At 34.8% G+C, this 144,179-nt stretch overlaps 1 long non-coding RNA gene across 5 annotated transcripts; it reads left to right on the top strand.

Moving 5' to 3' along the window:
• Positions 1–23,863: 23,863 nt before the first annotated feature.
• Positions 23,864–94,591, top strand: LOC148130701 (uncharacterized). 5 transcript variants are annotated; one of them, XR_015749604.1, is made up of 5 exons: positions 23,864–23,928; positions 24,019–24,110; positions 37,193–37,360; positions 92,442–92,639; positions 94,516–94,591. It is a non-coding gene; the product is annotated as an uncharacterized LOC148130701 (long non-coding RNA). The 5 variants fall into 5 exon arrangements; XR_015749606.1 differs by lacking the exons at positions 92,442–92,639; positions 94,516–94,591 and adding exons at positions 56,365–56,396; positions 63,193–64,098; XR_015749603.1 differs by lacking the exon at positions 94,516–94,591 and having other exon boundaries at positions 92,442–93,800.
• The last annotated feature ends 49,588 nt before the right edge of the window (positions 94,592–144,179 follow it).

The raw sequence follows: 144,179 nt of genomic DNA, 5'->3' as shown, positions 1-144,179 counted from the left end.
TCTCATCTGCCATCATCAGGCTTCTGTATTGTGTTCATCTGTGAGTCAGACTTTCACAGCCATTTCTGTTTTAAATTTGGGGCTAGCCAACTGCTGTGACAGAATGGTTTTTTCTTCATCCTGATTGGTTGGGAGTCTTGGTCTGTGTTTATTGGTCTTGGAGTTTGCTGTGTTCTGTTTGATTGGTGTTTCTAATATCTTCTGTCTGTTTTGTAGCTTGTTGTTGTTTTTTTGTCTTGATTGGCTGGAAACATTGTGTTTCCTGTATTGGAGACTTTTAGTGCAGCTTGGCTCCGAGTAAATGGACGGCTATCATTTATTAGGAAGCTAGGTTTCATCTGGGTGCCTGGTTGGGGTGTGTGTGAGCTGGAGGTATCAGGGGGGATTTGTTTGTGCCCAGGTGTTTGCCTGGCTTGTGGTGTGGAGAATTTTTTGTTTGTGAGTGCAGGCTTCCAAATAACATAACTTTTTACCTCTTTTGTATTTTGGAGTTCAGGATTATCAGAAGACTGTGCTTATGAATATTTCTCGTTCTCTTAGTTCTCTCCAAACATACAAGTTTGACTTTTTGCTCAGGGATTTTGCCATTACTTTTTACAAGAGGGTTGGACTTCTTTCATGGGAAGATGGAAGAAATAGATAGATATCTCCTTCTGAAAGAATAATTGGACTACATATCTCATCAGTGCTGATCTTTTTGAATCTAAAAGAAAAGAAAAATATTGCAGATTTGTAATATAATTTCATCTGGGAAGCCTTTTGTGGATTTTCTACTGAGTAAGGGAAAGTAATGCAAACTAAATAACATACATCAAGAAAACATGATATTAAAAACCTTGATTTTCAGGTAGTCAGAAAAGTAAAATATGTTACTCATTTTGAGCTCTATCTCTAGGTGAAATCGTTCAATGGGAATCTGCAGAAATTGGCCACCTGATTTTTGTTCCAGAGAATTTTATAGTCATCTGAAGTCTCCTTAATAGAGTGGACTTGAGCCTGGTGAGTGTGATGATTAAGTGAACAAGGGAGAATTCTGCACTGTGGTGGACTTGCAGTTATAGTTTTAAGGAGATTACCGAAGCTTCCTAGAGTCTGCAAGGAGACATTTTAATAGCTGTCTCATAGGAACATCCTCTGACATATCGCCTAGATTTAGCTTTCTGGTCTTAAAACATGAAGTCAAAAAACAGTCATCTATGTTGACTATAGTTACACACTCCTTAAGTTTATCGCTTTGACTTTGGTTGATCTGCATAGTGAATAGGTTGTTAAAGACTCTGGAAAGAGAAAAGACTTAAAGAAAATATTGGCAGCAGCATAGGTGTATATTTGACAATATATAATGGAGGAAAAATAGCCAATGATAGACTGCAGCACTATGATTTCTGGAATATTTGTGGTTAGCTTTCTGGCAAAAATATATTATTTTCAAATTCATATTTAAATGTTCTACCATTATTTACAAAGTCAATATATGGTCAGCTGCTAATCAGTAAGATGACAAAGTAATGTTGATTTAGGGGTCAAAAGAAAAATTCAATTATTCCCTTCCCATAATTTTTAGTTTCAAATATCACATCCTTTCAGGAAATAACAACAATCCTTTTCTATTTTCTATTCAGACAGTCTGTATAGTCATATATATATTAAAATTCACATGTAACTATCGCATGGTGAAAATAATCCACAACAGTTCCTGAAACAATTTATTTAGTCTCTTGGTTTATTACAAAAAATATCCCTATTTTAAAGAAGAAGTATTATAACTGTGAAAACCTAAACAGTGGAATAGATTTAACGTTTTATTAGAATACTATCTACATATTACTTAGAATTATCCTATAAATTTATAATCCATAGATAACCATATTTTTTTAGAAAGCTTTACCTTTCAAGGTTTTTCTACTAAATCCTAGGAATTGCTTTTAGTTAAGTATATATAATACACACATATACATACTGTAAACATACACAAATATACATGTAAACACATAGATAATAGAAGATAGTAGATAATAGGAGACATACAAAGTTAGATGTAGATTAGATATAAATGAGGATTAGTTATAGATGTAGACTAGGTATAGATATAGATTAGACTGTGTTGTTTCTCCATGTCATATAATATATGTGGGCATACGCATAATTTTGTATTTATTTATTTAGTCATATTTATGTAGTATATATGAGAGGTGGAGACCTTTTTAGAACTGTGTGCAATGAAATTTTATTTTAATGTAAGCAGATTAGTGTACATTCAAAGTGACAATAAAGTTATTCTAAGTCTATATTGATAAGTGGGGCCACTTGCAAAGAAATAATTTATAAATTATTAAGGTTTTTGTTTTTTATTTTTACGTATTCACTTTTGATAGTTTACATGATAAAAAAACAATTGAAAAAACCCAAGGTAAGTATAAAAAGCATAAATAAAATTTCAATAATGATAAAATAAACCAAATATATGTTTAATGGCCTACTATCATTAAAATGGAATAGTTCAACTTTATTTTCTTCCTGAATATAGTCAGATATTGTTCAAGTTGATGTCATTTGGAGACTGTCCCAGAGTTGTAACTGAGAAACAAAGCCTCCTGATTTTGTTTTTTTTACTTCCTAAAAGTGGAGTATTAAGAGAAGATTTCCCTAGATAACCTAATATGCCAGACTATTTCTATTGGAACAGATCGGCCTGTAGGAATGGGGGGGGGAGGGTGTTTCAGTCTGGAAAGTAGTGGGAGAGAACCAGTATAACATACAAGAACAGCTAGTTAATATATCAAAGTAGCATCATTCACAGATACTTTCAATTTGTAAGGATGTACAAAAGATATACTAAGTTCAATATTTTACTAAAATAGAAAGGTCTTATTAATGTGACCTTAATTCTCATTCCAAAACACACTACTCAAACATCATTAGCACTTCTGAATTTTGCTGCAGTAGATTATCTTCTACCAGTTTAAAAGCTATTGATAATTTAAAAATGTAACTGGAAAGTATGATTGTCCCACAGATATAGTCCAGCAGTAACAGTTGTCAGAGATTCAATTCTCTCTCTCTCCTTCCCCCCTTCTTTTTCTGTGTATTGTTGTTCTGTGTGTGTGTAATATAAATCCAGTTACAAAACACCAATTTTACTTTTAAACATTGATAATCTTAAATGTACATTTTAAAAAATATAATGTAATTAAAAACATAAACATTAAATCATTTCAAATTTGTTCTGCTCCCTAAAATACCAACATGAATTAATCTTGTTATTTAACTTGCTTATATATTGTATTACTTGTTTTTATATACACCCAGAAAAATTGTTTTAGCACATGTTATTTTGCTTTTATTTTTTATTTAACTTTCTTTGTCTGACATGTTAAACAGTTTTTTTTCCTAGAAAGTATCTTAATTAACCCAGTAAGATGGAATGTATCTTAAATATCTAGTGATAATTTTACTGTTATACATACATGTGTTAATGATTCCACACTTACTTTCAACTGAAAAAGAATTATATTTGTAGGATATATACAAATTCAAAGCTAAGGAAAATTAAATACAAAAAATCCATTCTTGTGTGTCAATGTTACAAACAGTAACATAAAATGTTACATTTATGTTCAAAAATGAAATATATTTAGAAGAAATTCACTAAGAGTTCAACTGAGTAAAAATTATGCTTGTCAGAATTATATTAAAACATTTCACTACTAGGATTTAATTATCTCAACATTGCACAGCTGGTTCAATCAGAAAGAAAACTGAATATTATTTTTCATTTCACCAAAAATGATTCTCACCTGACAATAATGAATAAACTTACAGAAACAAAAGCAACCAAATAAATGCTGATCTTAGTTTACTTAATTCATATCTTATCTTTTAACTTAATCTAGAAAATCTCTAGCAAGAATCTGTTATTCCTGTTATGAATCAGAGGAGGATCCAAAGTATATTTCTAATAAAAAATTTGATGTTCATACCTGACTCATTAGACACAGTTTGGTGTGTTGGTAAGGGCTGCAGAAGGATGAATTCATAAATAACAGAAAAAATCAGCTTCTTCACTCTCCATTGTTGTACAACAAGGAAAATCAGAAACATTACCATTTAGCATCCTAAACTTGAATTAAAGGAAGTTCCTGTGAGAAGAAATATACAGTATTTTAAAATTGTAAGTGATATTTCAATGCAATATATGTGCAGAATGTAGCAGGCCAAGTAGTAATGTGTATAGCTGAAAGAAAGGTTCAATTGGTTTCTGGGTACAGTTCAAGATACTGATCATCACCTTTAATGCTCTTCATGGTACAGGACCTGGAAATCTGCAGGACTGCCTTCTACCATAGATATTGGCCCTCCCAATAGTGCCTTCTCTTGGATAATGCAACCCTCAGTGATGTTCCCATTTAGATGTAGCTCTCTCTCCTATTCAATAACTAGTTTTTAGACATGAGAATAGTCCCTACTTGCTGGTCTTCATAATTATATTAAAACATGGCTATTTCATCATGCCATACGACAAAGAATGTTTTGATGCAAGGATTTTAATTGTAATCCATTGGCTGAAGTATTCCCACTTTTTCCTTTTCTTTCTTTTTGTTATTGATCTGATCAATGATTTGGCTAAAATTAAACATAACAATATTGTTATGCTTAATTTTATTCATTCAAATTTATGATGATGTGAAATTGTACACCACTCATGTCCGTTTTGATAGCAGCGTATTATAAGAAATGCCTACATACTTATATACCATGGACTTAGCATCACTTCTTAACTTATCAAGATAGAAAGTCAGATTGTTACTTTCAATTCAGGTGACCCTGGGAATTTCATGACAGCAGAACTTCAGAATTTACCTAATTTTCCACAATTTCCTTTCATTTTTATTTTCAAATTATATTAATGAATTAAATTTGACTTTAAAACATACTTTTTCATCTAGAAGATAACTGAAGAATTAAAATATTTGGCAAATGTTTCAAAATGTGTACAAATGGATAACCAAAACTTAAATCTCTAGAATTTCTTTCAGGCCACATTTTCAATGCCAAAATTTAGATCTGGAAAAATGACAGATAAGTTTATCTTTTCTTCCACAGCTCTCAATAAAGTCATAATAAAACTATACCTGCACAGTATTATTGACCAAGAATATCAATAATATTATTAACTAGTATTATTAACACTGCTATCAACACAGTGGTGGGATTCCCATTTTTTTACTACCAGTTCTGAGGGCATGGCTTAGTGGGCATGGCAGGGGAAGGATACTGTAAAATCTCCAGTCAGAGGTGGTATTTGCCGGTTCTCCAACTACTCAAAATATTCGCTACCAGTTCTCCAGAACTGGTCAGAACCTGCTGAATACCACCTCTGTATCAAGGTGACAATTAAGAAAGAGCATTGCTTATTTTATTTGTTTATTTAGCAATTAACTACTACATCAGCAGAACTCTGGATATATAAATTGTGCTTTATAATTCATTCCCACAAAACTTTTAATACTTTTTTTGAGAGATAGAATGTCCATTCTTGCAATTCTTGACATTTGGTTCTGTTGTTGACACTATTATTTATCAGACTAACATGGGAATTCTTCCTAGAAATCATAATGGCATTGTTCATAATGAAAAATCTTATTCAGAAATTATATAAAGTATTTTACTGATGTCATCTATATTAGACTTATGATTGACAAATAAGATTGTCTACAATTAGAATTGTTAGAAAGCAATAAAATTGTTCTTCATATTCTAACATAACAGCTCTTGGCAAAGTAAATATGTTTTTCATTTTCTTTTCCTGCTTTAAATTAATTGCAATTGCTTTTTTTTTTTTTCATGCATGTAACAATTTCAATTCAAACAAATGTATGCTTGAAGGAATTTTTCAGGCCAGTTGCTGGCAGACAATCAAATCCTAAAATACTACATGCCAATTTGTTATTTTTTAAAATCGGGTATATTTGGTAGACTACACATCTCTGAAAGAATGGGGAACAACATTACAGCTAGGTATGACTGCCAGAGGGAAAAAGCTGGATGGTGTAATCTTTCCAGATAAAGGAGAAATCATGACATAGTCCACTTGTACTCCTGACAGCTGCTTCTTTTAAGTTATCTGAAGGAATGAAAGTTTTTGCAGTCAGTTCATGAATTTAGCAGCTGGAGTTGCAGTATTTCATCTAAGCCCGCAGCCAGAAAGTAGCCTATATGGACAGTTTGTTCAGACATCTTTATTTATTAATCATACTTTGATTTAATTAATCTACAGATAAGGATATATTTTTCTTGTTGCAATACAAGATTCATCTTGGTGAAAATAAATGTTAGCTAAACTAAAATGGAACAGGAAGGAAACCAACCAAGTAGTTTGGTGTTAGAAGTTCTCTAAAAGCTACCTACTAAACCACAGTAAATGGGCACACAATTTTTCTCTGTCTTCTAAAAAATTAAATTACAATGTTTTGGGGTTATTACCTGATTCTAAAGCAACTAAAGTATGTGAGAATATTAAAGCCTCATGCAATAATATTTCTCACTTTGAAATATTCTATAAATGGAAGACACAAGTTATCTATGTGAAATCACGTAACTTGGACACAGTTTATAATAAGATCAGAAGAAGAGTTTTGAATTAATCCAAGAGTCAATTTAGCCTAATAGTCTATTTCTACCAGGGGTCAGCTGCATTTTCTGAAATGCTCACAGCCAGCTGTGGATTCTAGTTGCCTACCACATTCTGTAACTGTTCATGGAAAAATTAAAAATCTTTATATTAGAATTATTTATTTAGTCTTTATAATAGAATTCTAGAAGTTGTTATCACAGTCCATCTGGACATAACATCTGACAAAAAGTAATGCAATTCTATCATGCCTAACAGTTGTGAAAAAACCTATCCTTAATACGTAACTTTAATTCCCTTTTTTTGTAACTAAAGACCATATTTATCGCTACATCCTCTGATAATGAATTCCATAATTTACTTATACTTTAGAAGATGAAGTATTTTTTATTAACAGTTTAAAAAGTTTTCTATAAATTTTTGTATGAAATGGAATAGAAATTACATGGATGAAAGAGAATAATTCCATATAATAACAAAAAGTTACAGTACATAAGAACATAATTAAAATTAAAATATAAATGTACAAAGAAGCCAGCATTAAAAGGTCTTCTAAAAGTTTAGAAAATAGATGGTGGATGAAAGTGAATTTAGGTCAAGTTAATATTAATAGTTAAATTTCTTTAAATTTGAACACGTGAACATATATAAAATGGTTTATATACCTACATCTCTAACTTAATTAACAGCTTTAAATTAAATCATAGATTAAAACTATTATTTCACACAGATGCTTCCTTTTCCTGTACACATATGAACAATTTATCATATACAGTGTAAGGGATAATATAGAGAAGATAACATCAGGGTGAAGATTTACTGCTGAATAATAAAATCATTTTGGACAAACATATGATAGATCTAATCCTTTGGTGAGCTCCATGCACCCCCTGGAATATAGGATGTGGCCCTGTAGTTTGTAATATGTCTCACGGGTATTTCTTTTATTACAAGAGAAGGAATGTGAATAAATGTTATTCTGATAGAACCTCAGTTTCTGAAGTATATTTTCATGTTCCTGGCTGAAGTTATTTTCCAGGTTATGAGCATAGTATTTCCACCCACAAATTGTAATAAGTCAGGGCTGGAACAGAAAGCAGGACAGATCAAGTTCCAAAAGCAATCTAGGATTGAGGTTTAACAGTGAGTATTAAGTTGCTTTTATCAATATGCATCCAACAAAGTTTACCACAATGTACTTGTTGTATGCATTTTGTATTTTTCTTTCAGGCCTCAGTGCTTTTTGAGAGAAATTTTACTTTGATGATAAAACAGCTAGATTATTGCATTTGGCAAGAGGAAGCTGTTTACTCAGATTTAGCTTGGAAGACACCATAGCTGTTTTCACTTTTAGCTTCTATCTCAGGGCATACTAGAAACTGCTGTAGCATACACTGTAGACTTTGCAGTTTCAGCACCATTTCACACCCTTCATTTTGATATACTTGCTCCAAAATATATTTGTGGTGCTTATTGTTATGCTGAACACTTATAACGTTAGTCAGCCTTGTCCAAATTGGCATACTGATGTGTTAAGACTGCAGCTCTGGGAATTTCTGGTTGGGTTTGATTTTGAGAGACTTGATTAGACATATCAGGTCATTTCACACAATGTAACATCATTAACCAAAACTCCATACTGAAACAGTAAGGTTTCATACTGCACTTTCTAACTAATTATCCAACTCCATGATCAAAGCATCAGTGAATCTTTATTGCAATTTTTGAGAAATAGACATATGAGCCTGATAAAACCAAATGATTGATACCTGTCTTCTCCAACCATACAAAAAAACAAGGTAGGAGAAAAACAGTTTTCTTCTTTCTCTAACAATTCCAGCCAAAATTGCTTTATGAATCATGCCTAAATAAAGTTTTATTTCTTTCTCTTCTCTTGACACATGGTGTGTTTTTTGTGATACATTATGAAAATAGATTTGGTAACTTAATTACATAAAGTCAGCCTAGATAGTCTTTGACTTTTCTCCAAACTATGAATGATGTTCAAGATATAAAAGTTATACTTCTATAGTTACTTAGAGTACCATCCTTAGAAACCTAGGGATGTATAACATTTAAACCTTAGAACCAGGGAATCCCTCCTATCATGATTTTTGTAATCAAATACTTTTTTAAATGTGCAAATCCATTATATTTTTGCCTATTTTTTGATAAAGATAATGGGATCTCCTCGATTTTGAACATATTATATACTTAACAAAAAGAGGAAGGATGAAATTTTACACTTGCATTGTTCTGAATAACAACAAACGCTGTCCTTTCATTTTCATAAGTGTTCAGTGGATCAAAGAGTTTCCTGTAAATAAAGGGGAAGTATTTAGCATAATGCAGGTAATTCTCAAGTTATGACAGTAATGGAGCCTGCCAATTACTATGGTAAGTCAGGATAAGCATTAAATGAATAACTTCATTACAACTTTCCCATCTCTGATTGTTAAACAAATGTGCAGGTTGTTAAGTGTGCATGGGGTGGGCATGGCCCTGGAGAGCCTATTATGAGCTTCCTATGGCTTTCCCCATCCCCTGAGATACCCCATGTCCCACCCTTTGGAGTACCCACAGCCACTTGGGCCTCCTCGACTCTTCACAATTGCTCACTTACCTTGTGAAAATATCCCATGATTCAAAAGATGGGGGAAGGGAAATAGATCAAGCCTCACTTGCTGAACCATGTGGGATAATTCCACAAGCAGCATTTTTTTTTCAATCCAAACACTTGTGAAGCCTAGCAATGAACCTACTTAGCTCAGCTGCAGAAGTATACCAACAGTGAGGCAAAATGGCTGTTTTGCCCAGAGTTAGCTCAGATTTTAAAGAGCAGAGATTTCCCTCCACAGAGGGAAAAGTGCTATTTGCAGCTGAATTAAATGTTTCTTTGCAAAGACAGGCCCTCCCCTTATCATGCTACTCAATCACTTCATTCCTAGGCTGCATGAGTGGCTGCAACAAAAAAGATGCCATTTGTCAATCATAAGAGTGAATGACCAGGTGAGCTCTGAGAATTCATAATTTTAAAATAGGGTTGTATATAACTTTTGGGTGTCTACTGTAATATAAAATGGTTGTTAAATGACCTTTCGTACCTCAAGAACTAATTGTTCTTAAATCTTAATATTATGGCCTATGATTTTTAAGAAATGTCATATGCAAGTATCTCAGGCTCCCTATTCTGGAATAATGAATCCCATGGTACCATAAGGGTCCAGTCATTTAAATTTTCATAAGTGTATTAAGATCTGTCTGTTTCAATAGCTTTTGGAGACCAAGAGCTTGTTTTGTCTCTCCGGGAAAGTACATGGCTGATCTTCAGAGTTTGAGTGATTATATTGTAATTTTGTTTATTGTTTTACTTAGTTTAATAATCTTATTACTGTTTGGGAAGTCTTCAGATTGTTCAGACGTTTGGTGCTTTCTGACTCTGTCTCTCCACACATTTTTCAAGAATTTTCTAGTTTTTATTTTCCTCCTTGGTTAGGAATTATCTCTAAGAATGACTTGCAATATTGTTAAAAAAAATTCCTACGTACCTATGTTGCAAGTCCCAATGTAAAATCAAGGGTCCTTATTTTTTTTCTAATTACATCAGTTATAAGAAGAATACTTCGGAGCTGTTAAATTATTTTTAATTTTGTCTTTTAGCTGAATATAGTTCACTTTCACCACTATTGTAGCTGATAAAAAAAGTTTCATTGTATTTTTCTTTTCAGCAATTTTTCCTTAAAATTCAGGCATCTCTCTTCAGTTTTTATGATATAGGAAGTAGTTCTCTGGGGTTTTACATATTTTATTTATTTAACATTGACTCATTTTGATCACTTCCACATATTTCTTTGGGGGAGCAAATTACATTTTCACATTTTCAAAAGGCAAATTTAGTTACAACATATTTTTGAAAAAGTCAAGTTGTTTATGTTAGAAACAATGTTCTTTTTAAATTCTGTAGTATGTTGCGGCAAGAAGAAGTCTGATTCTATGGATCTGCTATTGTATTTGTATAAATTGTAATAAGCAACGTCTGTATATTGCCAATGTCATTTTATACATGAGGTTTCCATTCTGTTGCCTTCAGTGTTTTTGGGATCAAATGAAGTTGAAAGATCTTGGAAGAAAAATTCAGGTTTTTTGTTTTTTTTTTGTACTCCCTGGTTTCAATTAACTCTAAAAATGACGCACAAACTCTGTTTTTAAAGATATGTGACTGAAGCGCCATATAAGGATTTTTGCTTTTTTTGAAATACATGTGGTTGAAATCTGAGTTCAGATGACTGCCAAGTTCTAATATTTGAAATAGAATATTGGCACAAGAAAATAAGCCATTGTTCAGAATATAATTTTGAGAAGGACTATCATACTTAAGGAAGTATTTTTACTCTAGCTCATAGCTGTTGAACAATCCAATAATCCTTCATTAAAATTGTAAAACTTGAGGCAAAAATTCTAATATTATTTCTACATTAACTTTAAGGTCATCTTTTATTATAACTCCATCCATTAATCTGCCTATCTTTTGAAAAATAAAAATCTGGAAATATAACCCTTGACGAGAGACACTGTAAGTGCATTTATGTAACAAAACTAAAGAATATTTAAACTGAATGTTGATAAGGGGGTGGTGGAAAACCTACTAATAGTAAGAGTAGTTCAACAACATCATCAATTATTCAGAAAGATGCCAGGCAACTTTCCACTGAATATATTCAAACAGATATAATTATTATTGGGATGATTGGATATGAATTGCTGGTTGGACAACAGTGAGCATTGATTACCTAAATATACCTATCAATTTTATTTATCTATTATTTTAAAATATTCATGAGATGGGCAGTTATAGAAATCTGATCAATAAAACCTCAAGCAAACCAGATATAAAGTGCTGCAAAAAATAGAAATTGAAATATAAGTTCTGTCAAGTAAATGAAAGTTGTGAAAATGTAGGTGAATAATCAAAGGGATGGAAAAACCTGATAGAAGAAGAACAAGTTATAAATATATTTATAAAATAATTTGAAACTCTTCCATGAGGTTATAATTTGTCAAATGATTAATTTTGTGGCATTATAGTGATCAAAGAAGAATTGCCAAGTAAATGGGAGTAAGAACAGAATTAAATAACTTCTATAAAGGCTAATCTCAAATTAGCAAGTAATAACCTGATATCTAGTGCCACCAGAAGCTGCACTAACTCCTTACATGACCAATAGGTTTGTCATATCATAAACTAACAAATTGATATTTTTATTCCTTTGAATTGTGTCTCTGTGTTTTCCTCCTGTTAGATGAGAAACAGTTTGCAAATAAAGTATATATTGCACTCATTAGATTTTGAAAACAAGTGAACTTTTAATAAATAAACTTTCAAACGTTTTATCTAAGGTTTGATCAGTTAAATGCTATATCTATTTGTAGAGATATTCTTAAAATGTATAAAAGCAATAGGTAGAAACCAAGTCATATGTAATTCCATCATTCAGCTCTTCTCCTTTTTCTATTATCTATCCCACAAACTGGATCTCCCAAATTCTGGACAGTCCCAAATCTGTGCAATAAATTTTAAATGAACACATAAGACTGTAGGACCAGGAAAATGGACCATTCCCCTTTCTGGTTCCATTGATAGAAATTCTAACAATCAAAAATGTAAATTTGATTCCCCTATATAGTTTGTTTTTATATATTAAAGTGTGATAAAAGTTTGCTTCCAAAAGACAGCCAAGAATCTTGTCTGCCACAATAATTTTGACCATGTTAGATAACAGCATTTACTGGGAATGATGAGCATTTCTAGGGATGTGATGGCTCATGGTGAAAGTCGCTGGACTTGTCAGCTAGAAAGTCAGCAACCCAGATTCAAGATCTGGGTGCTGTGCAATTGATGAGCTCCCACTACTTGACTCAGCTCCTGCCCACCTAGCAGTTCAAAAGTATGTGAATATGAGTAGATAAATAGTTACCACTTTGGTGGAAGGTACCCACCAAATATATTATTCACTAGTATACACCAGTATATTATAGAATATAACTTCCATTTATTATAGAAATCTCTAAGGTACCAATGTTTTCAAGGCTTTTCCTTCTTTAAATAACTATTCTCCAAATAGTTCCCTTTTTTGTCTGGAAAGGCAGAAATATATACAAAAGTAAACTTACTATGAAATCAAATTTTTGGCAAAATTTGGTCTGATATTAAAGCTTTAAGATTTCCCAATGACTGTGTCAGATACTTCCAACATCTCAGAAGTTGTCTTCTAATCTCTACTATCATTTGTAAAATTCTATACAAGATATTTCCACTAGGAGAAAATATCTAATGACAAAACTATTACCATATATATACTTTATTAAGAATAAATATGCCTGGACTAAATGATGGTGATTGTTTTAGCCATTAGTCATTCAGTAATAAAACCTACCACTGGCATAAAACCTTTTTACCAAGAGATTTTTTTTCACATATTCAATTCCTTTAAAAATTTTCTAGAAGAATATACATTTCTACACATCCCTGATCCCATTATTTCATTGCACAAGTTTCCCTTCCCTAGAATTGTTTTCTCGTGTATGTGAAATGCATCAAATAGCAAAATCCACAATTAGGAAACTAAATTTAAATGATTCATCAAACAGCTGGCAGTAAATGTAATGAATAATAATCAATAACAATGATGATATCACAGTTGTCCGCAACATCATTAGTGACTATCAAGCATCAACCATCTCCCCTGATGAAATACTTGACATTTCCTGCATTGGCCCGGAGCTCAAAAACAGAGACAGTTCTGTGGCCCCACGCTTCTGCAAGGTCATTTGCAAAAATGAAGCATACGTAAATTCATTTATACTATAAATTCACTCGCCAAAAACAACACCAACCATAAAAACCTCCGATCTCGTCCTGACCTAACCTTACAGCAATGTGCCCGCTCCCTTATACTCCGCACTGAATTCAAAAATTATCTAGACAATGGAGACAAAGACTTGTACATTGATTACTGTGCAGACTGTATCAAAAGAAAGTCACACAACCCCCAACTCAGCATCCAACCCTATTTCAACCAATCCACCATCACCCAAGACTAGGCACGTACACCCCCAACTACCTCAATTCCAACTACTGCTGGCCTTAAATGCAAGCTACTCAATGCAAGAAGCCTCGCGAATAAAATACCTGAATTTTTCCTCCTACTAAATATGGCTAAATTTGACATTATATTTGTCTGTGAAACATGGCTCAACGCATCTCTCCCTGACTCCATTACCTCAGTAAGAGACTATCATGTTTACTGATCTGATCGTGAAATCTGTAGAGGAGATGGTGTTGCTATCTTCTATAAAAAGTCCTTACATCTAAAAAACAAGTTACCCAAGAGCTTGCTCTTCCTGAGACCATTATCTGTGAACTGACCTTAAATATCACATTTTGGTTCTTACTATGTTACAGAGCCCCTAATTATGACATCGAACATGTAAACAAGCTAAATACACTACTAACATGGGCAGCATCCTGTCCACATGCTTTTATCTTTCTTGGTGACTTCAATCTACCTCATATTAACTGGACCCTAAACGAATGTACAACTGAACCCATACATGCAATCTTCTACAATGCTGTAACAAATCTGGGACTGGAACAACTAGTAACCAACAATACTAGGCTTAACAACTGCCTCGATCTCATCTTCTGCAATAGTTTGAATTCAATTTACGGAATACAAATTAAAGAACCCTTTTCCAACAGTGACCACAACATGATTGACTTTTGTCTCAACATACGTCCGCACAAAAATCATCATAACGACAAAATCCCCAATTATAACTTCAAAAAAGGCAACTATGATCTCTCTTATGATCAACGATCTCTTTTCCCTTGATTGGCAATTTCTATTCACTGGATGCAATATTGTTGAAGACCATTACAACATATTCTTACTAGAAATCAAAAGAGCCATCAAACTATATGTACCAATAATAACTCCCAAAACCAGGAAAAACAGATTACCCATAACAATAAGGAAGCTTCAATCCAAAAAGAGATCACTTTGATGAAAAAACAAATCTGGTCATGTCGCCAACTTCAAAAGCCAATACAAAAATTTATACCACCAGATAAAAACTGAATGCACTAATTATCACATTAAACAAGAGGAAAACCTTCTATGCACAAATTCCACCTGTGCTTTCTACAATTTTGTAAACAACAAGCTAAAAGACTCAAGGTCTATCCCACCCCTGAAAGGACCTAATGGTAAAGACTGCAACGACGAGCAAAGCAAACCTCTTTAACACATTCTTTGGCTCAGTATTTGTAAACAGTAATGGATCAAGCCCAATACTTCATAGTTGAACCACAGACATCTACAATGATCTAATACATATCGATTTTACAGAAGACTTTGTTGAAAAAGCACTACGCAATCTAAAACCATCCCTATTATTGGACCGGACAGAATATGTGCCTACTTCTTAAAAAAGCTATCCACTGCCATAGCCGAACCTCTAAGCATAATCTTTGAAAAATCTTTCAGGACCAGCTCTTTGCCAAAACTATGGTCACAAGCCACGGTTATCCCCATCTTCAAAAAGGGAGACCCTATCCTAGTTGAAAATTACAGACCAATCTCTCTATGCTGCATCACCTGTAAAGTCATGGAATCAATTATTAACCAATCCATTATCCTCCACTTAGAGACAAACAACCTACTCTCTAATAAACAATTTGGTTTCAAAAAAAAACTATCCTGTAATCTGCAACTCTTACACTGCAAAAACTCTTACACTATACAACTCGATCAGGGCAAAGCAATAGACGCAATCTACATAGACTTCTGTAAAGCCTTTGATTCAGTGGTACACGACAAACTACTCCTAAAACTAAAATCTTATGGTATCTCTGGACAACTGCATAACTGGATAGAAGCATTCCTGTCAAACAGACAACAAATGGTCAAAATTGGTAGTGTCCTATCAAATTCTGTACCTGTCAACAGTGGTGTCATCCAAGGCAGTGTTCTAGAACCAACTCTCTTCATACTCTACATAAGTGACCTCTGTGATCATATTAAGAGCAACTGCGTTCTCTTCACTGATGATGTAAAGCTATTCAACACCACAGACAATACAGCTACCCTCAACAAAGACCGTGACTATGTATCAGTATGGTCAATCAAATGGCAACTTCAAATCTCAACAAATAAATGTTCTGTCTTACATATTGGCAAAAAAAATCAGAAAATAAAATACGAGCTGAATAGTCAAGACCTTGTTGAGGATCCAAACTCTGTCAAGGACCTTGGATTACTCATCTTTAATGATCTAAGTGCTAAAGCCCACTGTAACTACATAGCCAAAAAGGCATTAAGAGTTGTTTACCTAATCCTACGTAGCTTTTTCTATGGTAATATCACACTATTAACTAGAGCATACAAAACATTTGCTACACCAATACTCGAATACAGCTCATCAGCCTGGAACCCACATTACATATCTGATATTAACACAGTTGAGAAAGTTCAGACATATTTCACAAGAAGAGTTCTACACCCCTCTACTCATTGCAGAATATCTTATGCCACCAGACTTGAAATTCTAGACCTAGAAAACCTAGAACTATGCCATCTTCGGTCCAATCTAAGTATAGTATATAAAATCATACATTGCAATGTCCTACCTGTCAATGAATACTTCAGCATCAACCATAACAATACGAGAGCACACAATAGATACAAACTCAAGTTAACCACACCAAACTTGATTGCAGAAAATACAACTTCAGCAACAGAGTGGTCAATGTTTGGAATACTCTACCTGATTCTGTGGTTTCTTCCCCATACCCCAAAAACTTTCGTAGACTGTCTACTATTGACCTCACTTCCTTCCTAAGAGACCTGTAGGGGGCGTGCATAAGCGCACTAATCATGCCTACCATCCCTGTCCTATTGTTTCTTTTTATTTTTTCTTATAAGTATCCATCTCATGCATTCAAAACTATGTTTATTCTTATACCTGTATCTTGTAAGCTATTGACAAATCAAATAAATAAATAAAATAAAATAAAATAAATAAATAAATTTCACATTTCTATTCCAAAAAGCAACTGGTACCTGTGGGTCTTTAACAATGGGCTAATGTGTGAATAAAACACATTTTGATAAATGGCCAGTTTAATTTAGTGTGACAACAACAACTAGTTTATTGTTATATATTAGATGTAAATGTAAGTATTTTCCATTTAGACAGTTGTGTAACTTACTGAAATGCACACCATGCGTACCCAAATCAATGTCTAAACATTACTGGTAAGAGAAATGCACTGCACCATTTTTAGTGTCTTCTGACACTGATTGGTTTTGTAGGGCGTTCATTTTCTGTTCATGTGGTTTTGAAATTTTGGCTCATCTTTCTTATTAGAAACATAAAACTAGATAAATATGAGTTTCGTGAAATACTTCTGTTTACTTTAAATGGAAAAAGAAGCAATCAACAAAACATATCAATCTATGAACACATATTTCACAATCACATCCAGACATTTTATGTTTTGCCAGAGTTTAGAAAAAACATGAAATGTAAAGTATATCTCCTAAACATGAATGTAATGTTAAGTATGGGTCTTGTTTTCACCATTTGAAGAATGGATAACATTTAGAATGGCAACAAGAGTTCCCAATTTCCTTCACAATATAAATGCCATATAAAATTTTAAAATAGAATTCTTCCCAATAGCTCCATCAGCATGTTTGGGTGAAGCATCTTTTCCCATCAAGTAGGAATAATAAATACAGGAAGAATTATGTATTTTGAAGGTATTTTCCTATTCCCTTTTTTGAGGAATTTGCCAAGCTACAATCCAAAGTTTATAGGTTCTTGGTATTTGGGCAATATTTCAATTGTCTAATTTTAATATATTTCATATTTATTTTATAATTCCAATATTTTGGTATATTGTTGTAATGGGGGCAACTTAGTTTAAAACCTTAACAAATGTAAAAATAAAGTAAGTCCAGAGGAGAACATATTAAGGAGTCATGAAAAGGCATTTTGTTCAATTGTTTAATAACAGTAAAATTAACTAAATAGATTTATGATCGGAGGTAAAGTTTTCTGAGTCATCCAAAGACTTGATAATACTGATACAGAAAATAAAAAAATTACAAGGTAGACATATAGCTCCAACAAAGTATAAAGACTCTTAAGAGCATACAACAATACAGTGATAATCCAAATTTTCACTAGTCTTAAATCATCAGCATAACACTGAATATCAGTTACACCTTTTATCAGACATTCAAATATTTGGATGTTCTAAGCTTTTCCTATTACGTTCATAAATGCATGTGTTTTCCATCTCCCTATTCTCAAATGCTTTCCAGCTGCTGTTGTCCTATGTGGAAAGATTTTCAAATCAGGCATGAGGAAGAAGTAATAAAGAAGTAATAGAGGATGAGACTCAGTAATGGATAGATAAAGAATAAGCGATCACTGGTGGGTATGAAGTTTGGGGTTAGAACATAATGAACACAAATCAGATTAGAAGAGACAAATGCTTGATAAACATATCCATATTTTAACATTTTCTCTATATAGAGCTCAGGAAAAAATATTATCTATTTATTGCTTTCTGGCAGCTAGATTCCTCTTAATTATGTAAACTACGCAGAGTTTTAGAGCAATGGAGCAAAAGAAAAGATTTGCTACACATTAAGAATGAAGCAAAAGACTTAAGAGAAAATACAATTAAGATGAAAATACTATACTTACTGTGTGCCTGTTATAGAGGATACTTTTTATTTCTACTATTGAATTCAAAGTGAACTGCCAGTAGGTCACTGGAAATTTGTCCTGTTGGTATGTCAGATCAGTTAGCCCGAAGCTCAAAGAACCAATTCAATGAGTTTGCAATTTGCTCTATGATAAAAACTGCTGAAATGTGTCAAAATTTATACAGATTTAAGGAAGGTGGTTGCATACTGTCTAATAAGTTATTGTGCACCTGAACATCACAAATGTAGAGATTAGAAATAGAACTTGGAATCTTCTGTATGTAGCCACAATCATCTCTTCGATGTAGTTCAGGTCTATCAAACCCATGGGCTGGATGCGTCATGCATTGGCCACGCCCACATACAGTTTAGCAAAGGGGGAAAAAGTCCTGATATGTTATGTGATGCCACCGTGATGGTGCGAGTTTGACATCCCTGAAGTAGTACAATTGAACAGATAACAGATAATCAGAGTTGGACGGGACCTTATAGGTCACCTAGTCCAATTCCCTGCACAAAGTGGGAGACCCTACACCATTTCTGACAAATGGTAGTCTAATCGTTTCTTGAAAGTCTCAAGTGATGGCACTTCCACAACTTCCAAGGGCAAGCTGTTCCATTGGTTGATTGTTCTCACTGTCAGAAAGTTTCTCCTTATTTCCAGGTTAAATCTCTCCTTGTTCAGTTTCCACCCATTATTCCTTATCTGGCCTACAGGTGCATTAGAAAATAGCTTGACCCCTTTCCCTCTGTGGCAGCCATCAAATATTGGAAGGCTGCTATCATGTCTCCCCTGGTCCTTCTCTTCACTAGACGAGCCGTGCCCAGTTCCTGTAACCTTTCTTCATATGTTTTAGTCTCCAGTCCCCTAATCATACTGGTTTTTCTTTTCTGTACTTTTTCTAGAGTCTCAACATCTTTTTTTATAATGTGGTGAACAAAACTGGTTTCAGTACTATAGGTGTGGTCTTACTAGGGCTTTATAGAGTGGTATTAGTATGTCACTTGATCTCGATTGTATTAATGCAATTTAGGATTGCATTAGCTTTTTTGGATGCTGCTGCACACTGCTGGCTCATATTTAGCTGGTTGTCCACTAAGACTCCAAGATCCCTCTCACAGTTTCTGCTATTAAGCCTGTTTAAATCAGTCTATATGTGTAGTTTTGGTTTGTCTTGCCTAAGTGTAGGTCTTTACTGTCTCTACATTGAATTTCATTTTGTTAGATATGGCCCAGTGTTCTAGTCTGTCAAGATCCATCTGGATCTTGAGCCTATCTTCTTGGGTGTTAGCTATTCCTGCTAGCTTAGTATCATCTGCAAATTTAGTAAGTTCCACTTCTATTCCCTCATCTAAGTGGTTAGTGAAGGTTTTGAAGAGTACTGGGCCTAAGACAGAACCTTGTGGTAGCCCGCTGCTTACTTCCCTCCATGTAGACTTTGACCCATTAAGAATTACTCGTTGAGTACGGTTTGTCAGAAGAAGTGGGATTCTAACAGTTCACACCTATTGTCTAGAACTGGTTGTTAACTTTCTAAGCAATTCAGATAACAGCTTGTTAGAAGAAATCACCTTTTTTTTTTCACTTTACCAGCCCAATCCTGTAAGGAAGGCAGGAAGGAAACATTCTGGTGTTGCTTACAGAAACTGCCTCTCTGTTCACCCTTATTACATTCTTGGCAGGACTACACTTTCTGTCTCCAGAGCTTCTCTGGAGTTTTTCTTCTTCTTTGCTGGTACTTTGCTTGTGTGGAGCCCCAGCTTGACTTTCTTAAAAGGGAAGGGTTATTTTAAGCTTTTTACACTGGTGTTGGGAGGAAATTCTCCCCAGTTGGAGTTAGCATTTTGAAGAAATAATTGAATAATGAATGAATAATTGAATAATTGAATAACGAGCTTCTGGAAAGAAGCTTTTAATGACAAGGAAACAAGATGAGTGACATTCAGCAAAGCTTCTTGGCGAGCTAGAAAGATTGACATTCAAATGTGAGTTTACATACCCTTTCTGATTTTTGTTCTAAAACTGGGTTTTAGTGAAGTTTAATTCTGTGTTTGGTGATGTTTAATCCTGTGTTTATTGATGGGATAATTGTTAGGGATATACACCCTAGCAGAACGTGCAACTGCAGTCTAGCAGACAGGCAGATATGTGAGATAAAAACGTTGTAGTAGCTTACACTCAGTAAGACAGATACACTGTGCAAGTTAAATAGTTTTTATTCCAGCAAGAGTTATAGCATAGTCAAAACGGTCCATATGTCATACACTAAGTTCAGTCAGTCCGGGGGTTATTCAGTTTGCAAAGTCCAGTGTCGAAAAAGAGTTCATTAAACTTACAATCAATCAGTCCAGTGATATATCTCTTTTGCAGTCAGAGATATGAAGAAAAATCAAACCCCTTTTCTTCTTTCAGCAAATACGCAGTTATCACCATCAAGTCATCATTGTCAGCATTCCAGTAAAAGCCAGGGCAAACAGTGAGCTCTCTTGCTCCCTCTTATGGTGATTTTACAACCGCACCCAAAATACTTGGTTTACAGTTTAAAGTGATACATACACTTAAACTCACTAACATAGTTTATATATTATTTTTATCCAAACTAAGTTAGGTAACCAATGTTATCCCTAACAATAATTTTCCCTATTCAGCTTTGTTTGGAAGGAAAAATGTTAATCTCTGTTCCTGAAAATAAACTGGGTTGACAAATCTGGCTAGTTCCTGTGTCTATTTGTTCTGGTAATTGGTTTAACAAGCAACAGCTACTGTTGTGATTTAATTATTTGTATTGTGTTTTATTTTTTTCGTGCCTCATGACCTTTTCTATCTGGGGATAGAGTCTTCCTTCACGGCTTTAGTGGTATTTGGCACTTTCCTTTTGGGGTGTACTTCCAAGAGGCAGGATGCAAGCTTGGCACTGGTTTTCTAATTGCTTTTCTGGTGGGCATGTGATCTTTCCTTAAATCTGGATGATTTCCTTAGGGTATCTTATTAGGTGAGTAAGACCAGCTGGTGCAAATGGATCTAAGGATTGCTTCTTCTGGGTGTACTCTTTTTGGAGAACTTAAATGACATCTCTGCTAAATCCTTGACTTACAACAGTTCATTTAATGACCATTCAAAGTTACAATGGCAATGAAAAAAGTGGCTTATTACCGTTTTTTACACTTACGATCATTGCAGCATCCCCACAGTCACAAGAGGCCAGGCATGGAGAAGTGCCCCTTGATGTGAGTGATGTTGAGTTGGCCAGTCACATGATTACCAAGCAACGTCCACCCAGTCACATGACCACCAAGCCCCACCCACCAACTAAGCCATGGCCACAGAACTGGTTGTTAAAAAATTTGAATCCCACCCCTGTTTGTCAGCCAGTTGCAAGTCCATCTAGTGGTGGTGCTATCTATTCCATTTTTTTCTAGCTTACTAATAAGCAGGTTGTGGTCTACTTTGTCGAATGCCTTGCTGAAATCTAAATATATTATGTCCACAGTATTTTGCTGGTCTATTAATTTAATCACTATGTTGAAAAATGAAATAAGATTGCTTTGGCATGATCTGACTGCTAGTTATTACTTTACTTGTTTTTAGATGTTGGCAGATCTGTTTTTTTATCTTTTCCAGTATCTTCCCGGGTATTGATGTTAGGCTGATTGGTCTATAGTTTCCTGGGTCTGTTTCCCCCCCTCCTTTTTTGAAGATGGGAACCACATCAGTTCTTTTCCAGTCATCTGGTAGTTCCCCAGTGTTCCAGGATTTTTGAAATATATGGTGCAGTGGTTCTGAGATGACCTCTGCCAGTTCCTTTAAAACTCTGGGATGTCATCCATCAGGTCCCAGTGATTTGTGTTCATCAAGATCAGACAGGTGTTCTCTTACTATTTTTTTTGCTTATTTTAAGTTTTATTTCTGGTCTGTCTTTTACAGTTATGTTTTTGGTGAGTAACTGTAAAAGACAGACCAGAAATAAAACTTAAATAAGCACAAATCACTGGGCCTGATGGACAATCTGTTTCTAGAATTAAAGAGTTGAAACCTGTCATCTGAATATGGAGCGAAGGGAGGGTATCTTATATAACATGACATCATATTCATCTTCAGCTTAATTAAATAGCTATCTGATCTGGTGAAGTGAGCTACAATTCACAAAACTTTTTTTCATAAGGTACTACCAGACATCTGATAAAATAACTGTCTGGATATTATGTACTTCTTTAAGAAGAACATGTGGCAATGAAGTATATGTCTATAAGTCCCACTGAATTCAGAAGCACTCTTATGAACAAATAAATATGCATTTTCAATCTAGGTTTTTCAAAAAATGCCATTGGAGTTAGACCTTTAAATCATACATGTCAGCATGCAACCACAGTCATGCTCTGCACAGTCAGTACAGATGGAATTAATTGTCAATGAACAAATGTAAATTATTATTGAATGGGAATGGCTTTTTCCTTTGCTAAGCAAGACTTGGCCTTCCTAGTTTGGCTTTTAGAATCTGGATTCCTTTCTGGTCATGGCAAGTGCTTCCAACTATTCTGTGCACATTGGCATTAGCCAGAGACAATTCCAGGAAAAAGAAACCTCAAACAAGTAAATGGCACAATGTTCCTTAGTTTCAGCAAAAAACCTTCTGAATGTTCTCTCATTTAGCAGTTGTAGAAGCCCAAAACAGAAGAGAAGGAAGTCTGAGAATTATTGACTCTATTGAAATTTTCCAAGTTCTTCATTTTATAACTAGCAATTCCTTTTGGTAGAGGTCTTCTGGGGATCTTGTTATTTTATGATAACTGTCCAGGGGTGGGATCTGACAAGGTTAACTACTAGTTTGGTGATTTATGAGGTTTGGTGATTTATGCTGCCAGCGCACGCCTGTAAATCGTCATCAGCATGCTGCATGCAGAGAAGCAGCCTTTGAAAAAGCCCATTTTTCCTACTTTTTAAACTGTAGCTGTGCCTCACATGGCAGCTGAGGTTGAAAAAAATCAGGAAATAAAGGTCAGGTAAGAGCCCGGGTGGGCGGGTGAGCAAAAATATCAGCAGAGAACAGGTTCTATGTCTGCAGCTCTTCAGAGCTACCAGTCCTACATAGGTGGACAGAACCGGTAGAAACCCACCCCTGTAACTGTCCAATAGTTAAGAAGCAGAACAAAGAAAAAAATACTTATTTGACCCAGAGAGCATAAGGGTCTGAATGTTGTACGAAGTATCCACAAAAAATAGAGAACATTTACTCAACCCTCAGAAACCTTTCAAAGATAACCCACATAATTTTCATTGCCAATCTTGAAATGCTCTCTCCAGCTGACAAAGACCACAAAAACTGTCTTGCAATCTCATTTCACATTCTTGTATGCTATGTTCATGGTGATTTATAATAAATTGTACTGGCCACTGTAAATGGAGCTGCAAAACCACATGGCACTTTTCCTTTTGGCAGTTTGAAATGACTGGTGAAGTCGTAGCTTGGCAGTTGATTTTCTGTGGATAGGAACAGCACCCTGGAGTTGGGAGAAAGGGTAAGGCAAGAATTCCTACCTGTGGAGGGAAAGGTTCACTCACAAACCCTATAGAGATTCAACATTCCTACTATGAAACTGCTTTTCTAGGAATTTCTTCTCTACCACAGCTGATTCCAGTGATAAGTGAACAAACAACTGATCCAGGAACAATACAAATTACCATATCCCTGTGAGAAAAGGTGAATATGACTTACTTCTGCCAAATACCAAGTTTTTGATATAATTTCTTATTTGTAGTGGAAGGATTTATAATAAACAATGCACATGAATACTATTCAGGTTAGGGAGAAGAAAATAGCATAGGCAGGTCAGCCTTAGGGCTAATTCAGACTTCATTTTCAGCAAGCAAGTTTCTCACAGAGTGAGTAGAATCCTGAGACAACTCAAGAATCATGTTTAAAGAATATGCCTTATTTTCTTCCTCTATTAATATTATTAGTTTCACTCTAGCACTGGTTCACCTTTGAGAATGTGCCAAACCTTTTAATGACAAGGATGTTGATATATAAGTATTTTGCCAGATTGTATCAGGCAGAGATTGTGCATTAAGCTCCCAATAGATTTCATAGCAATACAGTAATTTATTTACAGGATTTATTGCTTCATAGTCAAAATTTACCAAAATAATGCATATAATAATTGCATATAAAAAAGGAAGCAAATTCCTTTAAAAGAACTTTCATTTATAAAATATAATATTTACTTTCTAATGTGATTTTTATATAGTTGCCTTTATATGGATTAGTCCATACAAAGGACATCACCTAAAGTCACTTTATATAAATTTGATTCATAAATAAATCAATAAATGTTGAACAAAAGTAAGGGTTTTTTTTAATTTTCAAAAGTTTTTTCAGATAACCAATGTTAAAGCAATGTAATTTAAAATAGAATGAATGCATTAAAGGGTTTTGTATTTTAGGAGATGTGAATACACTACTTTGTTTAATGTTTGAAAAGAAAAAACTCTGAAATATATTTATAGAATACTACGATAGATAGAAAATTGGACTTTTTTCTGGATGTAAACTTCTGAAATATCATGTACGTATGCAAGATTATTTTTAATTGTTTTATAGTGAAGGTTGAATTTTGTGTTAAAGAAGAAAAGAAGTTAAGGATAAAAGAAAAATGCACAGGATATAAAAACAGTCATAAGTCACTTTTTCAGTGCCCTTGTAATTTTGAATGGTCACTAAATGAACTATTGTGAGTCAAGGACTGCCAATAGTTGAAAGTTCATGCAGGCTATGTCAGTCATTTATATTACATTTTCATATTTTTACATTGCTTAATCCTTCACAAAAAACAAATTTAGTTTAATATAATATCTATTCTAATGTTATATCTGTTCCCTTGTTATGGGACTGATTACCTTTCCCAGTTTCTTGAGATTATATCTGTGCTTTGTCAGAATTTATTTAAAGTTTGGAAACATAATACCCTAAATTATATGCTAAGGTCACAAAGTGCATATATCATGAATACATTAAAAAGTAATGTGGTGGTTTTAAGTAGATTTAACGTTTTAGTAGGCTTTTGTTTTGTCAGGACTGTACAACCAACTTCAAAGTAAAGTAATAAATTTAACATCATTTTTTCTGGACACTCCTTTTCCATAAACCATACTGGTCATAATAATATTCTTCTAGTTTAAATTTCAACTAGGAAAATTTTTAATGAGTCACAGCCAATTTGCTTAACCAAGCAGCTAAAAATATTTCTTGGAAATGTAATTAATTGCATTATGTTTAAATTAAAAATAATTTAATGGTCATCTTAATGTTGTTAGGAAAAACACAATAAAACGTTTTTTAAAATGATACTACAATAACAGGATCTTGAAAAAGCTGGCATAAGCAACTGTCTCTGGATAGTATATCCATTATTGCTCCAATACTGGTATTCTGATTTATACACATATAACTTACCACAATTGTATGTCCTGGTAGACTTATATTTCTTATTCCAATAATACCCATAATATTTAACCATAAACTTTATTCTGTACTCACAGAAACTTTGTACAAGCTCTATGTGATCATATATACAGTAGATAAAGTATTATTTTTTTCATTACAGTTTGCATTCCATGTTAAAGAATTTGAAAATAATAGAAAGCACAGAATTATTCTTTTTGTTTTATGGAATGGTAATTAGAACATGTTTAAATAAATGGGACAGCAACATGTGAATCAAATGAAACGAGACAATTCTTTTAACTGCATACTTGATTCAAGGGAATCAAATATTTTTCAAGCTATAAACCATTTTTATAAACAGACATCTTTAAATGCGCACAATCCTTTTTATTCTCTTTGAGACAAGCTATAACACATCCATTTTTCTATGAGTACTTCCTAATCATAAAGTGTATGGACCAGAAAGAATATCATTTGCTAAGAGATGCTACATTGTCCTGCGGAAGGGCCATGGAAGGTCAGTAACAAAACATTTACTTTGCTTGAAGTCCTACAAAAATTTGCAAAAATCTTGATCTGAAAGGTCCAGGAAATAGCTCTGCCTGAAATATTGACCAATTGCTGTCTGACAATGATAATATAAGTTGCTTTTTTTTTACATTCAGGAACATCCTATGATGAAATTATTCAATTTATGATAAACTAATCTCTGGATGGACCATTGATGCATAGAAAAACTATGCACCTGTAGAATTAAATATATTCATTTATGTTAAATAAAATCACATCATTACCTCTTCAAATACGTCATAGCTCCCTAAAAGGGGAGTGTCATGCCCCTGGTGGAGACTGACTCTGAGGGAGAGGAGGAACAGCGGACAGGGAGTGGAAGTGTGGCTCCAGAGGTTGTGGAGGAGGCTGGGGAAGGGCAGAGGCTGGCTGAGCCATCAGAGGAGGACCCAGGCCCATCCTCTATCCATCCTAGGGCAGGCAGGGAGGAGAGGATAAGGGAGAGACATGGTTTCCTTGGGAGGAGAGGGCCTTCATCATCTTCATGGACTGCAGGTGTGACAACTGAATAAGAGTTTGGACCTGAGTACTGGCAAACGCTGGAAACAAAGCATGAAAATATCTCTAGTTTATAGTTCATCTATGAGTTTGGCATCCTTCCCAGTGTGTGTTATCTGTGGACATCCTCCAGCCCTTATCTTGCCTGTTTTGTGTTGCTTTTTTCTTTCTTTGTGTAGCTGTGTGGGAGGTTTTTTTTTTTGTCTTCCATCAAAGATATTCAGAGCTTGGAAGCAAACTGAAGGAATAAAAGGGCCTTCACCTGTTTTCTGTGACTGTGTTTGTTTTGTATCTCACCATGGGTCATCTCAGGGAGATCCATATGTGTGAAACGGAATAGGAATATATACTAATTATTTATCATTTCTTTTCTGTGTTTTGCTTATTGTTTCTTAGCTCAAAAGGAAACAACATGAAGAGTGTGTGTGTGTGTGTGTGTGTGTGTATGTGTGTGTGTGTGTGTGTATTCACACAATTATTACAGTTAAGGTGTAGGTAAGAAAACTGTCCTGAAGGATCTTGCATACGAACTTGCTTCTGTATTAAAAGCTTAGAATCTTCTGTTTTGGCCTCCACTACACAAAGCATTCTCTTGTATGATTATTTAATCTGACTTCCATAAGCAAAGCTGCTAAGTGTTGGGGAAGGGTGGAATTGGTATTGTTCCAGTCTCTTGTAGTTCTCATCTATATTTTTCAAGTCTAGCCAAGAACCTTTTATTTTCCAAGTTAAAATAATATTATTTTCCAGTTGATAGGATAGAGAAGTTATTTAAAACAATTATGTCTGTATGTGACTTATGAATTAAGATTTTCCCAGTTGCTTAGATATTGCCATTTCCTTGTGATGACAACATACGTAGATGCATTTGGATCTTTTTATCCCCAAAACTGGGGACATTAACATTATTATACTTTGATGACTTTGATTTCTGACAACACTATTGATTTGAGAAACAACACATAGTTAAAGGTTCAAGGGAGGCCTTATTTTAGTCAAAACAGCTCAGAGCAACTAGTCTTTTTCTGTGCTTTTCTTTTCTATCAGAAGTTGTATGTTGGTCAACTTTTTATATTGAATTATTGAGTGAAGAAAATGGGAGGGAAGCAATGTTTTGGTTTATCTTCAACAGTAGTCCAAGCAGGAAAATAATTGGATAATTCTGATTTCTGTTGTACAAAGCAAAGTAGAAATGTGCTCATGGCACTACCGGAGTCTCTCACAATCAGCTAAGTGACCAAAGAAAAGTTGTGTAGACACTCTAAAGGACTGCTATCATTTGGTAGCTTTGCATTTGTACAATTTATTAGATCTTATTTTTATTCCTAATATTCACCATGAACTGTGAACCTGATTGGCTGAGGCTGGGGAATCTAACCTGGAATTCTGAGATATTTTTAGGTTTTGGTATGTTGTTACTAAATATTTGATAAGCAGAATACTTTTTGATGCATATAAATGCTAGAAACTACTCTCTATCCTTTGTTTAGTTAACGGAACTTGTACTTCAAACCTTGATTTCCTTTTTTTCATATAAAATCTATATAATTCTCAACTAGAAAATGCACTGTCCAAATCCAGTAAACCTAGCTAAATATTCCCACTTTGATGACCGTTCACAGAGGGAAATTCAACCCAATTCTTACTAATTATTATGCAGCCTGGAAATTTTTCAGATTTAAATCCACACATTTCAAGAGCATCTAAACTAGAAATATTGATCTAGATACATTAAAACTCCCCATACCACCTGACCTGGTATTGTACTACAGTTAAAGAAAATTTAACTTATTTAAGTAATCTAATTTTCTGGATTCACATAGCACACTATATCATGAAGTAGGAATGGGGTTCCTACAGTAGTCATATAATACAATAACCTAAAATGCCCTAGAATATTAGTAGCTTGATATGCCATGCAATCACAGGCCATGACTTTTGAAAAAGGTTGTGCATCATTTCTACAAATATTTTCTTAGAGTCATCCAAGATAGGAAAAGATAAATATAGAAGAAATGTTTAAAAGTTCCCCAGGATCACTGGGAATTGGGTGGCATACAAATTTTAGTAATAGTAATAATAAACTATAATCATTTTGCAAAGTCATAAAATGGGCTACCTTTTAAGAAGCACAGACTATTTATGACCTCTACAGACACAGGTCTCAAACTAATGGCTTATAACAGAGTTGAAAGGGACCATGGAAGTCTTATAGCCCAATCCCTCACAAAAGCAGGGGACCTATACAATTCTGGACAAATGGCTGTCCAACATGTTCCACTGGTTTTGTTCTCACTGTCATTAAATTTCTCCTTAATTCTAGGTTGCTTTTCTCCTTGATTAGTTTCTATCCATTGTTATTTTTCATGCCATCCAGTGCTTCAGAAGGCTGTTGCCAGCTCCCTTGAGTAAAATTAGATGGAGCGAGTTGAGCAGGAGGTGTCAATCTGGCTGTATTTGGAAATATGGCTAACTGATCAGAATCAAGATCAGAATTAAGATAAGCCCTTAGATAAGAAATAGGCAGAAATCAACCTTATCCATTTGCATTATGATAAACAATATTATGGCTACAATATTATGTAGCCATAATAACAATTAGTTTGTGGACAGGCAACTTTCCTAATAGCTATTTGTAGCCTATCAGTATTCCAAATATATTATAAATTGGGTATATAAACATAAAATAATAGGCATGGTGTAAAGAAGTGACTATGGCAAAAGAAAACAAAAATTAAAAAATGAGCAGGTGTTGAATTGTGTGGACTGAATACAACAGTGAAAGACCAGTACAAAAAATATTAAGATGGTTTGGTCTCATAGACGGAAGGAATGAAGGTCAAATTACAAAGCAAATATATGAATAAATGGATTGGAAGCAATTAGAAGATGATAATGAAGTGGCTCTTTGAAATTGATGAGAGATTTGAAGAACAAACTGCATATATGAAGTGAATATTGATATGATGGATGCAAATGGCTTTTAAGAATAGAAAAATGAACTAGTATAGTGAATGATTCTGCTGTAAGCAAAATTTAATTAAACTGTTTCTCACCTCAAATCTTTGGCTCGTTATTATTTTTTCCTTTCCTGCATTTTGCAAATCATTACTAATAGTAAAGTAATAGAATAAAGTAATAGAATAAAATGACAGGTAGAAATGTAGATTTTTGACAGTTTGCTCAGGTTTGCTGTTATTTTACCATATATTTTATCATAAATAATATACAGGTGTAAGGTCCATGAAGTTACAAAGGAATTAATTGATATAATGGCTCTAATACAGGTTTGGTTATATAAAAACAAAAAGTCACTGTCTTCTAAAACAACCAAATTAACAAGCCCTAACTTTAATTTGCAAATGTATAAAACCATCTATAAACTATAATCCATTTTCTATATCTTTACCATTGATTCAAATGTTTTATTTCAAAGTACTTGTTACTGTTCAAGAATCACTGCTAATATTTAATTTCAAACTTAACCATTGTGTAAGTTGTGCCTGCTATGAAAAGAGAGAGAGAAATGAAATGCATTCAAATAATGAAAATATTTCTTGCCTTTTTAAAATTTGCTTATATTCAGGTAGGTGGAATTAAAATTTGTCCACAAATTCATTGTTCTGGCATTTAATCATAAGGAAAATGTGGTAAATTAATTAAAACAAATAACATCAGTTGGATATCCCTTAAGATTGAAACTGAGGGAAAATAATCTAATCCATCAGGTTTCCATTTTGAAAATGTATTAATATTAGACCACAAGACCAACACAAAAAAGAAAAAAAGTTTGTTTACAATAATGTAATCTAATGCTGAAACAATTTAAATTGAGGAAACCAAAATGTATACTGTTCTGTTTCAGTTTCTTCATCAGGCATTTGTCAAAGTATAATATATCTTAGCAAACTTTTTTAAAAAATAATTTGAAAAAAGGCAAACATGGCAGTACATTTTATTAGGTATGTTCTTAACAAAATGCTTTAACATTTTTTTAAAAAAAAAATCCAGTATAATATTAAATGACAGAATGATTGTAATGATGGAAGAAAAGATCGTATACACATTTTGTTAGGAATCTTAAGAAATAAGATTTCTTCTGAAGTTAGAATAATGATCTAAAAATCATTCTCTATGTGAATGGCTGAATTTCTGTGATCTCAAAAACTACTCACAAACTACTAAAAAACTACTGCTAGACAAGTTCAGCTCAATTCCTTTCATATACTTGTTGAAAAAAAAAAGCCTCAGTGTCAAAAACCTACATTCATATATTTGGATTATATCCATTTGTGACTTGGTCTTAGCAAAACTCAGTGTTGGTCATCTTCTCCAGTTATTGCAGCATCCCAAACTCTGGGATTCCTAAGGGTTGGGAATGGAATAAGGTAAGTTTTGTTTCTCTTATTAGCTTGTAAAAAATACTGAGCTCATGAATCTAGTGGATTCAAGGATTTGTCTAACAAAGTAAGGGGGTTCTACATTTAGGCAAGAAAAACCAAATGCACAGGTATAGAATAGATGGTACATGGCTCAATAGTAGTAACTGTGAAAAGGATCTTGGAGTCCTAGTGGACAATCACTTAAATATGAGCCAGAAGTGTGCTGCAGCTGCCAAAAATTCCTAGGCTGCCTTAACAGAGGGATAGAATCAAACTCACATGAAGTGTTACTACCACTTTATAATGGCCTGGTAAGACCACAGCTAGGATATTGTATCCACACAGTCACCACACAGGTGGGATTCAGCTGGTTCTCATGGTTCACCCGAACCATTAGTTAATTGCTCATGTAGTCCAGAGAACCAGCTAAAAATAAAGTGCAAGAGAGGGGTTTTTTTTTTCTCTCTCTCCCTTCAGTTAATAGTTCTGGGCAGACAGCCAAGAACCACTTAACAGTTGCAGCTGGAATACAGCCAATACACACTGAATCAAGTCAATAAACAACAGAAACTGACAGGATTAGGGCAGGGAAACCCATCAATCATCCATCTAAGAGATAGGATTAACCTCTTCCCTTCAGGAAGAAAAACAAGATTACAAACATTTTCGTTATAAATAGTATTAAGTAACATTTCTGTGATCAGCTGATACTCCCTGGAATTCCCCAAGACCTTTTATAGCTGCTGCAGTGTTGGCTACTTCTTGTTTCTTCCTGGAGGAAAAGATACAGGAGGGGACAACGATGCAGCTTGATCATACAGGCCATGAATTTAATGCATGCATGGTTCAGCCAGATGTAATTATTTTGCTGTGAAGCACCCAATTTAGAACATAGAGAACATAGAATAATAGAATTGGAAGGGTTAATGGCTTTTGGCAGCATGCCCAGGCTTTCAGTTAACTTGAGCTCTTAGTTTTCCTCTCAGCTGCTGTTTTTTTTTTTTAAAAGGGGGAATGGCTGTTTTAAATTTTCTGCATTGTTTTAATGGTTCCTGGCCCTGTCCTTTTGGTGTGTACTTCCCTTACTCTTTTTGAAAGCTTCTAGTGATGGAGCACCCACAACTTCTGAAGACAAGCTATTCCATTGGTTGATTGGTCTCACTCTTAGGAAATTTCTCCTTCGTCCTAGGTTGCTTCTCTTTTGGTTAGTTTCCATCCATTGTTTCTTGTGCCTTTCAGTGCTTTGAAAAATAGATTGATTCCCTCATTTTTGTAGGAGCCCTTCAAATTTCCTGACAGATCAATTAATCAATGGAACAACTTGCCTCCAGAAGTAAATGGTCCAACACTGGAAATTTTTAAGAAGAGATTGGATAACCATTTGTCTTGAAGTAATGTAGGGTTTCATGCCTAAGCAGGGGGTTGGACCAGAAGACTTCCAAGGTCCTTTCCAACTCTGTTATTCTAATCTATTCTAAATATTGGAACAGTGCTATTTTATTGTGAGTTGGACGAATCAAGTTGGCCATGCCCACCCAGTCACATGACCACCCAGCCATGCCCACCCAGTCATTAGGGCAGAGAACCGGTTATAAAATTATTTGAATCCCACCACTGGGTCACCATGATGTTGAGACTCTAGAAAGAATGCAGAGAAGAGCAACAAATTAGGGGACTAGAGGCTAAAATATTCCTGCAAAAGAACAGTTGCAGGAATTGGGAATTGGGTACTTTAAGAAAAGAAGTACTAAGGGTGATTTGTATTCCAGTATTTAAGAGAGTGCTACAAAGAGGGAGTCAACCTATTGGCAGTACCTGAAGGCAGAACAAGAACAAATGAATGGAAACTAATCAAGGAGAGAACCAATTGGAAACTAAGGAGAAATTTCCTGTCAGAACAATTAATCAGTGGAACGACTTTCTCCAGAGGTTTTGGAGCAAGTAAAAGTAAAAACACTGCAGGTTTTTAAGAAGAGTTTGGACAACCATTTGTAAAAATGATATAGGGCCGTGATGGCGAAACTTTGGCACACATGCTGGAAGTGGCACATCAGCTGTCACCTGTTGCTCTTCTGGGTTCCAGCATACACATGCCCGCTGGCCAGGTGGTCTTCACACACACAGGAACACCGGAAACTGGAAGAGCAGCTCCCAGCAGCTGAGCTTCTGGTTTTCAACACACGCATGCATGCATGCCAGCCAGCTGGTCTTCGCACGTGCATGTGTGCCAGAAACAGGAAGACCAGGTGGCCAGCACACATGCACTCGTCAGAAACCAGAAGCTCAGCTTCCTAGCGCACGCATGTATGCTGGGGAGCTGCTCTTTCAGTTTCCAGTGCTCCCATTCACGCAAAGACCAGCTCTTCTGTTTTCTGGCACTCCCTCATGCGCTTCTGGTTTTCAGTGCTCCGTCACATGCATGTGCTCCCATTTCAGCACTTGGTGCCAAAAAGGTTCACCAACACTGGTATAGGGTGTCCTTTCTGAGCAAGGGGTTGGACTAGAAGATCTCCAAGATCCCTTCAAACTCTGTTATTCTGTTATCATATTTATTTAGCATCTTTTACTATTAAATCATCCAGTCAACTTTCAAGTCTAAAGGGGACCTAGAAATCCTAATTTCTAATGAGGCAAAGTTATATTTTTCAGAAGATAGTTTCCTGATATTTTCTTTTACTTTTTAATCAACATAAAAAATAAGAATACATAAGAATAAATAAGATTTTTGAGTATGTATTCATAATTGTATGATTTTGGCATGATTTTCTTCAATCTATATGCAAGTTAATATAAAGGACACAAAATTGTTGGTAACTTGTTACAGAAGTAGAGGAAAGTGTATCATTAAGAGGCTCTCTGTCTTCTACAAATGGTCCAGAAATATCCCAGATTCTTAGAGAATTTTGAAAAGAGGTTTTCTCACACTGGCTATGTCGTGCTTTTATTTATTTGCAAAGCAATCATTTCTCTTTTCAAATGGTCTGTTCTGTATTTATTCTTTCCCAAATTCAGGAATCAGGAGTTTCATTTTTTTAATATAAGGTTATATAGGTAAAGACAAGTAAAGAATGCTCCTCACTCAAACAAAGATGAAGAAGTATGCATGTACAGGAATAAAAAAAAGACAGGATTGTACTGACTAAAGAATGCAAAATATGCAATCAAAAATAAACATATTTCTTTACCACAAGACAGATGTAATTCAGTACATACCTTCTTAGCAGAAGGAAGAATCACAGTTTTTCGAAATTCAGTGTGAGTTTATATATATTTTTAATTGGCCACTGGAGAGATAAAACCCCTCAACAATAGCTCCTCCTCTGAATAGAAAAAGAAAACCAACAGCTTAGCAAGTCCCTGGCAAAGCAAAACAGAATCTGTTTTAAAGTCTGGTATAGCAGATGGTAAACAATAAAAAGAAAACATGATGAAACTTGAAACAAATCCATATTCATAAGGGATAAGATGTGAGTTCAGAGTTTGCATGCTAAAAATCCCCTTTTAGTGAGGTATGTCTTTATGTCAAAAGTTTAGGTAGTAAATGCAAAACAAAAAACAAAAAACGTTTTGCAGATATTTTCCAGTTCAATCCTTAGCATCCAGCCTTTGAAATTTACAAGTGACATGCCAGAGGAACTAAAGGACTTATTCAATAATAAACACAGCATAGAATATTACCATTCACTTCCAAGTATAACAGGTTAGTAAGACCAATTGTACAATCCAAGTCAATCAATATGCTAGCCTCATATTGGTCTTGATTGCTGCATATCAATTTAAAGATCAACAATTATTAGTATAGAAATGAAGAATTTGACTCAAAATGTTCAGAAGCTACAAATAACCTCAAGATGTCTCGGAGTTAATCACAAGGATTCACTTGGGGACACCCATTGAATCTTGCTACCAATTTCTTTAATGCATTTTCTTTAAATCATTTTTCTTGTCAGGTAATATTCAATCGCTTCACACCTGTATTTGGCTCCACTTACATTTAAAAAGGAAATAGAGATAATAGCATTATGTCTATAGTGAAAAATATGATAATTATACTTTGTTTTTGAAATTATATTCTAAACCATCAACCAAAAGCTATTCTGATGGCCAATACAGCAAATTCAGAAGTATAGTTGTCAACAGAGTCACTATGCCTATATAGTCAAGAAAAATAAATCATTGTCAGAAAATTTTCTAAAATTAATTAATTTTAATTAATTAATTGACTTAATTACTATATACCATTACAAATAGATTTGGCTCTCTTGTTGGAAGTTCTATTAAGATAAATGTTGAAAAACTTTTCTTAAACTGCTCATGTCACAGGATTCTTTATTCTGAAAGGTGCCATTGCTGAGAATCAATGCAATCTATGAAGCTCTAATGAAGATATCAGGATTGAATTGTTTATTCAATGATAGCTGACAATAATATGTTTTCCTAACCAGCCAGCTTTAAAAAAAATCTATTTTTTCCTCATGGATTTCTAAATTTGAGTTCCATTGAGATACATTGTTTTTATTTTTGTCAATACTTCAGCTATTATATCCTTTGATGTGTTTCTTTTTAAATTCACCAGAATTACCCTTATAAAACTCCTTAAAAAGTGAAATTCATGAACTGTTCATCTGTCTCGTATACCATTAAAATTATATAGATTCCCATCCCTGGAGTAGCTTCTATGTTTTTAAAACAAATATTTATAGACAAATGTAAGAAAAGATCATTATAAATTATAATGTAACAAATCAATTTTAACTCTATATTAAATGCCACTTATGTCTTAACTAGTTTCAGTTGAGTTCAACTATCATCAAGAACTTTGTAGTTCCACTTTCTGTCAATCAGAACAGACACCTGCAGTTCTAAGAATGCAGACAGAGTCCTGTGGGAACCCCGAAGAGTATTGTGTCTACCAAATCAGGAATTGCTTCTGTCTGATAGCTGCAGTTAAAAATAAATATATGGAGAAATGAACTCTACTCAATTGCAGTCAGCATAGTAAGTGACTTCCTTTGTTTTAATTTAATTAGACTAAGGAAATAAGTGATCATGAGACTCTTTTACATTATTAATTCACTCAGATTTCTGACTGCTTGTCTTGGATGAAGTTTAATGTTTAGAATTAAAGCTTGCAAATAATACTTCATTCAGCCACATGCTTCTATTCTTATCTACCAATTGAATGTTTCAAATGTTAAGAAAGAGTTCCATCCTGTTCATAAAATTATTAGAACATTTTGTTACACAGTCTATTTGATACACAGCAACCTCTGTCCCAATCAGTTACTTCTGTAAGCAAAACGTTACAATAATAGTACTCATGGACCATTGCTGTTTTCAGCCACTAATGATTAGTGTTATTCTTGCACTGAAATTGAAAGTTATACTTAAAATGGAAAGCTTTAAAAACTTATATTATCACTTTATATCTATATTGTGCTGGGTAGTATAAATATTTCTTTTATTACTTGTTGTTGACAGGGAGATGGGGTTATTGTATATTGTATATTGGGTTTTATTATTTGTAAGCCAGCTAGAGTCACTGAAAGTGAGTGTGTGGCCTTATCAATTCTCTAAATAAATAAGTAAAAATAAAATGCATTTATAACTATTCCTATTTTCCTATATTTCTGTTTTGTTTTGTATTGTCGAATTTTTAAATTAGAAGCCTAAGTAAAGGGAGGTATGTAATCTGTTCTGAAAATCTTTCCAGTTGAAGAGTGATTATAAACAGTACCTTCAGTAAAGCCATCATGATTCATCACTTATACAAGCACTTATACAAGCACTTTATAAATCCATCTTCTTCTAAATGAAATTCCTCATAATCTAAACTCTGTTTTTAATGTTTTATTGTAACGTTTACTTCTCAATCCATTCTACATCCAGGCCAGAGTTCTGGGGGGAAAAAACACCATACTGAAAGAAGGATGCAATCATTGGATTTTATATGAAAAAAGGCACAGAAGGTTACAGAAACTGTTTTCTGTGAGGATATACCCCTGCATTTCTGACTCCAAATATGATGAAGGTTGTAAAGAATGCTGCTCAGAAGCTGTATGTATATTCAAAATCTACTTAATGTACACATAGTAATTCCTCATAACATTGTGTACCTTTTCCCCCAAAACCTCAGTACAAACATACAGTATCAGTCTAGAGTATATTCTAAATATTTTTGCTTGTCTTGTTTATTGTTATTTATTTCTATTATTTATTCTTCCACAAGCAAATGAATGTGCACTTTGACCTCCTCCAACTTTCTCCATAGTATTTTTCTATCTCATGCCGTGAGTTGAGTTGGGTTGAGAAAAAGTGACCAAATCAAAGTCATTCAATCAGCTTCCGGGGCTACAAATGGACTTGAACCTTGGTTTCTTTCTAAACCAGCATCTTAATCACTATTACACATCTATATTTAATTACAGAAAAATTACCCTAATGCCACCAACAAAGAGTTTCCTAATTTTCTGTAAATGAGAATAATTTTATCTTGATTATGACAATAAGCTCTGCAGAATTGAGAACTTTAATCTAGTTTGATATCAGAAGATTATTTTTATACAGACATAAACATACAGAAATACCTATACAACACAGAGAGAGAAAGAGACAGAAACAAAGAATAATATCCTCCTTTTCTTTGGAAAGTAATTTATATATTAATGGAATGTGGCAAGAAGTTATGTTACATAATGTTATATTATGAACAAATTGTCCATAGTACAAATAAGAGAAATAAACACAATAATAAAAGTAACAGTCATTATTAATTTAAAATCAAAATAATACATAAATAAGATCTATCCTAGATGTATTTTAAAAGTCTTCCTCAGTAACTCTATTTTAATTTGCTCCAGATTAATCTGCTCCAGCAGGGTCAGGGAAAGTCTAGCCTCCGATGGAAAATTATTTCATGGAATGGGGAAGAAGCACTTTCTCATAACTTCAATCTCCTTGATTAATTTAAATATATATGTACTTCCAATGCTTTTCTTTTGAAAATAAAATCTAACATTGTATCAATACCAGACAATGAGCCAATGCTTTGGAAACTGTTATTTAATTTTTAAAATAGCTGGTCATGTTCATAAGGGGCCATTGTTTCAGAAAACCACGTGCTTTTAGGCTCATCAACCTAGTTGCACAATTCTTTGGATCCAATAAAAGTTTTGGAAGGTAACCAGAGTATACTCACAAAAACAATGCTGAAAAATGAATGAAATTTGCTTTTATGTCAAATGCCTTAATTGTCAACATAATGTATATGTAAATTAGAAGAAAGTTAATCATATAAGGAAAAGTCTGGGAACATTTTTATCAGCCCAAAGAGCGGATATCTAAATCCATATTTACTAAAGAGTACTATAATCATTCAAGAGTTGAAGGCAAGTAGGAAAAGTGAACACAAGGACATTTTGTTCTATTTCAGTAACAGGGACACATAAACAACTTTCCAAATGATAAAAATGGAAACTAGATAATTATGGTTCAGATGTCAGAACTAAAATTGGGAAAAAAGATTTAATTTTCAGGTCAGTTACCATTGAGGAAATCTCTTGAAGAATAAAAGACTACTTTCACGAAGTGGGTTGCCTAACTGATCATCAGTTCCTCTTTTCTCACTTTCATCTCTGTGAGCCTGCAAAGAAAAACCGACATCTGTGTCAATCACTGGCTTGAAGGTTTGCCCTGAAAGGACAGCAGTCGGTTAGCCTCGAGACAAGTGGTAAAAGACTGCAGCCAGCTCTGCAGAGACAAAGCAGCTGGCAAGACAGAGTAAACAGGAAGAAACTTGTGCCCATCTAACCAGGAAGAACAGTGACAGGATAACCATAACTCTAAAAAGACCTTCCCGATATGGGATGCCTATGAAGAAAAGAACAACAACAAAATCTACCTCCAATTACTGCTTGAGACAGTTTATTAATCTAGAGACGAACTCCTGACAGAATGTCTATTTAGTCTTTATCCAATGCATTCTGCCTAATGGGAACCTTATTATGTTTGACACTGCAAGTAATTACCCTATGAGAATTTTTGCATATAAGAGAAACAAATGCTTCAATTTTCTGCAGGTGTCTTGGATACATTCAATGCGCCAAAGAATGAGGTGTGCATTCTTGTTTTCCTGTAGTGATTTCAAATTAGAGTGGTTCATGCTTGAGGAAAATGTGTCCATCAGGCAAAGAGCATAACATATTATTTATCTGACAAAGCCACAAAAACTCAGTGAGGAAAAAACAAAAAACAAAATTGAGAATAGTATTAGTTTACAGATAATTTTCATGTACTTTTTTTAAAGGTACTGTTTCAGAATGCTCCTTATTTCATAAGTATCTGTTTCTTGATTATACAGTTCAGTTATTTTCAGTTATCCCCTATTCAGCTAATTATTGATGTTCATTTTATTAAATATCTATCTGGCAAAAAGTATATTAGTTCTTAGTTCCAGAAGTGAAGTATTCATTGGAAGGAAAAATAATAGTGATTCCAAATCCACTATCTTTTGTATTTTTTATTTAAAATATATTTGTTATGAGGAAAAACAAAGCAGAAGAAAGTATGTGTATCCCATAGTGAAGTAACTCGACTGCAGCTCAAATGTCTGAAACAGATGGTGGAACAGTTTAAGCCTGGCATCTGATAACAACTAGATTTTACAAGGCTTTCTTGTTCTGTTATTAAAACAAGATGTAAAATAAAGCAAATCATGTTACTTGAAAAAGGTGCTGTTTCTTGTTTTAGTAATTAGGTTATTTAAATTGCCAAGAATATATATCACATTCAAAATTATAACAATGGATACTCTTTAGACTGAATTGGGCTATTTCAATGATTAGAGATGATCAAATTGTTGGTTGGGCAAACTTATTAGGGCTATTTGTATTTCAAAAATTATTCAGAAGGCTTTGAACTCCTGCCATACTCTTTGTAAATGGTGGATAGAACTGAAGAAAGTGATAGGCAAGGCCAGAGTCATATATGATAAAATCACAATTTTCTTTTTAAAATGTCACTACCTTAGTTTCCTTTTATGTACTGTACTTTATTTGGTGTCACTAACATTCTAGTAGGCTTATAGTACACTAAGCAACATAAAAACAATTAGAAATAATAAAAAAACAAACTGGAACACAAGAAAAAACAACAAAGGAATAAAATAAATCTAAAAGCATGAATGGTTCAATTGTTTATGAGAAGACATGAGACTATTAGTAAAGATTAGTATAGCCTGATAAATGGTTCTGAATGTGGAACAGTGGTGTGTGTGTGTGTGTGTGTGTGTGTGCGTTGGCAATGTCAAGAGGGTCTTGGAGAAAAATGCACATAAAAGAAAAGAAAAAAGAGTGAAAGAAGCAAAAGGTAAAGTAAAAAAAAAACTGCATAAAAAGAAAGCTAAAGACCAATATAAACATTTAGAATACAAGTGAGTCTTCCAAATTAAGGAACTGAAACAGTGGTGAGATTCAATTGTTTTTTTACTATTGGTTCTGTGGGCGTGGCTTGATGGGCGTGACAGGGGAAGGATACTGCAAAATCCCCATTCCCACCCCACTCCTGGGGGAAGGTTACTGCCGGTTCTCTGAACTACTCAAAATTTCCACTACCGGTTCTCCAGAACTGGTCAGAACCTGCTGAATACCACCTCTGAATTGAAAGTACAGGAAAGCAAACAGGATGTGAATTTGCCTGGAACAGAAGAATCATGTTATAGAAATCCACAGAAATATGAAAGCAAAGATGTATTGCAATATGTGTAAAAAGAAAATGAATTTCTAAAAAAAAATGATATTTCTAAAAAAAATGTAGTTGACGATATCATGGAAAATTTAAGAATACAAGATTATTTATAAGAATAAAAGCGTAAAAATGTGGAAATATTAGAGATATTTGTGGATTGTATGTACTTTTGTAAACAGACAAAGTCATGTTTTGGGGTGAGAACATGAACAATTAAAGTGATCAATTGGTATAGCTCTGGAAATCAACATATCAAACTGCAAGCTTATGTTTCAGAAGGAGACTGGAGTGAATGATTGCAAGTTACATAATCAAACTGAACAACTGCAATTAAACAAATAGGAAAATGAAAGGGGTCAGAGGAAGCATAAAGTGTGAAGCTATGGTTGCTTGGGGTTGATATAAGCATTTAAAAGAGAGCAGTGAGAAGTTTAAAGAACAGAAGCAATGGATAATGTAATGGTCCAAGGACCAAGCAAAGATAATTTTCAAGGCTAGAAATGTACTTGAGAAGACTTGCAAATGGTTTGGAGAGAAACTACTTTTAGTTTTGTACTATTACTTAGTTTTGTGTTGGTCTTATAACTATTTTTGATTCTGCAGAATATTGCTTATTCCAGAAAGAAATAACATAGCTTGTGTGTGTGTGTATCTGGCACAGGCATTCTCAGACACAACCAAGTATATAACACAAACTTAAAGCCATTTCCAAAATTTATTTTAGTTGGACATGTATTGCCCAAATCAAATCCAGCAAAACAGAACCAGACTGATTGAAACCAAAATGTGAAGCCCCCACCCCTGTGAAGCTAAAAAAAACAAAAAAAACAATGGCATTCCCTTTTTGAACAGCTTGTTAAAATGACATTATAAGAATTGGGGCTATTTAGGAATACTTACGTCATGAGCAAAAACATGTTTAGACAAAGAGGGAAAAGAATATGTTTAAACCTGCTTGGAAGCTTTAAAATAAGCCTAATTAACATTTTGGACAAACTAAGTGATGTTAATTTGTAATTCTGGCAAGATGCCTCATAGCTTTTTTTTTTTTTTTAAGTGCATCATTATTTCTTAAAAGTCTTTTCTATGTGAAATGAAAATAGAATGCCTTACTGTTGGGACAGTTTTTTAAAAAGGAATTAACAAATAAGCTATAGAAACCAACCCCAAGTTGTTTAGAACTTTGAAGGACAGGCATCAAGGGCATTGTAAAGCATTAAATAAAAGGATAACAGCAATTAACCTCTTTAGATGAGTTTATGCAGTAAGTTGTTTTGTCAAAAAATGGATGCACCCTAGACAGCCTGGCTCTGCAGTAGGATCAAGACCAGATGGAGTTTATAAAAAGTGCATAAAACCCTACATGATATGGATAATGTCTGTTCAAGAGCTATTTTCAGTTTAACAAAGATGATGGAACAAGAGGGGATACATAAAAATTAAAGAAAATCTGATTGGAAACAGATGTTAGGAAACCCCATTTTAATGCAAAGAAACATAGCTGTTTTGAATAGTCAAGAAAGCAAAATTGTTCAGGTAGAAACACGAGTCTCATTCATAAACAACCAAAAGGCAACCTGGGATGTAATGGAGTATGAATGACTAATGGATTTCATTTAGGCAAGGATTCTAAATTTGCAATTGCCATGTAATACGTTCAAAAGTAGATTATAGAGGAATTCATAGGTTGAGATGATTGAATTTTTTTCCAGTCATCATTTGTTCAGTTTAGATTGTTTTCTACTCATCAATAGCTCTTTTATTCCTGAGTTTTCAAAACTACAGAAATTAAATTAACTGTGTGTCATTGCTCTTTGCGTTTTGTATCTTTTTATTTGTTTATTCTCAAGCTGAAGAAAATAGTATATATCAACTGATTTCCTTAGATGGACAACTCCACAAGCTGATTATATATTAATAGTTAGGTTTTCTTTCTGGTTTTTTTTTCCTTTCTGCCAAATTTTGCATGCCAATTTAAATTGCAAAACTGCAAGCCTGGTTTTCTCAGAAGTTTAAGTTCACAGATAACTAGGTACAAAGTTCAGATTAAAGGAAAGCTGCAATTTATGGATATATGCAGACTTTTAAATATGCTTGCACAATCATAACAAGACAAAATCACAATAACCTACATATCTATATTTGTTCAGCACAGAACATTGAAGCAAAATGGTTTTCATAACTCATGAATCAAAAAAAATAATCAGGACAGGATACCAAATCTCAATGGAAAGCAGAATAAATAGCTTTATTGTCAATGGTGATTGTTATAATGGTGATTGTAAGTAGCTTAGCTTTCCAAGTTCCTTACCCTTTTACCAGCAATGGCCATAGTAAGCATCTGCATTTTCTTCTCTGTAATGAAGTATTGTGTCTGTCTGCCTGAATGTTTCTGCTTGTCCTATTGCATTCCATGTATAAAATGAAATGCATTATATGCACTGGAAAGCACAAAGCAGTTTTCTCTATCTGTTGCTAGAGTCAAAGATGACTTGATGATATCCAATCAATCAATTTGAAGCTAGCTACATCATCTCACACCCCAGAAAACAGTGTGCAATACTCTAGCATTCGGTAAAACAAGCCCCCCGCGTGGGCGCCCCTCCTTTTTGTAAAGCTTTCGAGCAGGCGCCAGCGCGACTCAGGGCTTCCGGAGGCCATTCACCCGACTTCCCCCACCTGCCAAAAATGCGGAAGGATTTTCAAACCGGCCCCCCCCCCCCAGCGACGCCGGAACCGGGCCGCGGCGCAAAAGGTTGGGACCCTGTCTCTTTAAAACAAAAAAGGAAGGAAGTTGCCATGACTCATCTTCCATGGATCCTATAAAACTAGTAATCCTGCTATAAATGTTCTTCTTTCTTTTCAACCTTCATCCTCCCAATTCCAGCCAAGTTTTTAAGGACACTTTAAAGCAGGGGTCTCCAACCTTGGCAACTTTAAGACTTGTGGACTTCAACTCCCAGAGTTCCTCAGCCAGCAAAGCTGGCTGAGGAACTCTGGGAGTTGAAGTCCACAAGTCTTAAAGTTGCCAAGGTTGGAGACCCCTGCTTTAAAAAATAGCTTTCAGATTATTCAGTAGCTCTTATCAATAGCTGTAACTATTAGATTTTCACATTTATCCAGAGTGATACAATGATAGCATGTATTCTAATACAGACTGAAAAAGAAAAACGGAATAATAGTTTCTTAAATTATCCAACAGAGTTAATATAGAAAAAATTATACCTATAACTACCAAAGCCAAACTATAAACTCGTATCAGAAAATAAAATTCATTCTTATTGCCTTAAAGTTGAGACTGGTGGCATATAAATTTAATAAATACATTCTAAAAATCTGTTTTAATAATACCTATATTTCATATACTGCAAAAGAGTAATAACACAAATTGAGACTAAAGTCTACTATGTAATATTGATTAGCAAGATGACATTCAAGCCATCCATTTAAAAGAGAAAATAAAAACTTTATTTATGTGTGCACAAAAAAGAATGTTCTTAATTCTACTCTTGTAAGGCAATAGTCAACTAGTTTGCACCCTTGATTATTCCAAGAAAATTTGACATATAGGACAGAGACATGTATTTTAAAATGCCTCCAAAAAAGCACCATTAATACAAATCTTTTATAATTTCCATTTTAATATATAACATTTGTAATGTCAAATATAAATTATGCAAAGTTGGGTTGGCATCAACCTTATTTGTATATAGCCAGGAAAAGCACTAATTTTGGCCAAGAAAACTGAAAAAAATAAAATCATAAGTACTCTGGCTCATCCTACCATGACTGCAAAATTGTGGTACTTTTTCACTAAAAAACAGTTCATAATGACTTTGTTTTGTGTATGAAATACCATATGCAGCATATTTAAGATGATCAATGTAATTAAACTCTGGGGAATATTAAGACCGTTGATTCATTTATTATATTACTATGGTTGCTATATCAATATGCATGATGCAAATTTGAAACTATAATGTAGTCTAAGTTGACATCATTCATGCAGAACCAATATTTTATTCAATCACAGTTTGGTCTTGGGTAATCTGAGACTACATGTATATGTATATGTATGCATGGTTGGAAACATGTGAAAGAGACCTTTATACTGCAGTGGATATATAATCATCATTTTAGCTATTGTCTATCTACTACAAACTACAAATATAAAAAGCATAATATATATCCTAAAAACCTAGATAACAAACCCTAAGTGAAGGGAGAATAAAATATCCCCCCCAACTATGTAACCATCTAGACCAGGGGTCGCCAACCTTTTGGACCTCAGGACCACCAAACTCATAATTTTAAATCCCAGGGACCACTAACCGGTTCTGTGGGCATGGCCTAATTTGTGGCTTGGTGGTCATGTGACTGGCTTGGCATGGCTTGTATGTAAATATTATCAATATTTATATAAATATTGAATTTTTTATTTTTTTTAAAAACAACTTTTACCCAAAATTAGGCAAAGCAGGCAGGCAGATTGAATTGCTCATAGAATCACAGATTCATTCAGAGATCTATCTATCTGCCATCAGCTAGCTCAGTCTGTCACATAAAATTTTCTTGCCATGAGTCTGCACTGAATAATAGAGCCTTCAGTCCTAAGGGAGGTTCGGCTGTGCTTAAAAGCACAGCTGAAAATCTAAATACTAGCTAGAAAGCAAGAAATCCAACCATTTCCTGCTTTCTAGCTAATTTAAATCTCCCAGCACAGCAGAACAGCTGATGGTTGGGGGGGAGGAAAAATAGCAATTTAGCAGTAACTTTGCTGGATAAGGAGTGAGTGGGTGGGGAGGGTTGCCACGGGCCATGTGGACAGCGTCCTGTGCAGCCTGGATTTATTGCTTTGGGGGTGCTTTGGGGGTGACATTTCTCTGCAGCCCACCAAAATTTTCTCCAGTTGGCGACCACTGATCTAGACAAGTCTCCTTTAGTTATTTCTGCAAAATGAATGAACGTATCATGCTTTAATCCCAGAAGGATCAGCCCTGTTACTATTTGGAAAGGAGAATACCAGAGGACTGTTGCCTGGTCTGGGAAGTTAAAAATATTTAAGAAAGGAGGAGGGAACCCTTTCATATTTATACCGTCTGAAAAAAAGTCAAAGGAAATGGAAAAGCACTTCCATAATGGAACTATGAAAACTGTATAGATACTATCTCCAGCTAAAAGATGCTTTCATCTTTATCAAACTCTGAAATAGGAATAGGAATCATAAATTAAAGAGGCACTCTTGACCAAAAGATTCCTCTATCCTTTGACTAATATATGCCAAGCTGGTTTTGGCTGATGGTATTCAAAGAATAAAAGATCTGAAAGGCAGCAAGATCCTTTTTTTCTGTGTTAAGCAAAAGAAGAAGCTGTATGAAGAAAATAAAAACAGGAAGCCAATGGCAGAGCTGAGTATAAGGAAAGAAATGGGGAGGAAGTATTCTTGTTTCTTTCCTTCACTCCAGCCATCATCGATAGGGTTATTCTCAAGTGGCAGATAAAAATAAAAGCCAGGAAGGAGAAAAAGTACTCCTTCCTTTCCTCCTTCCCCTCCAGCATGTAAGAAAACACACTTGCCACCTGTTTTTTGCCTTTGATGAAAAAAAATAGGGCAAGGCCCATGCATAATACTTGACAGATGTATCCATATGTATGCATTATCAGCAATGATGTATGTTGCTATTAGAACTAAAATGACAACATAGTGAGAAAAACTGAGAAGAGAAAGTGACTGAGAATAAACCCAGGGAGAGTTGAATAAACCCAGAAAGAGTGCACAGGAGCAAACAAATTGATACCAGCTGAAAGCAGACAATACAAAATGACAGCCAACAGGAATGAAAGTAACTAAAGTAACTACCCAACAGCATTAACTGAGTCAATGATCATGAAAGGAAATGGAGGATGAGGTAACATTTAATGAACAGCTGTTGGCATAAAATGAAAATTCATACTAAAAACTTATCAGAAGACACCACCCATGTACATCACCATATAGAAAGCCTGTCTTTTCCAACTTTCTTTGTGTTCTTTGACTAGTAGTAGTGAAGCTTAATTGTATGAATGTGCAAACTTGGGTAATTTAAACAAATGTAATCAATAAAGTGAATATCAGAAACAATGCTTCAAAGAGGAATGGATTATAGTATTGTAGCTTAATTCTGCTCACAGTTAGCAGTGCAAGAACTTGTACAACTGCCTTAGGTACAATTTCATTGGACATTTTAGTAATGCATAAATAAATACAACCTTACTTAGTATCATAAAGTGTCTGGAATTCCTCTTGGAAATTTTCCTGACATAGTATTCCATGGAACATCTTTTGTTGATTCAGACTGTGAAATATCAAACCAGATGTTTAAAAAAAATCACTTGAAGGTGTTAAGAGAAGGAAGGAGACAGTTTTCATTAACAAAGACTACAACAATGAAAGTGCAGCTTTGTATTCATTGAACAAATTATGCTTCCATATATTTCCTATTTTAGAACTTGAATTATTCCATTCTTTCTTTTCTACTGTAGCTATTTTCTGAAATGTATTAGAAAGTTGAAATATTAGTCCACAACAAATAATATAAGTGAATTTGCTGCATTGTGCAAAATGTTAAGCAGCTAATATATTAAGTTGTGTACATAAAGGTATCTCTCTAAGAGATTCTAGAACAGGCATTTTAATTGTTTCATTCCTTTAAATTTCATTGTAATACAAGACAGAATTCTGGATTAGTATTTGAATTACAGTCATTTCCTATATCAAGGAAAATAATGTGGGCTTGTGGAGTAAGGGGGTTTAAAGAGGAAGAAAGGAAGAGAGAGAGATCCATAGAAATCCAGTCTATTCTACTGTCTGTGCAAGACAGTACAGGGAGTTTCCATTGTTGTACTATGATATTTCTTTAGGCCCCTTGTCCTTTGTGCTTAACTCACCCAAAGAAATCAATTAAGAGTTTTTGTTTGAGACACAAATGATGAGGATCCAATTATCAGATTTAAGATGCATTATGCAAAGATCAAACTCTCTAGAGAATTCTATATTGCTGGGAATTTGGAAGGAAAAATAAGACAACTAGCAGGAGGGAAATGCTCTTTAATTTCAGTGATGATTGATACATTGTCAGAATACCTGAAGTACAAAGATCATTCTGCAAAGATCTATCTACATGGTCACTAAAAGTCAATTATGACTTGAGGCCATCTAATTAATTAAATCAACAATAAAGCCCGTGTTGTGAATGTCAATGAAAAATCATTTTGTAGGTTTCTAAGTAGACAGCTAGGGAAAAGGACATGAACAAGCAGAGTTCTAAGGTAAACAAAAAAAAAGACATGATTGATCCTTTGTAATAAATAAATAGTGTTCAGTTCACGTCCCAAGTGAAATAAATTTTAGTAGGCTACCACTCGGAACTTACAGATAGTAGTACAGTTTTGTATTTTATTTTATTTTTCAAATAAAATATTTGAATTGAGAATGTTTTGCCTATTGACACCTTTGTTCTCTAAAATATTCTAAGGAAGCAAATATAATACATGCATGTTTCTAATTAACTGTATGTGCCAAGGCCTGCTCCCTAATTTCTATCATAGTTCTACTCCTAATGTTTTTAAGGTCAAGGAAATGACTTAATTAATTAATTTCCATTACATTATCTACTCTCATGAAATTCTGGAAACTGCTTGTGTAATGTTTGGTATGTAATCCTTTGATTTTGTCTTCATCATGTTCAACCTTAAAGTTCTGGCTGTGTGATTTCATGATGCTTTCCCCCTTCAGCATTCTTCTTCCAGAATTGTGCTCTCCAATGCTTTTGTGCTTTTTTTCTCTCGTTTTACCCACCATTCTATAAATCCTTGTAAACAATTGCATCCATTTTATTTTTATCAACATCATTACTTACTCCATTTATTAAAAATGTTAAGGTCATGTTAGCCTTTTTAGGACATGTAGCTCCAGCCAGCTGCTCTAAGATTTATTTCTTCTCCCCAGAATCCTTTTAGATTTTAATGTGTCAAGATTTCCCTATAGTTGATCCTAATTTTGTATCTTTTCTCCTTTTTTATAAACACTATATCCCCATGAGAAGCTAAATTCTTGTCTATTTCCAGCAAAGTAAAACATGGTGTTAAGAAAGCTTATTTGGGTTAGTTGCTCTTTTCCCAATTCCCATTCCAGGATCCACAAAGATGTGAGGAAAGACAAGTATATTGCACCAAAGCATGGCTGTCTGCTGGCTTGTCACAATGCCAGTCCAGTCCCTTGAAGATGTATATAGTTAGTTTCTTCTATATATATGTATTTCCAGCATAACTAGAAATGGTAACATAAAGTGCTTACCAATGTAATTCCTCTGTTTTTATCTTTATTGGAAAAGCACAATGTTCCTTAGAATCAAAGCAATTGGCTTGAAAATAAACAGGTTGACTTCTGTACTGGTTGAGTTAATTGCTATTTTCAAATTACTACAATGATCCTGAATGAGAATCTAAATGTTGAAACTGTGGCCCTCTTCATTTTCTTTGCCTACCTAATGATATATGCTGTATGCATGTGGTTGAAAAACAATTGGCATCCTGGCTTCCTGCTGAGATTCCCTACCAATGTCAAATTGAAGCAATAAAAATGACCTTTACAAGTACAGGGTTACTAAGGCATTCTTTCCCACTGTAGCTCTGAATAAAAAACATACATATACACAAAAAAGTGAAATACTCATTACCAAACCACAATTATTGCTACATCTAAAACCCAGATGTTATCTTGAGTCATAAGTAATCCAAGGAACTTTTTAAAAATGTCAGTTTGTCTGATGTTATATACATAAAAATTTGACCTGCTTATACTATAAATTTGACCTGCTTTATAGCTATAAAACCAAAGATTAAAGAAAGAAAACCTGTGATTATCAAAAACAATTATTTAAATCTAAAATTCTTATTCTTAATTTCTTTACCACACAAAAAGAATCTTGGAATGGTGAGTGTAATTTGCTTTATATAGATCACTTATTCATTTCTTCAATGAAACAGAACTCATCTTCATTGTATCAACCATCATATATCTTGGTCATTATGTGACCTCTAATTTATATAATCAGAGTAGAAACTATTATAATAAAACAGTAAAACTAAATCATATAGTTTAATACAATTTAAACATAATAAATGTAACTCATAATACATGGTTAAAATGATAAAAAATTTCTTTCATTTTCTCATTATTTGGAGATGTCCCTGAAATAATTGCAAATTTTCTAGATCAGTGGCATAAATGGAATACTGTGCTTTTATATGGGGCAGTAACAGAAATAAATTGCCATGATTATAAAGCTTCAACATTTCTAGCACTTCTTTTGGAAAATACAAAGATATATTTTATATTCTAAATATAAATTTAAACTCAGTTATCTTCTATATGTGATCAGATTTTTTAAAACCCTCTTTTTAAAATATTGTATGTTCTCCATTCTGGTTTTGCCATATTCTATTTATTTAGTGTTTTTTCCCCAGTTATCTCCAATGTAATAAGTGATGTAATTCCAATTTTGTTTTTGTCCACCTAGCCAAGTGCTTCCTATTGTCCTCTGATTAGTTGTGTCTATCAAAGCAGATATCTTTCATATCACCTATTGGTTACTTATTTCATTAATTATAAAAGTGCTGAATTTGATATTACCTTCATTTGGAGCATATACTTTTGCAGCTCTAAAGTGTCTTTTGTTTATTAAAATTTCAGTCAGCAGTAACAAAACAGCGCAATAATATATTACAGTGTGGGGCAAAGCGCAAAATTATTGTGACACATAAGTGCCTTGTTCAAAGGCCCATAGGAAAAAATGGGTGCTGTTGAAAAAGTATAAAAGGCTATAAGGGAGGTAGCATGATATTGTTAATTACCACAATGTGATTATTAATTACTAGATTGATCTGGCCCTTTTGTAGTTCTTTTATGGTTTGTGTTATGTTGTTATCATTGTCTTTAAATATTGCAAGCCTCCCAGAGTTGCTACTGTGATATGGGCAGCAATCAATCAATCAATGTTGGACTGAAGAATCAAAGGATCTGGAGTTAGTTGAAGATATGGTAAGCACAGTTTGGAAAAGGAAAGAGTTGTATGGGATTGATGTATAGTTGGAGATTTGGAAAAGTAAATGGAGTCAAGGAAACAGAAAAGGCTAGCAACTCCTGGCTAGGATCATATATGTTGAACTTTTTTTCAACATAGCTTAGAAGACTTATTTTAGGACCTTGGAAAGAGAATCTGTTCCTTTTTTGAAGTCTGATAGTGTGGAAGGAGGAAAAATGTGTGGAAAAAAATGAAAGTAAAATTATTTAGACAAAGGAAAGAATGATATCAAAAGACTAGGGAAAATATCACCATGATACAGTAGCAAACCAAAAAAATTAATTGAAAAACAACTGTTAGAGAGAAAGAAATGGTTCATTTATAAGTTAATTGGATTCATTGAAAAGTGATACACACTGAATCTAGTTCATAGTGAAAGAATTTGAAGCTTATGTAGCTCTTTTAAAGATTAAAATTACACTAATCATCAGTTGATATTTGATACAAAAATGCAGATGTTATGTAATGCTGAAAATTATATGGAAACTCCAGTCAGTGAAGTAATAACTGTTCTGACTGCTTTAGGTTTTAAAATCAATTGTGATTTACATTCATATCTTCACTAAGAATGTCTGTTATCTATTTCTGAAAAAAAAAAAAAAAGACTGGTAGAGTCCTTGGAAATACTTGATAAACACAATCTTCCCTTTTATTAAAAACTGAACATAAATCAAGGCTGAAAATCCATCTTGCCTGCATTATGAATCCTGCCTTCCTTGCACAGTTCTATCAGCTGTTCCATAAATCCCGAACTTTTAAGTAACCTTTTTATGTATTAGGATCAGCCAAATTTTATCTTCTTGGCTGCTTCAAAAAAAGGAGGGAAAAAAAAGAGTTTTGCCTGTTTGCAGTTTATCATGTTGGCTGAACCCAGCCTTTGTGATTTATAAACATTTTGCATTTGGAAAGCTAAATACATGTTGCAGATGTTAACAAAAAGATCAATACTTAAGTTCAAGCAGACATTAGCTACCTTGGAAAGTTAGATTTGTAAATACCCATTATGTTACCTGCAAAACGACTTCAGCTGAAGCCATTCTTTCTCATGCTTACTTCTTTTTCGTTTCTTGGTTGCCATTGTGTGTGTGTGGGGGGGGATTGGGAGAGCTTAGGAATGTGGTGCCTCAGCTGCTAGTCAAAACATTTAACAACTGACGTGTTAACCAAGGCCATGTCAACGTACACCTGTCGGAGCAGAGCAGGAACCTGTGGCTGACCTGATTGGCCCATGTGACCTAAAAGACACAGGGGAGGGGATAATCCTATTCTTTTAATTATCCTTAAGCACGGGAACTATTTAGAACTAGCTTCACCTTTCTACACAATGTACTCAAAAAAGGACTTTCTGAATCTAACCTAAGTGTCAGAGTCCTGACTTCCCTGAGTTCATTGATCGGAACGATGACACATTATATTTCTCCTAATGGTATGATAGAAATATAGTATAGTTCTCCCCTAGTACTCAGTGGATATAGAATTTTCAGAATGAAAAGATCATAATCTTCCTATTCTATTCTGATCATCAATTGCAGTCTACATTCACCTCATCTGACTGGCAGAGGGCACCACACAAGAAGCCCGGGGGAGAAAAAATGCAGATAAGGGCCACACAGTTTAAAAAATTATTCAAAAGAAATGCTTCATAACTCACACAAATGTAAATGCGACAAATGAGGGATTATATTCATTTTAATGGCAGCAGCATTATTTAGGCTTTTGTGAAAGCCTCTCAAAAACAAGTAGCTATTTAGATGAGTAGCAGAAAGGTGCTGTCCTCACATAGGATCCAAAGCTCTTATGCAAAGAACATGAAAGCCTATTGCATATTTTAATTGCCTATAGATTCCGATGGCATTTTGCACAGTTTTCAGAAGCAAACATCTTCTGGATTGGAAAGACAAAAAAAATTGTTGTTGTTGTTAGTCACAAAGTTGTGTCCGGCCCACCACAACCCCATGGACAACATTCCTCCAGGCCTTCCTATCTTCTACCATCCCCCAAAATCAATTTAAATTCACACTGACTGCTTCAGTGACTCCATCCAGCCACCTCATTCTCTGCCATCCCTTCTTCTTTTGCTCTCAATCATTCCCAGCATTAGGCTCTTCTTCAAAGAGTCCTTCCTCATTCGGTGGCCAAAGTATTTAAGTTTAATCTTCAGGATCTGGCCTTCTAAAGAGCAGTCAGGGTTGATCTCCCCCACGACTGATCATTTTGATTGCCTTGTACTCCAAGGGACTCTCAGGACTCTTCTCCAGCACTATGGTTCAAAGGCCTCAATTCTTTGGCTCTCAGCCTTACTTATGGTCTAACTTTCACAGCCATACATTGCAACTGGGAAAACCATAGCCTTGACTATATGCACTTTTGTTGGCAGGTCTCTGATTTTTAGTATGTTGTCTAGATTTGCCATAGCTTTCCTCCCCAGGAGCAAATGTCTTTTAATTTCTTGGATGTAGACCCCATCTGCATTGATCTTGGAGCCCAGGAAAATGAAATCTGTCACTACCTCCATTTCTTCCCCATCTATTTGCCAGGAAATGAGATGCCATAATCTTAGTTTTCTTAATATTGAGTTTCAAGCCAATTTTTGCACTCTCCTCCTTCACCTGCATGAAGAGGCTCTGTAGTTCCTCTTCACTTTCTGCCATTAGAGTGATATCATCTGCATGTATGAGGTTGTTGGTATTTCTCCCAGCAATCTTAATTCCAACTTGTAATTCATCTCATCTAGCCCCGCCTTTTTCATGATGTGCTCTGCATATAAGGTAGCAAAGTCAGAAGCCAATCCATGAAGGAAAAGAAACTCACTATTGTAAAATATTCTTAGGTCAAAACATTTACCATTTTTATATTACAAACTTTTATTTCAGTCTACATAGGTTTTTGTTTTCTTCTTTTTAATGTGACATAGATACACATTTCATTCATGGAAGCCAGTGCAGCATAGTAGAATGGTTTAGATTCTGGGATGCGGTAGGAACAGGGAGATTTAGGTTCTCATTCTCCCCCGAGCACAAAAGCAGGATGGGTAACCTGGAGCCAATCACCTTTTCTTTTATTAGAGTGCAGCCCTATAACAAGTTGGCTGATAAACAAATCTAGTCACATCATACATTGCTATGGTATACTTTGGTAACTTCATTAAAAGAACTATGGAAGTGAAATGCAAAAACAATGAGACCTTGTAACCATGTGGGAACAATGCTAAAAAACAATGTTTTATTGATATTGAGCAGATGGAATGTATTTTATTAATAATTAAATACTAATCCTTTGGTATTCTTTATTTTCTATTTACTTTTGTTTATTGTTATTTTAATCTACTATTTGGGATGGTGAATTTTTGACCCTCCAGGCAAATAGCGAACATGTAATAATAAAAATAGTTCCATTAATAATTATCTATTAGCTCATTAAATATAATTAGAATCATTAGGAATAATACATGTATTCTTTTTCTTGAATGTAGCAAAAAAGACAAGAACAAATTGATTTGTGTTTAATGATTATCAAATCTATGAAATGAAATCTAGTTCATTAAAATCAATCCAAAATTAACATTACTGGATGGTGTTAACACAAAACTTGGGGAACAAAGTAAAGTTAGAAACGCTTGATAAATGCATTCCAGGGTAATTTCAGGAATAGTTGCCTTCACTCCAAAGAATCATTGCTGCTGCTACAGATTTACTAAATATGGTATGAGCTGGAAAAAAATTATCTGAAATGTTAAGAAAAAGAATTTCTAACAAGCAAATTTCATTGGTCCATTGTTGAGACCTAGCTGTGAAATATAAATACATTTTGAAACCATCCCAGTTTCACCCTCCCAACTTCAAAGAATTACATCTGTCCCATGTGTAGTATGTGAGACATATGGAGAAAAAATTATAGATCTCATACATGCTTTTAGAAGATGTGGGTGGAGGTTTTTTTACAGATACATATATCTGAACTATATATATCCCCTTTTAAAAAAATAGCTAATATTAAAAATTTTCTATAGTTTATTGTTTTTATATAAAAATAGTGTGTTCAGTTTTAGGGATGTTTAGCTTTTAGCTTTTTATATTTTAATCATTTATAAGCTTAGTCTTATTATTGAAATCACTGCACTTGATTATATCTTATGCTGCTATATGACCACTATAATGATTTGATTTAACTTAACTTGACCATGTGAGTTGATATCACTCCTTACTAATTTCTGTCAGATTCCTTGTAAACTATAACACTGTCTTTTTTCTCACCATTTTAATAAGTAAATAACTGAATTTAATAAGGAACAGTAATAATAGCATTCCATTGAAAAGTGACACTCTTTTTAATGAAACTTTCATAAATATATTTTTCTAATAGTCCAGTCTTATGGTTAGACAATCCTTGGTTTTGTTGATCCAACAAAGCATTTGGAAATCATCTCTAAAAAGAATTGTTAAGTAACATTCACTCCATTCTTCCAGAAACTACAGAGTTGGAAAAAATTGATAAACTGGACACTTGCTCTGGGTGTGGTGGCCTATTAGTTATAAGATTAAGCCATATTTGGTGTTGGATGGGTTACTCTACCTGTAGTTTGTAGATCCTACTGGACTCACACATGCTATCAAAGATGACAGTCATGGCCTTTGCACAGCTTCGTGTTGTGTACCACTTTCCAGTACACTCTCATAAACACACTGATTTCGCCTCTTTTACTCTTACGCATTAAAATATTTTTTAAGAAGTCCAGGAACTTAAAAGTTGCTTACATTGTTTGAAATAATTAAAGTATCCTAAACCCAGGATAAAAATGAATGAGAATAATGACCAACAACATGGACTGATCTAGGAGCTCATATGTTTGATAAGGTGGGCTAGTGTATTCAGTCAGCATGCAATCTTAGTTTTAAATTTTCCCCCTAATCATAGAAAGTGTCTCAACTGGCTTTATTAGCTATGTGTGAATAACAACTAAACAAACTTATTGATGAAGAGCCAGTTTGATGTTGTGGTCAAGACACCAGGTGTCAGGCTCCAAACACATAGAAAGATGTGTAGAATTATTTCTATATAGATTCTCGCCGATAGATAGAAATCTTTCCAAACAAACTACTTGTGTTATAAATGATATACTCTGAGAACTTCTACATAGGAGCTGTGTTTATCCCAAAGAAACTATCTAAACTTCACTGTCTCTTTATCCTCTAGAATGCAGTTGCTCCTGGAATGCGGCAATCCAGGTAACATTTTACCACCTCAGGCCAGAGGATGTGAGTTCTAGTTCCACCTTAGCCACAAACCCTGCTGGGTGACTTTGGGCCAATCATTTTCCCAGCCCTGGAAAGGAGATAATGGCAAATCAGTTCTGAAAGCTTGTCAAGAAAATTGCAGGCAATCACCAGGAGTCAACAGTGACTCTCTCTCTCTCTCTCTCTCTCTCTCTCTCTCTCTCTCTCTCTCTCTGTGTGTGTGTGTGTGTGTGTGTGTGTGTGTGTGTGTGTATTTCTGCCATGGTCCCTGCCCTCTGGAGCATCTTACTGCCAGAGGTGAGATCTGCCACCACTTTTTGGCCTTCAGAAGGACTTTAAAACCTGACTCTGTTGGTTGGATTGGGGGTCCAGTGAGGATATACTATGTTGGAGTTGCATGTTCTTGGTTTTTAGTCTTTGTTTAATCATGGTTAATTTTAATGCATTTATATTTATGATTTTATTGCATTGTAAGGATAATACGCACTATCGAAAGCAGAGTCACTTTGGATAGTGAGATGGGCAGCATACTAAAATAAAATAAAGAGATTAAATAAAATAAAAATATTTTATTTTAAATAAAATAAAATAGAGATTAGAAGAGAATATCGATTTTTGACCAAAATACTATTGAAAAAAGAGGTGAATTATAGATGGCTGATTCCAGAAGGATTAATGTTTACATGGCAAGAACAGAGATATAGAATTGATTCAATTGAGAAAGCAGAAGCATTCTACAAGGAATTTTTCGAAAGAAGAGAAATGGTGATAGAAAAAGAGAACATCTTAACTGAACTTGAAGAGGACCAAATGGGAACGGGAAAAGAAGAAGGCGCAATAGGTGGACAAGTGGAGACCAAAGAACAACGTGAAGTAAGATCCACGAGAGCTGTTAGACCTAAGTATAAAGTATAACCATGGAGGAAAAAAATTGATTTCCATGAATATAAATGGACTGAATTCAGCTACCAAAAGAAGGAAAACTTTTTGCAAATTAGAGAAGCTAAAATTTGATATAATTTGTCTACAAGAAGTTCACATTAAAAACAACATGAACAACTATTGGCACGATTAAAATTAGGGAAAATATTTACTTCTCTGACTCACTGTAAGAAAAGAGGAGTGGTTTTGTATATTAGAGAAACCATTCCAGCAAAACTGATTTATACCGATGAAGATGGAAGAGTATTAATGGTTGAAATAGTGGATAATAATACAAAAACGCTCTTGGTTGCAATTTATGCCCCGAATGATAAACAAGAAGAATTCTATAAAAACTTACACATGAAAATAATTGGACTGGACTATGTTAATATACTTATGATGGGAGATTTCAATGGAATTGTAGACAATAAACTGGACTATACAGCAAAAGCAACACGACAAAATAGGAAAACTCTCCCTAAATCCTTTTTTAAAATGACAGATGAATTAAACTTAAAAGATATATGGAGAGAAAGAAATGCTAAAATTCAACAATACACTTTTTATTCCAATAGACATTTATCATGGTCCAGAATAGATATGATTTGGACATCAACAGAATTATTATCTAATATTCAAGAAACAAATATTGAAACAAGTACGTGGGCAGACCATAATCCAATGACAGTTAAATGGAAAGGACAAAAAAGAAGATCTAGATGGACATTAAACAATGCTATTTTAAAAGAAAAAAACTTTACTCAATGGATGGAAAAAGAATTGGCTTTCTTCTTTAAAGAAAATAAAAAGGAAGATACTTCAATACAGAATGTTTGGGATACAATGAAGGCATATGCAAGAGGATTAATAATAGACTATATAAAGAAAAAGAACATTAAGAAGAGGCAAATGATTAAAGCTCTAGAAGATGACCATAAAAAACTTGAAAAAGAATTACAGAAAACGCCACAGAAAAAAGATGTTAAACTTAAAATGGATATAATCAAGCATAAAATGGATCAAGTAGAGAAAGAAGAACTGGCACAAAAAATTAGAAGTGCTAAACAGAACTATTTTGAAGATGCAAATAGGCCAGGTAGATGGCTAGCATATAAATTGAGAAAAGAGAAAGAATCAAGGAAAATATTACAGTTAATAGACGATCAAGGTCAAATTTGTTATGGTAATAAAGAGAAAAAGGCAATTATTCAAGATTTCTATGGACAACTATATAAACAGGAGGATTTTGATGAAGGAAAAATTAAACAGTATTTACAAAATGCTAACCTACCTAAGATATCTGATGAAACTGGGAAAATGTTAGAAAGTGCTATAACAATGATGGAACTAACTGAAGCACTTAACAGACAGAACAATGGAAAAGCACCAGGACCAGATGGTCTCCCGGCAGAATTTTATAAAACATTACAAGAATCGTTGAGCACTTCACTGTTAGAAGTTATGAATGAAGTTATGATAAACAAGAAAATACCTAAAACATGGTCAGAAGCTTATATTACACTTATCCCAAAAGAAGGGGTCGACCCATTACAAATTAAGAACTATAGACCTATTTCCTTATTGAATGCAGATTATAAAATCTTTGCTTCAATCTTGGCAGAGAGGCTTAAAAAATACTTAAACAACTTTATTCACTCTGATCAGAATGGATTTTTACCAAAGAGACAAATTAAAGATAATATGAGAGTAATCCTGGACACATTGGAATATTATGAGTCGCATCCTGAAAAACAAATGGCTTTGATATTTTTAGATGCGCAAAAGGCATTTGATAACGTGAATTGGAGATTTATGTTATTATTATTGGAACAGATGGGCTTTGCTAGAAAATTTATCCAAGCAATAGAAGCCATATATTATAAGCAAACGGCAAAAGTAATGATAGATGGAGAATTTACAGACTCTATTAATATTAAAAAAGGTACAAGACAAGGATGCCCATTATCTCCTTTGTTATTTATATTGACTTTGGAAGTGCTAAATAGAAATATCAGGGAGGATACAAACATAAAAGGAATGAAAGTTAAAAAGGAGGAATTTAAATTGCAAGCCTTTGCCGATGACTTGGTTTTTATCTTGGAAGACCCTCTAGAGACAGCTTTAAAACTATTGGAAAAGATAGAGATATATGGTGAGATGGCTGGCTTGAAAATAAAATAAAGACAAAACAAAGATTTTGACAAAGAACATGCTGTTAAGACAAAGAGAAGACCTGGCAGACTTATTGAAAATTCAAGTTACGAACAAAGTTAAATATTTGGGGATATATTTGACGTCAAGATGTTCTACACTGAAAGATAATAACTATATTAAACTTAAACAGCAGATAGCATCTGATTTGAAAAAATGGGAAAACTTACAATTGTCATTGATAGGCAGAATTTCAACAATTAAGATGAATATTTTACCTAGAATTTTGTATTTGTTCCAAACAATACCAATTAGGTTAGGTAAGGATTACTTTGAAGAACTGAATAAAATTGTGTTGAAGTATATATGGCAAGGTAAGAAAGCGAGAATAAAATTAAAACTTTTACAGGATGCTAGAATTAGAGGAGGATTTGGCCTCCCTAATTGGGAGTTGTATTATCAAGCTGCAAACTTAATGTGGGCTAAAGAATGGATAACGTTAAGAAAGACCAGATTGTTGGCATTAGAAGGACATGATTTATTATTGGGTTGGCATGCTTTTTTATGGTATAAGGGAACTAAATCACAGGGTTACTTTAGAAGGCATTATATACGGGAATCGTTATGGTTGAATTGGGAGAAAACTAAGAAACAATGTTATTTGAAAATCCCAGTTTGGTTATCAACTATTGAAGCTTTTTCTTATCCTATAACCTATAAGAAGGAACAAACAGTTAGATATGGGGAATTATTAGATGAAAAGGGTGAACTTAAAACGATGCAAAATTTAGAAGAACAAGGCATAAAGATGAATTGGTTTTCATATGCTAAATACATTCAAGGTATCTTAAAGATTCTAAAATGGAAGGATTCTATGATAAATTGACTGATTTAGATAGGATTTTGACAGGTACTGATGAAAAAGTGATTAAAAATTATATAATTATTTGTTGGAAATTAAATTAGAGGAAGAGCAGGTTAAAGAAACAATGATTGCTTGGGGGAAGAATTTTGGATATGGGATTGATTTAGAGAAATGGCAAAAATTGTGGTCTCAAAATTATAAAATGACAATGTCAACAGCATATAAAGAAAATTTGTATAAGATGTTTTACAGGTGGCATTTTCCCCCGACAAGAATAGCAAGAATGTTCAAGAATAAATCTGAAAAGTGCTGGAAATGTCAACAGATACCTGGCTCATACTACCATATGTGGTGGACTTGTGAGGATGCTAGAAAATATTGGACTAGAATTCGCATATGGTTGGAAAAAATGACAAAGAAACATATAGATTTGAAACCAGAGATTTTTTTATTGGGAATCTTACCTGATACATATAATAAAAACTTAAAGTATTTGATTGTAAATGTATTAACAGCAGCTAGGATTGTATTTGCTAAAAATTGGAAGAATGAGAAAATACCTTCAGAAGAAGTTATTAAGAAAATATTGGAATGTGCAGAAATGAGTAGATTGACATTTGAAATTAGAGAACAAGAAGATAAACAATTTTATGAAGTTTGGGATCTTTTTTATCAATGGTTGGATAATACAATATAATAATAAAATATTTAGAGATTTAGGAAATAATGAATATACATTTTTGGGGGGGGTTGATAATACTTTTATAATACTTTATTAAGATAGATTTGGTATGATTTTATGATTTGTTGGGAAAAAAATTAACTAAACTATAGTTATCTCGCTTAAGTATGAATTAGTTAAATTATAGTCAAATGATTGTTTAATAATGATATTAGGATATATAATTGTTGATTGATAATATGAGTTATTATGTAATATAATTATTATAATGACTATGAAATGAATGCACAAAAAGAAGTGGTAAACCAACCGATACACTGTCTGTAAATTTATGAAGGATGATGATGTTTTTATGTTATGTTTTATGTTTTATGTGTTTTTTGGTTTGTTGTTAAAATCAATAAAACTTTAAAATAAATAAATAAATAAAATAAAATAAAATAAAATAAAATAAAATAAAATAAAATAAAATAAAATAAAATAAAATAAAATAAAATAAAATAAAATAAAATAAAATAAAATAAAATAAAATAAAATAAAATAAATACAGCAATAGACTGCATTTTTTCAGAGTGGATTTTTTTCAGGGTGGTTTTGTAATATAGTTTGAGAGGTGCAGATTATGAAAACCTGTACAATGTTTACTTTTGATTTTGGCTCTCCAAAACTTACAGAAATTCACCATGTCTTTGCTAGCTAAATATTCCATTTGTAATGTTGGGAAGAAAAACAGAAGAGAAAATACTATAATATAATATAAATAGGTTGCTTATATCCAGTTTTTATGATGGTAAGCTGTAATAATATAGTTTTAAAAGTCAATGAATTTATCTCTCACATATACATAGTTCCTTTGGCCTTATGATTGCAATGCCACTTGGATGAGACATTAAGTAAACCCTTAAGGAAACAACTTGGTCTTCTCTTTGCAGAACTGAATAAACTAACAGTTTTTTTTCTGAACAAGCTGCATAATATATTTTCATTAATCTCAAAGAGGAAAGGAGCGCTTGAGAGTCCTTTGCTACATTGCATTATGCAGATAGAAGCTACACAGCAGAGCAGATATTTCTAAACCCAAAATTCCTATGTCATGATAGTAGAAGTCTGTTTCCTTAGCATGTGGAGTCTATTTGTTTAAATTAATATCTCAGCCAGAATGTATGACACTGTAGCAAGAATATTTGCAGCTGATGGGAGTTGGATAAACACAAATTAATCCTATTGGCTCTGTGCTGATGTTCCTGGAAAGCAACAATGCAAAAAAAAAAACATTTGTTATACTATTTTGGAAACATCAAGGATTGTAAGGGGAAATCATATGGATCATTTGACATTTGTAGTTTAGTTTTTAATTGTACACATATGTGCACACATCCATGCACACAGTACACAGACAGCCTAATTAATAAGATCTTGCCAGATCAGTGGCTTGTTATCACTGTTTATGAATACAACCATCAAAACAGTGTTTAATTTATCTAGTTTATTTCCTTCAAATCTAAATCTTTTCAAGGTGGTTTACTGTATGAAATTTATGTCAATATCAGTATAATTTCATAAAACTATAAATCATTTCCAACATAGTATCTTCTATAAGAGTAGCAAGTCAAATCAAAAACTTGAAAGAAAAGAACATTTTTTTAAAATGTTCATTTACACGATTTTTTAAAAAAAGAATCGAAATATTGCATGTGACTTCATCGAAGGAAAGTATATCCTGTACTGCAATGGTGACATCCAGACTGTTTCTTTATTGAATAATGAGATATTTCAGTTCATGGAAGGCACAGCTGCTCAAGTCACTGTTAGAACTAAATGTATCAGTAATACTGTATAAGTTCTATACTATCAGTACTGGGGTTTTCAGTGCTCACATTCATAGCATTTATACACACACCCAGCCACACATTTATACATGTTTATACAAACATCCAGCCAAATATTTAACTGTGGGATAAGTAGTTGAGCATGGGTGGCCAATATATGGCCATCCAGCTAAGGCCTCCATGCGTGGTGAGTACTCAACAGCATCAAAGTGACAAGCATAATCAGATAATTAGAACCAATTGATTCTTCCTGTGGATCCCTCTGATCCAGACATCATGCTTTTACATACTTAATTCCATAATGTTTTTCCATTATCTTGTGCATCCTATTTGCAGGTATTAAATAATTAAACTGCAACATTCACTGTTGAATTTCAATGATGAAATTTGGAAAAGGATTCTGAAGGCCATAGTGGTAACAGTCCATTCCTCCTCATCGTGCCACTGGATACAACCAATCATTTCCGATCATATACCCCAATGCCAGGCCCAAGCAACAGCCGGTCGAAAATTGTGATGCAGCAAATAGATCAAAGCCACTAGGGCATCCCACCCAACCAACATGACAAGGGTTACCAGTCCAGGAGCAGGACCAGTGAAAGAAGCTAGCTCAAAAAAAAAGCCAAAATCACTGATCATTGCAACTCTCAACATAGGAACACTGATTGGACGCAGCCACAAATAGCAGCACCTTCCATCATTGCCAAAACAGCCTACCAACTAGAAGTCAATGGCCGGCAACCTTGTGGGCACCCATGACAGAGATGGCAAGACACCAGAGATGGTATTCAGCTGGTTCTGACCAGTCCTGGAGAACCGGTAGTGGAAATTTTGAGTAGTTCGGAAAACCGGCAAATACCACCTCTGACTGGAAATTTTACAGTATCCTTTCGCTGCCACGCCCACCAAACCACACCCACAGAATCAGTAGTAAAAAAAAAATGAATCCCACCACTGCAAGACATCATCAACAAAGACATGCAAGCCATGGGCTATGTCCCGGAGACACAGATGGCCGCACAAAGTGGCTTTCAATGATCTGAAAAAGGGACCCTGCATCTGCAGGAATACACTAGGAAGAAGAAGAAGAAGATTCTGAAGGCCATAAAAATAGGGCTTTGTATAGCATGCAGCATTCATTCTTCTTTTTGTTTCAATCTTCTTTGTTGCTTTGCTTTCCTAAGTTTGCTTCATTCTTAAATATAAACATGTCTAAATTCCTCTTTCAGACCTAGGGTGGCCATTTGTGAGTCAGCAGTTAGTGAAGGAAACATTCTATGACATCACAACAACTTGTATTTTTACTGACAAAGAGTCTGATTAAATTTTTCAGTAAGCTGCAATGTAATTTACAGTGTTATAAAACATTTAAATTGGATTATTCAGTCTAAGAAAATTCTTATTGAAGACTAGGGCTCATTTTCCAGCTCTCTTATCAGACATCCGTTGGCAAATGTCTGATAAGTAAAATAGTGAAGAAAAGGCGTAAGAATATATTGAAAGTCACTATTCTAAAACTCCCTGGAAAATCTATTTGTTTGATCAGAACTGATAATAATTTGTTATGAGGAAATAGTTGAATGGTTCTATGTATGGGAACTCTCATGCCCAATAATTTTTGTTCTTTTCATCAATGGATAACTAATAAAAGCAACACCATATTGTTTTTTTTAATGCACCCTAATTTATATAATATGTCTTTTAAACTGAAACTTTGGAGGAATATTCCTTAAACACTCTGGCAAATTATTTAGTGGAAACAAACAGACATTCCCTACAGTCTACTGCTCTGCTAAACCAGTTGCCAAATACGACACATATTTACGTGCACATTTTCTCTCCCACTCCTTATGGAGAACACTAACAACCACCACAGAAATGCAGGAAAGAGATGCAGCTGTGGCAAACTTAGCACATTTCCGACAGGTTCAGCCAGAGGGAGAATCTTTCCTGGCTTTTTTGGTAAAAGTTATGCCTTTGAACCATGAGGGTTTCCTCTTGAATCTTGGCTGAAGAGGTGTGGGGCTAAAGTCCAGCCACACCCTCCAGACAGGGAACTCTGCTAATTGGTTAAGACGTCTTTAATGTCTGGCCACCATTTGGCAGGCTCAAGAGGCAACTGCAGCACTCATCTCCATTTATAAGACACTCTTGATTAACACCATATTTTAATACAAGGCCAAATGAAGTTTCAGCAGAGCCAAACATCTGTATTTTTACATTCCTTTGGAGAAATCCTCTTTTCAATTACAGAAGTTGGCTCTCATGCTTTTTGGGGAGCACATGGTGTAACCTGGCTTTTGTTCTTTTCCACAAAAATACTCAACTATGAATGTTATGATTCATAGCTCCAAATTTTCATTGTTACCTTCCAGCTGTCAGCTCTCCTCCAGCAAACCACTTTCTATAAAGGAATAAGTCCAGCAATCTTAGTGGGATTCTCTTTCAACTTTGTCCACAGCCATAAATGCTTCATGAAGCAAAATAAAGCATCATAACTCTATGACATTATCCTTCTCTACTCTGTTCTAGAAGACTTTATCTATATCTTTTCTAGCACAGATCTGCCTGGTATTAACAATCAGTTTATTGATTAGTATGAACACTATTAATCCTTAACAAGACAGTAAAGAAGCCAGATTTTTAAAAAATCAGCAAAACAGTTCAACAACACTTAACTTAAAAGCATTTGCTGCAATAGTACATATCAAAAAGAGTAGAATATTTTTGTAAGAAAAGCAGCAAAAGTACCAATAAAGAAATACAGCTACTTAGTGTTAAAAGTTCAAATGAATAAGAATGATTCAGTTTAAGCTGCAGTCTTATGCAAAACCTCTTGGCAGTAAGACCTACTGTGAACTCAAGAGGATTTACTTCAAGCACACATTTCCAAAGTCAGAGGCTATGGGTTCATCCAGATAGTCACTTCAAGGTGCTTTCTTCCTATGCTTTTGTTGGCAGAAAAATATGCTGATATAAATTATTCTGCCCGTGCCTGAGCTTTACTGTGCTTCAGCAGTGAAACTGGATGTTATGTCTCACTGAAATGTGAGACAGTTTCAGAGCAGCAGTTGGTGGATTCCCTGCCACTCTTTTTCCTAATACTCAGTGTGGCCTGTCAATGAGGAAAATAATTCCTAATTTCTCCCAGAATGTGTGGCAGATTGGAGTTTGGGGAACTCACAGAGAAGTCAATCAAACTGGTGTGTATGTGTGTGTGGGTGTATGTAGTTGCATTGGAATTAGCTCTTTTGATATTAAGATTCCTTGACAGGGCATAGGCAGGTGGAAGCAAAAACACAACTACAACCTTAAAGAAAAGCGTAGGATAAAGAAACAATAGTGGAAAAATGTGCAAGGTCTTAATTTCTTTAGGATAATTTCTCTGGCCTCCTTTCCTATTATCTCCACCACGATATTTTCTTTCTGTTTACTCTGAGAGAGTTTCAAAAGATTTGTTGCTTCCCCTGGTTTTATTCAAGGCACTTATTTTTACCTCCAAGGAAGCTTTCCCCCCTCCCTTATTTTTTTAACCAAACCTTCACTGGGAAAACAGTAAACATACCCCCATCCTCCCAAAAAAAGGAAAAGGAAAAAAGAAAAGTTAGGTCCTGTAGGAATTGAGTTCATTAGTGAGGATAAGAGCTTGGGATTTTTTTTTTTCTGCATTCCATTTCTCTTCTTTCTTTACCATAAACAGTTCTCGTTATCTGGGTACAGCCAGTGACATCCTTTCCCGGGCCAATTAATTTGTTTATTGATCCATCACTCTGCATGCCACTGTACCACATTTGAAAGAACTATCAATTTCCTTTGAGATTGATAGCGCTGAGGGGAGGGACAGGCAGGTTTTGGAGAGAGAAAAATTGTGTTTCCTGCTTTTTCACTTTTCTCTCACCATCTTTCCCCATGTGTCTTACTACCACAGTAGTTAGCAAGGTTTCTGACTGCCAATACTTCAACCATAGCAATCCTTCTTCCCCATTCCAGATCAGATTGCTGAACACTTTGGCCAGCCGGGAGCAATCTCACATACAGTATTTTCTGATTTTCAAAAGAAATCCTGGTGCTTGGAAGCAACATCTTTTTCATTCTAAGCGTGCATGTCAGGCTTCTCATAAAGGTCTGGGCAGAACTTGCTGGTTTGTCATCTGCCATTTCAAATAGGGAATCACACTAAATGACTGATGGGGAAACAAAGGATGAGGGGAGAGCATGCAGTGCTACAATTAGTAGGACCAAACCTCCTTTAAATTGTGTTGCCTCTTTAGCCACCAAGATGATAAAATGGCAGTAGAATTAAAGTGCCCAGAAAGCATATGAAGGAAAGGAAACTCACTTAGGCAGCCAATCTGAGTTGGATGGATTGCTGCCCCTGACCATGTCATTTCTAAGCATATCATGAAGGTGAGTTGGAGTGCAAATTTTGTATGGAAATAATGAAACCACTGCTTTCTACAACAGAATAACTGAATATGCCTTTGGTTTACATCTGAAGAGAGCTGAGGGTGAAGCAGAAAGACTTCAAGAGCACATATCCCTTAAAAAGGACTGCTGAGGCCTTCCTGGGCTATAGTAAATACAAACACTGTAGTATCTTTTTTTTAAAGAATAGAATAGAATTCTTTATTGGCCACGTGTGATTGGACACACAAGGAATTTGTCTTGGGGCAAATGCTCTCAGTATATATAAAAGAAAAGATACATTCGTCAAGAGTCAAGAATCATAAGGTACAACACTTAATAATAGTCATAGGGTACAATAAGCAATCAAATCATACTAGGAATCTTGCAGTAATCATAATAAGCCCTTAATAATAATGTCAGCACTAGGCACAGAATCAGCTTCAGAATTATCTTCATAAAATGTTACTTGCTGACACCTATGTATATTTCCTTACAATGAGATGCATACTGGTGGACAGAAATCATGCAATTTTGATCTGTCCACAATACTGTAGCATAATGTAGTGTTCGGAGCTTTGACAGAGTCATTTTATTTCTATTTGCAGTTCTTGGTATTTTTTATCTTCTCCAGTTCCTTCCCCTCTATTCTGCTGTTTCCAGATTGTGCCCTGTCCACTAGCCAGACTTTTTTGTCTTTCTTGTTAATTGTTAAATCTGAGGTGTTACACAATAGATGCCTGGCTGTCTGAATTCTAAAGTCCCAGAGCAAATTAGCTTCTTCATTATCTATGATTTTGTCTACTTTATGGTCCAAACAGTTCTTGCTTGCAGGCAATTGATATTTCTTGCATCTTCTAGTGCACTATGTTGCTACTTTGTCATGCCATTGCTTGTAGACAGTCTGGGAGATCTTCTTGCAGTAGCTAACCAGGTGGTCTACTGTTTCTTCAGCTTCTTTGCATAGGCAGAACTTGTTATCTCTTGATGTCTTCTCAATTCTGGATTTGTATGCATGGTTTTGTGCAGCCACAATTAGCCCCTCTTTCTTCAACTTTCCTCCTCTAAGCATTGCTGGGTCCTGTTATTATCTGCTTACTCTGCTATTTTTTTAATATACTTGCCATATAATGCTTTGTCATCCCATGCCTCCTTTTTCTTCATTTGATCTTTCTTGTAGGCCAGTTTGGTCCCTCCAGTATTCGTTTTGCCTTCCTGCAGGGGTGGGATTCTACCGGTTCGCACCTATTCGCTAGAACCGGTTGTTAACATTCTAAGCAGTTTGGAGAACCAGTTGTTAGAAGAAATTACTGACCTAATCCTGTAAGGAAGGCAGGAAGGAAACATTCTGGTGTTGCTTACAGAAACTGCCTCTCCTTTAACCCTTATTACATTCGTGGCAGGACTAGACTTCCTGTCTCTGGAACTTCTCTGGAGGTTTTTTTTCCTCCTTTGCTGGTCACTTTGCTTGTGTGGAGTGACCATTCAAAGTTACAATGGCACTGAAAAAAGTGACTTATGACCATTTTTCACACTTATGACTGTTGCAGCATCCTCACAGTCATGAGAGGCCAAGCAAGGAGATGTGTGCCTCTATGTGAGTGATATTGAGTTGGCCAAGTCCAGCCAATAACATGACCACCAAGCCACATCCACCCAGTCACATGACACCAAGCCATGCCCACCAACTAAGCCACACCCACAGAACCAGTTGTTAAAAAGTTTGAATCCCACCCCTGCTTTCCTGGTACAGGTAGTCCTTGACTTAAAACCATAATTTATGTTGCTAAGCAACACATCTATTAAATGAGTTTTGCAACCTTTCTTGCCACGTGTAAGTGAATCATGGCAGTTATTAAGTTAGATACATTATTGTTAAATGAATCTTGTTCACCCATTGACTTTGCTTGTCAGAAGGTCACAAAAGGTGGTCATATGATCCCAAAATGCTGTAATCATCATAAATGTGAGCCAGTTGCCAACTGTCTGAATTTTAATTACATGACCATGGGGATGCTGCAACAGTCATAAGTGTGAAAAATTGTCATAAGTCACTTTTTCAATGATGTGGAACTTTGAATCATCTGTAAATGAACTGTTGTAAGTTAAGAACTACCTGTATATTAGCTTCAATGCATCTTTTCACTGTCTTTCAAATATTCTTCCAAAGCTCTTTTTTCTTCTTCAACCTTCTGATGTACTTGCAACATTCTATATCCACCCATTTCCTTGGTAGGTAAAATCTGTCAACATTAATGCATGGATGAAGGGCATGATTCGTCGCCAGTATTTTTTGGTCTTCCTATCCAGTTCTGCCTGAGCCCAATCCATTATTCCAGCAGTGCATCTAATGGCTAGAATTGCCCAGCTGTTAATGGCATTGATCGTATTTCCTCCACTGAGTTTGTATTTTAAAATCTTTTTCACTCTCTTGATGTATTCATTTCTAATCTTTTCCTTGACTTCATTGTGTTTGATGTTGTCAGCTTGAAGGATGAACCAGGTATTTATAGTGATCATCTTCAACCAGACTCTTGATATTATTTCCATAGGGCATCTTGATTCCATCAGTTTTCATTCTTTTTCCCATTTCATGGCAAGTATTACACATTTGTTCAATCCAAACACCATTGCAATATCTTGGCTGTATGGACAGTATTGAGCAGCAATTTCAGATGGTGTTTTTCTATATAGCTTCAAATCATTCATATAAAGGAGATGGAATAGCATGGCATATGATTTTGATGTTTGATATCCATGGCCTGAGTTATTAATAACAAACAGTGATGGTAATAGTGAGTCTCCTTGGAAGATTCCTCTCCTGATGTTACCCTTTTTCAGTCTATCACCATTGACCAGCAACCATGTCTTCCATTGTTCCATTGATCTTTGCCCTAAGCTTCTGGTGTTTTTTTACTGACTCCTGTTATTTCTAGGCACTTGATTATTCGTTTATATGGCAGGGAATTGAATGCCTTCCTATAATCAATCAATGCTACATTCAAGTTGGTCTTCCTTCTCTTGCAGTTTTCCAGAATCATCTTGTTAATCAGAAGTTGATCTTTTTTTGTTCTGTTGTTTGGGCGGTTTCCTTTCTGCCTAGCTGGAAATTATTTTCAACTACATGCTGTTGGACTACAACAGCTATCATACCAGTTAGTAATTTGAAAATTGTTGGTAAGCAGGTAATTGGCCTATAGTTGCCTGGTGCTGCACTTTTTTTCTGATCTTTCAATATCAGGTAGGTTTTTACTAGATGTTAGCCATTCTTCAATTTCACATCCTTGCAGTATATTGTTAAACTGCTTGGGAACAAGTGGGTATAGATTAGTCAAATGTTTCAACCAAAAACATGCAATTCATCTTCACTGATGCTGACTAATTCTTAATCTTCCTTTCCATTTTCTCCACCATTTCTGCTGTTATTAGAAATTCTTTCATTTCATCTTCTTTTATTCTCATCCACCTCCTTTAACCAAGCTGCATTCATATTATATTTATTTAAGTTATCCTGTATCTGCACCCAGAACTGTACTGTTTCTTCCTTGTCAGGTACTGACTGATTCATTTCAGGTGAAGTAAGTGTAGTGCCCCCCAATGTTGGGGAACTCTGATCTAGCACATTAAATAACGATGACACTAAGAAAGAATGATATGAAATGTATTATTTATGTTGGAAGGCTGGGGATTGCTATTTTCATGTTCTTTATTGTAATATACACCATTATAATAATCAAAATTACAGAATAGTTGAATTTCTTTGTTAGACATTTGTTTAATATAAAAGATAGATAGATAGATAGATAGATAGATAGATAGATAGATAGATAGATAGATAGATAGATAGATAGTCATTCAATGAATCAGAACCAGATGTGGTGCCTTTTAGGAAAGTGACATCATCTGTTTTCTGAAAGGACTCCTGGTGGGGAAGGCTAGAGATAATGAAGAAATAATTAATTATAAGAGAAAAAATAAAATTAGAATCTGCACATAATTAGCTGCATTTAAGATGCCAAAACATAGTTTGAGAAACATAATTAATGAATTAGTAAGAATTCTTGGCAATCCCTTATAATGCAGACATAAGGAGGTATTACCATCTGTTTGGAACGCCTGGTGTGTAACGTCTGTAATGTGATACTTGCCAAGAGTAAAATTGTATTTTTCAGTTGAAGAAAATGGGTCAGGTTCTTTTTCATTTCCCTTTTGATTGTGTGAGGCTAATTAAAAAAACAGCAAGTTACTTGCATAACTTCATTCATCTATGACTAAATTATTTTTGCCATAATGCTGCTGGGAGGATATATGTAGTTAGGTTCAGTGAGCTCTTTAGACTTATTCATGGAAAAATAAGTTGTTTGTATCATTTGATAACACAATTATATCTTTTAAATTTCTTGAGGAGTGCACTGAAGTCAGCTCTTAAAATGTCTACAAGAAATTAAATAGATGTATTAGCAATAATCATTCCTATTGCTGATATTCAGTGCTACATATCTTTTATAGAATCTAAACCAGAATTTCTCAACCTTAGTGACTTTAAGAGGTATGGATTTTAACTCCAGAATTCTGGCCAAAGTTGCCACAGTTGAGAAACATGGATCTAAATGCAGCTGTGCTACTGGGCTATATTTATTTTCAATAAGTATGCAGACCTGGACTGACTGCAAGTTGAGAAACATGAACAATATATTATTTTATGAATCCTGTTATATATTGGTAGACTTCCACAAGCTTACATGACAGCAGTGTAAAACAATTGGGATTACCACTGGAATTTCTCAAAAAGTTCCATTTTGCTACAAGGCTCTTCTGAAAAGGAAACATAATGATAGCTTCCTCTACAGCCCCATCCTCCAAACAAATATGTTGTATATTCCTACCATGACTGATATACTTCTTTAGTTATAAACTACAGCCTATTTTTGCTATTCTACTAGGACTTCAAAATTAGGAAAGACTATGAAGCACTGACAGGCTGTTCTACATGGTTGGCAAGCTATGTCTAGTTTGGCAGGCCAGTATTACTCAGTCTTAGAGCAGGAATCCAAGCTTCTGTCATTTTTACCCTGGCTGTTTCCAGATCTGAACTGTATTTCACTATTGCTTTATTGCTATTTTATATTATCCTCATATAAATCTTGCATGCTGGCAATCTAGAAACCCTTTTTATTTTCTCTTTTTCTTATAAGATCTTCATGGAGATATGAGCACTAGAAATTCAAATAAGACCTGGCAAGCATAACTGACTTTTCAAGAGGTAGCATAGCAAAAGCAAAGTTGTTAAAATTAGGTGAAGTCAAGGAAAGATACATTCAAGCAATTCTACTCATTGCTTCTCTCACTCAGTCCTTAAGTATTGAAGATTTGTCTTTAAATGAATCCAAACTGCAGCTCCTCTTTATGACAATGATGATTTATTCAGCAAACAACAAATACTCTAATCAGGCAAAAATGGCTAAAAGCCAGGCAAGGTTAGCATTGGGTTTGAGTTTGCTCTCTTTCCTCTTATTGTCATTATCACGAGACACACACCCAGGCCTAGTAGTTCTAGTTCTGGCCATGCCTAACCTATTATCTCTAAATGCTATTAACCCTATAACATGTCTATATCCCTAACCTATTCCGATCCTCACTAACTGATCCCCACCTGGTGCCACCTTCACCATGTCTTAACTGAACACTTAATTACCACCTATATGTGCCCCAACCCCCTCTAACAATATACACTACATCAATACCTGAAAAAAAGCCATTTCCAGCTTCGAAGTTGTTTCAGGATCCATCCCTCAGCCCGCAGTTGTTTCAGAATCCATCCTGCAGCTCCCAGCTCTGCTGAGTCATTCTAAAGCAACCTTCAACACCATCCACTAGGACACAAGCAGCAATACAGATCCAGTGTCAGCAGAGCTAAGGTGATATTCTCCACTGCCAGCTAACTTGTGTGAGGTGTGTTCAGAGCTGACGGGCTCTGTAGCGAACTCAGAGCCTGACAGGTAGCCCCCTCTCCCACAGACGCACCTGTGAAGCAAGGAATGCAAGGAATTCATTATAGTCTCATTTTATACAGCCCCCCTTGGCTTCCTAGGGTATAATTTATGAAACCTTTGGTGGAGATGTGGTGCATTTACATCTGTGTGGCTAACCCATGATGCCTCCCCCAAAGGATATCCTTTACATTTAACCAGATATTGTAGTATTCCTCTATGTAGTTGTGAATCAAGAATAGCCTCTATCTCATAGTGATCATCTGTCACTGGACCAGGAAATGTTCATCAAGGTTACTTCTGCCTGGTTTAGTGAGACTAACATGGAATACTGGATGGACTCTCTTGAATAGTAATTGTCACTTCAATTATACCGTAACAGGATTAATCACCTGAGTTATGGTAAATGGTCCAATATATTTAGGGCCCAATTTCTTACATGGGACACCCAATTTCAGGTATTTGGTGGACATGTATACCCTATCCCCTACATTAAAAGGTGGGTGATCACTTCGTTTTCTATCAGCTTGGGCTTTATAAGCTTTAAATGCTTTATGTTTAGCCTCATGTACATTCTTCCAAGTTTCCATAATCTTGGTAGACCAGGTAGTAGCAGTCTCAGGATTGCTTGTCTTCTCAGGTAATTCAGGTACAGCTATGAAGTCCATGCCATATACAACTTTAAAAGGAGTACAGATTACAGATAATCAGAGTTGGAAGGGACCTTGTAGGTCATCTAGTCCAACCCCCCGCCCAAGCGGGAGACCCTACACCATTTCTGACAAATGGCAGTCCAATCTCTTCTTGAAAGTCTCAAGTGATAGCACTCCCACAACTTCCGAGGGCAAGCTGTTCCATTGGTTGATTGTTCTCACTGTCAGAAAGTGTCTCCTTGTTTCCAGGTTAAATCTCTCCTTGTTCAGTTTCCATCCATTATTCCTTGTCTGGCCTACAGGAGCTTTAGAAAATAGCCTGACCCCTTCCTCCCTGTGGCAGCCCCTCCAATATTGGAAGACCACTATCATGTCTCTCCTGGTCCTTCTCTTTACTAGACTAGCCAAGCCCAGTTCCTGCAACCGTTTGTTGTATGTTTTAGCCTCCAGCCCCCTCATCTTCCTGGTTGCTCTTCTCTGTACTTTTTCTAGAGTCTCAACATCTTTTTTATAATGTGGTGACCACAACTGGATGCAGTACTCTAGGTGTGATCTTACTAAGGCTTTATAGAGTGGTATTAGTACTTCCCTTGATCTTAACTGTATCCCTCTGTTAATACAATTTAGGATTGCATTAGCTTTTTTGGCAGCTACTGCACATTGCTGGCTCATATTTAGCTGGTTGTCCACTAAGACTCCAAGATCCCTCTCACAGTTACTGCTATTGAGCCTGGTTTCACCCAGTCTATATGTGTACTTTTGGTTTTTCTTGCCTAAGTGTAGGGCTTTACTTTTCTCTATATTGAATTTCATTTTATTAGATATGGCCCAGTGTTCTAGTCTGTCAAGATCCATCTGGATCTTGAGCCTATCTTCTTGGGTGTTAGCTATTCCTGCCTGAGTATATTTTGTGCTGCTGTGTGCTGCATTATTGTATGCCACTTCAGCAAAAGGGATTAATGTAGCCCAGCCTGTTTGCTGGTATGACGCATAACACCTTAAATATTGTTCTATTGCTGCATTAGCTCTCACCGCAGACCCATTAGTACTGGGATGGTATGCCATACTTAGTCTTTGCGATGAACCAATAATATTTAGGAATTCTCTCCAAAATCGGGCAGTGAACTGAAACCTCTCTGTCAGATATAATCCGTTGTGGTACCCATGTACCCTATAAACATGTTTAATAAACATACCAGCCAATTTACATGCCGACGGAAGACCAGTATAGGGGATAAAATGTGCCTGCTTGGAGAACAGTTCTATAATGGTCCAAATGACAGTATAAACCCAGCTATTAGGTAGGTCTGCAATAAAATCCATGCCGATATCCTGCCATGGACGATGAGGATCCAATACTGGTTGTAATAACCCTAATGGCTTTCCTGGCCTGGTTTTCATTGTCGCACAAACATGACACCCTTTAATATAGTCCTCTATTTCTGCTGTCATAGATGGCTACCAAAATTGATGTTTTACTAGGTGTAACATTTTTAAAAAACCATAGTGTCCAGCTGGCTTAGTGTCATGACACTGTTTTAAGACTCTGGTCCATAGTATTTTTGGTATATATAGTTTTGTGCCCTTCCATGCCATGCCATTTTGAATTTCACACAACGTAGGATTCTCTTTCAGCCATTTGTCATGCTGTATCACTTTGCAAAAATCCATTGTCAGTTGGGATCTCAAGGAATATATGGAACCTTGTGCTGGAAGGAGAGGTTGTACCACCTTTTTCATCCTACTGTTATATTGAGGTAGTCTTGAAAGTGCATCTACCATAAAGTTTTTCCCCATAGGAACATATTGCAATATAAAATTAAAATGATGGAAATATAATGCCCAACGTACCTGTTTAGGGGACAATTTCCGGAGCAACTGTAGTGCCTCAAGATTTCTGTGGTCAGTCCACAACTCAAAAGGGACTTGAGTCCCCTCCAACAAACACCTCCAGGTTGTTAAAGTCCAATGAACTGCAAATGCCTCCTTCTCCCAGATAGCCCAGTTTCTTTTAATAGAACTGAACTTTTAGATGTGTAAGCATATGGCTGTAGTGCCCCCTGATCATTGTGTTGTAATAGTACAGCTCCCACTGCCACACCACTAGCATCTGCCTGAATCACAAAAGGAAGATCAGGATCGGGGGGGCTTCAATACCAGTCCTGGGCGAACAATTGTTTCAAATTTTCAAAAGCCTGTTGACGTTTATCTGACCAGTCAATTGGACTTCCTGGTTTACACTTGGTTTGTGGTAATTGCTTCATTTTTAGTAGCTCTGTCAGTGGTAATGCGATTGTTGCAAATGATGGAATAAATTGGCGATAAAAATTTGCAAACCCCCAAAAACTCTGTAATTGCTTATGAGTGGCTGGAGTTTGCCATTCTACTACCAAGTTCACTTTTGGAGGTCCATTTCTATACCATTTCCAGAAATCCTATACCCTAAATAATCTAACCGACTACAATGAAACTCACATTTAGACAATTTTACATATAACTGTGCTTTTAACAGTTTTTCCAGCACCTGCCTCACAAATTGAACATGAGCAACCATATCTTTAGAATAAATTAGGATATCATCTAAATATACTAAGACTCCCTTGTATAAATGGTCATGCAAAATCTCATAAATGAGCCCGACAGTTACATAGTCATTAATGACCCCGACATTTACATAGTCTTAATAATCAACTTTATATCTGGAGGTAAGACTATATACTAGGATATAAGTACTGTGCTCCCAATCAGACTAAGGCTAATCCTCATCCAGGAATTTTCAAATAAGATGCTTCTGTGTTGTTGACTGGCATGGAGACTCTTCCTCCTCCTCCTCCTCCTCCTCTTCCTTCTCCTCCATTGATTTCATTTAAACTACACTAAGAATTTGCATTCCTTTTGTTTTGATTAGCACATGTCTATTCATTTTATGAAAGAAGACTTCTTAATTATTAAAACTTCCAGGACACTATCAGAGACCCATGCTGACCTCTTTCTAGACTTGACTGACCCTTTCTTTATATTGTGGAGTGTATTCCAACTGAACTCCAATTATTACGATTTTTAGCAATCTTCAAGCATTCATAGTTTTATCCCTCTTGACATTTAAATATAATTTGGGAACCATTGTGTCATCCACTGATCTCACATATCATGCAATAATTTACTATGCAGATAAAGTTCCAATTTTTTACTACTACAATAGTGCACTTTGCAGTCGTATATTTAATCTTAATCCAATGATAGTGTAACCTAAATAATGTTCAATATTTCCTGTCTAGTTTGGTAGTCAGGGAAAATGGTAAAAATAACAAATAAATTTCAGTATACATTCCATGTATATTTACCTTGAACAGGTTAACAGGTTCAGAAGAACATACATTGAATAGAAATGCATAGACATCAACTAACATTCCAACATATATTTTAAGTATTTTAAAACAGAAGCAGGGTCAAGTTGAATATGGGCTAATGTGTGATATGAACATACCTATTCCAGTTTTAAAAGAATAACAAAAGACAAACAGAATCCTTCCTTACAAGATGTTAAACATAGGTGCTTCTGTTGACTCCATTATATACTTTTTTTCATCCCTTTAAATGAGTTCAATTAATAGTATATGCCTAGCAACAGGGAAAAAAGCATTGATTTACTATTTCTATAAAATGTCCATTAACCTGGAATATGGACAGTGAAATGAAGTACATCTAGCCATTTCTAAAAATAGCCCAAAGACAGCCATGGAAAACAGAGCTATTTCACACATAATTGCCTTGAATGTCTCAAATCATGAAAAACAGAAATGAAAGAAAAATCTACTCTCCAAATTCCATTTACCATAAACCACAAACACTAAAAAAATTGGCATGCCTGCAAATATCTTATCTCCTCAATCAGCATCAAATAATTCAAATTATATTGTTTGTTTTGTTTTTTGTTTTTTTTGGCAAGGTCTTTAAAACTGCCCCACTATACTCACATTCTGGTCAGTTATTCTTGGTGCATATATGTATGAAATAGAATGGACCCCTGCCTCTTCCATCCCTGACACTGCAATGCTACCATAACCCTTTATCAATGAATGAAATGATCTAGAGGTCACTTGCATTACCCCCCCCCCTCCAATCTTGTAGGAAATTTGAACACTGTTTTTATTTTTTCAACTTTTTGTCAGCTTCTTTGGTTGAACTGGAAATTTCTGACACTGGAAAGAATAACAGGGGACACTGAAGGAGTCAGAGACCAGGCTCAAAGTGATTAAACAGCCAAAGGATTTTATGTGTTCCTTTTCTTCCACACCTCATAACTGCCAAAAATTTAGACCAGCACTTGAGTTGGACTAAATTTATCCCGTCTTATTGCTAGTACCAGAAGAAAAACATTTGTTTTAAAGAGCAGTAACAGGAGAAGAAAGAAAGATCACCAATGTCTTTGTCCTTCATTCTGCCATTATGCAACAAGCAGAACCTTGGAAGCACTAATGCTGTCAATGAGCAGTGGAATTGCTGTACACATAAGCAATATTCCACAGGATAGCCATGTTTATGTGTTACAATAAAAAACCTTGATTCACTCTCTGTATTTGTTGAACTTAAGGTTTTATTTTTTTAAAGAGAAATCATTTCTTCAAAAAACAAAGATACTTTTTTTCAGACCAACCTCCAAAAATGTAGACTGCTTGGCTACAACTCTACTTATAGTGTATGAATTAAACATAGAGTGAAAGGATTAATTGATCATATTGTTTGCAAACCAAACTAGTTAAAATTGACTTCGGTTTTCAGCAGTTGGGGTTTTTTTTTTAAATTAATTGCTTTGACTGTAAATCATTTTTCAAAGCAAGGGAATTTTAGAATACAGCTTCAGGTATAACACTCTGTCTTAAGTTTCACTTAAGAGGCAGCTATGGAAAATAGCTCTCAGTGGAGTTGCCCTTTATTCAGGGTTACCTTTCCTAATGTTAACTTAAGAAAATTCTTTTGCTTGTTGTTTTCCTGAGTCTCACAATGAATTTCATGTTTTTAGGTTTAATACCATGCAAGGAATTAAATTACAGCACCAAGTCAACATCTATTTCTTGGCTCAGTAAAAAGAGTCCCCTCATCCTTCATTTAAATTCATTGTTTTCTATACTGTTTACATTTTTCCAAATAACAGAACTCCACCCTGTTTACTTTGTTTCCATACAACTTTGCTTAGCCAACAACATCGTGCTTAAATGAAAATCCTAGTGGGAGGCAGCAGTTGGAACACAAGATCAATTTATGGAAAACAGATACTTTTTAAAGATGTATTAGTCTTAAAGCAAAAAATAGAAAAATAACAAGCACCTTTGCTAAATCTTTTTTTAGTCTTTTTCATTTGTTCAGTAGGCATTATGAATGTACCTATATACCTAGCAGATTGCCTACAGTTCCTTATATGGCTGGATAAATCTGGTTTTACCTTAATATCTATCACTCAAATATGTAGAAGTACTTGTCATAAAATGTTGATGTCTCCAACTGAAAAATATAGAGGAACCATATTTTAAATCTGGGGGAGTAAGAAATTTGTAATGTTCTCATGTTTTTATGTTGAAATTTCTAGTTCACAATTTGGAAAAACAATTGAATAGCATTTTTGCCATATGCATGTCATGTATTGGAATATATAACTTCAACTGAGAAGTACTTTTCTTCATTATCTTAGAAAGATTAGATTCAAGAACTGTATAAAATGGAACATTTACATATCCTACCCTGAAAACATCCAAAATGTCCACATTTCTGCAAGTAGGGTTATCGTGGCAGCTGGATACTGTATTAACAGTTAATTGTACTTTATTTATAAACATTGCCAATTGTATTTATAGCACCATGGGTATATATAGATAATATAAGCATAGTATAAAAAAAATCATCTCATTTTCTACTTGTGCAAATATAAAGGTATTACACTTGGCTCTGGAAGGATACAGATTGTCAAGGGAAAAGGTCAAGTTAATCAGAAAAATTCACTCCAGAGGGTAGATAACAATCTTCTAAATTTGCTTATTTGTAATCTCAAATATCTTAAAGGTGCATACACAGAAGTCCTTAACCTAGAATTTCTTTTCTTATTCTCACTTTTCTGGTGCCACCTAGTGTCTTTAATTTACTACTAAAATGCTCAAGTTTATGTGTTATTTCATCTTTCTTCTAAAGAGGTGAGGCAGAGCAACATCATGCAACAATATTAACAGTAAAAAAACATCCTCAAGAGGATTTAAATTCATAAAAATGTTATGATTTAAACTGAACCCTGTGGATTAGTATTAAAGAAGGCTGTATTTTGGCTTTATAGCCAAAATTGGCTATAAGGAAAGTGACATGTTCACAACGCAAACCTATCCTCTCTGTTTGAATGAGCATTAGGATGCAGTATGGTGGTACCTAGAAACTCATGTCTTTTATTTATTTATTTATTTTAGGAATTTTGCTAATACCAAAAAACATTTGCAGCAATTCAGCAAGGCAGCATCACTACAAAAATTGAATGAAATTAAAAAGACAATTGAAATACAAATCAAATAGCAGAAGCATTTTTTATATGTATGTATGTATGTAAGTATGTATGTATGTATGTATGTATGGTATTCAGCTTTGTTCAGGTATTTTGCCATCTGTTTTTTTGTAGATTAGTACATCTAGGAATGGTAGTTGTTTGTTTGTTTCCGTTTCCATGGTGAACTTGATTTTGGGGTGTGTGCTGTTTAGGTGTGTTAGGAAACGCACAAAGAGGAACTAAAAGCCCTGCAAGCCCTAACAAAATGACAGCAACATAATCATACTTCCAGCAAACAAAGGTAATGCCACAGTAGTAATGGATAGAAAAGACTATGAAACAAAATTGACAGACCTACTCCAAGACTCCACATACAAACCCATAAACATGGACCCAACCACATATCTGGAAAAATTAACCAAGAAGAAAATTATAACCTACCACATGAGCAAAGAGATCCAACAGACGATCATCCCAAGAGAAAAATCTTCCAGATGCCCCAAACTATACGGCCTCCCAAAAATACACAAAGAAGGCACACCTCTCACACCCATAGTCAGCTCCAGAGGAGCACCACTACAAAACCTAGCTAAGCACTTAGCAAAACAACTACAGCCCCATGCTGAAACAGCAGCTTCACATGTACAAAACTCATACCACTTCTTGGAAATGATCAAAGATCTACACGTGGAACAAGAAGATCTGCTTGAAAGTTTCGACGTGGTTTCACTATTCACTCAAGTCCCAATAAAAGAAACTCTTGAAATCATCAAAAATAAATACCAACCAGCTCATGGAACTAGCAGAACACTGCTTAACCAACACATATTTCATATACAAAGGACAAAGATACAAGCAAATTGAAGGAGCACCTATGGGATCACCACTGTCACCCGTCATTGCAAACCTGTTCATGGACGAATTCGAATCCAGAGCCCTGGCTCATGCCACCCACAAACCCAAACTATGTTTAAGATGCATCAATGACACATTTGTGATTTGGCCCCATGGAAAAGAAAACCTAAACAATTTCCTAACACACCTAAACAGCACACACCCCAAAATCAAGTTCACCATGGAAATGGAAACAAACAAACAACTACCATTCCTAGATGTACTAATCTACAAAAAAACAGATGGCACGCTAGGACACACTATATACCAGAAGAAAACACACACCAACCGCTACCTCAATGCCCAATCCCACCACCACCCAGCACAGATTAAACTCCGTGGCCAAAACACTAATCGCCAGAACCAAACGCCTGGCAGACAAGACACACATAAAGACTGAACTATGCACCCTGACTAAAGTACTGACAGCCAACAGCTTCCACAAAAGCAAACTCACCGGCTTGATCCACAAAAACACACTGAGACATAATAGAGACCCAGAAGATGAACAGACCTATGGAACAGCTGTCCTGCCCTACATAAGAGGTACTACAGACAAAATTAGTAAGATACTACACAGACACCACATCAAGACTGCCTTCAAAACAGACAGAAAAATAGCAGCCATCCTCAGAAACCCCAAAGATAAAATTGACCTTGAAAACCAAGGCATATATGAAGTCCCCTGTGCATCATGGCCTGCCACATACATTGGATAGACCAACAGAAGAATAAGTACCCGCCTGGATGAACACAAAAATGCATTAAAAAGGCTGGAACACACTTCCTCACTAGTCCAACACATGGAAGCCACAGGTCATAGCATCAACTTCAATGGCACCAAAACCCTAGCCACTATAGAAAACCCCAGCCACAGAATTATCAGAGAAGCCATAGAGATTGAAAAAAGACCTGAAAGCATGAATAGAAGAGATGATTCCACTAGACTCAATTATTTGGAAGCCTGCACTCACAAACAAAACAATCTCCACACCACAAGCCAGGCAAACACCTGGGCACAAACAGATCCCCCCTGATACTTCCAGCTCAAACACACCCCAACCAGGCACCCAGATGAAACCTAGCTTCCTAACAAATGATAGCTGTCCATTTACTCGGAGCCAAGCTGCACTAAAAGCCTCCAATACAGGAACACAATGTTGCCAGCCAATCAAGACAAAAAAAGCCACAAAACAGACAGAAGATATTAGAAACACCAATCAAGCAGAACCCAGCAAACTCCAAGACCAATAAACACAGACCAAGACTCCCAACCAATCAAGATGAAGAAAAAACCATTCTGGCACAGCAGTTGGCTAGCCCCAAATTTAAAACTGAAACAACTGTAAAAGTCTGACACACAGACGAACACAATACAGAAGCCTCATGATGGCAGATGAGATTCTGCCGAAACGTTGCTACAACTTTAAAAGCACAACTATAATGACGCGGGAAAATACCCGAACAAAGCTGAATACCATACATGTAAGTACCCACGAAAACTTAAGAAAACAAATAGATAGATAAGTAGATAGATAGATAGATAGATAGATAGATAGATAGATAGATAGATAGATAGATAGATAGATATAGAAAACTAGCCAGATTCAGAATCACTTTAATGCTTCTAAAACAATTCAAAACAAAAATTGTTTCTGGATCTCTTCAGATGACAATTCCAAAGTGGAAGTGCTATTGTGAAAAAAAAAGTGCTCTAAATAGACACCAATCCATTATTTTAATCTTCATTATGAAGAAAATGAGAGGAGGACCCATTGAAAACACTGTGTAGAACCTCTGATTAGACATACCCAAACTAATACTGCAAGGCAGGCAGCCTGGTGTTTTTCAGAAATAACCCTTCTGTCTATAATCTGGAGTATTGATAAAATGATTGTATGATGAGCATTGCTTGAGATACTCTCTCTCTCTCTCTCTTATTTCCTTTTGCCCCATGCATATTTATTTTTTATGATATACAATATGATGATAGAGTGCCAATATAGTATAACTAGCTTGATACCCATGCTTCACTACGAAACTATGTGGTCACGTTTAGTTTTGGGGGAAGAAAATAAGGGGGTGATTCTGCCTCTGCCTACCAGCAACCATCAGTATTCATCTGGCTCGTGTTCTGTCGGTGTGTGAGAGAGTTCAGGGCTGTTTTGAAACTGAAACAGTATTTGCTGTGTGAGCAAGAAGGAGACAGCAAGAAGCCTGGGCATAGCTTAGTTCAACTCTTCTGTACTAAAGCTGGTTACAGCTGTGAAAGTAAAACTGAAACTCCTCTCCTCTGCTTGTGTTTTGCATTTGAACAGATTTCTTTTCAGGTGGGGTGGGGGAATAGAATTCCTTAGCATTAGAGAGTGTTAATAATAATATACAAAATACTAATGCTCTGATGGTCATTTCAAAAAATCCTTTCTTAGTGAGCACCTAGAAGCCAAGAGGAATATACGTGCCAAATTTCAAGCTTACAGTTCTGGAGATTTTGTGATGGTGCGTGAGTGGTATTTCACTTTGATAGATAGATGATTGATAGATAGATAGATAGATAGATAGATAGATAGATAGATAGATAGATAGATAGATAGATAGACAGACAGAATGAATAATGGGTAGTACCCAAGAAGAATGAATTTCCCCAGTTAAGGTCGGAGTTGTCTGGATGATTTTTGACCAGTTGTTATTTCTCGCCTTCTATAACAGTTTGCATTGCTACATTTTAGTTTGTTAATAGATTTAGAAAATCATACAAGGTCACTAAAATAAACAGAGAACATAATGTGATATATTGTGGTCCTAATACAATACTGGTTATCAAAAGAGCAGATATGTAACATGTGATCAACTATTCTAAATAATTTAAGACTTTAACAAGATCACAGGTTAGTCCCAAAAGTTCTTCATGCTGCATATTTAGACTAAAAAAAATCCATAATCACATATCACAATATTATCCATTATGATATGTGTCTCTTCAAGCAAAACATTAGGCTCCTTATATTCTCAATCCTAAAGCCAGAGTATTCATCATTTGAGGTTTACAAAAGTTATAATATAGGGTAGTATGGTTTTAATATAAACTTGTTCTAAAAATGGAACAAAATTGAAGGAAAAATATATTTGACAGAATTGCTTATTTCTAGCATCCCTCTAATGATATATAGAATGGTTGTATATTTTTTATAAAAGGGAGATTATAAAAGTTACAGTTAGAAATGATATTTAAGAAGAGCAAAGGTGGTTACCAGTATTTCACTGTTGTATAACATTGACATAATGCCATCTATTTATTAGTACAAATAAATAGAGAAATTATAATCCATAGACTACATGATAACTTGAATCCATTTTTATACTTTCTTCCATAAAAATTTAGTGCCTGTGATTTTCTATCAATTTTCAAAGTAAACTCAAGGAAAATTGGCAAGTTGAGAACCTAACAAGCTTAAAAGATGAAGTTTCTTTCAAGACATGTTTGACTTCTGGTGAATGCACCCTTACTATTTTCTTAGCAACATCACAGAACTCATTTGCTACTGTCTTCTTCCAAGGTAATTATTTTTTTTAATCTTTGATGTTTCCTGCTGTTTGATTGATTATGTGCAATCATCCTAGTCCTAGTGCTGATACAATTTTCTCCATGATGATCTATCCCAGGGATATCAAACTCACATCATCACATTGTTGTCCTGTGACGTATCCCAACTTTTTCCCCTTCACTAAAATGGGGGTGTGCATGGCCAGTGTGTGATGCATCTGGCCCTTGGGCCACGAGTTTGACACCCCTAATCTAGCCTTAATCTGATCTTTCAGGTTTTCCAAAGCTGCACTCATCATCACTGTAAGTCCAAACACCTTGCTGCTAATCTTCTTTTTCCTTCTAGAGGGAACATCTGGAGAACATCCAGTGCTGCATACACATGGTTGTGTTTATGAATACATGAGCATCCATGAAGCACCTTACCTTGCATTAGTGTCTTCTACATCCACAAACTAACCAGATCTCACTCTGCTTGAGTTTTTTCATTTAGCCAAGATCAATTAGGTACTGCCACTGGACAGACAGGCTTACTTCCCCTGTGAATATTTAAAATAATCTTCATTCCTTCCTCATGCAATAAGATTCAGACCCACCTTCTCCAAAGACTATCCTGTCTTCTGTAGCTTTCAGTTAGGAAAGTAATATTTACAGGAAGAGGAAAGATATACAGTAACCATTAGCCTGTTTCTGATCTAAATGTGTTATTTGTTTACTTTCAGGTGTTTTGTAAAAGGCAAAATAGTCTCCATGTTTTGCATGTCATTTTCTCACAAACCTAAGTCATTTTCCTGAAGTGCTTTTTAATTCTTCTACAGGATTTTACAGATATACAGAGTGTGTATGAAAACTACCAAAGTAGGCTGTGCCCTGACCTATATTTATTTACTCAATTTATTTATATAAGATACCCCACCATGTTCTCTCATTGGTTTGGATCCAGCTTTAGCTGCACATGACTAAGCTGATATAGATAGTTATTCTACCTGCTCACAGTAGCATGTCTGGCTCCCTGCTGAAAATATAACACCCATTTACTGAATGGATGGATTGTGATGTGAATGGAAAAAGAAGACAGCCCTCCCGCTCCCGAAAAAAGCAGTGAGAGGACTTTTCCATTAGTTGGTTATTCCACACCAAATAATTACCCTGTGTTATGTCAGTAATCTTTATTTGCTGTATGTGAATGACATATTATGGCCTGAAATTGAAAGCACCTACCTCAAAACTTTGGATAAACTTTTAAGGTTTCCAGAAGCTTTGTTTTTACAGCTCCCTTTGCTGCCCTTTCAGACAGCCAATGTAAGCCATAGCCAAATTAAATTTTTATAAACTGGATTCTTTTTTGCTCAACTCAAACCACATACATTTGGACAATCTCAAATAAACAGACATGTGAGAAGTTTTGGTAAAGTTTCAGACAACTATTCTAATTTTCATTCTTTTGGAAAAAATACAGAAAGATTTGTTTTCCTTAACATTATTTCTTCTTCCATTTCTTTTAATTTCCCCTTGAAAATATAGATACGATTCCCCCTATCTTAGCCAAAGAATGTGTTCATGTGTAACTTCCTTTGCTAAACACACTGTTGTGAAGAAGAAACAGATTAACTGTCTACAGAAGATAAAGTTAGTATTCTGAAACTATTCCAGGAACATTAAATTAACCTAGAATTAGATTTTTCTTTTGCCAAGGTTGAAATTAATTACAATGTGCTCAATTTATCTTTTCCATTCTTTCATCATTCTATCAGTTTTCAACATTATAGAGTTTTATATCCCTTTCCATTGTGTATGTTATATGCTGTTTTCTTACATTTCATTTACATCTTATTTATTAATTATAGTTTCATCTGACAACTCATTTGGTAAAATTGCCACCTTCCAAACCTAAAATAATCTCTAGTACTCAAAAACATATGGACAACATCCAGTGCTGCATACACATGGTTGTGTTTATGTTTGTATACATGAGCCTCCATGAAGCAATAAGTAACATTGTTTGCACAATGAGGTCATCATACAAATGACACAAATTACATATTTGCATGCACAAAGTAATCCAATTACATAGTTTGGATCATTTACATATTGGATCATTATACACATTATATGTTTCTCTCTCTCTTGCGTGGTGTGGTGTGTGTGTGTGTGTTTGTGTATGTGTGTTACCTGATGATGTATTCTTCATTAATAGATCATACATTTTACAAATTTTAAATAGATTTCTTTAATATGGTAAATTTAGAGATTATACATAAAATAGGCAAATCTATAATTTATATGTAGATTTTTTTTATTAACAGACAGGTTTGAGATTGAATTTCCTCCTCTGACATTTAAAAACAATTTTACAAGGACTAGCATTTCAATGTTTAAATCTTTTTCTTTGTATTAAGAAAAATTATGTAGGGCTTTGTAAAAATCACTATATATAAGGTAATCATCAACATTTGGCAGCTTTAAGTATAAAAACTTTTGGAATACTTTGTTCAAGATTTTTTTAAAAATCTTATTCATTGTTGATCAAAGTTTTTTCTCCTTAAGAGCCTTCTTAGTGTCTTGATTCAGCAGTTGTTTTTTTTAAAAAAGAGGCAACCTGCAGATATATAGATCTAAAGCAGGAAGGTTTTTAACCTGCTTTGTTACATGATTATAGAAGTAGAACTTACAACAGACTACTGTAACAGAAAGATACTTATCATCTGTCATATTCAGTTGTGTTTCAGCATTATTCTCTGTTTATAATGTATATTGTGTTTCAGCATTATTCTCTGTATATAATGTATATTAAAACATGAATTGTTAAATGCTGACAGATTTCTAAGTGCCTCTAAAAAATTAGAGGCAAAAAATGTGATAATTGATGTTTCAGGAGGTGATATGTGCTACCAATGCCAAATTGGACTTAGATTGCATACATTTTTCCAGTTTATACAATTCCTAATTTACTAGTCTTACTTGTGACATGAGTGTCTAATGGAGATGTTGACAATAAAATAGCCTAGTTAACACTTCATGATTTATTGCTCACTCCCCACATCCTTGCAATTTAAAAATGTATCTTTTAGAATCTGAGTATATTTTTGTAGGCTTTTAACCAGCATAATTACTATAGACTTTATATATAATGAAATCACAGTTTTATATTATATAATGCTTGAATTAGATTGGCTTGAAATAATATGCATTTATTAAAAGCATCTTACTGAAGCAGTTAGAAATCTATTCATAGCAAATTTGAATACTTTGATATACGTTTTTCACATGACATATTTTATATGCAGAATTGTCTCTAAAGAAACTAGAGATACAAAAACATAAAGGAAGAAATGAAGAGAAGAACTCCAATGCCAAGTTTATCAACCACTATTTAAGACGGAATCCATATTTCAGCTGTTCTCAAACTTTAAGAAGCATTTTCTTTATGATTGACAATCTTAATCCTCCTAATGAATACATTGAATCAGTATTCAGCGAATATTACTACAATATTGCCAAACATACATATTGAAATATATATTATTGTGACTATGGCAGCATTCCCACATAATTCCTGGTAATTTTTTTTGGGGGGGGAGGGAGGGAAATCATGATTTACTAAATAAGTTCTATTACTTTTTTTTTTTGCACATAATGCCAGATATAACTCTAAAAGGCTGTCTTTTGCCTGTTCACACCCCATAGTGTGCCTCCCCTAACTAAGTCAGCCTGGGATGCACAACGATTATTACCTTAAAATGGTATTTGCTGCCACTACATTATCTTCTTCACAGTAACCAAATTCAAAAGAAAGAAAATGTTTTCTTTTTTCTGCTGCTTCAGAAACACTAAAACATATTAAGTCCATATCTGGTATTCAATCTATAGAAACCTAGGCTTTATTTGAAGTATATTACTAGATTACCACCCATCAAAACACAAAGTTCTACCCCAAAATGTCTACCTAAAATAGTCTTTTTTTTTTGTTTATTAGAAATGCAACAGCAAAGGAGACATGAATGTTAAGTTTGAAAAAAAGGATTAGGACTCAAAGTTCTTGTAAAAAAAAGAATAATGGGAAGACCATTCAAATGCCATTCCATCCTAAATAAAAATAGCTTTGAAAGAATTGGGGATTGGTTTAATGAAAATCTCTGGAAGCTTGCCAATCATTATACTAATAAATATGCTTCATACATTGTACTAAGTTAAAACCAAACAAATCATATTAGAAAACTACATAGTGAACAAGCCTTATATCAGAGAAATGTGTATGCTGGGAAATAATTCAGAAGAAATGCTTTATATCTCACACAAATACATACCCCTTTAGTTATTCATTAAAACTACTCCTTTTTCAGACTTTCACATGAACCTGGAAAGAAAAACATTCAGGTTCTTAAACCATATACCCTATTCTTGTTTAGTGGATACAATATATTCCTTAAATCAGAAATGAAATGGCCATTAAAGAAACATGTGACATAAAGAGGGAGGGAAGGGCCTGCAAAGATTATCAGTAGTTGTCATCTCATTTAGATAAAGCTCTCTTGCACAGTCATCTGCCTGAACCACATTTTCCCCTTTTTTGCTCCCTCAGAGGGTGGACAGATTGCTTAAAAATCTTTTTTCCTGAGCTTCTTTTATCTGTAACTCAACACTTTCCATTTATGATAATATTTTCTTAGAGGAGGGATTCAAAGAATGCTCTCCATACTAGATTTTATTAGATTGGTAAAACTGCTGGAAGTAGCAGTCCTACAGACATCTAACTCCTGAGACATGAAAGGCTTTACAGGTGATCACCAACACCTTGAATAGCATTCAGAAGCAAACTGACCAGTACATCTCTCTGTATAGTGATGTTACATAGGCAATCCAGAGGCACACTTAATGACTTGAGTCACTGCATTCTGGAGTAGTTATACATTCTAGACAGTCTTCATAAGCAATCTCATGTAGAGTGAGTTTCAATAGTTAAACTGATCAGGTGATTGAGGCATGAGTGATTGTGAATAGAACCTCCTGGTTCAGAATAGTTGTAACCGTTTCATAAGCAAAAGTTGTGCTTATGACAGCTGCCATAAGCTCTTTGAATAGAAACTGTGAATACAGTAGGCCCTCCCAAGTAACAAATCCATTCAGTCCAGGAGAATATGACGTCAACCAAAACCAAAAATTAAATATAACTGATTTCAGTTGATTTCTAAATCCATAGCCACTGCATCTTGCTGGAACTGAGTTGGAGTCCCTTTTCCCTCTCAAAGCCTTCAATCTCCAGGCCCTGGGATAGCATCTCAACCACATGTGCTTCAGACCAGAACTAAGTTCTACAACTGACTGCCTATAGAGTTCATCTTATACCATCATTTAAAAACAAAAAAACAGATCATGGCATATGGTTTTCAAAAGGTTATTTTCCCATGAAAATAATAGAATTTAAAAATAACAACAAGCAATATTTGGGGATTTAGTGGGAATACCAAGATAAATAATTTTGGTCACATTTGTGCCTTGGCAACATTGTAATGTTTCCAATGCCTAATATGCCCTGACTGGCAGTAGCTTTCCAGGTTTCAAACAGGGATCTTTTCATGTCTTATGCCTTTAAAGCATGTGCTCCACACTTGGCTAAGTACTTCCCTTCTACTAAAAATAAAATAAAATAAAAACTTAAAAATATCTTATCCCCTTCTCATGTGGCAAATGCCCACTTTTAAATATTTTTCTGATCCTGTCAATATTAACTAACATGTATTCATAACTATGTTTATACTTATACCTGTTATCTTATAATTGCTTGACAAAATAAAATAAATAAAAATAAAAAATATCTTGCCAAATGGACAGCCTTCAGACTTCCTTTTTAGGAAAATCTTTATTTGCACTGGAGTTATTTTATCGGGTTGTTTTCTAGATTTAGGAATAGTATTTAATTTCTGCTTTTTAAGCTTTTAGGATACATTTGTCAAACCTTCTCTCCATAACTAGAAGATTAAGACGGGAAATCAAAAACCATGCTTATCTTCACTATATAAATATGGTGATTACCTCTATTACACGTAGGTTTCTATGAATATAATTCTCTATAACTATTACTTTTGTGTATGCAATTTCAGATTCTAACCATGATTATGTGATTAATGAAACTGTACTTGAGCTACAACATTAAAATAGCATGCACCAAAGTATTATCAAGAAAATTAACAAGTATGACAATATAATTTGATCTTATCCAAATGAAATAATCGCTCATAATATAAGAATATTCTCATATTGTATGTCTAGTAATACAAATCTATCTGAGTTCATCTTTTCAAATAAATAACAGAAATCTAGATATTTGAAAACTTGGTGTAGTTTTCTATAGAATTGCAAAAGCTTCCTGATAGCATTTTATAAATTTTAATATGTTTGCAGAATAAAATAAGTATACTACTCACAAAATTTAGCCTACCTTATCAGTATTCTTAAATATCTTCTATTGAAAAGTATAACTGAACATTTTTACAGGAAAATAAAATAATTTCTCTGTTATGGATGGATTCAAGAAACAAACACAATATGCATAGCAGACACAACAGCCCAAACAAAATACAGAGGCTCTGTTCTAGACCTACACTGTACAAAATAGTTGTAGACAAGATGAGCAAGAGAAAGGAAAATGTGATTATCACATTTGTACATAACATAAAAATAAGGGAATATTATGTTTTGTGCCTACAGAGACAGAAATTGTGTGATGTACTATAGTGAAGAGGCAGTTTTCCTAGGAAGGGGGATAACACAGCCCGGAGCAGGATCAGAGATAAAGGAACAGAGTTAGAACAGCCATTCCCTAGAATCTCCTTCGGGACTGAGATGGAGAGTATACAGCCCGGGTTCTAGACCCAAGCTCCATGCAATGGACTGAGCTCCCATTACTTACCCTAGCTCCCCCTACCTAGCAGTTTGAAAGCATACAAATGCAAGTAGATTAATAGGTACCACTTTGGTATGAGGATAACAGCATTCTATGCACATTTGGTGTAAAGCCATGCTGGCCATGTACAGACTACACTGGCTCCCTGGCCAAGAAATGGAGATAGCACCATGCCCTAGAATTAAACACAACTGACCGGTAAACCTTTAATTTAGAACAGTGGTGGGATTCAAATTTTTTTACTACCGGTTCTTTGGGCATGGTGGGCATGGAAGGGGAAAGATATTGTAAAATCTCCAGTTAGAGTGGTATTTGCCGGTTCTCCGAACTACTTAAAATTTCTGCTACTAGTTCTCCAGAACTGGTCAGAACCTGCTGAATACCCCCTCTAGTTTAGAATCTCCCAGGGTTTATCCATTAGGGAGAGACTAGTAAAGGTTTAGTCTGGCAAGATTCTATCTCTTTGGAGAACGCAGAAAGAGAACTGAACTGTATGGATTGTTCTATGCCATTCCTGAGACATAAACATACTATTTGATCAATTTTCCTATGACACAAACTAGCTGAGAAAATGAATTTTCAATATGCAGTTGCTGAGATAAACAGTGATCATTTAACAATAAGATGGTAGGGTGGAGATAACACAGATCTTCTCTGTGGATTCTATTTTTAGAGCCCTGGGAAAAAGCAGAGCAACATACAGAGTTGGACTTATAATATTCAAGAAAGAAAGAAAGAAAGAAAGAAAGAAAGAAAGAAAGAAAGAAAGAAAGAAAGAAAGAAAGAAAGAAAGAAAGAAAGAAAGAAAGAAAGAAAGAAAGAAAGAAAGAAAGAAAGAGAGTTTGGTATACCTAAGTAAATATATGAGGAGGTATGTTTTATGGGTTGAATTGACTTCTGGCATTAGCCCACCATTGGTTTCAAATTTCACCAGCAAGATGGGGGAAATTCCCATCTCTGCTGTGGAATTCAGAGTTGAAAGAATCACTACTTCTTATTTGATGCTACATATAATAAAGCCAATGCCAGAATTAGTTCAAAACCAAAATACTCAACATGCATCCATGTGCTCCCACCCAGACATTATATATAGAGAGAGTTTACAAACTTTTAAAAACAAAAATTGAATGTGCAATAACCCTGATTTATTTAGCGAACTACGTTATCAGTTTCACATAAGCAACTGTTTCATTACTTCGTCTTAAACTTGTCAAATCTTTTTGCATTGTAAGCAGCACATACTTTCCTAACAATAAGGTGAAAGTTTAACTGTAAAAATCTTATTCTTAGTAAGTGTGGTATTTTTGTTGTCATATATGAGCCCAAGAGAAAGCTAAAGTTGCTGTTGTCAGCAAATAACTTGGCTTTGCCACAAAGGTTCATAAGCCTCCCTGTGAAAGACACATAGATTTCCACCATTTTTTCAAAAAGATTGTAAGACATACAGTAAGATTTGTCTGCCTGTCTGACGGCCTGCAGGCAAGCTAGTGGAAGGTGTTTTCTTTTGTATGTGTGTAAGCGGGGGTAGTGTAGTACATAAGGACAAAATGAGAAAAAAGAAAAAGTGTCAAAGCACAGAAAATTAAGAATGAGGATCCTGAGGGGCCTCAAGCTAGCTTATTAACTAACCACAATTGTTTTAATTTGAAATAAACTTTATAAACAATAAAGGACAATATTTGCAGCTCATGGTTGAAATGAGAGATCCCTGATGCTCTCTGAGCTTATAGATCAAGGGTCTTCAAACTTGGCAAGTTTAAGACTTGTGGACTGAGCTAACATGAGTGGAGGAGGAATTCTGGGAGTTGAAGTCTACAAGTCTTAAGTTTGAAGACCCCTGTTATAGATGTTTCATTACCCCGATTAGGTAACGTCATCAGTGCTAGTAAGGAGCAACCAAGCTCAGAGACCAAGGACTTCACTTTATAAATGGGAATTTATGTTGGTGGACAGATGTGGGTCAGGTATGCAATGTTGCAGCCTTGTTTTCACTGGCTGCTCCCCGATTAATACTAAACCAAACACTAATAGGATGCACAATAGTTAATGATAGGGATCCTGAAAGGCAATGACACATTTCTGCCACTTGATAACTTTTGTGTTGAATAGCTTCAACTGTTTCTAGAGATAAAGAAGGAAAGATTATGAACCTGGTCATTATTTTCCACTTAAGAACATTTCCTACCTCCATTTCAAGACTTCCTCAAGTAAAGGCTGCCCTCCACACACAAAAAATTGTCCTCTAATTTCCAGTAAGTCATATAAGTAACAAAATAAATAAATATCATAAATCCAATACATTCTTCCCATTCATTCTAATATGTTCTACAGTTGAGATGAATCTCCACCACTAACCCACTATTACTACCAGGGATTGCTTTTTGCCCATCTATTCTTTTACCATACTTTGCAGATGGTACCTGGTTCCAATGTTAACGGTATAGATGTATTTCCTGCTAATTGGTTCCAGTAGGCTTATGAGAACTTATTTCTTTCTGTTCTTATTTAATATATAATTTCCCTTGAGTGGAAATATGCAGAACTGGTGAGATTGTTGATATCAGCCTCAAGAAATGAATATAAAACAGCATAATTTAGGCCTCTGCCAATAATCACAAATTTCTCCATATTCTGACTGAATACTTGTAGGTATTAGGTATTCACATGCTCTTTGGAAGTCTATGTATATAGCTTTTAGAATAATAATAATAATAATATATTATTCTTTAATTTTCATATTACTCTAGAACAATTGAAAATATATTTAAGGAATCTACACATGTGAAGTAATTGTTGAGCTCCAGCTCCAGAAGGCCTTCAAAGGTTAGAGATTATCTGGACTATTTTGTATTGTATTTGAGGATCTGGAGTCTGAAAAAAATTCAAGTGTTTTCAATAGTTCCTTGCATGACATCTTGTGTATAATAACTGTCAGACTGTGCTCCTTCTAAATCCCAAGAAAGAAATACTCAGACTCCATGGTGTAGAGCAGAATTATTCTTTTACTGGAAATTGAATGGTAGCAACAGAATCAATTCCGAAACTGAGATATTGGCGGGTAAAATGCATATACAAAGGGATAGAATTGCTCCCCCCTCCAAAGATCAAATGATTCTTCCAATTAAAACTTCTGAATAGGATCATGTGGTCATCTCCAGGTGATGATGAGGCTACTGTCAGTGACCTTGACATATTTTGATAAAAGTTCGCAGCTGCGCAGAAAAAGGACAGAGGCTAGCGAAGAAATGGAAAGTTAAAACAAAGAATCCCCCTCCCTTTCTTAACCCAGCAAAGGAATGCAAAACACCTCCTGCCTTCTTTCCCTCCAAGATTCCCCCTCCCACCGTTTCATGACAGCTGAAAGAGAGGAAAAGAGCATAGCAACAAATAAGCAATAATTAGGGGTGAAGATATCTTGATAGTTAGGGGTGAATATATCTTGAGGCTGACAATAACACTAATAACAACCAAGAATAAGTATATTGCAAAGATTGCTGAGGTACAGAGTATGAACCAAAAATTATATTTCTAGACTTTGGAAGCATAACCCTATGGGTCCCTGAAGAATTTCAGCCACATTTTGTTTCAAAGCCTGGAAGAACAAGCCAACCAAGTAGCTAGATTCCTAATCGGATTCTCACTCACTCACTCACTCACGCACTCACTCACTCACTCACTGATTTTTTTCAATTTATATGGCCAAAAACTCTCAACCTGCTATTTTGGTCAGCTAACTTAAAATTAAAACACAGAACAAAAATGAACATTGAAAAACCCACAATCAGAACATGATCACATTCCAAATTCCAGGCAGGTTGCTCTAACACTCAAGATTTTAAAAAAATCTTATAGAAGATTGATAGGATTATAGTTATAAAGAAAATTCTTGTCACCCTCCTTTCCTCTTCAATCCAGAAACATTGTTTTATTCTCCATTTTCATGTGAAGTGATATTTGTACCACTCAGCACAAATGCATGTAAATTCATGTAAATTTCTTTCCCTCTTTTCTGTGGCAAAAAGACACCAAATTCTGATTTTCTTTTGAGCAGCGAGAGTATACTTTTCTTTCTGACTTCTGTTGCTGAATACTAATATAAATGGCTTCTTTCGATTTTCTCTCTTATCCCTTCTCCCATGTTTTTTTTTAAACAAATTTTATTAATTTTTAAAGACATACAAAACATAAATACACAAAAACACAAAACATAAAAACATAAAAAATCTCTTTTCTGAAAGTTGCTTGGTCCCGGGTTAAAACTCTTGGTACAGACACAAATTCAAATTCATATTCATTTTACATACCATTTCATATCTTATTAACATTTTCAATTTTCTATATAGCTTCTCCTCTCTTTTAAATTTTCTCAATTTTATTTTATTTATCTCCTCTCAATTCAAATCATAATATTTATTATTCTTTGTCTGTTCTATTTCCAGCTATCCATTTATCTTTCTTCTTTGAAAAAAAACTTCTCCTATACACTAAATGGAGTATGATGCCTTTATCTCTTTCCCCTATCTTTATAATACTTAATATAAAACACATAACTTTCATTGGGATTCTGTCTGGTACATTCTAAAATTATACTATATTATCAAAACCAATACAAATCTATTCATTAATATTAATGTTCATTTATATCTTAAACATTTAACATATTACTTTTCAGTTAAATCACATACTTTTATGAGAGCATCTATTTTCCATAGTTATTCCCCCCCACATCACATATTATAGCTCATTATTTCATTACAATGTTCTCCCTTCTCCTACTTCAAATCTCTCATTTCACAAAAAGTTTCACTAGGATAACATAGTCTAATCATTAATATTAACAATCATTTATATCTTAAACATTTTACTCATTTTAATTAAATATCATGCCTTTGTGGGAACACTTATGCTTTCCAAAATTATTCCCCCCCCCCCAACATCACATATTTTAAATCATATTTCATTACAGTACTCTCTTTTTCTTAAAAAAAATTTCACTAGGTTATACTAAATATTTTATCACATTTTAAATTATATATTATTTCCAATTTTCTATTGTTATTTCTAAATACAAATATAAAAATGCAATCTTATGTACCTTTCTAGAATCTCTTTTTCAATAAAATTTATCCATTGTCTCTAAAAAACTTTTGCTTCTTCACATCTTGCTCCCCACCATTAAGGCTTCTCATCCCTTCCTTTCTCCCTTGCTTCTTCTTCTCCTTGCCCTCTTTACCCCCTTGTCTCTCCACCTCCCTTTTATTCTGCTTTCCCCCTTTCTGTTGTTTCCTAACATAATGTCCCCTTTTCACCTTATTCTTCTCTTTTTGGGTTGTTTTTCCAGATCTTAAAGTCTTCTTTTCCTTTTTCTCTTTCTTTTTCCCTTCTCCGACCAAAGTTATTTGTTTATCAAAGATGGCTTCTTCTTTGTCCCCACCATCCTGTTGCTCATTCAGCTTTACATAAGTATAAACCGCCATTTCTAAAAACTGAAAAAGAGTGCCAAGGACATCTTTCCCTTCTTGCTTTTCTTTTTCATATTTTTTGATATACAAGTTTCAGTCCATCCACAAGTGATGCCATTGTGTAGAGAAAAAGTTTTTCCAAACAACCACCCAAGTGCTTTTAATCAGAAATAATTCTCAAAAGTTCCAAAATCACCAAACAATCCAAACAAGCTGTTTCTTTTAAGTACCTTCTCCTTCTTCACTTTCTCTTTCTGGGGTTAAAGTTTAATCACAAAGTTCCCTTTAAAATATATCTTTTAGAAGCCTTATTGATGTTTAGTAACTCTTTAAAGTTCTAGACAATCTTCTCCTTATTTTCAAATTTTGCTCCAATTTTTTTTCCTCTCCCTTCCCACTCACAGCCAAAAAGATTTTTCCCATCCGCTGTCACGTTAGGAAGGAGAGTGAAACGGAAAAAAAAAAAAAACTTTCCCTTTCAGAATATTCGCAGCTTGTAACTCTCACTAGAAACAATGTATACTTAGCAGCCTTCAAGATTCCAGATCACTTTCTCTTGCCTTGTCCCAGTTGAAAGCAGCTTTCATATTTCTTCCAGCTTTCTCCCTCCTGCACCTGCTTGTCCGGCTGCAGATTTCTTCGTGGCGGCCATTGCTGACCGCCGTTCCTCCGCCTTGGGAGAAGGGGGTTTTGCAGGCTGGGGAGGGGGTCTGCGACACCCCCAAACCCCTATCCGGATCCCCCCTGTCTTCAGCTGCCTCTACGGGGCAGCTATATCCCCCAGATCCAAAAGGATCGGGGGAACCTTGGCAGCGAACGCAGCAGGGATCGCGCAGTATCACGAATCCCTGCCACCGCCGAAACCTTGCAAACCGGAAGTCCCTTCTCCCATGTTTTTATATCTGTTGGGAATCAGTATGCCATTCTCTGGTTTCCAGGTGTTTCTTCCATTGAATGAATGTGCAACTCGCCAAACTCAGTGCCTTTCTCCCAGTGAATTAAATCTGATTATTTTAGAACTGAACAGTATACCAACTTTGCACAGACTATTACTGCTTGTTATTTGGGCTACATTTGCCATAAACTGTCAAATATTTATTAATAAACTTTTTTTATACCATTAGTTAATAAATTTTTAGGATAGTGCTTAGTTATAGTTGAATTCTTGTTCAGGAACAGTAGCATAATGTTCCCCACAGAACTGCTGCTGTGGCAGACCACAATTTGTAGAAACACAGGAGCTGGATTTTGACTAATACTAATTTCAGCTTATTTTAATCAGTAGTCTTCTCCCACATTTCTGCAGTTCCAAACTAGCTGCATGCAATTGTATTTGGTGACCTGTAAGTAATCTTCTATGGTTATCCCTGCCTGTATTACTGGGTTGTTTTCAGACCTTCACAAAACATTTTGGGTAACCACACTGAATTCTGCTTTCCCTTTCCACATGATATTACTTCCAACTGTGCTTCTTGTTTGTTCATTTGTTTGTTTAAAAAATACTCATTTAGAATTCCTTTTCCTAATTATTTTTTCTTCCATGGAATTCTTTTTATTCCTGACTTTGTTAAAATCTACTTTTACAAAAAATATATACAAACATGTTCATCTTAAAAGTAAGTCTTCTGAATCAAGCTTGACTTGTACTAACTACATGGAAACATCCATATTGTCTTCTTTGCTATCATATGGAGATGTTTTGCCATTGCCTTCTACCATGTTTTTTCAGTTTCTAAGTTTAGTCTATAAATTCTACATTTGAGTAAGCCAAAGAAAGATACTTGCAATATTTTCCCTTTCAATTTTTTTTATTTTTTTTGTGAATTGGAAGCAAAGATGAAAAAATGGTTAACAATCTTCCTTTGATACAGATTCCTCTTGAAATAATTTTTTAAGTAATTGTGGTTTTTCCTCACATTTAAGGTCAATGATTTGGAAAGGAAAGAGGGATTATTTGCCTCATTTAACCTGATCATACTGCTGGACAATTATTCTACCTTATCTGTGGGAGATTTTGTGTGTTGGTTAGTAGCCTGGGGAAAATGCAGACTACACAATATGCTCTTTCCATTTTCCCACCTCTCCCCCTTTGTGTCTTAAATTGGATGGGGAAAAAAATCAAAATGTTCTCAAAAACAGCAAACAGAAAAGAATGCATTTGAAGACTAAGCTGGGACTCAATGTTCTGAGGTACCATAGCCCACAGATTTATGTATATTAGACTTTTGAATGATTGTCAAAGTCTGAAAGTAGAAATTAATATGGAAATATGTCAGCCAAGGTTGACTGACTTTATATACAATTAGGACCTTTTGAAAATCACGTTTTCTTGGCTATAAACTATTTAGTGACCTAGTATTTTCATACTAGTCTGGCAACAAGAAAGGAAAATTAGAGCAAATAAACTGCAGGAACTAGGTAAAATAAATCCATCATCATTTATGTTTACTACATTAAACTCAATTTTATTTAATTCTTTCTCAAGGCTCTGTGTTCATTTACTAACTCAGCACCAAATCCTCTTAATGTAGATCAACTAGAATTCAAACCAAATATATGGCACTCCTAGGCTACAAAACAGAGTGTACCACAATGAAGACATTGGAAGTCCACTCTTGTAATAACTGTGGGTGTTGCAAAGGTGCTTTCCAAAAGGCAACTTCTTGGATGAAAAGTTTTCAAGGAAATAAAAACCAATAAAGCACAATTACTTTTTCAAAAGTATCTTTGAGACAACCATGATCTATATGATTGAGAATCTTCATAGACAACTGTAGGTCTTAGTCTATGACACTGTCACAGTTTTCTGTCATTTTTGGCAGGATATATCTTCAAAGCTGGTGAAACCATCATAGCACAGGGCTCACCAGCAGGTTCCATCAGAAGCTGCAGCTTCTAGTTTTCTTGATTGGATGTCACAGTAGCATAGAGTTTCCATCACAGCATCTTTGTAGAGCTTGCATGGACAACCTTGAGATCTCTTCATGATCTCCTGTATACCATGGAGCAACTGGTAAGGCATATAGTGGTTATCCTTTCTTTTTTTATATAAACAAATTTTATTAATTTTCAAAGACAATACACAAACAATCAAAACATAAAACATAAAAAACATAAAACATCTTTTCTGAAAGCTGCTTAGTCCCAGGTTACATCTCTTCATACAGACACAAATTCAAATTCATGTTCATTTTATATATCATTCCATATCTTATTACCATTTTACATTCTCTATATAGCTTCTCCCATCTTTTAACTTTCTTAGATTTATTTTATTTATCACGTCTCAGCTCAGATCATTATGCTTATTATTCTTTGTCTGTTCTGTTTCCAGCTATCTATTTATCTTTTCTCTTTAAACAAAATTTCTCCTGTACACTAATTGGAGTATGACGCCTTTATCTCTTTCCCCTAGATAACACTTAGTATAGTAAATAACTTCCATTTGGATTCTGCTTAGTACATTCTAAAGTTACACATTATATTTTAAAGAAAAAAAATTATAAATATGTAATATATTTAAAACAACAATCCATAGCAATTCAAATCTATCATTAATATTAATATTCATTTGAATCTTAAACATTTTACACATTACTTTTCAATTGAATATCATGCTTTTATGGGAACACTTATAAACTTTCCATAGTTATTCCCCCCCCCCCCGCTTCACATCACTTATATTTTAAAAACATTGTATCATTAAAATGTTCCCATTCCTTCCTACTTCAATTTTCTCATTTATTTCATTGCCTTCCTTTTATTCACAAAAATTTCACTAAGTTACACTGAATATTTTATCCCACTTTTTAATCACATGTTGTTTCCAATTTTCTAACATTATTTCTAAGTACAAATATAACAATACAGTCTTATGTGCCTTTTCAGAATCCCCTCAATTAAGTATTTTTTACCCATTATCTCTAAATGAATCTTGTTTCTTTACATCTTGCTCCACACCATTGAAGCTTCTCATCCCTTCCTTCCTCCCTTGCTTCTTCTTATCCGTGCCCTTTTTACCCCCTTGTCTCTCCACCTCCCTTTCCCTCTTCTGTATTCCCCCTTTCTGTTGTTTTCTAACATTATATCCACTTTTCATCTTATTTTTCTCTTTTTTGGTTGTTGTTTTTTTAAATCTTAAAGTCTCCTTTTTCTTTTCCTCCTTTTCTCTTTCTTCCCCAAATAAAGTTACTTGTTCATCAAAGATGGCTTCTTCTTTGTCCCAATCATCTTGTTGCGCAGTCAGTTTCTCATAGGTGCAAATCGCCAATTTCTAAAAATTGAAAAAGAGAGCCAAAAGAGCCCGTCCCTTCTTGTTCCTCTTCTTTGTATTTTTTGAATTCAATTTTCAGTTCATCCACAAGTGATGCCATTGTAAAAAGAAGAAATTTTTTCAAAACAACCACCCAAGTGTTTTTAGTCCTTCAAAGATAATTTCCAAAAGTCCCAAAGTCACCAAACAGTCCAAATAAGCTATTTCTTTTAGCACTTTCTTCTTTCTTCACTTTCTCTTTCTGGGGTTACAGTTTAGTTACAGAAATTCCAGTTGAAATGTATCTTTTAGAAGTCTTGTTAGTATTTAATGATTCTTTAAAGTTCTAGGCAATCTCCTCCTTACTTCCAAATCCTGCTCCAATTCTTTTCCTCTCCCTTCCCACTTACAGCAAAAAAAATTTTTTTAAATGTTCAGAAATCCTTATTATCCCTTTGACATTTAGTTATCCAGTTTAGTTACCTATTAATCCAAAGCGGGTTTTTCCGATTTCTTTCTGTTCGCTGTCAACGTTAGGAAGGAGAGTGAAAAAAAGGAACTTTCCCTTTTAACTTTCATCCGCCGCTTGTAAGTCTCTGGGAACAATGTATCTTTTGCAATTTTTAAATTCCAGGGTATCTTCGTTGTTACTTTGTCCCGGTCAGCCAAAAACTTTCACTTCCTGACTTCCTCCTGCACTTTCTTTCCCGGCTGAGCGCTTCTTTGTGGTGGCCATTTCTGACCGCCGCTCATACCGCCTTCGGAAAAAGGGGTTTAGCCGGCTAGGGAGAAGAGGTGCGATCCTCTCGACCCTGCCAGATCCCCCCTATCTTCACCACCTTCTACGGAGGTGGCTTAGCCCTGAAGCCAGATGGCTCAGGGCACTCCAGCGGCGAGCGCAGGCAAAAACCGTGCACGATTGCGGATTCCTGCCTGCCCCGAAGCGCGCAAACCGGAACTTCTCCATAGTGGTTATCCTTTCTGATCACATGTCCCACCCACTATATCAGGGTTCTGATCCTCAGCGACTCAATGCAGGTAGACTTTGATAATCCAGGACCTTCAGGATGCAGACATGGACCTGCCAATGCCGAGGATGGAACAGAAAGCATACATGTAAAATTTTTCCAGTAGTTTGATATTTAGAGTCCAAGACTCATATCTGTATGGGAGGGAGTTCCATATATGATTTATTTATTAAACAAATTTTATAGCCACCAAAACTCACACATGGATGATTCTGGGTGGCTTACAACATTTTACAAAATCCACTGCATAATAAAAAGTCATAAAAACCACATCCTACCATGTGTATAATATAAGAATAAATTAATATATTATAATATAATATAATATTGTATAATGTTTTAGCATGATATCTTTTAAAATATTTAATTTTCTCAGAGCAGTAATCATATATAAAAATAATCTTCTGTGATTCTTTTTTAATTTACTGTTCATTAAATCAATATGAAAAATTATGGTTTCATTTAATCTGTAAAACTCTTTGTATCCTTGTATGTATTTGAACCAGAAATTAATTCACCAGTCATGATAAAAAAAACCTCATGCTGTCTATATTTAAAAAATATACATTCTGACAGTACATCATTTTATCAAAAATTCTTTTAAGTTATAACATAATGTAAATTTCATTCCTCTTAACCACACACTTACCATTGCTTCATCTATATGTTGTGTCCAAAGTTCTTAGCCCGTTTCATCATACAATCTTTCACTTCTTCCATTTCACATTTCAGTAAAGATTTATCTATTTTAACAATTACATGTTCCTCATTTGTCAGTAGTTTAAGTTGAAATTCTGTCTTCTGCTGGTCTATTCCAAATGTCTTATTATCTATCTTAAATATTTTTCTTACCCATGCAAAGAAAAATAATAGAAAACTAAACCTCTCCGCAGTCAGTTGCCCTTTCTATTTCATCCTATATTCTTTATAATCCTGTTCTAACAAGTCTCAATACATTAAACCATTCCTTTTCTGATATTCCTTTCCTTTAAAATGCTTCCTGTGCTGAACCCAGCAAGGCTTTTTGGGGCACAGTCTGGGTTCTGTTCCATATTCTCAATACAAACTTTCTAATGTAATGATTCTTAAAATCTACATTAACCTTAATTTTAGTGTACCATGACCCATTCCTTATTCTGAAAACTTCAAGAAAATACTAGTTGATGATTAAAATCTCATTAATCAATGGCACTACATGTTTTCTATCACTTTTAATTTCTCTGCTTGCCTAGAAAATAGTGCAATTAGGGTTAGAACAGGGAGGTAGTATCCAAGGCCATATAAGCTATTTCCCTAAATAAGAGAAAGGTCCTCTAAAACAGGTTTGTTTGCAAAGCATCCTTTTTTTAGCGCTTATCGCACCTCCTGGAACCAATTAAGGATGAGTATCAAGGTACCACTGTACTTTGGTTTCAATGAAACTGCACTTTCTCATTCTTCTGATATACATTAACCCTTGCCCTTGAATGGGTTTATTTTGCATAATATAATGATTATAATCAGAATATGCTAATGGTAACCAAGTCAAAAACAGGAGTCAATTAATTTATTATCTTGGGAGCCATTCAGTATTAGATGAAAGATGGGTAGCTATTTATTTTAAATAAATAAATAAAAAGAAAGTAAATTCAGGTCTCTGTACCATTTATAGTAAGGTTTTTATATATGTTTAAAACTAGAATTTTAAACTTCTTAGCTAGGAATATGCCTAATTTAACAAAAGTGTATTCTTATAGAGGTTTGTATGATATTTTTTGAATAATATGACAATAAATGCAAATGCAAAGATGCACACAAAGAAATAATACAACACAAATATCGTTTATTACTATTTGTCAGTCATAATAGCAACTGCAAAAGTGATAGGAGTACTTTAAAGCTTAGTTTAGTTTAAGGCTGTTGAATGAACCAATACAATTCTCATCTCATTTTCTAAAAGATGAAAGGAGTTTAAATTAGCATAAGGTATATAATTATGCAAGTAATTATAATTAAAGAAATCAGATGTAATTAGGGTTATTAAAGAAAAGTTAAAGCTGCAGAAACATACCAAATTAAATCCTCATTAGTTGAATAAAACATTTTTTTTATTACAGTTATCCCATCTGGAAAGAATTCAAAGTTATACTAAATAAAAAAGACAGCAATGCAATATTCCCAAACAAATTTAGCAACAAAGAGGTGTAAGATTTAAGATTATTCTTAAAAAGCCATTATGCTGTCTGAAGACTCTCATAAATAAGGAACTTTCATCAAATCCCAGTGTTATTGAATATATATAGTTGCGTTAAGCCCTGTTAAAGTGAAACTAACCTTTAGATGACCCTAACTGTTAACTTCAACTGTTTTGGAAGGAAACTTAGAAAATTCATATTTGGGCAGGTTTTTAAAAGGATTATGATTGGCTAAGGCCCTCTGGGCCCAGAGTATAAATTACAGGCATTTGCCTGCTGTTCCTTAGTTCCAGTTTGAGCCAATAAATGCTGTTGCAGCTATGCTGGTCTGCTTCTTGCCTACTGAAGCCCACGACACAATACCTAGAATGAAAGGGCTAGGAGGGAACTTTATAATTTAGTTCACTCTCATGTCCACTGCAGAAATCCACTGCCACAGCATCCTAGACAGATAGTCATCCAGCCTCTGTTTAAATGCATCCAATGAAGAAGAACTGATCCTTTCCCAATTGACAGTGTTTCGGAATGTTATTGACTGCTCTGTTCTCAGTTTCCTCTCCTGGTCATAACTCCAAGTGGAAGTCTACCCTGTGCTTCCCAGTGCATACATACGTTAAAAAAAAACATGCAAGGGACTTCAGGAAGACACACATGCAGCATGTTACTTTGATATTCAGCATGGTTATGTTGAAATAATTTTAAATATAACACACAAATCTCCTTGCTTGTCTAAATTGTTAATAGGACAGGTTGTTTGCTTTTTGTGTTCTGTCTAGAATCAAGTAGATGGAGCAGCATATACAAAAGCTCCCATGAGTATGGGAGGAGGTAAGATGCTGTGGATGCAGGATTTAGAAGCCTATCCCTTATGGGAGCCAGAGGGGCTAGGTATGTAAACAAACTGTAACTACAAATCACTCTAGCTATTGCGCTTACCACCAAGCACTCATAGGGAAAAATTGTCACAATAATTGTAACTTTAGAAGCTATAGCAGGAATACATAACCTGCACATAGTGAAGTTAGTGGGCAATTCCCATCAACATATCTCCATAATAAATGTACTGTAAGGATGTGTACGAGATTTCATCTAAATATGTAGAGGAGCACAAACTGATATTCAAACTGATAGGGATATGACTTTTATTGCTACTTTAAGTGTATTTTATGTTCAAACCCACAGTAGCTCATTGGTGGTTTATAAGTAGATAGTTACCCCATACATGGCATCCACCATTCCTGGATTTATTTATTTTCTATTTATTTTTTTGCCTCTGTAATCGTATATTCTTGAGTAATTGAGCCAGTTTAGTTCTGCAAGTTCGGGGAGTAAAATACTGGTGCCTAAACAAGTACAACAATTGCAAATTATCAGGAAACCAGACATGTTTGGAATAAGTCCAGGTATGCTAAATAAAAACCACACAAATCATACTGTGGTTTGGTCATGGTTTAAAGTGGAATGAAGCATTAGATATACATCTTAATCTTAATATTTATTTTTTCTATGGTCTCCTGCATCTTTTGTGTAGAATTTAAATGCCAAAATAATGATCTTAGCAACACCTTTGAAACTGGTGGTGGTAGCATAAATATCAGTTATCAAAAGAAATCCAACAGCACTTGTCAGTCTTCAAGGATTACCACATTCTCAGCTTTAAGTCAGTCATTGCATCATTCACTGGTTTAGTTTTGTAGCCTGCTTATCCTACATAGCCATGAGCTGATTCACACAATTCTGCAGTAAAGTAGTCCTTTCTAGAAACAGATCTTTAGAAGTTCCATGTTTTGTGATAAAGAAAAATACTAGTTTCAAATCAAGGCATCAAAAGAAATATTTTTAGAGCTCTTTTGGGGGGAAATCCTTTTAAGCTACACAGAAGCACATTTTTAAAAGGAAAAATGTTCTATTTTCCATTTTTTATGAACCGATGAACACTGTTACATACTGTATGGTATAAGCACAGATAATAGCTTTCTCTTTCTCGAGTTTGTGGACAATTTCACATCTTACCATAAAGAGAATCTCATTTTTGTTTGATAATTTTATTAAACTTATAAAGTATAAAATACAAATGAAAATAGTGGGAAAGGGGAAAAGAAAAAAGTAGGATAAAGCAAAAGAAAGAAAGAAAAACATTGACCATTGATTATTTTTAGTTCAGTGGGACAACATTACAGTAGGATAACATTACAGCCTCAACTTTTCACTTTGACATACAGGTAGTCTTCAATTTACAATCACAATTGAGCCCAAAATTTATGTTGCTAAGCAAGACAATCTTTTTGTCTTTTAATGACTCCATAATGCCTTGCATCGGAGTGGAGTCGAGGCAACTGAATGGAGCTGAGTATTTACTGCACGGATGCCTTTCCTGTTGCCAATGCGGAGTTCACAGCAGATATATTCTCATTGTGCCCAGAGAAAGAAATATCTGCCTCTACCTAGGATCGAACTCACAGCCTCCTGATTGTGAGGTGAAAGCTTCACCCCTAGGCCACCACACCACTCTTGCTAAGCTAGACAGTTGTTAAGTAAATTTTGCCACATTTTACGATCTTTCTTGCCACAGTTGTTAAGTGAACCATTGCAACTGTTAAGTTAGTAATACAGTTGTTAAGTGAATTTGGCTTACCCATTGACTTTGCTTATCAGAGGGTCACAAAAGATGATCACATAACCCTAGGACACTGCAACCGTCATAAATAAGCTGCCACGCTCCAAATTTTGACCATGTGACCATGTGGATGCTGCAATGGTCTTAAGTGAAAAAATGATCATAAGTCACTATTTTCAGTGTTGTTCTAACTTCAATTGATCATTAAATGAACTATTGTAAGGCGAGGGTTATCTGTACTTAGTATGTATTAACCATTTCTATTACAACAAACATATCTAATCAGCAAAACCCAAAGTCAACATTCAGTTTTTTTCCATCTGAAGTACAAAATCCAGAAGTGTGTTCCAAATAAAAATGAAGTTGGGTGTGTTCTTTTCGTTGATTAAAACAGCTAATCTAGCCATTTCTGCTAGTTCCATCAGTTTTTCCAGTTATTCATCCATTGTGGGAATTAAACTATCTTTCCATTTTTGTACATAAAGCATTTTTGCTGCTGTCAACATATATAAAGGTAAGATTCCAGATTTTTTTAAAAAAAATTCTTTGCTTTAAGCTTAAAAGAAAGATATCTGATTTAATTTTCATATTCACTTTAAGAATCTTCTGTATTAAAATATGAATTTTAACCCTCTATCTCTTTGCTTTATCACAAGTCCACAAAAGATGATTAAAATTCCTTCTTTACATTTACATTTTTTCCAACATATATTAGAAATACCTTTGTGTACAAATTTTCTTTTACAATAGAATTTAATGCAAATTTTAAAGCTTTTATCCACATGTTTTCCCATTGTTCAAGCATTATATTATACCAAAAAATATTTGCCCATTGAATCACTTAATGTTTCACATATTTATTTAATTTAATTTATTTGATTTGTCAATCGCTTACAAGATAATAGGTATAAGTATAAACATAGTTATGAATACATGAAATACATATAAGAAAAATAAAAGAAACAATAGGACAGGGATGGTAGCCATGCCGGTGCACTTATGCATGCCCCCTACAGACCTCTTAGGAAAGGGGTGAGGTCAATAGTAGACAGTCTAAGGTTAAAGTTTTTGGGGTTTCGGGAAGAAACCACAGAGTCAGGTAGAGAATTCCAGACATTGACTACTCTGTTGCTGAAGTCGTATTTCCTGCAATCAAGTTTGGTGCGGTTAACCTTGAGTTTGTATTTGTTGTGTGCTCTCGTATTGTTATGGTTGATGCTGAAGTATTCATTGACAGATAGGACATTGCAATGTATGATTTTATATACTATACTTAGATTAGACCGAAGACGGCATAGTTCTAGGTTTTCTAGGTCTAGAATTTCAAGTCTGGTGGCATAAGATATTCTGCAATAAGTAAAGGAGAGTAGAACTTTTCTTGTGAAATATTTCTGGACTTTCTCAACTATACGTAATGTGGGTTCCAGGCTGATGAGCTGTATTCGAGTATTGGTCAAGAAAATGTTTTGTATGCTCTAGTTAATAGTGTGATATTACCAGAGAAAAAGTTACGGAGGATTAGGTTAACAACTCTTAATGCCTTTTTGGCTATGTAGTTGCAGTGGGCTCTAGCACTTAGATCATTAGAGGTGAATATTCCAAGGTCCTTTACAGAGCTTGGGTCATCAACAAGATCTTGACTATTCAGCTTGTATTTTATTTTCTGATTTTTTTTTGCCAATATGTAAGACAGAGCATTTATTTGTTGAGATTTGAAGTTGCCATTTGTTTGACCATTCTGATACATAGTCAAGATCTTTTTGTAGGGTAGCAGTATTGTCTGTGGTATTAAACAGCTTTACATCATCAGCGAAAAGAACGCAATTGCTCTTAATATGATCACAGAGGTCATTTATGTAGAGTATGAAGAGAGTTGGTCCTAGAACACTGCCTTGGGGGACACCACTATTGACAGGTACAGAATTTGATAGGACACTCCCAATTTTGGCCATTTGTTGTCTGTTTGACAGGAATGCTTCTATCCAGTTACGCAGTTGTCCAGAGATACCATAAGAGTTTAGTTTTAGGAGTAGTTTGTCATGTGCCACTGAATCAAAGGCTTTACAGAAGTCTATATAGATTGACTCTATTGCTTTGCCCTGATCGAGTCGTGTAGTATAAGAGTTTTTGCAGTGTAAGAGTTGCAGATTACAGAATAGTTTTTTTAAACCAAATTGTTTATTAGAGAGTAGGTTGTTTGTCTCTAAGTGGAGGATAATGGATTGGTTAATCACTGATTCCATGACTTTGCAGGTGATGCAGCATAAGGTTTGTAATTTTGGTTTGTAATTTGATTGGTTTGTAATTTTCAAGTAGGCTGGGGTCTCTTTTTGAATTTTTTTTTTCATACACCAAAGTCAGTTTCAATAACAATTTATAAACCTTGGCATCATTACCAAGCATTCAGTTTGAAATCCATTTTTTACAAAGTCAATCCTATAATTTTCTCTTATCTAATTTAAAGCTTTCTTTCACTTGTAAATATGTAATGTATAGGCATGTTCTATTATGTATATCAAAGACTCCAACTCTTTTTTTTTAATTTGAGGGCAAGTTCACCTTGATTAAAAAAATATTATTTGACCATCGGTCCACCGGCCTAGCCTCATATCATTTCTTTTCTTTAAAAAAAAGACTTCTTTGAGGTGACACCCTCATAGAGATCCTTGTTTTATATTTGTTCCAAACCCTTAGGATAGCACATCTAACAAAGTCAATGTTAAAATCAACATTTATAAAAGAGGATTTCATTTTTTACATTTCTTTATGAGAACATTTCCTATCTTTATGTCTAATTTTAAAGCATTTTATACCCTTCAGATGTTGACCCACAACTTCCAAACTAATTTGCATGATGGAGTAGGAATTGTGTAAGCTGTTAATCCAATATATTGAAGGGCATATTATGCCTTAAAAAATTATTGGAGTTCCTTCTGATGTCAGTTTGACTTGGTATATACATACATACATACATACATACATACATACATACATACATACATACATACATAAATAAATAAATACATGAAATGCACTATACCTATATTAGAATTAACCAGACTGAATGCAAAAATCCATATAATGGCAGAAGAGAGATACACACAAATGTTTTCTCCCATCTAGTGGTTCTCTGGAACTAATGTCAGATTCCAGTAAAATGCCAAGTATTGAAAATTTGACCACTATCTGAAAAATTTCTCTTTCACCAAATCAAAATTATAGAAAAGCTAATGACCATGAAATTAAACCCTGGCTCTGCTCCAGAATAAAATATCTTATATTGATAGTTGTCCTACCTGAGTATACCTGGCAGGGAAACTCATCATCTCTTTGGATAATCACTTCTATTGATGAACTATACTACAACACAACTGTGTTCTTGTAACTCAATACATTATTCCATCTAATCCAACATTCATGTTCAGAGAACAATATTATCCTTTATATTCTTTAAATTCTAATTAAAACAAGAAAGAAACGGGAAAAGGCATGGATTTGTTCCTTAAGAGGAAATTTGAGAAATGCCTGTAAGCAAGAAACTGAAATTTTGGAGACAATAAATTAATCAGTATTAAGATATATGTTATGGATTTGATGTTAAGCAATTACAGTGATTATCTACCAGGAGATATTTATTTACTATATGTTGTCTTGGTAAACTCCAGAGAAACTGCATCAACATCCCAGAATGGGGGGTGGAAAGACAACATACATTTATAAGTTGTACAACATCTGTTTGTTTCATCCTAATCATAGTTTACTATTAGGCAAAGAAGACTCATTTTGTACCTCACAACTGAATATAATCACACAGCAAGAAGCATTTTTCACTAAGAACGTATCTGGCAAATATTTGCCTTTGACTGAGTTATGAAGACCTCATACCTTTATTTGTTATTTAGTGGTCTACTTCTTTGAACTGCTTGCCTGCTTTCCAGGCCAAAACACATGTTTCTCACAGGCCTGTTTCTTTGAGCCTCAGTTGGAACCTGAATGTGCTTATCTGCCCTGATTTTGCCTTCAGGTGAAATGCCTTCAAGCTGCATTCTCCAATTACATTCATCTGGATACTTTAAGTTTTGGTTTTGAAGCAATTTCCAAATTGCTTTCTGTCATAAGTTTGTAAGTTATGATTTGGGGATAGTTCTGAGTTTCGAGCTGCATTAACTGTTTAACTATTACAACAATCAGAGACAGCATCAGAGCAAAATATAAAATACAAGCACTACAATAAACCTATTTAGTGTTGGCAGACATAGTTGTGGTATATGAACAGTCTCAAGAGATTACTCATATTTTGTTTGAAGGAAGCTACTGGCAAAAAGAAAATCCTCAGAGCAACAAACTGTTATAAACATATAGGAGGTTTATAGCACTTTAGCAGAATTTGCAAGCACATTGGCTTTGACTCAAGGGTCTTGATTCTTCACAGGAAATTCTATGTATCCACTGTATATTGTCTTAGCTAGCAGCAGCCATTATGCACATTTCTAACAAGAGGAGAACCTCCTTGCCTGAGAGCCTTAACTGTACAATACTGTTGTCTGTATTCCAGCAAACCTCCATTCCAATCAGTTATTCCGAGACAAGCATAATCTCAAAAGTACCTTTATTAGAATAGCACCTGGCACATCTGTGGAATCTCAAAAATAAAAGTTTCCCGGACTTCCCACAATGTCCCAAACTGCAATCCATTCCCTTTTTACCATCATCACATCACATGGACCAATCACGATCCATATCAATGTAAGATCCTTTTTCCATCCTGTGCCACATTTAATAACCTTGAACTACCAAAATAATTTTATTTTGTCTACTTAGAACTACTCAATTAAAATCACCCCCTCACACTTTTTCAGGCTATGTGGCAGCGTGGAATATGGTCCAAAGCTGACAACTGTGACCAAAAGCTATGTTTGTACATGTAAATCTTTCCTGCCCAAATCTAGGCTGCAACTTACTTGTTAGGTGCCAGAAAATGGATCATGCATGTTGAGAGGATGCTTTGTCCTGGCATGCTATCTTCACACAAGGTTTTGTACTCGATGAAAGGGTAGGCAGAAATGGTGCCCATTAATCCATAGACTGTTGTGTATAACATAGGATTAGTTTATATCCTAATTCTTTGTTGTTAGTTGCGAAGTTGTGTCTGACCCATTACAACCTCATGGACAACGTTCTTCCAGGCCTTCCTGTCTTCTACCATCCTCCAGACTCCATTTAAGCTCATGCCTACTTCTTCATTGATTCCATCCATCCACCTCATTCTCTCATCCCATTCTTCTATTGTCCTCAATCTTTCCCAGCAGAAGGCTCTTCTCCATTGAGTCCTTCCTTCTCATTAGGTGGCCAAAGTATTTCTTCAGGGTCTGGCCTTCTAAAGAGCAGTCAGGGCTGATCTCCTCTAGGACTGAATGGTTTGATCGCCTTGCAGTCCAAGAGACTTGCAGGAATCTTCTCCAGCACCATAGTTCAAAGGCCTCAATTCTTTGGGGCTCAGCCATTCTTATGGTCCAACTTTCTAATTAATTGACTCACCTATTCTGTTCATGATGTTACTGATCCAGGAATTTCTTTGGATCTGCTACATTGCTATTTCTTGAAATAGTGACCATCCATAATATAGATGTTAACACTCACATCATAAAACACTATATGACACCTAAAAGAAAGTTTGGCACCTTATTTAAAAAAACAGTATGTGAAACAGCTTAAAGCCTTGATCATTATAAATATTCTAAATTTATTTGCTGAAGCTCATTGTTCCTGTCATAAATATCTATTATTATTATTATTATTATTATTATTATTATTATTATTATTATTATTATTATTATTATTATTATTATTATTATTAATTATGTATATTCAACAGAAAAATAGCTCACCTATCATCTGCAGACAAGGTAATTTAGTTTAAGGCTATTAACATTCAGTTGGTCCAATTTGGCAACACCAAAACTAGTGTGAACTATCGATATTTTACAATTAAATTATGCCTAATAATAAAAATCAGTTTTATAACAAGCATCTATGACATATTAGCTGTTCTTTACTGGTGAGAAATTATTTCCTAGTGTAATTCCAAGCAGAGATAGGAGAATTCAGAGGTATCCATAGAAATGGAGTCAAAATGTCAAAATCATGCAATGGAAGTCCTAATTAAAAGGTTGCGGCTTTAATCACATGGTAGTGGCTAACAACTTGATATTTTTAGCACCCCATCCCTGATCACATTCCTGGGAGAATGTGCTAATTTTAATTCATATTATCAATTTCAGCTTAAAATAATTTTACAAAAGGAACTTCATAGGAAGATTCATCTCTATTTTTATGCATATTTATAAGAATAACTTTTTTATTTGCAGGTTACTTGAATGACTGTTTATCTCCTATCATTTCTGCCTGCTCAGTGTGTTCCATCAGTGGGTGCACTCCAGCTCCCTTCCATTAAATATTGCTGTCTTATGGGATCTATGAGGTATGCTTTCCCTGTTGCAAACCCACCCTAGCATCTTCCCAGAGATAAGAATTGTGTCTTCTCACCTGGGGTTCTAGAAAATCTTGAAAACCTGGCTTTAGTCTTAGGCCTGGGTTGATGTTTCTCATGGTTTAATGCCCTTTTTGTGGGTTTTGTTAGCAAAATATTTTAGTGTTGATTGCCTGCTGGTTTAGATTTTCTGGAGTTCTTCTGGATTATTTTAGTTTTGTATGTTGGAGTTGTACAGCCAATACATTTAAATAAATAAGTAAATAAATAATTTATTTCTACTCAATTTTTATTTATTACCGGTACATACTTTTTCTGAAGAGATGAATCACAAATCTGAAGATGTATTTTGAATGATAACTAAACTTATTCAAAAATATTGAATTCAATTGAGTAGATGTATGCTTGTGCTGATCTGGATATAAGAACTTTTTTTATTCCAGCCTTAGGAAATGCAAACATAATAAGACATCAGTCTAAGATACTGAAGCCTATTTAATTCTATATTTAAAAATGAAATAAGGGGTTTATTTAATGCAAAAGCAAATAATCTGTGCCTTCCTGTATTTGGTACAGCTGCCAGACTCCCTCAAAAGCTGAACAATTAATGTGACAATATATAAATATTTAAAAGATTGATAGTGTATTAATTTTATTAATACCTGAAGTTCTCCTGGGCTTATCAACTTTCCCATCAATCAGTTATGGGTTATGCTGATCTATAGTTATATATCAGCCATTATGCTTCATTGATTTAAGCACAATTAAGTTGTGTGATTTATGTCAAAATAGATAGAGAACTTTCCAAGAAGAATTTGATAAACACTCTATTCCTGTTTAAACAGGTATGCTCTGGAACCATTATGATGTTATGCTAAACTTTCCGTGACTGTGTGTGTGTTTTCCTGTCTATATTGTTTCTGCAGCTCTTCAATTTCTTAGACATGATCACAGTTCACACCTTGGCAAATACATGATTACAATGTGTGTATTCAGGATAAAGACAATACCTACATCTTTATAGGATGAAGATCACAGGCCACAGACAAAGGCCAGATGACTGCTAATTGAACAGTACACTTTTCATCTCCCCAAATGCATTTTATATAAAGCCTTTTCTGAAAAAAGTCTAACAAAATCCTTTGATTCATGTGTACTGTATAAATGGTGCTTTTCGGTATAAAGAGAATTTAAATTGCTTCTCCAGGATGTGTAGATATAATATACATTTCATACTTAGAAAGCCACAGGTACCACAAACAAAATTATACGTTTCTATGGAGAAAAGAACAAGGCCACAAGGTTAAAAAAAAGTTAGAAATATGACATCATGTTAGTTTCAATTCCTTTGATTCTTTTTAGCAGGGAACAGGGATCCTCTCTTTTATTGTGTAATTATGTGATAATTTCAGCCAATTAAAACCTAAATTTCCAAATGTATATGCAATGTATTAGCAGTGTAATATATTATATTCTTCTGGTGCCTAATCAAGCCTTGGGAATGTAAGTTTGACAGATTGGATCTAAATCAAGGCACACTGGCAAATGGTAACTCTGAAAAGACCCACTTACTAGGACAATCATTTTAAAAAATAAGGAGCTAGAATTGGACTGGACATCAGAATTGGACTGGACATCAGACTAAAAATAAACAGCTGGACTTGTTAACAAAAATCTGTACTAAAAAGAAGCATGTGGACTCATTGGGTCAGAATCAATGCTGACAGAAAACATCTAGGTTTATTAGACTATTGCCACACTTCATATAAATAAAGTGATAAACTGCTGGCTGAAGATGAAGATGACTGGCTACTGCCCAGCCTACACAAATCACAAATCCAGGTAAGTAAAAACTTACATGGATTTCTCCAGGGGAAGCCTACTTGTAATTCCAATAGCTCTGAGTGACAACAACGAGTATTTCACTTTGCTTATCAAGGTATCTTTTGATGCTAATTGAATCGTGGTGGATAGTTGAAATATTCTCTAATGTATGGCTGCTACAAAAAAAGACAACTTCCATGTTTGCGATCATCAGAAGAGTAATTATTTGTTCATTTATAGAACAAAGTTGCATGCAAACAAATTAGAATAATAGTAATAAATAATCACATATATCAATATGTGATTGCTTTGGGCTAATGACCGGTTCTGTATTGATGTAATGTTGACAAACATTATTCCACATGCTCAGAATTTATTGAAAGGTTTTTTAAATATTGGTTTTACTTATTTTATGAATAATACTTTTTGTTTTATCTCCTTTTGTTTCTCTTTCCTATTTGTTTTTATAGGTTTTTTTCTTTTTATATTTTTTGACCAAAGAAGCACATAAAATAAAAGAATATCTTCAACTGAACATCCATAGAGTAGATAGGCCAATCTTCTATTAAAACCTCCCAACTCTTTAATTTGCTTTCAGAAAATACTTTTTTCTTTGAGCAAGATTTCCACTCACAAAAGTTTCATATCTCAATGAGCAGTTTTTCCCCATTCCCAATTTCACTTGTTTCTGTTTTTCTGTTTTAATTTCTTTTTAAAATATTTTTCCACAGGATTGGAAAGATGAAAGAAAAGAAAGAAAGAGATGAGTGTCTAGGGTGTAATAAAATATGAAGGATCATTTTATTCTGCAAGAAGTGTGGCCTAATTTTTCATAACATTTCCAGCTAATTGAATCAGTTTGCTATTATAATTGCTTAAAACCAATAAAATAATCAACTCCATCTTTATAACATTTTAAAATTGTTTGAAAATATACTTTGCTCAAACATTGATGATGAGTACAACTAACGTCCCACTATGTACCAGAAGAAGGAATTTTGCATATACTTTTGTAGTTCTTCTCCATCATGTCATCAACAGACATACAACTATACACCAGCTAGTTGATAGAGCACTTTGGCAGTGTTTTGAAAGTTTTGGCCATGTGATGTTCACTTACCAAAGGAAACTTGAAAAATAATTATGCTCTATATAAACAATGGCTGTCTTTAGTCATTGATTTACATGATTCTCCTTGTCTTGCTGTATTAAAGATATAGTAAGAAAACTCAGAAAAATTAGACAAAGAATGTGATTTTCCTTCCTTCTTTCCATCCATCGTTCCTTCCTTCCTATTTATCTAAATCTTGCCAATGTAACAAGAACATACATTCTAATTCCAAAATGGATATCACATCCTTGCTTCATCTGAACAACCATGGAGAAATGACCTTTAAAATGTAAGGAAAGGGTGATGTTATAATATTATGAATTATTGCAGTTAATCATGATGGACACCTTTTTTGCAAATGAGTCAGGGTTTGCTTGGATATTCTTAATTGCAATATGTCAACAATAGATAGGACAAGATGTACATGGGAGATTAAATGAAATAATGGTGGTTTCTCTTTGCCATCTCTTATACCAAACAAAATCAGGGCATAATTATTTTGTTTCTTTCTCTTTCTCAAGTCTGAATAATTTTCTTCAAAGTATTTTCTTAAATGCCGAATCATTCCTTCCCCACTCCCAACGCCAGGTCTATAAATGCAAAGAGAATAAAGTCTTAAAGACTTTAAAACATAGCACCAAAATAAAGATCTACTATGTGATGTATTTTAATCAAGCTTTAGGGATCTCTAGTAATAACCAAAGGCTTGAAAAGGAAATATGATTGAATTATACGTATTTGATGAACTCAGACTAAGAAAAAAGCTGCTCTAGATTGATTGATGCCTTTCTGCTTACAAGACCTTTTAAAAACATCCTGAACTCTAAGCAAGACTGAACTGAATTTAGGTATTTTAAAAAGTATGCTTACTTTTTTAAGTGGACTGGTTATTAGAAGTCTCTCATCTGCTCCCTTACATAAAATCTGTGTGTTGTTACATTTTTGAAAAATGAAATAAACCCACTATATTCAGAAAATTACTTTAGGCCACACATTAAACTGTTTCATTATATGCCTACAGTTGTACTGTAAATCAGCACAAGACTGATTTGAGGACAAGAATAAGTGAGCTCGAAAATTAAACTTACTATATATTCTGGAACACTGACATTAGCTACCTTGAAATCAATGGAACTATTCATGCACCTAAAATAAAGCCTTTGTTTGTAGGAACAAGCTGTTTAAATGTTTTACTAAACTATCCTAACATTTAGTCCAATAATTGAAGACTTAAGCAACATAAAAGTAACAAAGCTTGTGTTTTTTTTAAAGCAATAACTAGCTATTTAAAAATATATATCTTTAGAATGTTAAAACACCATCTAAAGTGGTATTTTTTATTTATAATTGATCTACCATATGTGTTACATAACTGCCTATTTAAAAGATTCCATTTTCATTTTATTTCAAATGATGCTGCTTGGCATATGGTCCTTGGCACTTGGTCCGTAGTTGTTCCTCCAACTGCCTCAACAACAGAGCTTAGGATCATTTTGTGAGCTCACAAGCAAATAGAATAATCATTGCAAAGACCATGTCAGAAGCCACAATTTCCTGTAATAAGAGGCAAAATTTGCCCATTAGCATCATAGTAAATCTATCTAGTCTATTTATGCATTGTGTCTCAATTAATTTGATTGTCAGCTTATTGAATCAAAGAGTGTTCTTGACAATAGGAGATGTCAAGCTTTACAGCTACTGATATTGTCACCTGCAGGCACATTTTTATCTGAAATTATTATTCTATAGAAAGACAAATACATACCTGAATTGGGAGTGGGGTTGTTCCTTGAAATTCTGTAACTTGTTGGAAACAGCAAAGCAGCCTTTTTTGTTATATTAATATTGCCACTGAAACAGAATAGCAGAATAGCAGAGGTGGAAGGGACCTTGGAGGTCTTCTAGTCAATCCCCTGCTCAAGCAGGAGATCATATAACCATTTCAGACAAATGGCTGTCTAGTCTCTTCTTAAAAACCTCCAGTGATGGAGAACCCACAACTTCTCTGAAGGCAAGTTGTTCCACTGGTTTATTGTTCTCACTGTCGGGAAATGTCTCCTTAGTCCTGTGTTGTTTCTCTCTTTGATTAGTTTCTACCCATTGCTTCTCTTCTTGCCTTCTGGTGCTATGGAAAATAGTTTGACTCCCTTTTCTTTGAGGCAGCTCCTCAAATATTGGAACACTGCTATTATGTTACCCCAAGTCCTTCTTTTCACTTGGCAAGACATAACCAATTCATGCAACCGCACTTCATATGTTTTAGCTTCCAGCCTTCTAGTCATCTTTGTTGCTTTTCTCTTTCCAGAGTCTCAACATCTTTTTTTATATTGTAGTGACCAAAACTAGATGCAATATTCCAAGTATGATCTTACCAAGGTCTTACATAGCAGTACTAACACTTAATGTGATCTTGATTCTGTTAATGCAACATAGGATTGGATTGGCTTTTTTGGCAACTGCAGCACAGTGCTGTCTCATATATATATGATTGTCCACTAGGACTCCAAGATCCCTCTTTCAGTTACTGCTATTGAGCCAAGTTTCACCTATCTGTACCTGTGCATTTTGTTTTTCTTGCCTAAGTGTATAACCTTACTTTTCTCGTTGAATTTCATTTTGTAGATAGGGAACAATGTTCAGGTCCGTTGAAATCCATCTGGATCTAGAGCGTATCCTCTGGAGTGTGGGCTGTTCCTGCCAGATTGGTACCATCTTCAAATTTAATGAGTTCTCCTTCTATTCCATCATTTAATTTGTTTATGAAGATATTGAAGAGTACTGGGTCTAGAACAGGACCTTGGGATATTCCACTGCTTACTTCCCTCCATGTAGATGTAATTCCATTAAGGGATGCACATTGAGTCCAGTGTGTCAGCCAATTACAAATCCATCTTGTGGTGATGCTTTCTAGCTTACCAATTGATAAAAAGTAAATACCTATGAACATGTCTTGATTAATTTGTTAAAAATAGTTTTGGATTGTTTTTAAGGAAATTTAGTTAGCCTAAAGGGAATTACTGACAAGTAAGAATGCATATTGCCTGCTGAGATAGCAGACTAGAGATTGTGTCTTCTAAGCAAATGGTACCAGATTCTATATGATTTGAAAAATGCCTGATCCCTCTGAGGCCCTAGCTACAACTTTATAGCTTCATATCAGTGGAGCCCAAATAAATAAAAGGTTTGCTCTATTTTCTCTCTTTAGAACATCCAATAAAAAAAGAAACTATATTGAAATTTTTTTGATGTGCCTAAGTTGCACAGCAGTTGAACTGTGCTTTTTTTCTTTCTTTCTGGAAAAGGATTAAGAAATTTCAAATATTATTTAGTAAATATTGCCAAATTTTCCATTATGTTTCATCAATAGTTCTCGCATAATTACAAGATAAATTAATTGACACTTTACTTGATTATTTAAATTACATTTTCCTGTACAGCTGGAAGAGATTTTATCCCAAAATAACTCTTCAACAAAAAGATTAGCAGGAAACAATTGAAAGAATCTTGAAGCATCTTATTTTAACTTAACCTAGCTTGAGAAAATATAAACACTGAACTATCTCCTCCCAGAAACACTAATGAAAAAAGAAAAATACTGATAAAATTGCTTATTGACTAGGACTGTACAGTCAGTGCTTCAGAGCTGAAACTTAAAAAGTAGTCCAGAAATAAGATTGGGAGCAGTGGTGGATTTTTTTTTTACTGCCAGTTCTGTGGGTGTGGCAGGGGAAGGATACTGTAAAATCTCCAGATCTCCACTCAGAGGTGGTAGTTGGTATTTCTCCGAAGTACTCAAAATTTCCGCTATTGGTTCTCCAGAACTAGTCAGAACCTGCTGAATACCACCTTTGGTTGGGAGACATCCCATACTTTATGAACCTCTTTGAAGAAGCTGCATATTTTGCTGGGCTTTCACAATCCCAGGAAAATATATTTTGGAGTGAGCATCCATGACAAGGTGAACTACCATCTGGGTCTCCCAGTCCTCGTCTTTAATCTTTATATAGTGATGTTGATATATTCATTATCCCATGCTGGACTCTGGGTTCTGTGTGGGACTTCAGGATTTCATGGCCAAAAAGCAAGCATAATTGCAAGAACAGAATATAATATTCTTAACTAGCCTTAATACTCTTAACTAGAAAGAATAATGATCTGCAAATATAAGATTTTTATTTATTTTCTCTCAATAATTTTCATTTCCAATTTTGTATGTTAATAGTTTTATCTGGGGAAAAAGGACTCTATTGAAATGATCTTCCTCAGAAGTGAATGATTATGTCAATTTTTGATAGCTTTTAATTATATTTTTGGCTCTAGCGGTTGTCATTTTTTTCTCTTCATTGGGCTGGAACAGCCAAAAGAAGATTTCTTTACTGGAAATATGTATTGGAAGTCCACAGCATTCATAATGTACATTCAATCAAACCTTAATTTAATCAATCAAAATGAAAAAAGAACAGCTCTACATCTACACCAACATCCAGTCCACTCATCCCTTACAGCTTCCTACCTACCTTTCCCTTTGCCTGCACACATGCCTCCCTTGCTATCCCGTGATTGTGCTCTGCTCCATGTATGTGTCCCGTGTGTGTGCCCGTCATGCCCACCATATCCCTCTCAGATCTTCATCCGCCGTTTGTTCTCCTCTTACTTCCAGTTGCTTTTCCTAGCTCTATTTTCTTGTCTTCAGTCCCTGTTGGCCTCTGATGACGTCAGCGCAGCGTCGCCCACCGCCTGATATCAGTGTCAGGCTCCAGATCATGTCAAGGTTTGTCCAGAGCCTGACATGTGGCCCCCTCTACCAAGGATCCACCTGGAAAACAGTAAGGGACAGAGTTATCAGTATATCCACAATACTCCCATCTCCCCCCTACTTTAGTGAGATATTGCCTATAGAAGTTTTGTTGCAGCCATGGGATAGCCATATCCTCCTGTCGAATCTAGGAGGCTTCTGTTGTAGGATACCCTTTCCATTTAACCAGGTATTGCAACACACCTATTCCTGCGGGAATCTAGGATATCGTTGACTTCATAGTGGTCATCCCTGACAGGCCCTGGTGTACTGGAATCCAGAGTGACCCATCGCTGTTTTCAGAAGGCTGCTGTGAAAAACTGGATGTACCCGCTTAAACCGTGATGGCAATTTCAGTTGTACTGTAACGGGATTGATTAATTTCGCAATAGGAAAGGGGCCTATATATTTTGGCCCCAGTTTTTTACTAGCTAATCCCATTTTGATATATTTGGTAGATAAATAAACTAGGTCCTCTATTTGGAATGGTTTGGATTCCACTTGTTTCTTATCAGCCTGTCTTTTGTAAGCTTTGGCAGCTTCCTGCAATGCTTGTTGAACTGTTTTCTATGTGTCCTGTATCTACATAGCTCAGGTTGTGGCTGTTGTGGAGGTCAGCCATTCCAGGATTGGTACAAAGTCAGTATTTGCAGCCATTCCAGGATTGGTACAAAGTCCATTCCATACACTACATAGGAGTATGTCCCATACTGCTATGTATTGTATTATTGTAAGCTGCTTCAGCATACCAAAATAACTCTACCCAACCTGTTTGATGATATGATATATAGCAGCAGAGATACCTCTCTACTGTGGCATTTGCTCATTCCACCGCATCATTGGTACTGGTGTGATATGCCATGCTCAGTCCCTGGGCTGATCTGATCAATTGCAAAAATTCTCTCCAAAACTGGGTGGTAAACTGCACCCCACATCAGAGATAATTCATCGAGGGACACCATGCAAGTGGTACAGGTGTTTTATAAAAAGTTTAGCTAATTTGAGGGCTGATGGCAGTCCAACACAGGGAATAAAATGGGCCTGTTTCAAAAATAGATTGATTATAGTCCAAATGACAGTGTACCCCTGACTATTCGGGAGCTCTACAATGAAGTCCATGGCAATATCCTGCCATGGTCTGTTGGGGTTGGCTACTGGTTGTAATAGTCCTAAAGTTTTTCCTGAAGGGTTCTTTGACATAGCACACACCTGGCATTTTTTTCACATGGGCCTCAACATCTGCTCTCATAGACGACCACCAGAACTGCTGTTTTGCTAGATGCATAGGTTTTAAGAATCCATAAAGCCTGTTTGGCATTGTGACAGCATTGTAACATGAGAATCCGTAGTGTCTCAGAGACGTATTGATTTTTATCTATGTATTTAGGCATCTCATCTAATTCTTTCGGGGTAATTGAGTACATTCTAGTTTGGGCCATTTTGTGCCTGGTATTAATTCAATGGCACAGTTGGTGGGTCGGTGCGGTGGTAGACAATAGCTGCTATCTTCATTGAACACCTCCACCAAATCCTCATATTCTTTAGGATGGGATTGTGCTGTTTATGGATTGTCTTGTGACTGATATGACATAGATTTAATACCTTATTTCCTCAAGAGGTGGGGCCCCTACCACTAGCCTCAATCTTCTAAAAAACCCTCCCACCAAATAGCCGACTCCTACTTATACAACCAAACTAACCCCAATATCAAAGCTTCCATCATGTGTGGAACCACTACGAATAAAAACCATTTCCAGTGCCCCCCCCCCATTTCCATCCTCACATATTCTGTATGATGGATTGCAGGAACACCCCCTAATGTAGATCCATCTACCTGCTCAAATCTAATAGGAGTGTGCAACCGAATCACCTGTAATCCACTATTGCCTGTGTCACCAAACACTTCGTACATCCAGTATCAATCAAAGCTCCAACTTCTATCCTCTGAGTGGACCATTCATGCTGGAGATTAACTGGTATTATGAACGGCCATATTGTAAAAAATCCATTCCATTTATATGTACATATGGATAACCTATCACCTGTCTGGCATACCATAAGCTTTGGTCATTTAGGATAAGCCATATGGATTTTTCATTTTGAAAAATGAAATTTTCCCATTATTGTAAAGTATAAACCCAAATGTATTGGACATCATGTCCTTTACTGTAAATGATATTTATATGTAAATGAAAGCAGTTCTTTAAAAGAATTATTACTTTAGAACAATTCTGACAAATATTGCCTCCCTCCTGAATTTTGCTTGCATCTTCTTTCTGTCTCACTTGTATTATTCATTTCTCCAGACTTTAAATGAAATGGAAGAAGCACCTATTTTATGATGTTGTATACACAAAATTAGATTTTTAAAAATAATTATGCCTACTGCCTAAACTTATGGCTTAGTTCTAAAAGCCCATATTCTTTACTATTTAATATGCAAGGTGGCAGAGCTTGTAACTGAGCTACCTCAACATGATGTAGAAAGAATTTAGAGATTTATTGTATACTATCAGCAGTCACAAAACCCTTTTCTAGTTCTCTGTATCTCAAAGTACAATTAACTGCATGCTCTACCTACAGCACAGTTCTACTAGGGTCACTTACAGCAGCCTCTGTGTTCTCCACTAAATCTAACACTTAATTCTCACTTGATTAAAGAACAGTTAGGACTTCCTAAATCTCAGTATAGACACAGAAAGTGCAGAAGACATGCTGTTTTGTGTTTCTCCCTCATTCCCTTGCAATACCTCCTATGGTCTTTTCAAACCTTCTTGCAAAATTGTCAATTTTCAAATCCTTTACAATGTTTACTGTCATTAAAAAAATGAGGTAATTGTGAATATATTGTTTTATGCAAAAAAAAAAGTTTTGAAAAATTACTTGTTTTGTATTGTCAATTTAGACGAGAGGAAACCTTGAAAAATGTTGTAGTGAATAGTTATGGCTACCTTTATTTATGTTACAGACATTGAATATAAAATAAATATAGAAATGTATATTTTTCAGAAAGCAATCTCCATCCACATCTTTATTGTTTCCTTCATGATATGAGCAGCTTTTATATCAGTCCGCATTACATCTGATTGCATCTGAGAACTATGGTATATAAATGCATATATGATAATAAATGTATCTGCCTTTATGCTTTTTTTGCTGTAGTGAAGCATAATGCCAAGTGTAGGAATATTTGCCATACTGAACAAAATTCAGAATACAGAAGAAAAGCTCTTTAAAAAAACTATATATTGGATTCTGAGCTCTCTCCCAATTCTAAGGCATTGACTACCATGCCTGGATTAAGCTTCAGTTTCTCATCCAGCGTAATAGTTCACCAGCTTAAAAAGATCAATGCATATAAAATGAAATCCATTTTCAGGTTTCTATCAAGAACTTATATTGAAACTACTGAAAAAAAAAATCAATTTCATATGATTAATGTATTTGTACCATATTTTAAGCAATTCTTCATGGTTGCTGAGGCCTAAATATGACAGTCCAGGTATGTTCCATCACTCAAGTTTTATATAGCAATATGATCTTTCTAATCTTGTTTTCCAATATATAAAATAAAAAGTAAAACCATGAATGATGTCGGATTTTGATCTGGATCCAAAAAAAAGCTATCTGTCTAAATATATTTTGCCAACAACCACATTTTAATATACTCGTCTCTATTACAGGGAGGAATGATACTGAAAATTTAAGAACAAAAGACAAAAGCTTCTATAAACATGGCCTTTTTACTTTTAGTTTTAGAGCTCTCACCCATTTCAGAAGTCAACACAGCCAACCATTGCTGATGCTACATCGTCTGTGACTAATTATCAGGGCTTTCTACTTTATTTTTCCTCAGTCTTTTTAGTACTGTTGAGAAAGTATAACAATATACAGAACCAAAAATCAAATATAACAGCACAGCACATTTTACTAATAGCAAACTTTATATATCTCTAATTTTCAGGCCTTGTACTTTTATTTGAATATAAAATGCAATCAAATCATGTACATATGATGCAAAAAGAAGCAAATGAAAGAAACAACTTATAGATTAAGAGGATAAGTTAGTTGTTAAGGGGAGTGAAAGGTCAATGGCACAAAAGTATGGTATTAACTCAAGTTCTGGATTACTTTTAAACCATTATTTGATATAAAGGAAAATTACATGCTTCCTGTTTGTGAATGTTCAGTATTCAGTCACTGGATTGCACAATCTTGTTTGAAACCATGTGACAAAGAAAGCATTTTCTGATGCCAAAACTTTATTTATAAAGTTGACAGAAACTCCAGTGCATTGGTGGTCTTTGCTAAGAGAAGGATCTAAACAAAGACTATTAATTCAATTCTCGTCTTGCCATAGCATGGGAAGTTACAAAGAATGGAATTAATGGTCTTTTCTCCTCCCTTTCCTACTGCTTTGACATTTTCACATTGTCTCAGTGTCTTTACCCTACTGCTGCAGACTTGTTAAAAAAACAAAACTTCAAATTATGAGGTTCCCAAATCACCCTGTTTAAATATTAATAATTCTATTTTTGTTTGACACCATAAGGTATGCAAGAATTCAATGGAATATCAAACACATTATTCTATATGACCCTCAAAGTTTATAATCTATAAGAGGTATGTTTCCAAAAAAATCATAGGATTTCTTACCAGTAATGTAGTTATATGTGTGTTTTGTAAAAAGAAATGTCTGTAAGATATCTCCTGACCCCTTCACGTTGACAGAAGGAAATCAAATAAATCATTCAGAGCTCATTTCCATCCAGCTTTCTTGAGAAGAAAATTAAGTTCTATACTTATGCTATATTCAGTTCTTGTTCCAATAAACAAGAAACTGGTGTCCCTTTTTTTGGGGGGGGGGAACAGTTGGAACTTTCTAGAAGCAACATGTGTTACTTTAAAACAAAAAGCTGTGTTTTGCGGGGAATCTCTCAAGGCAATTAAATATGACTGCATTTTCCATAAAGTCATAAACAACCATTAAAATGGGGCTGTGTTCAAACACATTTTGGCGCAACTGAATGTTGTTAAACCTTTCCTGAACTCACTTTCTCCTTGAGGTATACAAACTTATGATTAGGTTACTATGTGAAACTCCTTTATGACTCATCATAACATTTGGAGAGAGCATAGCAAGTTTCAGATGTAATTCTTCTACAATATGTGCAACACCATGTCCTAGTCAGTCAATGAAACTATACAACTGAGTGAGAATTAAGGAAAATAATTTCAATGGAAGAAAAAGTAGAGAAACATGGGTAAAACATTTTTAAACATGTCCACACTCTCTTAAGATAGGCTCACCTTTGTTATATTAACCAGCATGTGGTTCCAATTCTGGCAGCATTGCATAATTGTTCACTGGCTTTTAACTGCACAATTCACTGTATTTAACTATGGCATGCCCCAGACTCCCTGTAGATGTCAAGAATCTGGCATATGCCTGCTAGGTTATAGTGGTTATAATCTTAAATTTTACTGGAATAACATTAGACTCTTTGATGTTTAGAAATTGTAGTTATACAGAGCATTTATTCGCTAGGGAGAAAGAAGGAAAAGGAGGAAGGAAAATATTTAAAATCATTCCAATATATTACAATATTAAGAATACCTGTAAGTGTATTCTACCCTTCTGCCTCAATAAAACGCTATATTTTCACTTCACTAGCCACTTAAGATGAAGGCTAACAGTTACTTATTTCTCTCAAAGAATATTACAACAATATCCCAGTAAGCAATTACCATCAATTAGTTCTTTTGAGCAGAGGTTACCAAATTTTAAAATGGTTCATGTTTTCTTTGATCAAAAAAATAAAATACACTTGATTTTTTTTCAGTGTGTAGTGAAGTTAAAGCATTTATCAGCCTATATTCAGTCAAAGCTTCCTGTTGGCTGCTCCATGCAAAACCTAAATTAAGATTTTGAGCTAGCTTTGCTGATAAGCAAAACATGGGAACACACAGGTGAAAGTGGATCTTGTGTAGTTCTTCTAAATAATGGGAAACTAGCAGAAAGTAAGTCCTTTACTTTGGATGTGAGCAACTTGTACCTTGATCAATTTTATGAATTTCAATGGAAATTCAAACCTATTAAATACAACAAATGTGCTGTCTTTATATTTTGTCAAAATGTTTTTCACCATCTAACCATAAGATTACAAAATGGTCTTTCATTTATATTGGTTCATATTAAACCAATTTTAGGTTTATCACTTAAATAATATTGCTTGCTGCCTAGTTTTAATAAACTCTGCTTGGTCATTCTTAATAACAACAGTAACACTTGTACAATTCAACTTTCCTTAAGAGGAGCTGCGTATTAGTGCATAAGAACATTATTCAGATAAATACAAACACACTGCAGCAACCCAGAGCACCAGAAAAAGGAAAAAGATCACCTATATAACATCAAAATAAATATTGAACTTTATCAAAAAGTACCTGACCCCTCAATCCACTACAGCACAAACAACATAAGTTGAAAAAGGATAATACTGCCATTCATCAAAACATTTCAGAAACAACTGACAGATTATTACAACCACATGTAAGCACCAAAGCACACAAACCAACTAAAGCCCTTCAAGGCATCTTACAATAAGTACACCAAAAGACCCAGTAGTCCAAGAAAAAAACCAGGTGTCATTTGTAACATATGATGTAAGAATTGCAACAGCACTATATTGGACAGACATGCAGAAGACTAACAAAGTACATCCATGAAGATCAACTAGAGAACATGATGAAAATTCCATAATATCACAATACACACTCAAATATAGATTCTTCTGTGAGCATCCAAAACAAAAATTGGCATTCAGACAGATAAATCACGTTTATACAACATTCAAAACAGATAATGAAAAAGCTAAGAATAAAGACCAGAACACATTCTCTCTGACAGCTGACATCCAGATAAGTAGGGATTAATACCAGACAAAAAAAATCAAGCAGAAAACAATATCCTTATCACATATTATACCATTTGATTTTAAGCAGGGTTAATTATGATGATTGGTTTTAAATTATAATAAATATCAATATAAGGCTATATTATATAATATTCTTATTTATTGCTTACAGTTGTAACTATGTAGCTGTGTAGCTGCAATATGAATATACAGGAGACATCTAGTAAAAAGCACAATGCTGCATGTATTGTAAGACAATTGATGCTGCATGTGTTATAACACAAATGTGTAGTACAATATTTTGTATAATAGAGCAAAAAGAGATAAATTTTAATTGATGTGTTTTATGGCCCTTTGGAGAAGCTCGTGAACGATAATGCACTGAATAATTAATTAACTGATCTCAAAAAAGATTTTGATCTCCTACTCCAGAAAAAAGAGTTTCAAGGATACATTTACCAGGTTTCTGGTGTAAATGACTGCTACTGTATATATACATTTTAAAAAGCTGACAACGACATTATTTGGAACTACATTATTTTTCTATGTTCCCTGAACATAATATTTTAATATATTGTGTGCAAAATCACCTCTAGACACAAACCATGAATGGAAAAGTGTAGAAAGCATGTTAATGCACAACCAAATAATTTAAAAAACAATAGCATCACATTAATTTTTCCAATAAGATTCAGGTCATCAGCCTATCTCAATCACCAATAACATATCACACTCAATTGCTCTTATTTCAACCACCAAATCATGTGACAAAGAATACAATAATATTTCACATAAATATATGGAATTTGATAACACACATGAACTTTATAAAAATGAAATTATAACCAAAAATGAAAAGTGTTACTTTAAACTTTTCCGTAAGGGCAGTCATGCTGTGATCTGTTGTCTCACTGAGTGCAGTATTGATTTGACTGATCTGCCTTTATATAAAGGCTTATATAAAGTTGAAAAGGATCTCTTACTAGTAAAAGCAAGGTATCTAAAGAATGATAATATTTCATGATGAATGCAGGATGAATCTTGCTTCTGCACGATCTTAATGCTGATTTGTGTTCTTTGTATTTAATATTATGAAAGGTAAATTTCTTGATATGAAAATAATATTCTGGTATCTATTGATAGGATTATAGAAAAATATATTTAACATTATATAGATCCCCACATAAAGTATTTTCCTTTCCCTGACTCAGTGCAGATGCTGCATTGTGTCATTTTTAGATGTTTACCCAATTACACTTTGTTTACATTTTTTATTTAATTTTCTTCTTCAAAGTGAACCTTATAGCCTTTGAAGCTGTGCAGATCTTATTTTTTCAAAGTCTATAAAAACCAAAAACAAAGCAAAATATAAAGGAGCTAGGACTGAATTATATTAGTAATGCAAACACCATTCCCAGCTTACATTACGTATCACTGATAAACTGAATGAGATGGAACCAATCCATAACAGCATGTGGTTACAATCACAATCCTTCTGATACAGATTATTAGACACACATAATTTCTCAATAGGATGCAATGGCTAGAGCTCAGTAATGTGCATTAAATAACAAAGTAAAAAGGAGCAACTGATTTGATCAATATGAAGTGAAGAAATCTCTTTGAAAGTTGATTGCAGTAGCTTCTTCTGTAATACTGTGTCTCACATAAAATGAAGAATGTTTTGTTCATTGGTAACAAAATACATGTGCATGACTGCAATCCAATACTTGAGAAAGTAGCTGTAGTAAAATTTGTGTTTGTTTTCATATTACCAGTAATAACTGAATTGCATAGTCTTCTGGCCCTTATATACTTAATACCCTTATTGTCCTGTAATTGGGTAATATTTTTGCTAACATCAAAGTCATTCATATGACAAAGACGGGTATTAATCTTCTTGAATCAGTCTAAATCCATGAAACCATTATACCTTAGACAGAGAGCAAGAATAAGCATTTTCCAATCCCTGTCGCCTTTGGAAAGTGTGTTACACTGAATAGAAATGACCCAGAATAAATGGGTCATAGAAGGACACAGAATAAATCCATAATCATTGATGCCCTGTTACAACTTATAGCTAATAGATTGTGATGTATTGGACAGTATTGTCATTGAAGTTACACTTCCAACAGAAAGCAATTCAATCAAGATAGCAATATGTTAAGTTTTGTTATTTTAAATAATACCATTTCCCTCAAATTTCAAACTGGTAGATAGATGTTTTTGACTTTATTTTCTTTTTATTTATTTATTTTTGACAAACAGAAACCAAAATACAAATAATATTATAATATTATATTTGACTTCCAAACAAAACCAGCATGAAAGATTATTGTCCATAACTTTCAATGCAGATCTGGTAGATTAAGAAGGATGATGATGATGATGATGATGATGATGATGATACTGATAAAATTTGCATTTATGTTATATTAAATGTTATGCACTGAATCATTCCCATCTTATAGGAAAATGTATGCTAAGCTGTCATTTGCTTATGTATGCATCATAACTAATATGTTTATTAATCATAAAAAGGCATAAACTATTGTTAACAAGAACAATGGATTCAGACAGCATCTGAATCAAACACATCACAAACTACATTTTGGCATAGTATTTTGAATGGGGATGAGAATATCTCATATAGTATCTGCTGTTTATATAAAAGAAAGTTGTACAACATATATATGGGGGGAGAAAGCTTACCATGGCCACATAGCAAGAGTAACGTAATCAGTTTAAAGTCTAACTGTATGAATATGGGTATTACATGTATGTATTTCCCATAATATGTTTATATACATTCTGATTTTCATATTCACTTTGGACAACACATATTATATCCATTTGTTTTTTCCTTCACAATACTTGGCATTTCTCTAAGAGCCCAGGTTTATGAAATAATTCCAAAAAATGACTGCTAGACGAAAATATACGGGAAATAGAATGCTGGCAAAGCCATGTGGATTGTAAGTGCTTTCTTCTTTTTTATAGGAGCAATGGGTGGTCGTATTTTTTTAAGAGAACTTTGGCCTCACTATAGTGGATTGACAGATATCAAAAAGAAAAAGAAAAAATGCCCAAAGTTTTGAAATCAATGAGACACCGGTATTATGATTTACCATTTCCAGAATTTGTAATTTAAGCAAAATTTTTCAACTCATTTTTTTCTTTTAGCTCAAAGCCGATCTCTATTTTGCCTTACTGGAAGGTAGGTGAATAGTGCTCTCCTGACCATTCAATATATGGCAAATTAAGGTGCAGCTATTAGTGGCTTTATTTTTCCTATATTTTCATTCCTATCAGAAAACTAACCCCAATTGTTCTCCTTAAGGGAAGTAGAATGAACTTCAACCAGAAGCAAATGTAATTGTGTTGATAGTGAAAAAATAATAAATAAAAGCCAGTTTTATCTAGTGGTTAAGGCATCAGACAAGAAACCAGGAAACTGAGTTCTAGTCCACCTTAGGCATAAAAACCAACTAGGTGAGTTTGGGCCACTCGCTATCTCTCAATCTATTCTCACATAACAGGATTGTTGTTGTGAAGAAAATAGGAGGAGAAAGGAGTATTTGGTATGTTTTCTGTCTTGGTTATTTTAAAAATAGTAAAAGCAGGATAATTTTTTTTAAAAAAACAGGAAAATGTTCTGTGCCATCTTTCCAGGTGCCCAAGTGACAGGCCACCAATATATTTGTCAAGAAAAAAATCCCTAACTTTTTCAGGGGTGTCAAACTCACAGCACATGAGCCAGATGCATCATGTGCTACCCCTGCCCCTGCCCAATTTAGCAAAAGGGGGAAAAGTCCCAATACATCACATGACGACACTGTGATGATGCAAGTTTGATACCCCTGCTATAGTTGCTATAGCAAAGAGTATGATGTCATGTAGTGATGTCATCAAACAACTGTTGTTTCAGGGGTACAGAACAATTATCTACAGAGGAAAACTTTCAGGAGAGAAACACTGGCATTCAGTCCTAAGGTGCCTTAGAATAGAGTGATAGAATCAACATCACATGAAGTGTTAGTACCACTTTATAACGCCTTCATAAGACCACTCTTGGAATATTGCATCCAGTTTTGGTCGTCACAATATAAAAAAGATACTGAGGCTCTAGAAAGAGTGCAGAAAAGAGCAACAAAGATAATTAGGGGATTGGGGGGATAAAACACATGAAGTACAGTTGCAGAAATTGGTGTCAGGGCTCCAACAAATCCCCTTCATTCAAAGCAAAAATCTCTAGCTGCATCTCAGAAAAAACAAATCGGTTTATTAGAACTTGCCATGTTGGTGCGTTGCTGGGTGCAGCCGGTACTAAATCACACCATACATTTCCCCCTTGACCTTGGTCTTTGCCCCAACCCTTGGATGTGACTTCTCCAATAGGATACATCAGTCTCTAAGAGTCATCCATCGTGCTCTCCAATAACCTTCCTATGCTCCGACTTGCTGGGCTGCTGAGTTGATATCTAGGCATTTCAAGAATGCCTTGTTTTCCCCTACTCTCTTTCTCTGGCAGCTAAAAAGACCAAAGGAGTATCTTTTTAGTTGACAATTGGATAATGGATATCTTTAATGAAAAGAAGGACTGGGATGACATGATAGCACTTTTCCAATATCTAAGAGGTTGACACAAAGACGAGGCAGTCAACCTGTTCTCCAAAGCACCTGAACAAGAAACAATGGATAGAAAATAATTAAGGAGGGAACCAGCCTTAAAAAAGGAGAATATGTTAGTACAATTAATCAATGTAACTGCTTACCTTCAGAAGCTGTGGATGTGCTAACAGTGGCAATTTTTAAGAAGAGATTGAATAACCATTTGTTTGAAACCGTATAGGGTCTCTTGCTTGAACAGCAGGTTGGACTAGAAGATCTCTAAGGTATCTTCCAACTCTGTTATTCTATTATTCTGTTAAAGTACTTCAGTGACATCATATTAAGGGGAAAAGAAAGACATCATAGAAAGGGATGTTTCAGGTTAGTAAATTGTAGGGAAACAAGCAACCTTCAAAGAGAATGGCATTAATCTATTTTCATAGAAATAAATCAATAATCCAAATATTTTATTTATTTATTTATTTTTATTTATTTATTATTTATTTATTTATTTTTATTTATTTATTTATTGGAGTTTTATGCTGCCCATCTCCCCTACCCCTTTGGCTAGTTATAAAACAAGTAAAAATAGTTAAAGGATTAAAAGATTAAAGCAACACAGAGTCAAAATATTAAGAACTATCCTAAAACCCAAACTAAGCTAAGAGTTGGATTAGACAGGGATGAGGTTTTCCTACCCTGTTATTTTGTTCTACTCTCCCAGCCATCACTTATTCATAAATCAATTACTAAAATGATATAAACAATATGAATTAGAAAACTTTAAAAGCATGCTATTAAAAAGAAAATACATTATCCCAAAAGGTTATATTATTTTAACTCCATCTTGCTCCCTAATTAATAGAGGCATCCATTTAAACTTTTGAAAACTTCAATTTCTCACTTCTGTAAATATTTTATTGACAATAAGAATGGCTTGCATACGTTCTCAATATATCATGATTAGTTTTCCTTGTCTATGATCATATGTTAAAAGGGTTGTATAGGATTCTTGTAGTGTATCTTTAGTTCCTTCAGAGGATGAGTCACTTGATTCATTATCAGATTACTCAGTCTGCTTAACAAAACTTTCCTGTCATATATTTAATGTGGATTATGACCAGCCTTCTAAAATACTAAATGGCTAGTTACTTATTGTTAGACAGTTTCAGAATACATCTGTGGGAGGAAGAGGGAGGAAAGAAATATGATGGTTACCAGTCTGGGAAAATACAAGTATCTGCTACTTCATTTGGGAAAAATGAAGGTGAGGAAAAAAAAGAAAAAGCAAACATTGTTTATGTGACTGTCAAAAATTAAGGTTAATGCACAGAAATAGGTTGGTCCACTGTGTGTCTGAAGCCCTAATGCAGAATGAGTGTGTGGAAATGTTCCCTCTGCCACCAAATTCCATGTTTTGTCAACTCCATGACAAAGTGCATGAATAAATATTTCATCTTACAGAAATGGTAGGATTGGTAGGATAAAATTTTAAAATATGCTAGAATTCATATTTTGTTACACTAGTCCCATTCTTGGATAGAGTAGGAAAATAATATTACCAGTTGATCTGGGTACTGAAATAATTCTTGGTGGGTTTTTATTATTGACTTTAACTGCAAGGGGGAAAGGCTGGGATTTTTTAGATTTTTGTCTTAGCTGCTAGCAGTTTTGGATGTTTTGCAATCTGAGGGAGCGCTTTTTTTTTTGTTCATCCTCAAGGACCAAATTATCTTGACCTAGGCTATGTATAATATATTTTTTCCTGAATATTATATTTGAAACAGTATTTCAGAAAAAAGGAACATAAGCATATAATACGTCACTAGTGTATTTTTGTACTACACAAGGATGTATTCATAGCTTTGTTGTGGATACATAGGTTATATCTTTTAGGCATACATGGGATGTTGAAAATCCCTTAAAATTAATCTTGAAGTGCTATTTTACTAAAACACTAAAAAATAAAAACATTTCAATGCAAGAGACTATTTGAAGTTTTTCTTGAAGAATCTAGTCATTGCCAAAGGAAATTAAATTTAATAACCTATAGTACCTGAAAATAACTTAAATTGTCTACATTATCACATATAATTCCCCATTTTCCATAATTCATATTTCCTTCAATTTTATGTCATTTAATATTTCATCTTGAATTAAACATTTCTTTATTTTTCCAAGTAGAGTCCTTGAGGCTGTTGGGTCCTCTCCTGCTTACCATCAAAAATTATTTTATTGTATGAAATAGATTTGTGTACTCATTCTGACCTAGTGTAAAAGTGGGCTTCTATTCAGGCTTTGAATTCCTGTGTTTAACTCTGGAATAAAAAGAATTCCACCCTAAGACACTAGCAATTATTACTCTATAATTTACTTTTAACCCCATAGTGAGTGGTATCTTCTGTTGAAATTGGTTGTGAAGTCTTGTTTCTTTTTAGTTCATGCTTAAAGCAACTCCTAAAAACCTACTGTTTTTTTCTTTTTTGGCAATTTGTCCATAAATTGATCATTTTGTACTCATTCCTTGCAACCAATGTTTCTCTTGAAAATTTAATTGTAAAGTTGTCTCCACTAAAGAGGAGTAAACTGCTTTATGCCATGTAGAATAACAATATTTAAAAGTTATTAAAAGCTGAATGTAAGTAACTTACAAGCTATGATCAGATCTACCATTTAACATATTAATTATTAAAAACAAGTTTTGATGAAAGAATATTTATTTCTAAAATTTGGCTATTGTTCTTATTTATTTGGTTATTTTATTTTCATTGTTGAGTATACATAAACTCTGTATTATACTTTCACAAAGTCCTGTTTATGATGCAATAGTGTTGCCCACTAAAGGCCCCAAAAATAAATTGAAAGTATACTACCTGTTTTCAAGATGATTGTTTTTACGTTTGTAAGCTTAATCACAGCTCTAGGATTCTCTCCCCATCCCCATGGTCTCCCACGAAAAAAATGGCAAAGTAGGGACTCTGCCGGATCTTGCTGTTTGGGAGAAAGTCAAAAAGCAGCATTGCAGCATTGTGCAAGGATAGCTAAGCAATACAGACTATGACCGCAAGTCAGAGGTTGGAAAGAGGTTAGCCCAGGATAGTTAGCAGAAGGAGCAGGCAGCTTTCAACAAATGTCAAAACTGAATTTTGTGTGGTAGCACACATTTACCAAAAATTGTCGATAAGAACGTAAAACAAGCAAATCTATATACTAAGGTGATTCAAAGCTGAGGAAAGGGCATAGCTCAGTTGCAAAAAGTCCCATTCCATTTCCTGGTCCAGTTAAAATAGTCACAATAGATGACAAGGAAGACTATCTGAAATCTTGAAAAATAGGTGCCAGCATAACAAAATGCTGTCTTGCCATTTCCTTTGGCCCAGACCTAGGGGTATAGGGGAAGTAACTTGTAGGTGTAGATGTAGAGGATACTTGCTGAGGCATGATTGAAATTTAAAAAAAAACTATGCTGTGTAAATCATCTGACCAAGCATAAGACAACACCCCTTGCATTATATTAGTGTTAGCCAACTTTCATGTTTTCCAAATATGCAAGCTTCAGTTTTCAATATACTCAGCAATGTCTGAACTGGCTGGGGAATTTTGAAACCAATATCCATACAATTAGAGGATGCCCAGATTGGGAAATCCTGTTCTATATAATCCAGTTTCCCAGACCTGGCATTCTCTGTGTGCATTGAGACTTGTAATTCCAACACATCTGGAAGGCGCTAGCTTGCAAGGGCTGATAGAATCCATATGTGGATAGTTAGAGGAAAAAATTCAAAAGGGGGGCAAACAATCATGTGATTGTTTTCAGTGTGAACTAAATGCTGTGCCCTGCACATAAACTGTCACCAGGCTGTTTCTAATACAGACAAGTGTCATTAACTATAAACACATTTTAAAACTAGCTAAGCCATTTCTTTCTGATACACTTGTTCCTCTAGGAGGAAATGGTTTGGAATGAAGGGGGACTTGTGACTCAATAACAAGCTATAAGTGTGACATACATAATTAATTTCTTTTCGAGGTCCTAAAGAGCACAAGTACTCTTATGTAAGCTAAAGCCATTGTATGAGCTGCCAGTTTAAGCTGTAAGGAAGAGTTAAGGAATCAAATTAGCACAGAAAGAGTTACATCCTTTTCTGTGCATGACTAAAATCTGAATTAACATGAAGCATCTGTTTTCTTAAAGATTTTGAGTTTTATTCTGTCTGTGAGATGGCAGAGGCATTTTTGGTCTCAGAAAAATACGGAGTTGAGCCAGTGGGAAGGATTGCAGACTGTGTTTTGTATAAACAATAAGGGGAACATGAACTGCCTGGGGCTCTTATTTCTTTTCTGTCCTTTTATACTACTTTATAGTTTTTCACAAATAAATACACTGCCCATTATGGAGGAACAGCCAGTTGGCAGCGTTAGTTTGAAACCCTTCCACAGACTACCTTGTAATCATTTCAGCTCAGCTGGAAAGACAGTTATTTCCTTTGGCTATTTCTGAAACATGAGTTCTCTACACCTCTTTGAGGTTCCTCCTGATAGTTTCTACCTGTGACCTCTCTCCTTGAGGTCCTTGTAGAAGATGCAACCCATAACTTTTCAAGTTTTCTGGAACCCAAACAAGAGTTCAGAGTGACATTGCCAGCTGAAAGCTAATCAGCTGTAACAGAGACAAGTAAAGGATAGGTTTATACTAACCACTACCTGGCATTCACAAAAAAAAAAAAAAATGAAACCGGTTTAGCAACTCCTTTGAACCAGCAAATAGACATATGAGATTCTTTATTTCCTCCACACTGGATTACAGATTGAAGGGCACCTGTTCTTTTACTTAGATCATCTGCCATTAAGTTTATCATAAATCAAGACATTCTTCATCCATCCATGCTATAGTTTCTCCTTTTATTCACATAGGCAAGCCAAAGGGAATAAAGATTTGTATTTGCAGGTTAAAGCTACAAAACAACGTCTTGCAGTAAAGTAAAAAAAACTTCACAAGTGTTTTTATCACTACTTGCTAAACTCAGAAACTTTTGGTTTTTCTAGATGCGAAGGACCACATAGGTAACTTTACTTTTTGTGGATGATGGATTAGAAGTTTTGAAATAATTTCCCCTTCCTAATGATATATTGCCTTCATGTTCCATGGAGTTTCCTTGTCCTACTAAAAGCTTGGATCAACTTCTGAACAGATCAGAGTTTACTTCGATCCCCAATATACCTGAGAATTAGGTTACTACAACAGCAAGCTACCATGACCAATATCTGATGTAATGCATATCTTTTCAATCTATTGTTAATTAATTATTCCATATAGTAGGACATAAGTCTCAGTTACCCAGATAGTCTGAAGAAAATAATAATTCTTTACATTACCAAGTTGTAAAAAGCTATCAAATGTAAAAGCTGGTAAAAGTAAAAATTCCCTCTGGACTAGCTCAACTTCTTTTTTAAAAAAAATAAGTTTTTATTTTTTACAACAAACATACAAACAAAACATAAAAGGACTAGCTCAACTTCTAATAATTTCTTGGGTACATATACATAAATTTACTTTGCAACAATATAGAAGTTGTTTGCCGTTTCTTTTTTCAGTGATGTTTTTTCTGATTTCGTCCTAGTATAGAATTATTGTCAAGTTCGACACTGCTTAACTTAGGCGGTCAGTCATAATTTTCTAGTACTTAAGATGAAGTCCGCACATCTTATAATTGCCAAGTTTGAGAAACATTAATGGAGAGTAGCCTAAAAATTGTTATGCTAAGACATAACAATGTACTTATTTTGATGTTACATTTCCTCTGTGTAAATAGCCACTGTCTCTCACAATAAACAATTTTATGCACTATTGCAAGAGACAACATTTTCAATCAGTGCAAATTCTTTTTTTTTTTTTAAAAACAAGTTTTATTAAAAGTTTCAACAACAAACAAATCATTACATATTGAATCTTTCCCTGTCTTTCTACAATAATTTCCCCAATATTCTCATAAAACACAAACAAACACAAACAAACATAAAAAAATCTTTTAGTAAAGTACCTTGGCCCCAGTTACCTCTCTTTGCATGGGCTAAAATAATAGCACATATCACTCTTCACATTTCTATCTTATTTAATCCATCTTAATTAAATCATTAAATTTGTATCTTTTGCCCATTCATTTATCCCTCTATCTCTTCTTATAATAAAAGAAAAATTTCTCCTGAAATCACTAATCAGAGTATGATGCCTTTCTATCCTCCCCTAAGTTAGTAAAATTAACATTCAACATAACAAATACCCAATTTGGTTCTGCTTGGTACATTCTATCCACCAAAAATGTTTAAATACATTGTATCCTCCTTTCCTTCGATATTTTATTACATTTTAAAATCAATCATTAATAAAAACTTCAACATTTTAATTTCTTATTAAATCTTAAACCATTCTAATTTACTATTTCAAATATAAATGTTACAATACCATCTTCTGTACCTTAGCAGAATCTTTCTTACAGAAAATTATATTTCATCCTTTGTCTCTAAAAAAATCCCTCTTCTCCCATCCAATTTTAAAGCTTTGAGGCTTTTCTCCGCCTTTCCTTTCTTTCTTCCCCCACCAAATCTTCCTACCCCCCTTCTTCTTCTAACCTCTGCCTTGCTGGGATCCCTTCTCTGTTGCGTTCCCTTTTTCTCTTGTTTGTTATCATTATATTTACTTTGCATCATATTTTTCTCTTTCTCAAATGTTTTTTTAGATCTTAAGTCCTTCATTTTCCTTGCTCTCTTCCTTCCTTCTTCCTTAGATAAGTTTTGGGATTCAATGAAGATGGCGTCTTCGTCTCTTCCTTGTTGTTCTTCTTCCATTTCCATCTGTTCCATTGTCTGTTGATAATTGACCAGCGCCATTTCTAGAAATAGAAAAGCTTTTTCCATGCCATCTTTGCAGATTGCTTTTGTTTGCTCATATTCATCCCTCAGGTCTTCAAAAAGGAAAGCCATTATAAATAAATCTTTTCTTTTCTTTATTCCTCTTTCTTCTTACACCAACCAAATATTCGAGAGAAAGGCAAAACAATCCCAAAATCCACAATCCTCAATAAATCCAAGCAAGCCAAAATTCCCCTTCCTCTTCCAGGGTGGTATCAAACAAATAAAAAAAGAATCCAAGTCTATATTTTAAAGCCTTATTAAGATTGTATTTCTGTCCTTAAGTCTTCAAGGCATCTCCTCCAACAAGATCCAAATTTATATATTTTCTTTATCCTCTCCCTTCCGGCTTAATTCCGTCGGAGGGAGAGTAAACTTTCCCTTCAGCACCTCAAAATAGCCGCTTTTTTTTTCTCTTGTGGAAGAAATCATCAAAAACCATCTTTTCCAGGAATTAAATTAGATAAATCTCAAAGCCCTGGGTCGACCAAGAAGAACTTTTACTTTCAATAACTTTCTCTTCTTCCTCCTGCGCATACTTGCCCGGCTGTCAACTTCTTTGTGGCGGCCATTACGGACCGCCGCTGCACGTCCTGGTAACAGGGGGTTCTGCCGGCCAGGAGGGGTCTGCAACACCCCCAACCCTTCCTCCGGATCCCCTTACCTTCAGCTACCCCTGCAGGGCAGCCTTGCTCCGCACCCTTCCGGGTCGGAGCCCCAAAAGCAACTAGCGCGGCGGGGATCGCGCAGCCCGAATCCCTACCGCCGCGAAGCCGACAAACCGGAAACCATCAGTGCAAATTCTAAGGACTCAAGGATGAATGTGGATGCTTAAACTCACATTGTATTTTCTTCACATAGATGCTTTAGTGATATAGCTCTTTTATTGAAAAAGAATTGTGACTCTGTGGTTCTAAAATCCACTTCATTTCATGAAGTCTTAAATTTAATATCACTTAGAATGATGCAAGACCTTGATCTTTCAGCTGCTCTTATGTATTTTAATAGTTTTCATGTTTTGTGTATTCCCAGGGATGAGATACGACGGGGTTAATTACCGGGTCATGATTTACAAGCTTCCCTGCCCACTGTGAGCCACTGTGAGCCGTGTGCCTATTAATCATCATTAGCATGCTGCATGCCGAGAAGCAGCCTTGAAACAGCCCTCTTTTCTTGTTTTTTTAACTGCAGCTGTGCCTCGTTTGGCAGCTGAAGTTGAAAAATCAGGAAATAAAGATCAGGTAAGAGCACGGGTGGGCAGGTGGGCAAAAACATCAGCAGACATAGAACCGGTTCTATGTCTGCTGCTCTTCAGAGCTACCGATTCTACAGAGGTGGACAGAACCGGTAGAAACCCATCCCTGTGTATTCCCGAGAATTAAATACAGATAGTCCGGATTTAGAGATCACAACCAGGACCAGCAGCTCAGTCATTAAGCGAAGCTAGGTGAAATCGCAACTGTGCTTATGATCTTGTTTCAGCTTTTCTTTGCTTTACAGACCTACAGAGGTTGTAAATGCAAGAACCGGGGTTGCAAAGTTACTTTTTTATCAATTGTTGTAACTGGTGAACAGTCACTAAACCTATAGCTACATTACAATTTCTTTTGCCAGTAGAAAGCATAAAGGAACATTATAATTTCTGGTTTTAGTCATACAAGTAAGGCAGTGACATCCAAAGAGGCATGTACGGTTCTGAAAGTAGCAGTTCTTTGGCATCCAGGATACTGTTTTCAAAGTCACTTCTTCTCTTACTTCCTCCCATAACACATATAAATTATGTGTCTCATTTTTCTTAGCTCTACCGGGATATATTGTGCTGCTTTCCAAGTTCTAAAAGTTACTCCAATTCTGAATACTGTAAACAATACCAAGTATAAATCAAGTATAAATCAAAGATTCATTAGACATTAACAAATCAATCTTCCTTATGACAAAAGGGGGAAAATCGTGGTTATCAGTTTCCAGATATATCTTCATATAAGCATATTGCTTTGTGGGTGTACATTTTTCATCACTTCAGTGTGGCATGCTTTGAATGTCAGCATTAAAGTTGAAATTCTAAAGCTCCAATAATTTTCCATTTATTTGCAACACATTAATTTGCTTTTCCAGACCACTTCTGAGTTATTTTTTGTTTTAATAGATATAACATGTGTGTGTGTGTGTGTGTGTGTGTGTGTGTGTGTGTGTGTGTGTTTGTGTATTCCTACTAATAGAAACTAATGTTAGGAACTTTGCAAACCTGAATTTTCTTTGAAATCCAATATGTTTCTGACTTTTTTCCCTTTCCTTTTAAATCTAGATAATAGTTTCCATATTTTTGGCAACTTCTGGATGAGAAGTCAAACTGTTATGATTATTAGCTCCTAAAAATGAAGGTTCTTTCCATTAAGCTTCCATATGGATCTCACCTAATTGTAATAACTTCCTTTTATAATTATGATTCATGTGTACCATTAAACTAAGAGAATGTATCTTAAAAAAATAATAAACACAGACGTGATTAGAGGAGGTACAAGAGACATCTGCAGAGCTTCCATTGATGTTTCTCATCAAAAAATCCAGCATGAATCAAAAAAAACATAAACATGAAAAACTGTCTCTAGAGATGCAATCATAAAAGAGCAGCTACTTCCGGACTTCTGGTTTGAACGGCTTCGGCGACAGACAGGAATCCGTGATCGTGCATGGTTTCTGCCTGGGCTCGCCACTGGAGCGCCCTGAGCCGGCTGGCATCGGGGCTAAGCCACCCCGTAGAGGTGGTGAAGAAGGGGGAGACTGCCAGCAGGGTCGAGGAGAGCCGCATCTCTCCTCCTCAGCTGGCCAAACTCCCTTTCCCGAAGGCGGTAGGAGCGGCGGTCAGAAATGGCCGCCTCAAAGAAGAACTCAACCAGAAAAGAACGTGCAGAAGGAAGATAAGAAGTGAAAGTTTTGGCTGACCGAGTAAGTTGGAAAAGCAATAACTAAGATACCCTGGAATTTAAATTTTACAAGAAACAACATTGCTCCCAAAGAAGAGTCGGAAGCAGCGAAAGAAAGTGAAAAGGGAAAGGTTTGACTTTTTTTTTTTCCTTCTCTCTCCTTCCTCATATTGACAATTAAATATAAGAAATTGGAAAAATCCGCTTTGGCATCAATAGGCAATTAAGCTGAAAATATTACTAAATGCCAAAGGGACAATAAAGATTTCTGGATATTAAAAACTTTTTCTTCTATAAGCAGGAAGGGAGAGAAAAAGAATAAGGGCAGGATCTGGAAGAGGGAGGAGACTGCCTGGATTTTAAAAGAATCTAAAGTAAAATTTCAATAAAACTTCTAAAAGATACATTTTAACTGAAACTTGCAACTAAATAGTAACCCCAGGAAGAGAAAGTGGGGGGGGGGAGAAAGAGCAAAAAGAAACAGCTTGTGTGTATTTGGATTACTTGGTGACTTTTGGATTTTTGGCTATTATATTTGAATGACTAAAATCAATCGGGTGGTTGTTTAAAAATTTCGACACAGGCATTACTTTTGGATGAATTGAAAATGGAACTTAAAAAGTACAAAGAAGATGCACAAAAAGGGAAGGGTTCCTTTGGCTTCGTTTTTCAATTTCTAGAAATGGAGATTTGGAACTATGAGAAACAACAAGAAAAGACTGCAAAACAAGAAAACTGGGACAAAGAAGAAGCCATCTTTAATGAACAAGTAACTCTATGTGGGGAAGAAAAAGGAAAGGGGGGAAAGAGGATGGAGAATTTAAGACTTAAAAAAACAACCAAAGAAAAGAAAAATAATTCAAAAAATAAGTATAATACCGGAAAGCAACAGAAAAGGGGAATACAGAAGAGGGAAATAGAGGTAGAGAGACAAAGGGGTAAAAAGGGGAGAGAGAAGAAGAGAGAGAAGAAGGAAAGGAAGAGAAGTTACAAAGGTCCGGAGCAAGATATAAAGAAACAGGACCTATTTAGAGATAATGGGTGAAAATTTAACTGAAAGGGGGATTCTGTAAAGGTACATGAGATTGTGTTGTTATATTTGAAATAGAAATAATTTTAGAAAATTGGAAACAACATATGATTAGAATGAGGGATAGAATGGTTAGTGTAATTTAGTGAAATGTTTGTGAATAAAGTAAATGAAATAAAATAAATGAGAAAATTGAATTAGGAAGGAATGGGAACATTTTAGCTAGTCAATGTTTTATAAAATATAAGTGAAGGGGGGGGGAATTGA

The sequence above is a fragment of the Notechis scutatus genome, chromosome 4, assembly GCF_049901735.1.
Source record: "Notechis scutatus isolate UNSWTSFEM ecotype Mainland chromosome 4, rNotScu1.2, whole genome shotgun sequence".
In the NCBI taxonomy this organism is placed as follows: Eukaryota; Metazoa; Chordata; class Lepidosauria; order Squamata; family Elapidae; genus Notechis; species Notechis scutatus.
This window is presented reverse-complemented; position numbering and strand designations above follow the sequence as displayed.